Source organism: Aphidius gifuensis, linkage group LG5 (genome assembly GCF_014905175.1).
Source record: "Aphidius gifuensis isolate YNYX2018 linkage group LG5, ASM1490517v1, whole genome shotgun sequence".
Lineage (NCBI taxonomy): Eukaryota > Metazoa > Arthropoda > Insecta > Hymenoptera > Braconidae > Aphidius > Aphidius gifuensis.
Window position 1 is genome coordinate 18,612,998 of NC_057792.1, and position 112,238 is coordinate 18,725,235.

The following is a 112,238-nucleotide window of genomic DNA, read 5'->3' on the forward strand; positions in this document are numbered from 1 at the left end:
AAATTTAGATAGTATCATTATGGATGGAAAAGACTCAAACAATTCAATACAAAGTAAGTAGTCAATATCTATAGTTATAAAGTTTGAAATTGAGTTGCTTTAGTTTTCTCGGGTAACGTAAAATTGGAATTTTTTAAACATGAAAATTATAATTAAAACTCAAAAGGTATTGACAAATATAAAAATAAATAATCTCAAATATCCATAATAATAGTACTGCGGTTTTGATTTGTTATTTTTTTATCCCTGGTGAAAATATTTTTACAAATTTTTCCGGGTACTTCTGAATTTCTCCGTGATTACTCCGAGTTTTTCCCATACTGACCCGTGCGGAGAAATAACTTGAAGAAATGTGGGGAGAAATATTCTCGACTCAGACAAATTTTTCCGAAACCCCACTTCACCCAATTCTTTTTCGAAATTCGATTTTTTTTTCGTTACATATGTAGTTTGTTTTTCAAATCAAATATTTATATTCACTCTTTTGCGCTTTAACTCTTCTTTTTGTAAAAAAAAAAACTTTAGAATTTTATTTATTAAAAATTAATCAATAATAAATTTTCATTTTCTCTATTTTTTTTTTTTTTCTTTTTTCTGTTATAAAATATACAAAGATTTTCTTTCGAGAAAAAAAACTATTTATGAGGAAATTGAAAAATATAAATACTGAGTCATCTAGTGATAAAAGCACCAACTATTAATGTTACAAAATTAACATCTCAAGTCTCAATCGACTGACGAATCACTGGTATAAAATGTGAATCAGTCACTGTGATTAAAATACTGATTACTGATACGTATTACGTATATTTATTATTTATCAGCTGTATTTATATTCACGTTGCAGATTTTCAATATCCCAGTGTCATCATATCCAAAAATAATAACTCAGCTGTGTCTCAACTCTCAAGCTAACAAACGAATTTAGTAAAATCAACAAAGTTCCATATTGAATAAAAGTGTTGTTAAAATTTATAACAATTAAAAATCAAAATGGATAAAACTGCATTAGGAAATTCAGGATTAGAATTACCACCTTTACGTAGTTTAAATGATTTTATTCTAGAAGATGCTCGTTTTCAAGTACCACAATTTAAAGATCTTGAAAAATGGGGTAATAGAGTTGTTGCTAATTTACTCTATTATCAAACAAATTATTTTCTCATGTCAATTGTCATATTTATTCTTGTTGGGTATGTATTGTTAAATTATTTTGTAATTTATTTATAATAAAAACATTAATTATTCAATTATTATTTGACAGATTAATACATCCAGGTAAAATGATTGTTGGAATGATTGCCATGGTTGTTATAATGACAATATTTTCATATGTCTCAACTGAGGGAAGAGCAGTACACAGCTTCAAAAAACAATATCCACTTGGTGGAATTTTAGCTGTTGTTTTTGGTACATGTTTTGTAACTTATACATTGGGATCACTTCTTATCTTTCTTATCGGTATTCTTTTGCCATTTTGTGGTATGTTTTATCAGCTTATTTTTATAATCATCAAGTTAAGTATTATTTATAATATTAATTAATTATTAAATTTATTTTTTACAGTTACATTTGTTCATGCCTCAATGAGACTCAGAAATCTCAAAAATAAAATGGCCAATAAAATTGAAGGAATGGGCTTGAAAAAACGTACACCAATGGGACTTTTACTTGAACAAATTGGTATGGAACCAGATATCCTCGCTTTATAAATATTATAAATTATTTATTAGCTAAAAAATTATTTTATTAGCACAGTATATTAATTGTTTATTCAAAAAAACAAATGAATTTATTCTAAATTCAAATTATAATATATTCTAGATGATTATTAGAGTTTCAATCTATTTATAGCAATATTTTTATAACATCTAGCTTTCACTGTGTTGCTGTGTTGTATATTTAACAAAAATATTATATATTTACTACTTGAATATACCTTAAATTTAAATTCAATCAGTCAACACTTTAAATAAATATTTTCGCTTATTTATTGTGTTAAATTAAAAAAATATTACTATTAAATTCAGGGATATAATTACCATCAAGCACACTTGATATTTATTTATATTATTTATTGATTTATTTTGTTTATTTTTATACTTTTTATTTTGTTTTTTTTTATATGGTTCACATTGATCCAGATGGTGCTTGTGGAGACGCAATTATAAATAACTAAATAACACCTGCACTGTGTTGTTTCATCTGTTGTTATTATTTCCTGGTTACAACAATTTGTTAATATTAAAAAAAATATTATTTATACAATTAATAGTCATTGACTAAAAAGTTCTACATTTATTATTTATTTATTAAACATAAAAATACTATTGTTTATATGTTAATATTATATATTTATTAAAATTAAATTATATAAATTATAAAATAAATAATAAATTAATAATTTTTGTTCTAAAATTTTGTTTATTAATTCATTTGTACATTTCTAACGAATTTTATTATCATCGTTAATCCCAAAAAATAAAACATGATTGTAATTTACAATATATAATTTAATTATATTTATTTTTTTTAATCATGGAATATTTGTGACTTAAAAAGACCCGCCTTTCAATTAAAAAATTAATTAAATATTATTATTATTACTAAAACAATAGTGTAAATATTTTTTGTATCAAAAAAAATGATGAATTGATTAAATGATAGAAAAAATAAATTACACTAGTATTATTTACATAAAAAGAAAAGAAAGTCAAATTGATTATAAAATTCTAAAAACATTATTTAAAATTAATTATTAAAAATATTACTTTTCTCTATCATCGACTAGAAGGAATGCATATTTTTTGGCATGTGCCAACATTCGCTCAGTTGTGCTACCAGGTTTTCTTGGAATATCATGATTTTCCAAGTAAGGCATTATTTCTTTGACTTTTTTAACAAGCTGACGACCGTAGTATTGAAATTTAACATGTTTCGAATCAATTCCCTTTGATTTAAGTGCTTGTGAAACAGCCCAGACTAATTTCTGAAATAAAAATAATAGTTAAATTATAATTACAAACAAATTGATATTATTAAAAAAGTTTGAACGTAAAAAAAAACGAAATAACAATCAAATTGCAATGTAATTTCGTTTGTTTTAAATTTCTAATTGCCTTGATAAATTTAATTCAAATTATTTTTAAATAATTAACGTTCAAACTTTTTCTTAAATTAATTAATTACACCACTAACTTTTCTATCGATGTCGTCCATTTTTTTAGCTCCAATTTTTGTTGATGAATTTGATTTATTTTTGGCATCTCTCATCGATTGATTGCTACTAACTGAAGAAGGAATTCCATTTGAATCTTCAGTACAATCAAATGAAAGTTTTTTAATCAATTTTGAATTATTATTTTCATTACAATTATTTTTATTGTTTAAATCATCAATAGTTAGATCAATTTTAACTGGTGTTAAAAATAAAGATCTTTTTATTCTTTGTGTTTGATTATTTAAATCATTATTTGTTATTTTTTTATTTGATGATCTAGTATGATGAATTGGTGAACTATGAGCCAAACAACATGGTGGTGTTTTTAATTTCCATGATCCTGAGTTTTGACTTTGTACAGACCATCTACGAGTTGATAATTTTGCTGCTAATATTTTTGGACTTGATTTATTAATTTTACGTGGACTTGTTGCTTTTTTCATAACTGTTTTTTTAACACTTATTAAACAGTGTGGTTTATCATTCATTTTTTGTAAATTTGCTATTGAAAATACTCGTCTTCTCTTGGCTAGATGACTTAAACGTTTACCAGGACTTTGTCCAACACCACGTTTACTTACTGATGTTTTTTTTTGAACATTACTATTACTTGTTAGACTTGTTACAAAAGAGGATTGTGTATCATTACCAATATACCTATCACTCAATCTAACTGATTGATTTTCAATGTATTCAACATATTTATTACGATTATAACTGTAAAAAATATAAATAACAATCATTAATTTATTTAAATAAATATTTAAAAATAATTTTATCAATAAACTTACTGAATTCCAAATGCTTTTTCTTTATAAGCTAATGGCCATGATAAATTCTTTAGCTGTGTTTCATTAATAACTGTTTGAAATGTTCCTAAATTATCATCTTGATTAATTTGTGAATTAATCATTGTTTTTTTAAAACAATTTTGTGATGAGCTATTTTTTAATAAACTAGATGGATCAATTGTATAAAAAAATTTACTATTTTCTTTAATTTTACTAAGCAAATCTGCACAATTACGTTGACAAATTGTGTACTTTGGAGGTGGTGGTATACCACCGAGTGATTCATTCATTTTTTTCATTAAATAAATATCACTTTTTATAATCATTTCATCTTTGCTAAGTTGTTGTGTTAATTTTTTTGGTGATGCTTTAATTGGAGATTTATTTTTAGCATAATCATCATCACTGTCGAACATGTCTGGACTAGCAACTGGAATAGAATCTGGTGGTTCCATGATTTTCGATTGTTTAATTTATTACAATTGTCATTTATTTATAAGGCATTATTAATCGGTTATTTTATTAAAATGATATTTATTTATTTTCCTTTTATTATTAATTTATTTCCATTAATTCATTATGAATCTGAAAATTATAAATAAACTTTTTAACGTGGCACAGTAATTCTTCATCTAACCTCTTTTATTATTTTTTTTTATGAATTTGTTTTACAATAAAAGTGATTTCAATCAAGATCATTCAAAGTGATATGAGTTATTAATATAAATATTTTATTGCTATTATTATTAACAATAAACTTGTGTGATAAAAAAATTATTTACCTGGTATTTGATGAATTGAAAATTCACTCTTTCTAGTTGACATAAAAGTTATTGTTATTAATTGAATTAGTTGATAAAAAATATTTAATTTAAAAGCACATTGTTATTAATTTTAAAATAATATTATTTGTTTATTTTTTTATATATATTTAATATATATTTTAAGTAAAATTGTGGTTCAAGATGATAAAAACAACAACAAAAAATTCAGTCAACAAGTCCATTTCCAGTTTCAATTTTCCAGTCCAGTCCAGTTCCGAATGTTCCTAGACGAAATTCCATAATTCAATAGACAATTATATTTTTTTTAAATAATAGCTAATTAAATAGAATAACTAGAATATAAAAATAAAAAATAATCTTGATTATATTGTTAAAAATTATTCTAATTATTTAAATAATTTTACAGTTTACTAAATTTAGAAATAATTTCTAGCAATTATATTTTTTAATTGCTAGCAATTAGCTACTTGTTTTGCATTAATAAAATACACTTTTTATAATAGTTTATCATCATTATAATTATTTTGATATTTTTTAACAATAAACAATTATTTTTAAAGCCAACAACTATTTTTTTTTTTTGTTTTTATAATTTAAAGCTATTAAAAGAATATAAATAATTAATTCTAAATGAGGAAATAAAAATAAAGACAATATATTTTTAGGAAACACTAGTTGTTTTATTATTACTGGTTCATACATTAATTTTTCTCATTCACATATTTTTTTTTTTTTTTGAAAAAATACAACAAACTCTCGCACAGTGAGGAATGTTGTCAAAAATAATAATTATTAATTACGAATATTATTATTTTTATTCAAACAAAATAAATGAAAATTAATATTACAAGATGAATTAGTTTTAAATGAAAAATATATATAGGAAGACTTCCTCCGTAATGAAATTCAATCACTCAATAATTGTTTACAAATATCAATCACCAAAAAAAAAAAAAAATATATTTATATTAATCTACAATATTTAATTCGAGACAAAATAATCGAGATAAAAACATCATAAATGTTTTTTAAATTTGAGAATCATATGTTCAATGTTTTCAAAGAAAAAAGAAAAATCCAACAAACAAAATTGAACGCGTATGTTTGATAGAGTATCGAAAAAAAAAACGAAAAAATTAAACCTTGGTGATAAATACTGTGTTTGATGGATAGAGAATAGTGTCAGCAAGTTGAGTTTTTGATGGCAAAGTGCCGACATTTGTTTTTGGAAATGGAACTAAATAAGTATGATCAGCTGATGAATATCCCATGTCTTCCATACGTTTGACAAATTCCTAAAATAAATAATAAACTTAATAATCATTTCAACAGCTAAAATCAATTAATATTACCTCAACAGTATCACTAGGACACATTGAAATATTTTCTTTTCCTCCACTTGGTAATCGTAGACACAGTCGTAATGATGTCTCACCATTTGCTGATGTTGAATTAGATTTACTTGTAACTGTTTCAACAACACTTGATGAACTCTAAATGACAATGATAATAATTATTATAAAATTTATTTATCAATGATAATAATGTTGATGATGATGACTTACTTGTTCAGTTGGAACAGCAGCTTCATTTGAATGGCTAACTTCAGGAACATCATCATTCATTTCTATTCTTGATCTTTTACCACGTATTATTGATACTCCAGTGCTGGTACTTACTGCTGAAATACCAGCTATACCTCGACTACTTGAAGCTACATTAAATTGAATTTAATAATTAATTTTTCATCAAGGTAACAACTATTGAATAAAAAAAATTATATAAAAACAAATAAACAAACCTATTGATGATGTTGCTGTATCAGCATTACGTGATTTTTTAATTCTTCTACCAGAATCTTTGGACATTGAATCTGGTCTTGATGTACGTTTTGCTGATGATGATGGTTCACAATGTGATTCTTCAACTCTTGGTGAATCAGATGTACTGTCTGGTGATGGATTAACACTTAGCATGTCATTTAAACTTGTTAATAATGTATCAATTGTTATTTGATTGTATGATTTAATACATTCACCAGTTCTTGGATCAACAACAGCCAAATATGGATAATCATTTACATTATAAAAATCAATATAACGTTTACCATCAGATGTATTTGATAATACTTGCCATAATACAAAATGATCTTTTATTATTTCTTTAATTTGTTTATTTGCCCAAACATCACGATTTAATATTTGACATGAAAATTCTTGTGGATTTTGTACATTAACAAGTAACCAACGATTAACTGTTTTAGCATGATCTCTTGCTTCAACAAAACTTCCCATAAATAATATTTCATATGGTGGCCTAAATAAATCTTCAAGTCTTTTTGTTTTACAATGATTTGATTTATTATTATTACCACTTACTCGACGTGTTAATTCTTCTTCTTGTCTTTGTATTTCAACAGCAAAATCACGAAATCTATCAAATACACCATTTGATGCTGTTCCACGTGGAAATGAACATACTGGTTCTGATGGTATTAATACTTCTTGAGTTGGTAATATTGGTGCACGAATTTCTGGCTCATCATTTTGTACTTGTGAACTTGTTGGAGCTGTTCCACCACCTTCAAACATCAAACTTATTGCATTTTCAACATTTCCATCTGTCAATTGTAACCAACTTGTAGCAACTGCCTCTCCTTCACCTTTTATCATAGAAAAAAAACAATTTATTTATCATTCAAATCATCAGCTAAATGTTGTTGTTAAAAAAATTATTTTATTATTGACATTCAGACTCTTTTTTTTTTTTTTCCTTTATCCTCAACTACACAACAATCTCATGATGCTTACCAGTTACTTCCATAAATTTTTCAATTAATTTTGGATCCATTTTGTATGTAGAAAATTATTTGTTTATAAATATATTTAAATTATAAAGTTTATGTATTTTAATTAATTTTTATTTTCATTGATAATTTTATTGTTATTAAAATCATGGTTTAACTATCAAAATTTTTTGTCCAAAATTGTTGTAAAAGTGTGTATTTTTTTTTTCAGAGCAATGGATTTATTTTCAACCAATAGAAACATTCAATATTTTTCTGCCATTTTAAAGCGCCATTGTATGTCTGAAATTTAAAATACTCAATTAGACATTGCATGAATTTACGTTTTGGAATTTTGTTGATCATGAAATAATAAACATAAAATGATGACATAAATATTTACAACTGTCATTATTATGTTTTTGTAAATAAAATATTTGTTTACATGTAAAAAAAGGCAAATTAACTGGTTTTTTTTTCTCTGTAATCAATAAAAACTGCTAAAATTTTTTGATAAAGTTCTGGTGATAAATCAGTAGAATAATTATTATATAAATCTGATAAATCCACACATAAAAAAATTAATTAAAAGTTGCAAAATTATTCTAATTATTTACAAGTAAATTCATGATGTTGCGCATGTCACTGCGCGCTGACAGTATGTCATAAAATTATTGAATTGTTTTTATGATTATTAATTATTTTTTAAAATTAATTTTCTATTAAAATGACAATTATCTATTTATTTTCTATTTTGCTTGATTGAATCGTCAATTTACCACGTTTTTTTTATTGAAATTGCTTCATGAGTATTCAGCTTAATATCGTTACCCTAACCTCCAATTACAACTGGTTCTCACACACATTGCCCTCAATGGCAATGCTCACTGCCCACTGCTGATTTTCACGCACATCGTGGTATGTTTTCTTTTCAAATGTGAATCGTGCTATTTAGTTAATTTAAATAAATTAAAATTTTATAATTAAAGTTAAATAAAACATTTTAAAAAATGACGGAGAGTAACGAAGAAAATGATTGTATTATTTTCAATACAATTTCTGGTAAGTTTAATCATATTATACATCCAAATTAACAATCCAAATTGATTGACTTGGATTTAAAGGTTATGATGCTTTTTTTTATTTTAAGACATATCAATATATAGTGCATTAATATACTTGAAAATATAATAGAATTAAGAATTTAAACAAGGTCATTTGTAAGACATTATTTAATAAATGCTAATGTACTGTGTTATTTTTTAGATTTGAAAAAAATCAATGTTGAAGTTGCTGGGCCAGTGGTTCTCCATGCAATTGGTCATACCACGCGACTTAAAACACGTTTTGAAAGAGGTTCAGCACTTAACAAGACACCAGAATCTTCTGACAATGAAGATGAAGAAGAAGCTGTTATTGAAGATGATCTTGATTACCTGAGATCACTTGATCCAAAAGAATGGAAAAATCAAGATCATTATGCTGTTTTGGGACTCAAAAAATATAGATATGAAGCAAGTGAAGATATGATTAAGCGTGCTTGTAAGTATCATCTTAAAAATGCTATTGTTTTTAGTTGATTAACTAATGAATTGATAAATTAATTGTATTCTATTTTTGGTAAATTACAGATAAACAAAAAATATTGAAACATCATCCAGATAAACGCAAAGCTATGGGTGAAGAAATACGAGGAGATGATGATTATTTTACTTGCATAACACGTGCCTGGGAACAGTTGGGTACAGCACCAAAACGACGCAGTTATGATAGTGTTGATCCATTTTTCAGTGATGATATACCTGATGAAAAAGATGCTAAAAATAAATTTTATGATGTTATGAATAAAGCATTTGAATACAATTCAAGATGGTCAAATAAAAAACCAGTACCAAAATTGGGTAATGCTGAAACACCAAGAAAAACAGTTGAACGTTTTTATTCATTTTGGTATGATTTTGAATCATGGCGTGAATATTCATATGAAGATGAAGAAGATAAAGATAGTGCACAAGATCGTGAAACACGTAAATGGATTGAAAAAAAAAATAAACAAACAAGAGCTAAACGAAAAAAGGAAGAAATGAGTAGAATAAGATTACTTGTTGATACAGCATATAATTTAGATCCTAGAATAAAACAATTTCATCAAGATGATAAAGATAAAAAAACAGCAGCAAAACGTGCTAAACAAGAAGCAGCAAGAGCAAGACAAGTTGAAGAAGATAGAATAACACGTGAAGCAGCTGAAAAAGAACGTGAAGAAAAATTAAAACGTGAAACTGAAGAAAAATTAAAACAAAGTATTTTAAAACAAGAACGTGAAACATTAAAAAAAGCATTAAAAAAAGAAAGAAAAGCATTACGTGATATATGTAAAACTTCAGCATATTTTTCAAATTGTCCAACAGAAAGTATAAGACATATGGAATTTGTTGAAAAATTTTGTGAAACATTTAAATTAAATGAACTTGAATTAGCTGTTAAAGCACTACGTACTGATGGAAGAACAGCATTTTTACAATTAATTGCTAATACTGAAAATAAAAAAGAACAAACAAATCATGTTGAAATAATTAATAATTCATTAGAAATGAAAAATAATATCAATGATAAACAACAAAATAAAAATATTGATTGGTCAGAGCATGATTTACAATTATTAATAAAAGCTGTTAATTTATTTCCAGCTGGTACAGTACAACGTTGGGAAGTTGTTGCTAATTTTATAAATCAGCATACAAATAATGGTATAACAAGAGAACCAAAAGATGTCTTGGCAAAAGCTAAAGATTTACAATCAACTGATTTTAGTAAATCAAGTCTTAAAGAATCAGCAAATAAAAAAGCATTTGATAATTTTATTGCTGAAAAAAAAACTAAAGATGCTGTTGAAGAAAGAATGCCAGCTGTTACTGAACGTTTAGATCCACCACCAGCAACAACAACACCAACACCAGCAGCAACAACAAAAATTATCCCACCAACAGTAACACCAACAATACCAACAACAAATAATAATCATTGTAATAAACAAAATGATACAACAACAACAACAAATGACATAATAACTGAAATAACAGATGATGTATCACAAATACAAATTGATAAACAACAAGAACAACCACAAGCATGGACACCATTTGAACAAAATTTACTTGAACAAGCATTAAAAACTTATTCATCAACAACTGGTCCAGAAAAATGGGATCTTATTTCAGCCTGTATTCCAAGTAGAACAAAAAAAGATTGTATGAAACGTTATAAGGTAAATTTCTAAATTTAGATTCTTCCTATATATATTAATACAAATGTATGTCAGTATTTAATTTTTTGTTTTTTCTTTTTAATTTTATTTAAAGGAACTTGTCAAGTTATTCAAAGACAAAAAAGCTGCCCAGACTGGAAAACAATAAATTTTCTTAAATAACAAGGTATTTTAGAACATGTGTAAAATAGTAGGAGTAAACTGACAAATACACCACCGAGTTTCTCACTCATAATGTGGGTGTTGCGTGTGTGGGGACAATAAGTGTATTGATTATGTTGATCAATCATGATCAACACTTTTCAATTTTATCGATAAACCCAATTTTAAAAAATTCACAGAACTTGTATTTTTAAATTCAGATATAATTTCGAAAAAAAAAAAACAAAAAGAAACATAAAAATAACTAAGTAACAAACACAAATATAATCATTGCTTATTTTTCCTCTGTTTTTTTTTTTTGGTTTTTTTTTCCTCGTTATTTATTATCTTTCAATACTAATCATTCAAAAAATTTAAATCTAAAATACACAGTTAAATTGTTTGTAATTATACTATAATAAACGTTAAAATCGTAATTTCGTACATTTTATTTACAAATTTTTTTTACAATCATTCAGGCCACTTATTTTTACATGAAAAATAAATTAAATCAATTATCAAAATAACATGATTAATATGATTAATTGCATTGAATAAAAAATTTGATTTAAATGACAAACTATTATGAATTTTTAAATTGTCTTATTAATTTTACGTTATTTCTTTATTTTTTTTTTTTTAAATATACTTCATTTCTACCAACTTTTTATTCAATAATAATAATAATTACTTTTTTTAATTAGTATTATTAGTATTACAATAATAATAATTAATTTTATTCATTCACAATTTTATGAAATATTAATTTTTTCATTTTTCTAAATCAATTGATTTATTTTCGAAACATTTTTTTTTTTTCTTTATAAACAATTGTATGGTAAATTTATTTACAATACAGACATTTAATTGGCCAAGTAATTGAAAATATTTAATTATATTAACTGTAAATCTATTGTTTTTTTTTTTTTTTTTGTTTAAAAAAGTTTTTTCTTGATGATAAATTTAACAGAAAAACAGGGATAAAAATTAAATTAATTTTATCAACAGGCACTCAATTACGACATTTATAAATTGCTATTAATTTTTTTTTTTTTTTTCTTTTTGTTATTGTTTATTATTATTTTTTTTGGTGCAGTAACTCGATGGATATTTGTGAGGAATTATTGTTGAATGTTTTATTACGTCAAGTGCAATAATAACTTGATTTTAAAAAACAAAAATAATAATAAACTTAACAATATTGACAAATATAGTACCAAAAAATTCATTTAAATATTAACCTCCACGGACCTCAATTATTATTAATATATATTTTTATTTTTCAATCACAGTATATTCTGTAATAGTATATGAGACTTGTACATTTAAATCTTCAAATAATTATTTTTATATGTTACTATTTTATTTTTTTCGACAGTTAATTATTTCTTTTTGTTTTTACAAGTATAAAAAAAATATTTAGACAAATACAATTAAGAATTTTTTATTTAAAAAAACCAGTTTTTATTATGATGAATTTTTTTTATCATTTAAAACAAAATTTAAACTTTCATTATTTAACAATTTTATTATATATAATTCCTGTTTTTTTTTTTTATAAATGTATATTGTTTTAAAATCAAATTTAAAATTTAAGAAAAATCATGGTAAATTAATTTTTTGTTTTTAAATTGATAGTAGAATATTCACTGGTCCGAAATAATTATATTTATTAGATACTTAGGCACTTTGTTACCACTCTCTATTGGTAATTTTTTTTTTTTTTTTTTTCTCTTTTTTTTTCAACTTTGGACAATAATAATTCTTTTTTTTTTTTTTTTGGTTTTTTCATTTTTTTACATAGATATTTTTTAACATGAAAGTTTACAATTTTAGAAGAAAGATTATTATTATAATATACTAGAAAAAACATGAATCCTCTGTGCGTATTGATAGCACATTTTTTCGAGTAAATAATTAATGAAAATTATGAATATTATATTTAATAAATTTGAATATTTATAATATATTAAAATTAATATTTAAATATAACATGATAATGACAATTTTTATAATTAATATTTTTCTTTGTAACAACAACGATAATATGAAAAAAAAAAAAATGGCATTTCGTTGCAAATTTAATATGAATTTTAATTATTTTATTTATTTGCTAAGATAATGGTTGTTGATCACGGAATACTTTTCGTGGTTGTTGAACACCTTGTGAATTATCTAACGATGGTAGTTGTTCACGTAATTGTTCATAAATAACTTCTCTTGGTCCTTGATTCCATTGTTGATCAATATTTTGTTGCAATTGAAATGTCAATGGTTGACGTTCTTGTAGTAATAAATGTGCAGCTCTATCCATTTCTTCACGTGTCATATCAAGTGCTTCTTGCATTTCACGTGATGTGTTTCTAACAAAATCAGGATCACAATATTTTCCAAGTCCTTGTTCAACTAAAACCTAAATAATTTTATGTTAATTATTACTATTGCTATTTTTTATTTATAAAATTGTTATCAAATGTTTTACTTACTCGACCAACTAGACTCTCGGCACTTCCAATAACTTCAAAAGTTGGCTTTCTATCAGCAGGACTACCTGGTAAACTGTGAGTTAATCTTTCCGAGCCATAAATTCCATTACTATCACCGGTCCATGTAACTAAATATGTAATGAAATTTAAAAAACAATAAATTAGATTTATGAATTTCTTATCTATGCCTCGTTTCAATTTTTTAAATGTTTTTTTTATTAATTGTAATGTAATTGGTGATTGATTAAAAACGCGTGCTGCCAAAGCTCAAGTTATTAGTTAATTAAAATATATTATTAATCAAGTGTTTATCATAAAAAAAAAAAAAAAAGAAAATTTTTAGAAAATATTGTGATCTACATTAAGCTTGTTTTATAAATTAGTAAAAAAAAATTCCATGCAATTGCTTTGTTAATTTACGAAATGATGGGATTTTTTGTTGTTGTTTTTTTGAAAATTAAATTATGATATATTTGGGGTAAAGGATATCACCTCTGCCGTGGAATGAGGCCCGATGTGATAAACAAGATTCACAAACACGACATTGTTTTGAATCAAAATCAGTAAGAAATCCAGCAACAGCAATTGCTTGTGTTTGTGCTAGTTTTAATCCATTAGCAATACTTGGTTCTCTTGTTAAACATTTTTTCATTGTTTTATCATCATCATCAAAATTAGCATCTTCAATTTTTCTAACTTTTAATGATAAACAACGTGATGTTCCTTCTTCTTCTATATTATCTGATATATTTGAACGTTTACTTGAACGTTTACTTGATTTTTTAAAGCTTTTATGCAATTTTTTATTTATAATACTTGTTGAACAATCACCTTCATCTGATGATGGATTACTTTTTTTTTCTACATCTGTTTCTTCACAATTATCATCGACTATTAATTATCCAGTTGATTGTCCATTCAGACATACACAAACAAGACAGACATATTTCCATACAATAAAACATAAACTGTCTTTTTTTTTTTTTTTTGTTTTCAAATTTAATTTTAAATTAATTAAGTTAAAAAAAAAAAAAGAAATGGTGCATACCCATCAGTGCTTGGTGCATTTTAAAAAAAAATTAATTTCCTTTTTTTAAAAGTAAAATAAAAACTAATGAAGCAATGAAGAAAAGAAAAAAATAAAATTAACATTGAATAAAGTTATAGATGCTTGAAGAAGTAAATAAAAAATAAAATAAATAAATATTTTTTTCTAGTAAAAATTGTGATGTGTTGAAAATTAAATTTGATGTTTTGTTTTTGTTTTTTTTTCTGACAATGATCATACCATTTGGTTGTCGCCAGCCAACAAAGTCGATACAGCATCCACGTGATGCATATGCATAATATCTAGCTCCACCAATTGATGATGAAGCAAGAGATGGTGATGGACTTGGAGTTGGTGATTGTGTTGTTGCACTTGTTGTTGCACTGCTTGAATCACCATGTGCTGGTGTTGCTGGTGTAATATTAACAGATGTACCACCAGATGGTAGATTACGTCTTGGTGGTGGTGTTGGTGGTGTCAACTGTCGCTCGATCCCATCCTCCAAACTGCATGCAATATTATTGGAGCCAATGGTAACCAGTTGCAGTTATTTTTATTTCTTATTTTATATTTTTTTATAATCCATTTTTCTCATTGTACACAACACATAATTACATCAATTGGTTTTTTTTTTTTTTTTAATTCAAATCATTGGATGCTTTTCTGGTACTACACGAAAACGTGCTATTTGGAATAATTTTTTGGGTAAATTAACAAACTTAAAATTATAAATAAAGCCATGCAAAGAAAGCACAATTGTTAATGATTTATTAATTCATATAGCAATTACTTTGTTTATTTTATTTTCATGTCTTTTCTAAAATAAAACACAACTGATCTTACCGTACTCGTTACCCGGATGTAGATAATTGACGCTATCTGGGCCACTGAAATTTATGACAATAAAAACAAAAGCAGTGGACGCAATAATAATACAAAAAATAATTTTAAATTAAAAAAAATATAATATAAAATAGACGATCAATTTTTTAGACTACACAGTTGAAAAAAAAAATAATAATTGATAAATATAATATTCATAGTAAAATAACAGACAGTTACTTTTTTTTTTTTTTTTGTTTTTCTACATTGTGGAAGAGACACATTATTGACTTTAAAGATTTTTTTTTGTTTTAGCATGCACTACAACGCGCCATTGAAAATTGATGAATGATTTTTTATTTATCTGTGGTAATAATATTTTTTTTTTTGTTTGTTTTACTTACTCTAAAACTTTGTAAGGATTTTGGAAATTTGATGGCTGCATGGTTGAGTTATTGACAAACATTGCAAGTGGTCTCATTGGTATATTTTCTTCAATGGGTGTTCGGTCTAGTGCACTGCCTGAAACTCTGTGAGGCATTAAAAATATTTTAATATAAAATTGACCATTTACTGATGACAATGAGATTTAATTAAGCAAAATTTAATTCAGTACCCTGTTACATTTGGTACAACTTGATGAGATCTAGCAGTAACTTGATTACCATCAACTCCAGCTGATTTTTGAACAGATGCATATGGCAGGAAATCAATTGAATTTGTTGGTGATATTTTTGGAGCATTATTTTGAGTAAGTGCTTTTAATGACTTTGCTCGATGATGACCTCTTCTCATGCTTGACCAAACACTTCCAAATAATGAATGATTACGCTGTTAAAAATTAAAAATAAATTAGCAATTTTAAGTACAAAATTTTATAAATAAAAATGTTTAAAATATATAATCATACTCGATGCATTGGCTCAGGATTATCATCAAGTAATTCTTCAAGATTTCCAGATATTGCACGTTTTAATTCTGGACCAGCTTCATGCAATGTTCTCAATCCAGCTTGTAATGTAACTGTATTGTGACAATCTTTGTCACCTTCTTTTAATTCCAATTCTTTACGTTTTTTAAAACGTCTAAAATAATCTTGTATAAGAAAAGTTGCATAAAATTTACCAACTGTAACTTCATCATCAACACCAGGTGGTGGTACAACTTGATCAAGTAATTTTGAATTAGTACGTTTCCATATTTTTTTAATAATAGCACGTAATTGTGAATTAGCATCATCAATATTTCCTTCTGTTTTAATTCTCAATGATGTTCTAACAACAGCAAATAATGTTGCATTAAATAATACAGTTCCATCACTATTTAATGGCATATTCATTGATACAAGTCTTTTACAAGCAACACGATGTGGACAAAGTTTACCAAAACCAAGTGGTGGTGATATTTTACGTAATAATGTTACAACATCTAAATGTTTAATGCGTCCTTTAGCATCAGGATCATATTCTGACCATAATCTTATAAATTCATCAAGATGATGAGGTCCAAGTATTGACCAATCACGTGTAAGATAATCAAAATTATCCATTATAACAGCAACAAATAAATTTATAATCTAAAAAGTAAAATTAATTAATTAGACAATTTATTTTTTATAATATAAAAATGTTAAGCTAAAATTATTACCAAAAATGAACAGAGAACATAGAAAGATATAAAATATGGAAATGCAATGTCATTTCCACAACTTGGTGCTGTTCGTTCATCTGATTTTGGATCACACTTGACTTCATTTGGACGATATGAACAATCCAACATAATATTTTGCCATGATTCACCTGTAAATAAACAAAAATAATATATTATTGTTTATGTTTATTGTTAGGTAAACAATAATGAAATAATTACCTGTTGCTGATCTAAATAATATCAATACAGCTTGAGGAAACGTTTGAAAATTATTATTTCTATTGATATCCGTTTCATTATCAAGTGCAATTTTTCCAAAAACTTGCATTCCAATAACTGCATATATAAAAAACAGCATGACAATAAGTAATGCAACATATGGCAATGCTTGAAATGACTTAATAAAAGTCCATAATAATGTTCTAATTCCTTCACCACGACTCAGTAATTTAACAAGACGCATTACACGAAATAGTCGAAAAAAATTTATTGATATTATATTTGAACCAGGCTGTAAATATTAAATGACAATTAATTAATTATTATTTTAAATTATACATGTTACAAATAAATGAAAAAATTTATAAAACATAGTTAACAAGTTATATCTCCGAGCTGTGTTCTGGGAGATTTATTTAGGATGCTTTAAGGGATGTGGTCACATCTACAACGTGCAAAATAATAACTAAAAATAATATTTTAAATAAATTAAAAATAGTGTACAATATATTTACATATGCATGGATAAATTGGGTAGAAATAATAATCTACTTGTAGCATAATCCACTGACACACATTATTTTAAATATATATATTTATGCAAAATAATTATCCCAACGATATTGCATGTCAAATAAAATTATATATATATTTCAAATCGTTGAGTTAGATACTAGATAATCTTTCGAAATTGATAATTTATTTTTTTGATAAATTTGCTTGTCTCAATCAGGATCCAACTCATCGATCTAAGCTTTCATTTGATTAAGATTTTGGGGCTGGCTCAGGGAGAGGTAAAACAATTCATTATTATTATATACAACATTAAATAATTTAGCATTTTTTTTTTTTTGGATTTCGATTTGGTATTTTAATACACACACACGCGAAACATACACACAAAATTTCGATCCATACACTTTATCACATACATACACTTTTAACGTTGGGAAGTGAACCTCCCGCCTTGACATGCAGTCGTGCCTAGAAAAAAGAAAATTAACAAAAAGAAAAAAAAAAAAAATGTATACAAAAACTAAGTACAATTATATTTTTACTGAATAATAAAGGTGCGTGTTTTGTTGCTTTTTTTTCTAAATAATAAATACATCAAATTACTTGATAAATTATAAATAACATTTGGATAAATTTTCTATAAATATATGGCGAATTTTTTTAGTTGAAAAATAGTACTTACGTTAACTTCTGAGTATACAATATCGATGAAACTTCCCAAAACTATTATAAAGTCAAAGACATTCCAGGCATCTCCAAAATAATTCTGTAAATTATCAAAAAAAAATTTACTGTAATTTTATTTAGAAATATATTTTAGATAAAAATTATTAAATTTCATATAAATTTTGTCTTATTTTGATGAAAAAAAATTCTTTTTTAATTGATGAAAATATTATTTAATTTAAAAATTAACTAAACTTTACATTTATTTATTTTTTCGATTAAAAAATTCAATTTAAAAAATTATAGAAAAAAATTTGTAAATTTAAATTCAAAAAAAAAATAATTGATAATTTAAATTGTTGGTTTAATAATTTTTATCAGAGACAAAAAAAAGTATAATTTGATTGAAATATTAATAATGATAATGAAAATGAAAATGAAAAAAAAAAAAAAAAAGTCGACTTACTTTAAAACGAAAAGCAGCAAGTTTGAAGACAAATTCAAGTGCAAATACTGCAGTGAAGATCATATTAAGTACATCAAGAGCATGAGTGTATGGATCAGGTTGATTATAAAATTTCATGGCCAGTGTTATTGTGTTTATGATGATGAGAGTGAATATTGTATACTCAAATGGTTGAGAAGTGACGAACCACCAAACTTTATATTGAATCCTATGTTTTGGTATGTACCGTCGAACAGGCTTTGCTTTCAGTGCAAATTCAATGCAGTTACGCTAGAAATAATACTCATTCAACCGTTATGATCGTATATACATAAAAATATTTTTATTTTTTAATTGAATATTTGAGACTTTATTTTTACCTGGTTTTTATCAAGCTCACAATTTTTGTATTCTTGTTCACCTTCATTTTGAAATGTCACAATAACGAAACCCACAAATATATTTACCATGAAAAATGCAATAATAATTATATAAATTATGTAATAAGCTGCAATTATCGGACGAAAATTGTAAATTGGACCGAAATTTTCATGGTTTGAGTCAATTGAGGTATACAAAAGGCTGAAAAATAAAAAACAAATACAATTTACAAGAACGAAATCAAATAAACACACTAAATAAATAAATAATTAATAAAATTAATAATAAATATTTATATTATTTATTGATTTTACCTGGGCCAACCTTCGAAAGTCGAAACAGTAAAAAGAGTGAGCATAGCTTTGGCAACATCATCAAAGTGAAATCTATTTCTTTTCCATACTCTTTCTTTGACAACTGGTCTATTAATATTTCCTTCTTCATAAACCAAATATGTACCACTGTAAAATCATCATAAGCATTAACTATTTAATTAAAAAACAATTAACTTAATAATATTTATCTGAATGAAATAAATTATCCAAAAAATCTTACTGGCATTCTGTTTCTGTCATCTTGGATTCATCATTGCACGCAAAAAATTTTCCCTGTACGATAAATAGAAAAATTTAATAAGTAAAAAAAAAATCAAAATAGTTTTTTATAATTATTATTTTATTGCAAACAAGATTCGTGCTTGTCACAAAATTATTACTATTAGTAAAGCAAAACAATGCGCGTGCAAACGAAATTCATTGATATAAAGCATTTTTAAATAAATTCAATAATATTTACTGTGTATCAATAAATAAAATAGTAGCATATTTTTTTTTTTTTTCATTTCCGTAAATATAATAATACCATAATTATAAAAAAAATCAAGTCCCAATAAATAATAAATATATTAGAAAATAAGCAAATGCGACAGTCAAAAATTTCATAGTATTTTTCCAACGAATTTTGCATTCAGCATGCATCTACGGACATTTAAAAAATGCTAATAATAATAAACATTGATTTATTTATAAATAATACAAGTAAAAAAAAAATTAAATAATTTACTTTTGTATAAATAATACAAGATGATGTAGGTATATAATTGTGATAAGAGACTAAAGTTTAAAAGCCAATAACGACAGATAATAATTATGACGAGTAATGATAAATAATCTGTAAGTTTTACATGACTGTGAAGTTTGAAAAAAATGAATATAGTGTCATTCATGCAGAGATATATATATATAAATTTTGTTGATTGTGCTGAAGGAAATTTTACCTTAAACAGCTGTACCCCGATAACAGCAAACATGAACTGTAGGAGATAGGTGACCAACATAATATTGCCAATTGTTTTTATGGCGACAATCACACATTTCACTACATACTGGTATATTTTTTGTTTTTTTTTTTTAAATAATTTGTTTTTTTTTTTAACGTTATTATGTTGTTTAGATTTTTTTCAGGTTCGAGCAGGATACACAGCGGGAAGTTGATTATCAAGACGATAGGCAGACACAGGTGGTGGAATAAACCAGAAAAATACATTAAAAAAAAATACAAAAAAAAATTTAATTAATTAATTAAGTTATTAGTTAAACATTTGTACAATTTTTTTTTTTTTTCTATTAGTTGGCTTGGGTTTTTTTTTGGGGAGAGACAATATTAATGAAATCTAGTGGCTAATTTGGAGAGATCTCTTCGATGGAAGGAAGGAAGGAAGGATATATAATTTAGCAGGGTTATTTATTTATGGATCAAGGAAAATACAATTATTATTATTATATATTATTATTAATATTATTATGATTAATCTCGGTGAGGAGTCTGATTGAGAAGTTCGAATCGAGCCCTCGCCATCCATCCAATTCGTCGGCGCATTTGCCCTCAAAATATATCGACAATAAAATTCAAATGTATGATTTATTTTTAAATATAATATTATATTTTTATATATCCCTATATCTAAAAGAATTTCGTTTTGCACGCATGAATATTTAATTTAATTTTATTTAATTTATTTTTGTGGTTAATAATATATGTAGCAACACACCACTCTAATAATCAAATTTTATATATACAATACATGCAATTGGGAGAGGTATCAAAAATAATATAATTATGTATATGAAATTTTTTTAAAATTATTATTTATAGGTTTATATGAGGGGGGAATTTTTATGGGTCTTAAAAATATACTATGATGATTTTAGAAAAATTTTTATGTAATTTTTAAGAGATTTTTTAAATATTGTTGTTTAAATTATTACAAGTGGATGTAAGTTAATATTATTTACAATATTTTATTGAAAAATATTTGAAAATAATATAAAATCATTTAAAAACATGAAATTTTTATGTAAAAAAATTACCTGAAATATTGAAATCATATATAGAATAAAAGTCTCAAATTATTTTTCATCTTTGTTTTTATTTTTTTTTTTTTGGATTAATATTTATAAAATTATTTGAAATAATTGTGAAATAATTTGGCTACTTTTTAGACCCATAAAAAACTCCTCAAATAAATCCCTCGATAATAAAAAATCAGGATAATAATGCGTTTCGAATATAATATTAAAAAAAAAATTAAAAAAAAATTATAAGAAAAGTTCAAGAGTGTATAAAATTGTCATTATATTGATGAAAAATTTTGACAACTAATAATCATGTAATTTTGATGAAACATGTATAAATATTTTACGAAAAGGGTTGCAAAATTTTCATCATTTTTTTTGAGACAATTATTATACTCAAACTTTCTTAAATTAAATGAATAAACCGTAGTTTTTTTTAATATAAATAAAAATTGGGGAAAAATAATGAAAAACCAAAGGGATAAAACACTGATGGATTCGGAAAAATTAAAAAATCCCGGGTTTTGAGCACGCGATGGCCATGGGCCTACCTTAAAAAGTTGAACGCCAATAACGGCGAAGACGAACTGCAAAAGACTGGTGACAAGGACTATGTTTCCGATCGTCTTAACCGCTACGATGACGCACTGAACTACGTGCTGAGTTTTATAAAATTAATCATCAAGCATTTGCATATATTATCTTTATCGATTTAACAATAATTTACCTTGATAATTTATCAATTAATTCTAAAATCCTACAATTATCCAACTAGCCCAATTTTTAATAATTTTAAAACTATATTTTTTCCAACAAATATAATATTAAAATGCAATAGAAATTTTTTTTTTTTATCTTTACGAGAGCTCGATGAATTATAAATCAATCTAAATTCTATAATTTTTAGATTGCAAAACAACTTAATGTTTTTTTTTTTTTTCAAATTAATACATTCTAAATTTTCTAAATCAGTAAAAAAATGTATTTTAATAAATAAAATTTAATATTCTATTTTTAATATAAAAGGAAATAAGAAAAAAAAAAATACCTTGAGACCCTTGGCTCGATTGATTGCACGTAGAGGCCTCAACACACGTAGAACTCGAAGAATTTTTATGAAAGATATGGCACTTGACCTAAAAAAATAATAAAAATATATATTTTTTTTTATTAAAAAATATTATTGAATAATAAGAAAAAATAAAAAGTATTTACCTCCAAGCCATGGAAATTAATGAAACACAAACAACAACAAGATCCAATAAACTAAATGCTGATCGACAAAATGCACCATTATGAAGTACAAAACCATATGCAATAACTTTCAATGATATTTCAATGGTAAATACAGCAGTAAAAAAATAATCGAAACGATTTAAAACCTTGTAAAAAACGAAATTTAAATATTATTAAATTAATATTTATCAATTGAATAATTTATATAAAATAATGTAACATTACTTGATTTCTTTCAGATAGTGCATCAAGTGGATCCTCAGCAGCAAGCATACCAGATGATACCATGATACATACAAGAATAAAATTTGAAAAATTACTGTGATTACAAAACCAATGACAAAATACACGAAATCTATTATTTTGTGAAAATAGAAACAATGATGTTCCTTCTGGTATTGGTTGTTTAGCATTTGCTGTATTATATTCTGACATTCTACGTGGTCTTGCTGATACTTCACCATCTAATGGATCATCATAATCTTCATCATCATTATCATCACCATTATAATTATCATAACCATGCTCATATGGTTCAATATTTATTCTAACTTTATGACCATCTTTAATTCCATCTTTACCAGATCCTTCTTCATTTAAATTTTCATTTCTGTACTGTTCAATATCAGTTCCTGGATCTTCTTCTTCCTCTTCTTCTTCTTCTTCTTCTTCGCCACTTGTTATATCACCTTCATCTCTATCATCTCTATCACATTCACCACTTAGCTCTTCATCATTTTCTGGTGTACCACTGTGTGATCTATTTTGTTCAGCTTCTTGTTCTTCAGCTTCTTTTTCAATGGCAGTTAATGATTCTGCATCAGCCAAATTATCAACAGCAATAGCCAAAAAGACATTTAGTAATATATAATTACCACAAATAAATAATATTATAAAATAAATACAAGCAAGTATTCCATGAGTTGCAACACCACCATATGCACGTATTCCAACATACATAACTGCATTCCAATCTTCACCAGTTAATATTTGAAATACTGTTAATAAACTTTGCCAAAAACTATCAAAATTACTTCTTGTTTTATCTTGTAAATCATCAAAATTAAATTTTCCTCCAAATACCTAGAAAAAGTAAATTATTATTTTTAAATTTCTCTTTTTGATGTAGCTGAAGAAAAAAATGTTATATATATACCTGCATTCCTAAAAGAGCAAAAATAACAATAAAAAGAAATAAAAGAAGAAGCAGAGATGCAATTGATTGTATAGAATTTAAAAGTGATGCCACAAGATTTGATAATGATCGCCAATATCTGTAAGAAAAAAAGATGAATACGTTGAATAAACTTGTTGTTTATTAATTTATTTAAAGCATACTTACTTTGTTACTTTAAATACTCGTAGTAAACGAACACAACGAAGTACAGATACACCCAATGGTGGCATTAATTCAGTATTTGTTAAAACCATTTCAGTAATTGATCCAACAACAACAAAACAATCAAAACGATTAAATAATGATACAAAATATCCTTGAAATCCTAAACTATACATTTTTAATATCATTTCCATGGTAAATAATGCAATGAAAAACATATTTGTATATTCTTGAAATAAATCAAGCCAATCTGGTTGACGATAATGTTCAGTAGCAAGTACACTTGTATTTAAAAATACAAGACCAATAATAAGCCAATAAAAACCTTGTGATTTAACAGCTTTTCTACATGATCTTCTCATTCTTCTATTAATTCTATCAAGATCACGACGTTTTCTTTTCCATACTGATTCTTGTTGATTATTATCATCATCACCTTCAAGTCTATCAGTACTTTCCATTTCATTTTGTTGTTTTTGTTTACCATCTTGTGTTTGTTGTTTACCATTATCAGCTTCTGGTTCAATATCTTCAGCTTGTGTTATCCAATCTAAATAACCACGTAAATCATCTTCAATTTGTTGTTTTTCACGTAATTTATGAAAATCACCTCTTGCTTTAGCTTTTTCTCTTTCTTTTGAAAATTCACCAGATAAAACACCAAGAATTAAATTCATAACAAAAAATGCACCAAGTATAACCATTGATACAAAATATATCCATTGCCATGTACTACCCATTGCATCTTCAATATCATATAATACATCTGTCCAACCTTCAAGTGTAACACATTGAAATACCGTTAACATTGCTAATCCAAAATTATCAAAATTAGTTATACCCCAATTTGGTCCTTCCCAATATTGACGACTACATGTATACTCTGGACCAATTGAACTACATTGAAAACCACTATCACCACATGGATGTGGATCTTCCATTGTTTCACCAGTTTTATTATTTCTACATGTTTTATGCATTTTACCAGAAAATAATTCAAGACCAATTATTGCATATATTATTATAACAAATAATACTAATAATGCAATATGTAATAGAGGCACCATGGCACGTAAAATTGAATTAAGTACAACTTGTAAACTTGGTACACCAGATACTAAACGTAATGGACGTAATACTCTAAATGCACGTAATGCTTTAACATCAAAACCTTCTTGCATAAATAATTGTAATATTGTACTAATCATACCAATAACAACAATTGTAAAATCAAGCATATTCCAACCATTACGTAAATATGCACCTTGATGTGCAACAAAACCATATGCTATTATTTTCATAACACATTCGACAGTAAATATAACAAGAAATATATATTCAATTTTTTCTAATATCATATTTGTTTGATTTGAATCACCACATGGATATGGTGTATATACTGCCAATGCAACACAATTTGCAAATATTGTCATAAGTATAAGCCATTCAAATGGTTTCCATTCAACAACATCAATACATAATTTTCTAACTGGATTTTTAAGTGGTAAACAAAATAATGCTCTAACTGGTCTATCTGGTGGTGGTTTAGCTCTTCTTGCTGGTCTTTTAGCTGCTGCTGCTGCTGCTGCAGCTGCTGCATTTGTTGTTGTTGTTGTTTGTGCTTGTGTTTGCGTTTGTACTTGTGGTGTTTTAACCATAACACTTTGACCGTCATTATTTTGTGGTGCCACATTGTTATTAACACCAACTGTTGGATTATTAAAACTAGCACGGGCCCCGTTTCCAATGCCGGGACCCGACAATTTTGTGCCATCACCCGTGCTCATCTGTCGTTTATACTATTATTTTTTTTATTAATAGTTATATATATTTGATGCTTTTTTAATATTAATTTTTTTATATTAATTTTTTACAACAATAACAACAATAATTTCTTCTTCTTTTTCTACGTTTTTTTGTTTGTCTATTAGTACAAATAATATTACTTTTTATTTTATTATTATTATTACAGCAACCACCACCTCCAGTATCAACAACTCCACCAACTTTCTGTAGCAAACGACGCCGAATCAGTGCGACGCGCCTTATATCGTAATCACACCACGTTGGCATGCTACGACGAGGTTATCACCAATAGATTGTGTCCAGGTCTAAAAATAAAAAATATAAATAAAACATTATTTTTAATTGTACAAGTCTATTATATTTTTTTTTATATTTACTAGAATTTTCATGTTTAAAGAAAATTCGAAAAAAAATCATTTCAAAATCGAAATAAACAGTGAATTTATTTTATTTTTTTAATTCACTTGGTCTATCATCAACATCACTAAAATTTTACGCATAGACAATGATTTTTTTTAGACATAAATCTTTAACATAAAATACTTTTAGTCTACTAATTGTAAACTGCTAAATTTAGTTGGGTCCCAAAGCATCTTTAGACTCCCGGCGAGAATTTATTCTAATATATTTTTTTTTTTTAATTTTATTTTTCCTCTCTTTTCACATTCAATGTATTATAGAAATAAATTAAACTATTTGTGATTCTCATAGACAAATCTAAAATAAACCTAAATATTTTTCTAAACTAAAATTTACTATTGTATATAAATAATTTTTTAATATCAAAAAATTACTACATTTTAAAAAATCATTTTCTTTTTAATTTTCTCCTTTTTGCAACCTGTTGATTATGTATATAAGTATATAAGACAATATTATAATTAACAATAAAATTTAGGCTTTTATAAATTTAACAAAAGAAAATAAAAAAAAAAAAAGCCCGATAATTATCTTTGATGACATGCAATACGTAACTTTTTTGGATAAAATCCAATTAAATTTCTTTGAGCCTCTCTGTGAATTGTTGAAATTTTTTTAACATTTTTTTATATTAAAATCTGTGTCAAGTTATTGTTACATTAAAATTAAGAGTGTATATGTTTGAAAAAGAGAAAAAAAATATAATCATCAATATATTTACTATGTACACATAAAAAAAAAAATTTATATAAAAAAATTAATATATAAAGGTGTTTGGGTAAAATAACTTTACAAACACATTGAAAAAGTTCAATTATATTTGGTTGGTTGATTACGTCCACCACAGGTGAATGGAATTTCTCTGAAGTTTCTGGTGGCTGCTTTATATCCTCACTTTTATTTTTTTATCATTTTTTTTTTTTCCCTTGTATTTTTTTATCTATATTTTTTTTTTTTCAATATATTAATTTTCCTTTTTTTATGTATCTACTTGTGTGTGAGTTTATAACAGTTGTGTTTGCACACTACGAAACACCACTCTTGTTTATTATAATTATTATTTTTTTTTATATATTTACCCCCTCAATCTCACCCACTTACTTACTCTTGACTTTTTATTAAAAGAACAATAGGCACATCAAGTTAACCCCATTCCATAAACAATAACAATTTCAAAAAATAAAACGTCATTATATTTTTATTTTTTGTTCATAAAGAAACGTTACATTAATTGTTATTATAATTTTTTTTTTTTTATATTTTATTTTTCTTTAGATAATTAACAATATTTTACTAATTTTTTTAATGTAAAAATTTTAATTATTTATTTCAAAGACAGCTCTTGAACATTACACGAAATATTATTTCATTTTTTTTTTTTTTTTATAAATTTTATAATTTTATTATTGCAATGAATTTATTTATGATAATATTATTTTTTGGTTGTTTAGAAACCCTTGTAACATTACATCAATAATTATTATTTTTCTAAATTTTTATTTTTGGCTTTTTAATCATTTTATTATTGCGAAAATTCAATTTATTATATTTACTCGTTTTTTTTTTTCTTTCTATCAAGACACCCTCAAAGTATCAAACCAATCAACATAATGAATTTTATATTTTTTCTATAATTTAGTATTTTTATCATTGTAATAATACTAATAACTCATATTTAATATTATTTTTTTAACCCTTAAAATATTAAAAAACATTACTCCAATTTGTAATTTTGATTTCCCTCATTTAAAGAAAAAATATAATATTTATAATTTAATAATTTAATCAAGACATGTATATTATAATAAATTGAATAAAATATGTTAAATAAATTTTCAATTTGATGTGGCTGGTATATATATAAATGGAATGATGAACCCAGTAATAATATATAGTACAAAATTTATTTTTACTCATGAGGCATATTTGTATTGGCTTAAGCAAACTCACTAGAATAAGCCGTTCATCTTTAAAGACAAACTGATAAAATATAAAAATATAACAACAATCAATTAATTAGATAAATAAATAAATAAATAAATTTATCTTACCGCATCCTTGTCGTCTCAATGTACGCCAAGGGTATGGCTGTATATCACGTGTCAATAAAAAAAACAAATCGAAACTTCATAGTTGTTTTTCTAACTGCATTTTATATTCATTATAAACACTATAACAATACTATTTTTTTTTTTTTTAAATAAACAATAAATTGTCTGTACGTGTATGTCACACACGTGTCACGTCAAAAACTTTTAATACAATTGTTTGTTTTTTATTCTTTGTATAACCCACTTGATACAAATTAAATCAGATAAAATGTAAAATACAATAATGATTTAACTTGAACAATTGAAAATTGATTATTTATTTTAAATATATATTTATAAAATGGATTTTATTATTTAAAACAAGTTAGTACACATAATTATATTTACAACAGAAACTTACAACCGGGGATGAGTTGATTCACTTTGACTCATATAAATAGACATTTGCTCCGAAACGAAAGCCCAGTCTCAAATAGTATTAACCAATTGGTTAAATTTATTTTATAAAAATTATAAAATACAATAATTTATCATTATTATTTCATTTTTCAAAATATCATAATAATAATTGGGCCAAATTGTGGCATGTGTTTCAAGTTCGTTGGCCCTTGTGCTTTTTTTTTTTTTTTTTATTCGTATGTATTTATTTCCCCCTTCTGAACGAAAAATTTTCCAACACTTTTCTTTATATCAATACACACACGCACCTACATACACGCGCACTCACAATAATTATATTAAAAAAAAAAATAATAATAAAAATGATAAAGCAAAAATATAACAAACCCAAAAAAAAGAAAAAAAAAAAAAATTAGAAATTTTCTTGCTTTTTATATTAATTGATAAACACAATTATCAATATAAAAAAAAATTTTTTTTTTTTCTAAAATTATTACGTTGAAATTATTGTTAATGAAAAAAAAAAAAAAATTTTCGATTGAACTGTTTTTTCTTTCACAACTAAATTATTATTTATGGAAAAAAAAAAAAAAAAGAGTTAATTTAATCACAGATTTAACGTGTGAAAGTTTAATGAACTCTTTGATTATTATTGTAATTATTATTAAAATAATATTATAGAAATATTATTGTTATTTTTTTTGTTGAATTTGTAATGGTTGTAATAGTAACACTGGTATCACTTTGACGACGTTGTCGACCCACCCTCTTGTGTCGCTTCTGGCTGCCAGGTTGCTTCTATTTTTTTACCCCATAAGCTCAATCTATACATATACAATTACATATGATTAAATGCATATATATATTTTACTGTTATATATATTGGAGTAGTCGAACAAACGACGACGACGTCGAGCGTCGATTTGACGATACCAGCGACGCCTGGCGCCGCGACGTCTCGACGCCCTATCAGCCTTATAAAATATATTTTAACAAATTTCTATATATTATTTAAATTATCGGAAAAATTTTTAATATTCTTTAGATATTTCTTTCTAATTTTCATATTTTTTCCCTGTATTAAATTCAAAATACATTTTCCGAAATTTTCAGCCAAAAAAACCAATATCATCTCGTAAATTTTCAAATCGAAATTTCTATATATTTTTTCCCGCGATCATTTTCAAATAATAAATCTTTTTTACCAACAGAGTTTGAGTATGTAGTTTTAAATAATGCCGCCATGCATTCCACATATGCCATTAAAATCAAAATTCGTGGAAATAAAAAAAAATAGAAAAAAAAATAAATAAATATCAGCGTCTGTCTACACAAACAATTAACAATAAAAATAAATAATAATAATAGACACCTCATGAAAATTAAAAAATATTAAAAAAAAAAAATTAATAATTATAAAATAATTATAAATTGAAAAAATATCTTAAATAATAAATAAATTGTCAACTTGATTTAAAATATGCCAAGTAGTTTTCCATCTTTTTTTTTTTTTTTATGATATTTTTTCTTTGTTTTGTTGTAAAACATGTATGTGATGAACATTTTTGGACAATATTTAGCGGGTTAAAGAGGGGATTTTATGTAGTTTCTTATTGGTTCATTTGTGAGCATCATGAGCATTATATTCACGCGAACCAATTGATGGCAGCTTAGCAAAAGCAAAGGCAAAATCAAGCAAAAGTCAGAGCAAGAAAGAAAATAAACACACACAAACACACATTCACAAAATAATAATAATAACAACAAACCGGAATAATTTGTTTCTTTGTCAGTTGAGTGTATATTGTATGCTGTTGTCTCTTCTTATATATACTAACTTACAGACCTTACAGCTTTGCTTCGTTTCCAAGCAAGCTGCTAAAATCAAGCCGGTCTGCCCGGTACATTTATTCATCTCAAATAATAATTAAATATATTATTTTTTATAATAAAAAAAATAGTTTATTAAATTGTGTTGTTAAATAAATTTTTTTTTATTTAATTTTCAGCTATTATTTTGGAGGTAACAAAACAAAATTTAATTATATTCTTAAAAAAAAAAAAAAAAAAAAAATTTATTTAATATCTGTGTTAAAAATGAGTCAACACGCCGACTAGCAAAAGCAAGCAAAAGAACTCCGTTAATTCGACAATACATGTAACATATTTATTTTTTTTTTCTTTTTTTCCTTTTGTTCTCAGTAAACGTATTTAGGAAACGAGCCAGAATCATTTAAGTGTTTTTGTGATTGTGCATATGTGTAGAGATATATAACTATATCGAAATCATCATCACCATCATCACCATCATCATCATCATCATCTTGAGCATCATTTTGTTGAAAATATAAAGCATATATTAAAATATCAAAGTTGCTTCCAGTTGCTTGAGTCACTTGTGTGTTGAATATCGAAAATATAAGAATGGCGGCTGTTGAGTGTTATCAGAATCAAAATGAAAATCATTCAAGTCCAATGAATGAACCAATGGATGAACATCAAGAACAAGATAATGATGGACAAAATCAGCAAAATAATCAAGGTCAACAAAATAATCAAGCAAGTGCTGGAATACCCGGTAAAGATGATGAACGTAAATTATTTGTTGGCGGACTTTCTCGTAATACAACTGAAAAGGAGTTGCGCGAGCATTTTGGCAAATTTGGTGATATTGAAAGCATATCGGTCAAGATGGATCAGTACACTGGTATATCAAGGGGTTTTGCATTTATGGTTTTTACTAATCCAAAAACTATTGATAAATTACTTGCATCTGGTGAACATTACATCAACAAACGCAAGGTAAAAATTATTATTATTATTTTTTCTTTTTTTTTTTTCGATGCTTCTTTTTGATGCAAAAAAAAATGTATTTTATTTTTATTATTATTTTTGTTTTTTTTGAAATGTTTAATTAATTATTTATTTATTTTTAATTTTTCTATTGAATTTTTCTAAATGCTAATTTATGTAAATTTTTTTATTAAAAAAAAAAAAAATTGATTATACACAGGTTGATCCAAAGCGTGTGAGTAAAAAAGCTCAATATGGAAAAATATTTGTCGGTGGATTGACATCTGAAATAAGTGATGATGATATTAAATCATATTTTGGTCAATATGGTACAATTGTTGAATTACAAGCACCATTTGATAAAACTAAAAATCAAAGAAAAGGATTTTGCTTTGTTACATTTGATTCAAAGGATGTTGTTTATAAATTATTAAAAACACCAAAACAAGTTATAAATGGTAAAGAAGTTGATGTTAAAAAAGTTAAAGTTAATCCAGAAGTTAATCGTCAAGGTTATTGGGGTACTGGTGGTTATGGTGGTTATGGTTATACTGGTGGTTATAACTACATACCAGAATATGGTAATGGTGGTAGCGGAGGTGGTGGTGGTGGTGGAGGTGGTGGTGGTTATCAAGGTGGCTATGATGATAGTTATAGTAATTATGATAATTACACTGGATATGAAGCATTTGATAATAGCACTGGTTATCCAATTGCTGGTAAACCACGTGCAAGTGCACAAGGACCAAGACAGTTCCAGCGACACCAGCCTTATTAATTTTATAATATAATTATAATAATAATATTAATTAATAATAATTCAGTTATCTTCCTACGTTTGACACAAACAATCACAAAAAAAACAAACAATACCCATTATTTTCAATTATATATATTTTTTTTTTCTTTCTTTATTATTTTTCAATTTGTCATCAAACTGTTCAATGGTTCCATGGTGATAACATGCGAGAATGCGAATTTATTATTATTCATTTGAGATTAATATGTAAGAATGATCCTAGATACTACGAAAAATACATTGAGATATTTTTTTTGTTTTTTTTTTTTTATATATATCATTGAGTTTATTGAATATTCTCGTTGATTTAAAATTCAAATATATAATAATTTACGATCAAGCGCTCTCATAGATAAGTCCCTTCTCAACCTCATTCATAATAATAATAATATTAATTATAATTAATAATTAATCATGAATTTGTTTTGATTACTTTATAATTTGTCGTTCTTCTTTTTTTTTTTTTTTTTAATTTACATCAGTTGACAAGTGTGCATTGAAAGAAACATCATGTCTTTATGATTTTTTTTTTTAATTTTTTGCTTTCATAAGTGTGAGATTGTATAAAAAAAAATATAATAGAGTATCTTTACTTGAGATAATGATAAAATTATTAAACAAATGAAAATTTAGAAAAAAAAAATACAAATAAAAATATAAAATATTTTTATTTATTAAATAGAAAAAATGAAAAAAAAAAAAAAAAAAGAAATTTAAAATATTTTTGTTTCATTGTTTTTTTCTGTGTACATTTTTTGTGAGATTTATAAGCTCATAGTGTTTGTTGATACGTAATTACATTTGCATGTAAGAAAGACGATCAAAATTTGAAAAAAAAAAAAAAAGAATATGTCACGCTGAAATAGCTCTAAATTTATGAAAAAATGTAACTAAAAAAATGGTATTTTTTGTCTGATTAAAATCTTGAGATAATGATGGATAGAAAGTTAAAAATAACAATAAAAAAGTCATCCATTTGTAATAATTTAATAATTGTTAACATGATAATAACAAATAAAAAAAAAAAATATTCATATACTGTCCATGCATATACTGTGTATATGTGGAAAAAAAATAAATGTAATATTTATCTGTATGTAAATATATTATAGCCATTTCGATGAAAAATAAAAGAAATAAAAATTAATAAAATTGTGAAAACAAACAAAGATTTGTTAAAAATAATAATGAAAAATGAAAATAATAATAAACATACATTGCGTTGATAAAATGAAAACAATAATAAAAATGAAAAATTACAAAAAATAAAATTATTTTGTTATTACTATTGCTAACTCGCTTGTTTCACCCATGACACAGTGTATATTTTATATTATATATGTTATTATATTCGAATTAATAAAAATAATATTAAAAAAGTATAAATTAATAAAGTGAGTATTCTGCTTTTAATATCTATTATTTTTAAATTTTATAAATCATTTTTTTGATTAGGTATAAAAAGAAAATGATCTCTTTTTCTGATTAATCCTTTTTTTTTTTTTTACACTAAAGTTTTTTTTTTTTATTTTTTTTTTGTTTATTGTGTAATTTACAACAAATGTTGATGATTAATTTTTCATTTGAAAAAGTATATTTATTTGTTTGTTTATTTTTTTTTTTTTTAATTATTTCAATGGGTTTTCTTAAAATCATTAATATTTTTGTCGACAAAATATTTTTTTATTTATTTAATAAAGGGTAGTTTAATTTATGATAAAAATAAAATTAATAAATAATTTAATTGAAGAAATTTATCCTGTATAAATAATGCTTATAAATTTTGTTTTTTTTTTTATAAACAAATTTACAGAAAAAAAATAAAACGAGGATCCTTTCATGAGCTCTAAAAGTGAATTGGTAATTTTATGATTTTAAATGATTTTTAATTTCAGAATCACAGACTAATGTAAAATACAATTAAAAATTTAGAGCCTTTTTTTTCTAACAATTTTATTCTTTTGAATTATTTTCAATTAATTTTCAAAAAAATGTTTTTTCTATTGGAAAATTTTACAGAAATATATTCATTAAAAATATTAAATAAATAATCTAATGCCACACTTTTAAAATTAATAAATTAATATATCGATAAATAAATTAAACTTTAAACTAAAATTCAAATTGTTTATTACAAAAATATATTAATAATTAATTGAAATTAAATTTAAAAACACGCGCCAAACGCTTGTGCTGCTACACCCACACGGCAGATAAAAAAAGCTAAATTAATCAAAATGGCTGAATAAAGTTATGTAGTACATAACACACAACATTATATTTACCATTTATATAAATATATACATATATACATAGAAATATGCTTAGAAATTAGTTGATTTGAGCCCTTCATTGTCCGACATTTAAGTGTCACTTTTTTTTTTTTGTTAATAACTAAAAATTCCCTGTCATTTTGGATAAATTAAAAGTTAAAAAATAGTTAAGTGATTATTGTGTTGTACAATTGGCTTTATTTTGTTGATAAAAAATATTGCTAAATAATTAAAACTATGAAAAAATAGAAAGCCAAAAATTGGCCAAAATATCTAAACATTTATTGGATACGTAATACACACATGCAAACACATCATCTAGGTATCATGAAATTAAATTAATTTACAAAAAAATAACATCTAGTGTCAAACACAAAAAGGAAAAAAAAAGAGCTAAAAAAATTTGGCTTGTTTGGTTTGTTTTTACTCAAAAAAGAACAAAAATAAAAAACCAAAACAAAGGATATAAATAAAAACACATTTTGACAGTTAAAAAAAAAATTATTATTTTGATATAAAAATCGAAAAAATATAATCTAAATTGATCTGAATCATCATCTGTTATATCGCACGTTGATTTGTGTGTTTCGTCATGAGAATTCTTGCGCAACATTTTAATGCTCCAGTGTTATTAACCTCGTAAATTAAAACCACGTTCCATAAATCCATAAATAATATTGTTTAATAAATAAATATATAAACAAATATATTTTAAATAACAATAAATAAACATAAGAAAAATAAAAAGCTACATTATAAATTTTACATTGTTGGATGATGTGAAGGCGTTGTCCCACATCGGCGTCGTCGCCGTCGTGGGTTTTTATTGATGTTTTTTTTTTTTTAAATATATATAACAATAAATATATTGTTTTTGATATTTTGTTATTAAATAATTTATCAAAAATATATTAATCATCATTGACAACAAAATAGTATGTTATTTAATTAATTTTTTTCAAAATTATTTATTTGTTTATTAATATATTATTGTTTTTTCAGAAATTTATAATAAAAAATGTCTCAAATGAATATAAGTAATGGAAAAAGAGGAAGAGGAGTTGCTGCAAGTACATCAGCAACTCCAGTATCTGCTTCAAGTAGTTCAACTGATTTGGCTAGTCTATTTGAATGTCCAGTATGTTTCGAATATGTATTACCACCAATTCTTCAATGTCAAAGTGGACATTTAGTATGTAGTAATTGTCGACCAAAATTAAACTGTTGTCCAACATGTCGTGGTCCTCTTGGTAAATAAATAAATGCTCCTTTTTGTTTTTGCTACTTATAATTATGAATTAATTAAAAAAATTTGTATTACAGGTAATATACGTAATTTGGCAATGGAAAAAGTTGCAAGTAATGTTATGTTTCCTTGTAAATATTCAACGAGTGGTTGTACTGTGTCAATGGTACATATTGAAAAACCAGATCATGAAGATGCATGTGAATTCCGTCCATACAGTTGTCCATGTCCTGGTGCATCATGTAAATGGCAAGGTTCACTTGAAGAAGTTATGCCACATCTTGTTATGAGTCACAAAAGTATCACTACACTTCAAGGTTTGTCATAAATAATTATTCAATTTATTATGCAATTAAAACAAATGTATAATTATAATAGTAATTATTGTTTTGTATTTTTTACAGGTGAAGACATTGTTTTTTTAGCTACAGATATAAATTTACCTGGTGCTGTTGATTGGGTTATGATGCAATCATGTTTTGGTCATCATTTTATGCTTGTACTTGAAAAACAAGAAAAATATGATGGACATCAACAATTTTTTGCAATTGCACAATTAATTGGTTCACGTAAACAAGCTGAAAATTTTTCTTATCGTTTAGAATTAAATGGTAATCGTCGTAGATTAACTTGGGAAGCAATGCCAAGATCAATTCATGAAGGTGTTTGTTGTGCTATTCTTGCTTCTGATTGTCTTGTATTTGATACAGCAATTGCTCGACGTTTTGCTGATAATGGAAATCTTGCAATAAACGTAACAATTTCTATGGTTTAATAAAACTACTAAGTATGTCATTATTATTTTTTATTTTTACATAATATTATTATCATTATCATCAATCATAGTTTGTTTATTTTTATCTAACATAATTTTTTAAATATAAATTAATGCGTAATTGCTGATGAAAGTTTAGACTGAAATAATAAAACAAAAATGAAAAAAATAAATAAATAATATGTACATTGTGGTAATTAATTAATAATAATATAAATTAATTATTATTTAATAATTATGAAAATTTTAATTTTAAAATTAATTCATTATTTATGTTGATAGCGAGTTTAATGTAAATAATAATTACATCAATCTCTCAGTTGAAATTATAAATTTCAGTAAATTAATTATTAATTATTAATATATTTATATTTAATTGAGTTTAAAAAAATAATATCAGCATTGAATTTTAATATCTTAAAAAGATGAAAAAACCCAGCAAACAGTTGAACAGTTAATTCATTAATTATTCTTATTTTTTTTTTCCTTTTTTTTTCTTTAAATATGCCAAACTGCTTAATTATTATTATTAATTAAATAATGTAGTGTTTATTAAAAATACTATAAATTTATAATTTTAATTTAAAACCGTATATTATACTGGAAATATTATTGTTAAATTTATTTCCATGTTTTTCTTTTAACATTTACTTGGTAAGAAAAAAAAAAAATGATATCTATTAAAGTTGTGATAAAAATAAATTTTTCATTCCTAATTAATTATTTAATTAATTTTAATTACTTTTTAGATTTTTATTTTTTTTATTTGCATACAATTTTTTGATCGCTAGGTGTAAATCTACTTGAAAATAGAAATTTGAATAATTTTCTATGTGTTTCAAATAATTTTCATCATTATTTCAAAGCAATTTAAAATAATGATAATTATATTTTCTATATTCTAAAAATCTAGAATCTATGAAATTTTAAAATTTATATTTAAAAGAAATTATTAAAATGTTTCTATGAGATTTATTAGTCCAATTTTGTCTGATGATTCTCATCAATGACGAATGACTATTACAAAAATAAATTATTATAAATTTTCACAAAAAAAAAAGGAAAAACAATTTTCTCCAATTTACATTTAACAGCTTTACAATTTTCTAACAATTTTTTTTTAATTTCAAAATTTTATTCTCATCATTGATAGTTTAATTAATTAGCTTTTCTTCAACATCAAGATCTCATTATTACTGACTAAAAAAAAAAAAAATCATTTGCTCCAATTACCCAAATTCCTAACAATTTTCTTTGTTCAAAATTTCACCCTTTATATTTTCAAAATAACCTAACCCATCTCTATTTTCCAGTCTACCAAAAAGACACCACAAAAAATAATTTTAAATGGTTTTTAAAATATTTTACTCATTTTTGCTAAAAAAAATTATAATGAAATACGTAATACATATATTATCCTTTATTTTTGCAATACATAATTGTTGCTAAAAATGGCCACCAGTCGTTACAATTATTATTAACCGTTTTGTTGAAAAAAAAAAATGTAATAATTATTTTATATAATAATAGACATACACTCATACATTGTTGCTGTTGTTGTTGCTGAAATGGGTGACAGTCAAGAAGACTAGAGAAAAAAAAATAGGTAAACATATAACAATAATAATAATAATAATGACAAACAATGACAAGAGAGAATGTTTTTATGATATGATAAAAAAGAGGGGATAAATAAATAAATAAAAATCGAAAGAGTGGGGGGTATATACCGCGCGCTGGATAATAAAATCAAGATGGCTACCAAGGAGAGTGCGAGCACCACCGTGTCAAACAAGGGATACAATGTCAATAGTGCGTTCAAGCGTGTCAATGAGGACATTTTATATGATAATATAATAAATATTAAAAACAATAATATAACATGTGATAATTGTAAAAAAAAAACACGTGAATATATTGATAATTGTGATAATAATAAAATTACAAAGACGCCCTGTGGGACGCCCACAGATTTACTCACTGCATCATCGTCAAATAATAATATATTATTTTGTTGTGAACACCAGTTGCCTAAATTAAATAATACATTAAATAATAACAATATTAATAATGACATAAATAATTTGACAACTGTCAATACAAGTGGAATTGCCAAGTGTTTTAATAATACCAGCATGGATCAACAAAAATTTCGAAATGACGCGAACATATCTAATTGTACATTGCAAGAACAAGAAGGTAATATTTTTATTATTATTTATATCATATATATAGATATATATTTATTTATATTACTTTTGTTTGTTTTTATTAAAATGAATTAATTATTTATATTTTATTTTTGGTGTTATTGTTTATACTGTAATAATGGTTGTTTTTTTTTTCTTTTCTTTTTGTTATTTGTTTAGATAATTTAGAAAAAAATTGTCAACTGGATGAAGCAACAACAGTGAAAAATCATGAAGATTCAACATCTTGCAAAATTCCAGTTAGTGTAAGTGTTGATTAAATGTTTTTTGATGATTTAATTAGCTTTTTCTTTTGCAATTAGGTCAAATTAATTGAAATTAAAAGCTATCAATGAATGTAATATATTATTGGTTTATTTAAAAATGAATATTGATAAATTATTTTGTATAATAGTTATTGGAGTAAATTAAATATTAAATGGTAATTTGTATATTGTTTTTTTTTAGGCTGATACAACGACATTTGGCAGTGATCCAATATCAGAATGTAAGTTGGTAGAAGTTAAATTGGACGAGTGTGGTAATGTGTCAAGTAAAACACCTCAATTGGGTGAAAGTCCACAAAGTACAAGCAGTAATATTATTGTTAGTCCAAAAAGTCCAGATTATCCAACACCAAGAGTATCAACAACACCACAAAGTCCAGATACAACTTATGTACATTCAAATATATCAATGGATACAGCAAAATGTCCATTAAATGAAACAACAACAACAACAACATCTTCATCAAAATTAATAGACAATTGTGATGAAAAGTTATTATTAATAAAAAATAATCAAATTAAACAAGAACCACCAGATAAAATATCTGAAAGTGATAATAATAAATACAGTGATAATAAAGAATTTTTGTGTAATTCATCAGTGAAAAATGAGGCATCAAGAACTCAAGTGTTATCATTAAATTCAACATCAACATCATCAACAATAATATTACCAGTTGAAAAACAAAATAAAGAACATAATGAACGACCAAGATGTTCACGTTGTTATAAAAGAAGTAAAATAAAAAGAGCATCAATTGGTGTACAGTGTAAACGTGATCGTAGTAGTCATTCATCATCAACAACAGCAACAACAACAACAACAACAAATAAATCACATACAATAAAACTTCCAATTCCATTAACTGGTTCAAATGTAAATTTACGATTAACTTTAGAAACAAAAAATTGTAAAACACTTAATAATAAAAAAATAAGTAAACAATTTGATCAACTTGAAGGTTTAAAATATCGTAAATATATACATATTGATACATATCCAAATGGTGGTGCAACAGTTGTACATATGTATCAAGATGAAATTGATGTATTATCAAAAAAAGAAATAGAAGAACTTGGAAATGAATTTTTTAAAGTTGTATTTGGTGAAGATGATAATGGTAATGCATATAATGTTATGGGAATTGTACACAATGCAGCATCATATTTACCAGATTTATTAGATCATATGGCTGATAATTATTCAACGTTAACTGTTAAAAATGGTATATTAGGACGTAATAGTGATATTGAAACAACAACAATGTTACAATATAAAGAACAAGTTTATAAAGCATATAATAATGGTACAGTACGTTATGGTCCATTGCATCAAATAAGTTTAGTTGGTACTGTACATGAAGAAGTTGGTGGTTATTTTCCTGATTTACTTCAACGTTTAGAAGAAAATTCATTTTTAAAAATGACAATGCCATGGGGACCATTGTCTGTTGTTAAAATGGAAACACCACAAGAATCAAATGATGGTCCAATATTATGGATAAGACCTGGTGAACAATTAGTACCAACAGCTGAGATTAATAAAAGTCCATGTAAACGTAGAAGAACTGGTATTAATGAATTAAGAAATTTACAATATCTTCCACGTTTAAGTGAAGCCAGAGAATATATGTTTGAAGATCGTACAAGAGCACATGCTGATCATGTTGGACATGGTCTTGATAGAATGACAACAGCTGCTGTTGGTGTACTTAAAGCAATACATGGTGGACAAACATATGATTCAAATAGAATAACAAAAGATGTTGTTGCATTTTATGCTGGTGATTTTCCAGATCTTGTTGAAAAATTACAACTTGATCTTCATGAACCACCAATATCACAATGTGTACAATGGATTGAAGATGCTAAATTAAATCAGCTAAGAAGACAAGGTATACGTTATGCAAAAGTTAATTTATATGATAATGATATTTATTTTCTTCCAAGAAATATTATACATCAATTTCGTACAATATCAGCTGTATCAAGTATTGCTTGGCATGTTAGATTAAAACAATATTATCCAGATACATCATCAAATATTAAACATAATCGTACAATACCTGAAAATACAAATCATTTTAAAGAAAAAAAAAATGATATAACAACATTAACAAATGTATTAGTTGATGAACAAAAAGAAAATACAGATAGACAACATATGGCTGAAAAAAAAGCTAAAGAAAGAGCTGCTGAATATCATCTTCAGATCATTAAAAAAAAGTGAACATGATAATGATCAATCAAATAAAGTATTAAGTAGTAGGTTTAAAAAAAACATAGTGATAGACACATTAAGTCGTTCAGTTAAATCTGATCATCGAACAAGTACAAGTAGTTCTGATAAAAAAAAACATGATAGTCATCAAAGTCAAAAACGTTCAATAAATCATCATACGAGTTCAAGTAAACAAGAACACAATGATGATAATAATTTTGAAACAACAACAGCAACAGCAACAATAACAACTAAAATTGATGAAAATATTGTTGATAAAACAAACTGTGAAACTACAACAACGCCAACAGTATCAACAGCAACAGTAACAGCAACGACGTCGACGACAACAACGCCAACAACAGCACCAGCTTCACCATGTCAGTCTATTCAAGAAGATACAATACTACCTGTTGATAATAATCAAGAAAATAAAATAACAACAATTGATAAAGAATTATTATTATCACGACAATCAATTGGAAAAATTTATGCAAAAGAAGTTGTTGATAAAGCTCTTGAAATAGCAATATATAAATCAAAAACAGATGTTGTTGAAGATGGTGGTGTTGATGAAATTTGTCAATCATTAAGATTAGCTGTAACAGAATCTTCCAAACCTATTATTGATAAAATTAAAATAGAAATATATGAATTTTATCATGAAAAATATAATTCAACAATATTAAATTTTAATGAAAATCTTGAAATACTTGAATCTGAAACTTTAAAAGCATTTTTTTCAGAAATGGAACTTGCTACTGAAAATGCTGTTAAAGCATTAATTGAAATGGCAGAAGAAGAATCTAAAGAAAGAATTAAAAAAAATATTTTAATTGAAGAAAATACAACACCACCACCTTTGCCATTATTATCACCACCGCCACCACCACCTCCTCCTACTTCTCCACCTCCACTTCCGCCACCACCACCACCGCCATCATCACCTCCACCGCCTCCACCACCACCTCCTCCCCCAACAACTCCACCACCTCTACCACCATCACCATCTTCAGAGCCAACAGAAAAAGTACAAAATAATATCGAGATCTGGCCGGTACCAGAAAATTCAATAATTCAATCAATACCAATTCCTATTGATAATAAAAAATCAACAATTGATACAAAAACAAGAGATGAAAAATCATTAAACACAAATGAAATTATAAAAGATCATAGAGATAAAAAAGATAAAGAAAGAAGACACAGAGAAAGAAAAGATAGACGAGAAAGAGATCATAAAAGACATCGAGATAAAGAATTTTCTTCATCAAAACATAAATCAAATAAATCTGATCATTCATCATCATCACCGTCATCATCATCATCATCAAGTAAAGATGATAAAAAATTTGATAAACATAAAAAAGAATCAAAACATCATACAGATAAATCTAAAAGTATATCATCATCAACATCATCTTCAAGTAATCGTGATGAAATAAAAAATCAAGACAATTCAACTACAACATCATCAACATCATCAGGACATAAAAGAAAAACATTAAATAATTCTGGCAATAAAGATGATGTCAAAAGATTATGTACTGGTGATGGTGTTAATGGTTCAACGTGAATAATTAAAATAAACATCACAAAAAACATAAAAATCAACTATTTTTTTTTTTCTTTTTTATCAATTTAATAATAATATATTAATCAATTTAATAATAGTCATCATAGAAAATTGAATAATTTATTATTAATTAAATTTATTTATAATAATTATTTTATACAACAAAAAAAAATAATGGATTTGCGACGATAATTCTCAGTGATACATCCAAAAATTGGTATTACCTTGTAAATATAAATTTTTTTTTTTTTTTTTTTTTTCAATTATATAAATAATAATACAGTAATTTAAATTATTTATGAAAAATTACATATTTTATTTATTATTAGTATATATAAATATATATTTAATATATTGTAATATTAACAGAATTATTATTTTCTTTTTTTTTTTTTTTGTATTTTGCTTTGCTGCAATTTATATCAACATGATATTAAATTTTTTTTTTTTCCGGTGTTTGTATAATGTACATCTTAATTATTATTATATTATTATTAAGTACATATATATAAATAAACAATACAATATATACAAATGAGTATATATTTATTTTTTGTTAATGAAAATATTGGTAGAACAGCGAGTATCTTTTGGAGAAATGAATTTTTTAAATTGTCTCAATGATAGGACCAAAATTAACGTCGTTTTTACAACAATAATATTGTCTTTCAAAGTTTCAATGATATTTTCTTTTTTTATTTATTTATCTTCTTTTTATAATGCTTATTATTATTTATTTAATTTGATATGCCAAATTGTGTCAATTTTACTATTAGTAAAATGTTTTTCGATTTTTGAATAATTTAAAGATGAAGCTTTTATGGAATTAATTTGTTTTTCGTTTGATAGCAAAGATATCAAATGGTGCATATAAAAAAAAATATATATGATATATAATAAATACAAAAAATATATAAATACAAGTTGGAAACAGTATTTGTAAATATTTATAGGTATATATGAAAAATATTTATGCGTGAGGTAATTGAAGTTGAAATTAATTTGTTGAAAAATTTTTGATTCTGCTGATTTTGTTGTCTTTAAATTGAGCAACAGTTTTTTTTTTTTTTTCAATCAAAACAAAGAGGTTTATAAGAGACTTGACCAGCAGGGTTTTGAAATTTCTAATGAATTTATTTTGAGAATAATACGTCATATATACACAGCCTAATAAAAGAGTAGTTATTACATTACTGTAATTATAATAATTAAAATAAAATTTAATAATCACATTAAATATAACAAATAAAAAAAAAAAGAATTTTATAATCAGACGTATATTATAGAAATAAAATGAAAAAGTGTTAAAAAGTTTATGTAGATATTTATGATGCACTGAGATATGCACCACAAATTCGTTGCAATTATTCGTTGAATTTGCAATGTCTAAATGTTTGAATAAAAATCTATTCGATATGTATATATTTTGTAAATAACTAAATGTCAAAAATGAAAAAACTTTAGAATAAAACAAATATATAAAAATTGATTAAAATGTATAAAGTATTTTTTGATTTTTTTTTTTTTAATTCCAGGAAAAAAATTACATGAAAGGATGTGAGTTTTGCTTGCTTGCATACATTTTCCTATGTGGAAAAATATTTCGTCAATTAGATTTTTCCTTGGAGGCATTTTTCCGCAGTTAAATTTGTTAATTATTAATATATTTTTTGTGTTAGAAAAAAAGGTAAAGGTATTTTTATAAGACTGTCTAAAAGATCAACAAAAAAATAATTTATAAATCTTAAATATTATTTAAAAATCTAATTGTTTATAATTTTTTTAAAAGCTCAACTTGAATGAGTTGAATTTTCAATAGCGGAAAATGGATATGCGGAAAATTGAGTTTCGAATCGAATAAAAATTTCTGCGCCTAGTGCATATACGAGTTTGTGCGCAGATGAGCAATTTCTACTCCAAAATAATTTCGAAATTTTACTATTTGCTGTCAAATAAGTCAATAAAATATTTTACTATGATTATTTAAATTACGTAGGACATTATATAATGTTAAAATAAATAATTAAAAATTATTATTGCTAATAAATAAACAATGTAAATTTACCTTAAACAGTTCAGTTGCAAGATGGATGACATGGAGAAAACGTCAATACATTTTGTATTTCGAAAAATTTATTTGTTATTAAATTGAATTCGATTATACTTAATTTGTAATGTTTATGAAAATATATATGTGTGTAAGACAGATGTAAAATGTGTTTTTGATAAAAAAATATTTGTATTTTATTTATTATTTAATATATAAAAATTAAAAAATTAAAAAAAGTTTTCTATTATTATAAATTTGTGATTAAGATGGCTGAATTTGTACGCGGTGGTCCTAGCGTATCAAATAGCTCAAAGGTATTAATATTAAATTTATTAATTAAATTATTTTATCCTTTAAATTAAAGTTATTATAATTTTTCTGTATAAATTTTTAATGATATATATTTCTTTGTGTTTGAAAATGCAAACAAAAAAATTAGTCATTGTGTGTGAAACAATCATTTTTTTGTGATAAAGAAAGAGAGAAAAAAAATAAAATAAATTAGTCATCATCATTAACAACAGGAAGAGTAAATGATTAAATTGTATATTTTTTTTTTTTTTAGACTGGTTTTCAAATTGATCATCCAAGTAAAGGTGGATCACCAAGTACTGGTAGTGAAGATGGAGGTCCAAATGAATCATTCAATGTTGAAAATGAATTTGATCCATTTCTTGAAAATATACCAGATGATTTGCAAGACATGGAAGAGCCAGATAGTAGAAATAATACACTACTTACAGCTCCACCAGAAAATCAGTAAATATATTTATTTATTTTTCTTTATAATATTTAGCTTGACATATTTTAAATGTTATTTATATTTTTTAAAACAACTAGATGGTATCATGGACGTCTTGATAGATTCACATCCGAGGATAGACTATGGGATACAAATAAAATGGGAAGTTATTTAGTACGTGAAAGTGATAGAAAACCAGGAAGTTATGTATTATCATATCTTGGTCGTACAGGAATAAATCATTTTCGTATAACAGCTGTTTGTGGTGATTATTATATTGGTGGACGTCAATTTAATAGTTTATCTGATTTAGTTGCTTATTATACACATTGTTCGGATTTATTAAAACGTGAACGTCTTATTAATCCAATACCACCACCAGAACCAGTTAATGATAAAAAAAGAATTGTTGCAATATTACCATACACAAAAATGCCAGACACTGATGAGCTGAGTTTTCAAAAAGGTGATATATTTTTTGTTCACAATGACATGGGTGATGGTTGGCTATGGGTTACAGCACATAGAACTGGTGAACAAGGTTTAATATTTCGTGATTTAGTTGATGATTTAGATGAATCAATTGATCCAAATACTGTATTTTCATGGTTTCATCCAAATGTAACTAAAAGTGAAGCTGTTGATATGCTTGTTAAAGCTGGTCCTGGTAGTTTTTTAGTAAGACCATCAGATAATAGTCCTGGTGATTATTCATTATTTTTTCATATTAATAATCAAATACAAAGATTTAGAATTGAAAAAAAAGGTGTACGTTATTTAATGGGTGGTAGAACATTTGAATGTCTTGATGCTGTTATTAATCGTTATCGTAAAGAACAAATTGTCGAGGGACATACATTGGTACAAGCTATGGTTACTGATCCAGATGGTAGTGTACGTGTTAATAGAGAAATTCAACATGCTGAAAAAATATATGCAACATTACGTGAATGTCGTGAACAATCTGGTGTTAAAAAAACAAAAGGTATTAAAATGCAAGGTTATTTAGAAAGAAAATCAGAAAAAAATAAAAAATGGAAATCATTATATTTTGTTCTTGTTGTTGATGCATCAGATACACATCTTTATTTATATGATAATCCAAAAAGAACAAAACCAAAAGGTCTTATTGATTTAAGTTGTGCATATTTATATCAAGTACATGAAAGTGTATTTGATAGACCACATTGTTTTCAAATTGTTGAACGTGCATTACCATGTTTATCAACAATAACATATTTATCATCAACAAATTCTGAAATATCACAAGAATGGATTAATTCAATAAAACCATTATGTGTATCACAGCTAACAAGATCACCAAAAGTATCACGTTTACGTGAATTAAGATCATTACATTTACATATATTAGATGCACATAGATTACCATATAAATTAGTACCAAATCCATTTATAATAATTGCATTAAATAATGTTAAAGTTGCACGTACTAAAAGTAAAACTGGTACACAACCATTATGGGATGAAGAATTTATACTTGAAGATGTACCATCAGATGTTATGAGTTTTTCATTGACATTATATAATCGTGGTAAAAGAAGTAAAGATACTGAAGTTGCTGAGGTATCTGTTGAATTAACAAATTTACCAAATGGTGAAGAAATTGATGAATGGTATCCATTAGCTGGTGTAACACCAATTGGTGAATGGGGTGCATTACGTTTACGTATACGTTATAGACATGATTTAGCAATGCCACCAGAAGAATATAGTCCATTACAACAATTATTATTAGATCCTGAATTACATGTTGTACGTGCATTAGCTGATGTTTGTCATCTTGATCGTGTACCACTTGCTAATAGTCTACTACGTATATTTAAACGTGAACGTAAAGAAGCTGATTTATTACGTTCATTAAATCAAGCTGAAGTTGATAAAGAAGATGAAACACCAACATTATTTCGTGCTGCAAGTTTAACAACAACATTAATGGATCTTTATATGAAATCAGTATGTACGTCATTTTTAAAAGTTGCATTACGTGATACTATTGTTAAATTAATTGATAGTAAACAAAGTTGTGAACTTAATCCAACTAAAATGGATTCACCAGAGGATGCATGTAGTAATGCTGAATTTTTATTACAAGTACTTGATGAAGTTACACTGAGTATATTTACAAGTCCTGATTCATGTCCAAAAACATTGAGATATATTTGTGGATGTTTACAAAGAGCTGTTGTAACTAAATGGCCACATGAACGTCTTGTTAGAACTCGTGTTGTAAGTGGTTTTATATTTTTACGTTTACTATGTCCAGCAATACTTAATCCAAGATCATTTAATTTAATTGCTGAGCCACCACCATCAGCTGCTGCTAGATCACTCGTTATGATTGCAAAGTGTCTACAAAATTTAGCAAATCTCGTTGAATTTGGAGGCAAAGAACCATACATGGAAGTTGTTAATCCATTTATATTAAAAAATAAAGAAAGAATGGTTGTTTTTCTTGATCAAATATCGGTAAATATTTTTTAACTAATTATTTTATTTAGATAATGAAGAAAAATTAATTTATTAATCTGTAATTGTTTGTAGAATATAACTGATAAACCAGAATCTGAAAGCAATGATCCACGTAACAAGACTAATTGTGTATCAGACACAGCAAGAGATCTAGCAACACTTCATCATATTTGTGTTTCACATTTACGTGAACTTCAAGTACTCTCAAAAACTCAGGTAAATATTCAACCAATTAATTCCTAAATTAATTGTATAAATAAAATAATTAATAATAATACTTTTGTTCTTCATTTAAGGCAACAATTAAACAGCTAGTTACTGTCACGGAAATGCTGAGTAAACATAAACAAAAATACATGGAAATGATACGGTAGTAATTTCAAAGATAAAATATATCCAAAAAAATAATGCATCGAAATACCAAACATAAATGGCGCATAATAATAGACTACGAAAGTCTATTAAATAAATACTTTTTAATTAATCAAACTATTAAGTCAACGAAAAAAATTGACATAAAAAAAAACAAATATTATTTTTTTTTTTCTTTTGAATCTCTAGGCTTTATACAAATAATTATGTTATACAAAAAAAAAAAATATATATAGATATATAAACAAAGTAGATATAAATGATTTTTTAAAATTTAAATTAAAAAAAAAAAAGCAGTTTAAAGAGAATCAAATGTATCAAGAGTAATTTTTGATGATTCAAATGACTATTGTTATTTGAATCATTAAAAATATTTATTGAGACAGTTGATTTTATTTAAGCTGCACTTTTTATTTATGGCTTTAATTGTTTAATTTGTTGACACTTAAATGTACGTTTTAATTTTTGCTTAAAGTGTATCAAATTTTTAAAACCAGAACTTCAATTTTCATCTTACAAACTTTACATTAGTCTTATTTTTTAGGTAATTTAATGATCTTTGTAACAATTACTCACACTTTAATTACAAAGCTCATTTAATCACCTAAAAATCCATATAAATATAACGAAAAAAAATTGATTAATTAATTAATTTGCAAATACATTCAAACTTCAACGAAATTAATTTATTCTTGTGAATAAAATAACTAAAATTAAATGAAAAAAAAATAAAACTGTATTTGTTATAATATAACAACAAAACAGTACAGTATCTAAATTTTAATTTGGTATTTTTTATTCTTAATTGAATAGATAAAAATACGTCTTCACTTGTATATCCGCCAAATGTGTATATTAATAATTTGGATAATTTTTCTATGGCCATAAAAAATGGCCCAATAATAATTTAAACCCAAATTATTTTTAAAATAATAATTATGTAACGCGCAGTAGTAATTAAAATGAAAAATAATAATAATACGAATTAAGTAATTCAATTAATAAAACGTAACAGACTGACGTGCCATTCTATTTCGTATGTGATTAGAAAATAGTTTATACATTATAAAAATGATCTATATATTATATACAATAATAAATATATATTTAGCATCAATAACATGACAGTGATATAGCGACATGCATAATGACGTAAATTAATGTACGATGATTTTATATTTACCTAGTTGCTTCGATAAAATAATCAAAATATAAAAATGTAATTTGATGTAATGTATAAGTCAAATTTTACACCAACCCCCTCTTCAAGGCACTAGGTAATTTTTTTATTTGTTTTTCTTTTTCACTTTTAATAAAAAACAAATTGATTTATATATAAACTTTTTTATTTATTTATTCAAATTAACTTATGACTAACTAATTAATTATTTCTTTGCAGAATTCACAGTTAAATGCCATCACATGGCATATTCAAAGATTAACTTTGATGATTTTTTTAAAATTATGATAATGATGGTACTTGAAAATAGTTATTAACATGTTATTATTTACTAAATTTTTTTTTTTTCTTTCATACGAAAACTAGTGAACACTATTTCATTATATGTATATTGAATTTTAATAATAGATTAATTTTTTGAGAAATATTTTTAAGCTAAAAAATTTACAAATTAAGAAAAATTTTTGTGGCAATTTTGCAGGCATTTAGTTTTGTCACAGAAAAAAAAATGAAAAATAGAAATAGCACTGAGTATAGACAAGGGATTATTATTTTCTTTTTTTTTTTCTTTTTCTTATGTATTTTATATTCACAAAATTTGCCGAAATAAAAATATATATATTTTTCATATTGCATAACAATTAGTTCAACAAGTTTGAATGGCAAAAAAGAATATAAAATATTATTTGAATAATCGTGATTAGAATTACATATTAAACAGTCAAAAAATGTAAATAAAAATTGATTAATTATTGGACAATATGAAACACTCGTGGCACATAAAAAAAAAATATTGCCATGAATTAATTTGCGCGTTGAGTTTAGAAATATTATTTGTTTGCAATGAAACTAGTTTAATAATTATTTGACAACACTTGTTTATGTTTTTTTCTTTTTTAAGAATAAAAATCTAAAGAGTATAAATTCATTTTGATATTATAAACATCACTGATATAAGAATTTGTTCATTGATTAATTGATTGTTGTTTTTTTTTGTAAAAAATTGTGCTATAGTCATTTGAAAATATCGAATCAAAGCAAGCTGCAACATATTTTAAGGCTTTTTACAATCTAAAACTTGCATATTATTATTTTTTGTTTAATTTGTCTTTGTTTTATTTACGTTAACTGGATTATTTAAAGAAGACAACATCGTATTCTTCTGTTGCTTGATGTACCATCACGTTTACGTCCCCAATTTTTTTTTCCACGATTATCTTTGTCTTTTTTTTTTTTTCGAATTTCTCTTACCTTAATAAAACAAAAAGAAATATTTTATTAAATTTATCATTAAAACAATAATATTTATAATTAATTTACCAAAGTGTAGAATGCATCATCAACACCCATTCTTGTTTTAGCTGATGTTTCAACAAATGGTACACCATATTGACGTGCAACTTCTCTTGCTTGTGTCATATTAACAGCCCATGATTGTTGTAAATCACATTTGTTACCAACTAGTACCATTGGTACTTCTTCTGCATCTTTAACTCTTTTTATTTGTTCTCTATAAGTTCCTATATCCTGTTATATTAACAACAACAAAAATTATAAACTCTGTTGTACTTTAAAGTGGCTATACATAAAAACACATTTCTTTTTTTGATGTTTCAAGTGTTTGTTATGTACCAATAGCTATGTTTATTGTTTAAATTAATAGTTGAATTATAATTACCTCAAAACTTTTAGCTGAATTTACTGCAAAAACTAATAAAAATCCTTCACCAGTTCTCATGTACTGATCTCTCATTGCACTGTACTCTTCTTGACCAGCTGTATCTAAAATATCCAACAAACATGTTTCTCCATCTATAACAACCTGCATAAATATAAATTAAAATTAATTAACATATTTCAATGATGTATTTCACAATAATATTACCTGTTTTCTGTATGAATCTTCTATCGTTGGATCATACTCATCAACAAAATGATTTTGTATAAGTTGTATTGTCAATGCTGATTTACCAACACCTCCAGCTCCAACAACAACTAATTTATATTCTGTCATGGTATTTTTTTATATTGTTGTCTATTATTTTTTTTAAATTATTGTTTATTAAATTTATTTTCCTTTGTTTCTATATAGTTAAATTTTTTTCTAAACAAAACAAATAACAACACAATAAAAATATTAATAATTAATAAACAAAATTACCTACATGTTGTTTACAATAATAATTTTTTTTTAAATATATATTATAATATAAAAAAAAAGTAAATAAATAAATACCAATAATTAATTTGCTCAAATGGAGTAAACTAGTAAATTTTTTGGAGCAAAATGTCGGACTTGTATCAAGTAACCATTATTGCTATTTCTTATGTAAAGAAGACAGCTGTGGTGCCCAATGGGCGTAACTTTTGTAAAATAATAAATAACTTACACTTGATACTCAAGACAACATCTCACTTTTTCTCTTGATTGTTTTTTTTCTTAGTCACTTATTGTTATGATGAGCACTGAGTCATTTGAGGCTAAGTCATCTGGATGTCAGGGTTGCCAATGAGCTCTACGGAATTTCAATAAAAAAGGGAGTTGTACAAATTACAATCTATGAAAAATTGAGTAAATTTTACTCTTTTTTTCTTTTGAAAATAAACTAATATTATTTGTTATTAAATATTTAACTGATGCATTTTTTTTGTTTCGAAATATTACATGTCATTTGATCAGGTACATTGAATTAATAAATTATTATTAAAGTTAATTATATTTAATATAATTATTAATAATATTATAAATTCACTTGTTGGGGAGGGGTGGTGGTGAGGGATACACTTGTTATCAAACACTTTGACACACATATGTAGCCAGAGCCACACACATGCACAATTGAGATGAGTTTCGAAATTTACGTTTCGAAATATTTTAAGATGGCGGCTTTTAGTAATATGTAATTTTTTTGTTGTGGTAACTTTGATGTTACATGATTATTTAAAAATATTTTTACAATAAAAATATAAAAATAAATATTTAGAGCGAAAAATAATAGCGAAATTTCTAGTGACGTAAATAGATGAACGATTGTTTTATTTCTATCAAAGTTTTTCAAATGAAATAATCGAAAAAAAAAAATATAAAACAATTAATAATGTAATTTGATTAGTCAAATTTTTTAAATGTAATTATTTTTATTTGTTTTTCCAGAAGAGAATAAATTAAATTTGATATAAAGGATTGTTTTTTTTTTTTTTTTTTTTTTAAAAAATTAAGCTGTTGTCATTAAAAATAATAAATCAAAGACAAGCTGCAAAATGTATACGTTTTAATGTTTTTTAAAATCTAAATATTGTATATTATTGTTTTGTCTTTTGTGTATTTCTTTATTTAATAATATAAGTTAAAGAATTGAACATCGTTTTCGGAGTGATCTACGATTATTTGGACAATTTTTGACTTTTTCTTTTCGTATTTCTCTCACCTTAAACATTATAGTGTATTTTATTAAATTATTAATACAAAAATATATTAAAAATATTTAAAATTAATTTACCAAATTGTGAAATGCATCTTCAACACCACATCGTGTTTTAGCTGATGTTACAAAAAATGGAAAACCATATTGACATGCAAGTTCTTTTGCTTTTATAATATCCACATCCCATGGTTTTTGTAAATCAGACTTGTTACCAACTAATACCATTGGTACATTATCTCTATCTTTAACTCTTCTTATTTGATTAATGAACGTTTCAATTTCCTGTTAATAAAAATAACAAAAATTATATACTATCACGACTGTAAAGCCATTTGATATTTTTTAAAATTAATAATTTAAATATATACATAAAAACTTTCTTCCAAATTTAATGCAAAAACTAATAAAAATCCTTCACCAGTTCTCATGTACTGATCTCTCATTGCACTGTACTCTTCTTGGCCAGCTGTATCTAAAATATCCAACGTACATGTTTCTCCATCTATAACAACCTGCATAAAAATAAATTAAAATCAACTAACATGTTCCAATGATGTATCAATTAATTTAATTTAATTTTTACATTTTTATTTTCCACTATCATTTAAATAAACTCTCAAGATAATTTAATAATTACCTGTTTCTTGTATGAATCTTCTATCGTTGGATCATACATCTCTATAAAATGATGGTGTGTAAATTGTATTACCAATGAAGATTTACCAACAGATGCAGCTCCAACAATAACTAGTTTATATTCTTGCATGGCTATTTTTTTAATTGTTGTCTATCAAATATTTTTTATAAATATTTTCAGCAATTATTAATATTATAAAAAAAGTAAATAAATAATTAATGTTTTTAATTATTGTAAATGACAAACACAGACTGAGTGTTACTCTCGACAAAAAAGTATCAAAAATATTATTGACTTCCTTATTCAATTTTTTTTTCCTTCTTATTTTGTTGGTCACTCATTTTTATGATAAGCAATTAAAAAAAAAAAAACAGAGATAAGCCATTCGACACTTGAACATCTAGATGTATGCATTTTCCTTGTCACAAAAATATATTTTATCAGTTAACAATATCTTAATTGGATTTTGACTTGGTAATTTTTTTTCATTGCAACACGAATTTTTGCATAAATGATTAATTTTTTTCTCGTTTGATAATATTTAGAATAGTTATTATTTTTATAATTAAAATACATATATAACAGACTAATTTTTTAATAATAAAATAATTAATTAATAACATAATTTTTTATTATCCTTAAATACAACAATATATTAAAAAAATTTATAAATAATTTACATGAACTCTTGTATAAACGATTTATTTTTTTTTCTAATTTAACTTTTATAAATAAAATTTGCTCAGATAGTTTTTATTTTATAGCAGCTTAATATTTCGATAATTTTTTCCGCTCGATTTCGAATTTCGTTACACAAATCTAGTGACATTTAAAAAACATACATAAAAAGAAGACAGGGATTTTTAGTTTTTCAATTTCCATGACCTTGGCTTATGTCAAAATATTATTATTATTATTTCAAGTATAAACAAAAACAAACAATGTTTGAATTGGAGCTAGCTACATGTCAAAAGTTTGACAAAATCAATATAAATAATAATAAAGATAATGTTTGAAATAAAAAATAAAATTGAGGTCATAATTATTAAACGATATTAAGAGTAAGGAACTATCAAGTTAAAAACGAAATTAAAAAATGACACTTTATTTTGATATTCGTGTACAAAATCCAGAAACATCATCAATAAATACATTATCAAGTTGGCATAATAATTTTCCACTTCTTGCTGTTGGTTCTTATTCACAAGATAAAGGTGGTTTTGTTATTGTATATGATGATCAAGGTGAGCCATTGCAAGATGTAGAATCATCACCAGGTGATTCATTATCACAAGTAACAGCATTATGTTGGCATCCAGAAAAACGTTTATTAATATCTGGTTGGGAAACTGGTGAATTAAAAATATGGCCAGGTGATTCTGGTACATGTGAATATAAAATAACAGCAACACCACATAAAGATCCATTATCCATACTTCAATGGAGTCAAAATGGTGGTAGATTTGTATCAGCTGATACAGCTGGTTCAATTGTTGGATGGAAAATTGATACAAGAGGCCAGTTATTTGTAACATTTCATCATGAACTTAAAGAATCATTTACACATATTATTTTTAAATTATCACAAACAACAACAACAACAACATCAATAGCAACAACTTCAAAACAATCAATGGATATTACAGAACTAGCAAAAGCTGCTGTTGCTGGTGATGAAAGAGCACTAGATTTATTTAGTACATGGAGACCAAGAACAGCTCATACAACAATTAATACTCAAAAAGATAATCATGCATTTTATATTGGTTCAACAAGTGGAACAATTTATTATATTGATGCACCAGGACAATGTATTGAAGTATTAAATACTGGTGGTTTAAATATATTATGTATGTTATATCATCAAACAAGAGATTCAATTGTAATATTAACTGAAGGTTTAAATATTGCTAATTATCAAGTTGATTCATCAACTGGTCGTCTTACAGAATTAACCAGAGTTAAATTAAATGGTAAAGGTGATATATCAAGACTTGGTCCAGTTTTATGTTGGATTAAAACAAATACAATTGCTATTTTAACTGGTGATATTGGTATAAGATGTTGGGATGTATATACCGGTGATACATATGTTCTTCAACCACCAGAATCATTAACTGGTAATATAGCAACACCACAAGAAATATGTACAAGTTTATCATATTGTAAATACAATGAAACACTTGCTGCTGGAACAAATTTAGGCACAATATATTTATGGAAAAAAAAAAATTCATCAACAACTGATGAATATGGCTGGCCAATAATACCAAGCACTTGTACAGTACATGGTACAGTTAAACAATTAACATGGGGTGGTACATTATTGAGAAATCCATTAATTGCTGTTAATTGTTTAACAAATGTATTTATATTACATCAACAAACAATGTGTGCTGTATACAATGAAAATGTATGTGCTAGTCAAATAGCACCAATGCAAATTCTCATTGAAACAGATAAAAAATCATGTACATTAAAAACTGATCTTCAAGTACAAATTTTAGGTGTTAATAAAAATTATATTGCTGTATCATCATGTAGACAAATTGGTGTTTATAAAATAATACATAATACAGATAATATAAATACAATTGTTATTGGTACATTTAATTGTGATACTGAAAAAATATTAATTTATGATGATGTATTAATTATATTAACACCAATTGTCATTCAATTAAGATCACTTGATGGAATAATAATACAAACACTTCCAACTTTACCTGAAGAAGGTGAACCAATAACAATGGAACTTACTGGTAAATATTTAACAGTTGCATCATTAAATGGTATATTAAAAATATGGGATGTTGGTAAAAGAGAAGCTAAATTACATACACGTGCATTAACAGTTTATGAAGCAATTGATGATTTTGCTGAAATTATTGAAGCTAAATGTAATGCTGATTGTCGTTGTGTATCAATAACAATTGCCATGACAAATTTAATGCCAAGTTCAATATTATATGTATGGGATATTGAGGGTGATCAAATTTATGAATTTGATTTTTCAAAATTAGAAATAAATAATGAACAAACAAATGTTAAGCTAAAATCAAGACTTGTTACTGCTCATTATTGGGATACAAATGAACCACGTGTATTAATATGTAGAGCACAAAAAATTGATAAAAAAAAAAATTCATTAAATAAAAAAAAACCTGATAATAATCATGGTGATGATAATGTATTATTGGTATCATTATTTGCAACACCTGATAATGGTATAACTGTACAAGATATAAGACCAATTAAAGATCAAAATTGTCGTTTACTTGGTGTACAATGTCCTGATATAATTCTATTAAATCCAGATATGGCAATAACAGATGGAAGTAAAATAACAAAATTATTAATGCATGAATTTGAAGAACTTGGTGATTGTGATGATAATGTTAAAAAAGCAATAATGGATTTTAGTTATTATATTAGTATGTCAAATATGGATGAAGCATTTAAATCAATAAAAACAATTAAAAATCAAAATGTATGGAAAAGTTTAGCTAAAATGTGTGTTAAAACAAAACAATTTGATATGGCTGTATTATGTTTAGGTCATATGAAACATGTTAGAGGTTCACGTGCACTAAGACAATCAATGCAAGATTCATCATTAAGCCTCGATGCTAAAATTGGTATACTTGCTGTTGAATTAGAACTTTATAATGATGCTGAACGTTTATTTCGTGAAGCAAATCGTCTTGATTTGCTGGGTTATTTATATGAATCATCAAATAAATATACAGATGCTATAACATTAGCTAAAAATGAAAATAAAATACGTGAAAAATTAAGTTATTTTAATTATGCAAAAGCACTTGAATCAAATCGTGATATTGATAAAGCAATTGAAATGTATACAAAAGCTGATTGTCATAGATTTGAAGTACCAAGAATATTATTAAATCGTCCACAAGAACTTTATTCTTATTTATCAAATTCTGATGATCCGTAAGTTTAACATCACCAACTCAATAAATTTATTTTTATTAATTATATATTTTATTGTTTTACAGGGCAATTAAAAAATGGCATGCACAGTATGTAGAATCAAAAGGTGATATGGAAGGTGCACTACGTCTTTATGAAGCAGCAAATGATACACTTGGTGTCGCAAGAATATTATGTTATTTAGGCAGAGAAGAAGAAGTTAATGAACTTGTTATGAAAACAAATCATGCTGTATCAGCTTATCATTTAGCTTCACATTATGATTCCCTAAATGATCCACAACAAGCTGTACATTTTTATACAATTGCTAAAGCATATAATAATGCAATTAGAATATGTAAAGAACATAATATGATAGAAGAATTATGGCCATTGGCTATGCTTGCATCAAAACAAATACAATTTGATGTTGCAAAATATTATGAAGAAAATGATAAACCAGATAAAGCTGTATTACTTTATCATAAAGCTGGTATGATACCAAAAGCACTTGATCTTGCATTTAGTACACAACAATATGATGCACTTCAATTAATAACAATGGATGTTAATGCACATTCTGATCCATCATTAATACTTAAATGTGCTGATTTTTTTGTTAAAAATAATCAAATTGAAAAAGGTGTTGATTTATTAGCAACTGGAAAAAATTATTTACAAGCACTTGATTTAATTCAAGAAAATAATATTACAATGACTGATGAATTAGCTGAAAAGTTAACAATAAATAAAATTGATAATGACATGGAAAATGATGGTTTTCGTATAAAAATATTAGAAAGAATTGGTGAAATTGCATTTAATCAAAGTAATTATCATTTATCAACTAAAAAATTTACCCAAGCTGGTAATAAATTACGTGCAATGAAAGCATTATTAAAATCAGGTGATACTGAAAAAATATGTTTTTTTGCACAAGTATCACGTCAACGTGATATTTATATTATGGCTGGTAATTATTTGCAATCATTAGATTGGCAAAATAAGCCAGAAATATTAAAGAATATTATTAGCTTTTATTCAAAAGGTAAAGCTATGGATTTACTGGCAAATTTTTATGTTGCATGTGGTCAAGTTGAAATTGATGAATTTCAAAATTATGATAAAGCACTTGATGCAATTAATCAAGCATCAAAATGTCTGTCAAAAGTAACAACTCCACGTGATCCAGAAATACAAAAAAGAGCTATTGAAGTTGTTAATACAAGAATGAATATTATAAAACGTTATTTAGATATTAAAAAAATGTTTAATCGTGGTGATACTGATATGGCTATTGCACAAGTACGTCAATTACTTGATGCATATGGTAATGATTTGGAAGAATCAGTTAGACGTGGTGATTTATTTTCAACAATAACACAGCATTATGCTGATAATGGTAATATTGAAAAAGCAAGAGCTTCAATTGAAGAACTTAAAAGACTTGTTCCTGGTATTAATTTAACTTATTATTATAATGAAAATTTACTTGAACTTCTTGGCTATCAAATTAATATACAACGTGAAGAAAGTATTGACAATGACGATGGAATTGAAGAACTTTTAGGAGAATAATAGAAGTTTTTTCTTTTGTTATTTTTAACAACACAATTTACACTTTAAAAATAAAAATATATCTACACAATCCGTCCACAGTTTGTGATAATTTATAATTCAATTAATATGTAAAAAAAATATAATAAACATATCGAAATTTTATTAATAAATTTTTATTTCAATTAAACTTAAATACTAAACATTTTCAAGATTTTATTTTTGTTTATTTGACATGTCAAATTAACAATAATCATTTGAATTATGTGGTCATACTTTTCAACAAGTATGAAACAATAGAAAAAAACAAAAAAAAATAGCAAAAATTATATCTAAGAAAAAGAAAAATTAATAAATAAAGGCAAAATGAAAAATAAAAAAAAATAAATGCTAAATATGTAATGACGATTGATTGATTGATTGATAAGACTGTTATAAAAAAATATTTTACTATTATGAGTTATTAATCATGTCATACACGTGTTTAACTGAGAAAATTTCAAGTAAAAAAAAAAAAAACTTATAAATCTTAATTAGCTAAAGTATAATTAATGATTTATGGAGTTGGTTTTTTGCATGGTGATGCAGTCTCAGCTTCTGGATCTTCATTTTTACGTTTTTTACGAACAAGATGTGATATATCACTTGCTGGTTTAGCTGTTGGTACTGGAGCAGTTGTTGTATCAGCACTTGTTGATGTACCAGCTGAACTTGGTCCAGCTCCATTTGTACTACCACTACTAGCTTGTTTTTTAATTCCTTCAATAACAAGTCTACATGCTTCTTGTTTAAAATCTTTCATATCAGCAATTTTTTCCAATATTTCAGGTAATAATTCTTTAAGTTCAGCAATTTCACCTTCATTTTTTTTAACTGATTCATTTGTAGATTCTAATTCTTTTATTCTTGCTTCAAGTAATGTTGTGGCTTTATTAAAATGACTTATACTTTTATCAAAATCATTTGTTAATGAATGTGCTAAACCAAGTTGATAATTTAATTCAGCCATTGATCTTGGATCAAGTGGTTCAATAGTTTCAAGTATTGTTAGAGCATTTTCTAAATCAGCAATAGCAACTTCTGGATTACCACTTTCCATAGCAACTTCACCAAGAAGTCTGTGTGCTTCAGCAAGTTGTTTTATACCAGTTTTACCACGTTTTGAAAATACTATTTTTGCAAGTTCAAGTACTTCCCAAGCAACTTGTAAATCAATTCCACGACCAGCATCTTCTTCATTAACATCATCGGCATCTTCTTCATCATCACCAGCAGCACCATTTGCCTCAGCATTACCATTTTTACCATTTGAAACTGGCTCATCTTTACTTGAACCAGGTAAACTTTCATCAATTTTTTCTTCTTTTTTTTCATCAGCTTTTACTTCTTTTTTTTCATCAACTTTTTCTTCTTTTTTTTCATCAACTTTTACTTCAGTTTTATCATCAGCCTTTACTTCACTTTTATCATCAGATTTTTCTTCTTTTTTATTATCATCATTAACAATTTTTTTATTTTCAGATTCTTTATCATCTTTTGATTTTTCAATTTGATCTGTTTTTTTATCTGTTGAAGCATCTTTAACATCACTGGTAGTTGATTCAGGTTCTTCTTTTTCATCATCATTATCTTCATCATCATCATCAACTTCAACATCTTCATCACCTTCTTCTGTGCCTGGTACACCATCACCAAGTACTCCAGCTTCTTCACGTGCTAATCCAAGTAATGCACGACCATAAAGAAGATATGGTTCACCAAGTTCATCACCACAATCTCCATGTTTTTGAGATAATAATTCTAAACCCTCAGCAAATGCTGTTACTGCTGCAGTGTAATCACGAACAAGTAAATGTCTTTTTCCTTGTGATATTGCCGCTGCGGCATCCGTAAATGGTACATGTTCAGTAACGTCTGCCATTCTGCAATTAAAAAAAAAAAAATAATAAATACCTTTATCAATTCTTAAATAATTAATTACAAACAAATTATTATACTAAATTTTTTGTGCATTGAAGCATCCATATTGGTGTTTTAATTAAATTCTAATTAAATTTATTTTCATCTATTTTTATTCAACTATATTTTGTTGATGATAGTCTTGCTTTTAGTATCTTGAAATGCTTTTTTTTCTTATTTATTAATTTACGATACGGTCGATTTTTTGTACATCATATTGAAGACAACGCGCAGATGCTTTTGAGTCGCAAGTCAGTAGGGAATATCTATATAACAGCCACCCCACCACCACCACCACCACGACTAGCATTATCACCACCAACCATTTGAACAGTTTGTACACGTTTTATACGACAGTGGGTGCTTGGGCACCACCGGTGATGGAGCCATCAAGTGTAGCTAGAAATCCAGCACCACGTCTTGTATTTTTAATTGTAACATTGTCACTCACATTAGCAGGTGAGATATCTTAATAATCATTTGTTAAATTTAAGACTGATCTATTTAAGCCAAGCAAAAAAATTAATAAATTGTTTATTATTTTTAAACAGCTACTGGTCTACTGTGTGGTGCAATAATGTCAGATCATTGGGAAGAAGTTGGATGGGACAAAGATGCATTAAAAAAATCAAATATCACTCCCACGTGGTACTTAAATGGACAAGTTGCAATGTTAAATTCACCAACACGTTATCACAGTAATAGACAAACTTTTCTTGTACCAATGCATGGTGGAATTTGGACCATGTGTGTTTCTTTAACCGGTGAGTTTTTTTTCAAATCAATAATGTAATTTAAGTGAATAAATAAATTAAGTAAATGTAACACAGATAATAAATTTAAACAACCCCCAACAGGGAATTCGTAGACAATGAAACAGACAGTTAATTTATACTGCTAATTTATCTCTTTTTTTTTGAAGGGTAAATAAAAATTGTTAAGATAATAATATAAAAAATAAAAAACTATGGGTTAAAGTCCTTCATGAATTTGGCAAAATGCCCAAATGGTTTTACAAATTTTTTTAAAAATATATTGCAACTAGTATTATGCTAACAAAGAACATGAGCTTTTTTTATTTTTTATTATTTATAACTTTCATATGCAGTATGTTTTATTATTTTTTATCTTCGACACATTGGTTTTTATTATTGCTTGATGTTATTTTTATTTATTTAAATATTAAATTTTTACATGCAAGCTCAAAGTACTATGTACCACCTTGACTTTGCTCGAGATATCGATCCATTCATGATTACTATCTAAATAGCAAAAAGTATTCTCTTGCTGAGAATATATATTGCGTGATTACTATTTTTTTTTTTTTTTTTTACTAGCTTGTTTTGTTGATGCTCTATTTAACGAGATTTCAACGTGACGATTAATCCAAAAATAAAAAAATAAATGAGGAAAAAAAAAAATGTATAATTAAATTTACAATGAGAGTCAATCAATTGTTGATTAAATATTTTAGAATAAATAAAAAGAAAAGCAATTAATTTAAAACAGTATAAATTAAGCTTCAGGGGATTTATTTCGAAGGTTTTATGTTCAAGTTAAAAAACCAATATCATTCGACAAATACACCTGTGTATTTATCATCACGCTGAGGGAAAAAGAGAGGGAATAATCAAAAGGGGTTCACAAACTTGTACCTAGTTTAAATTATAATAATATAAAATAGTGTTGAACAAAGTGGATGGGGTTACTAGTGGGAGTGGCTGATTGATGCGGAAGTATAAATTATCGATTATTTCAATGCTGTAATAAATTAATTTGAATTTTAATATTGACAAAAGAGATGATAAATTTTAATTCATTGTTATTAATAACAAGAAAATAACAAAAAATATATTTAAATTTTTTAAAAATATCTCAACCGTATAAAATCATTACGTATGCGTGACTTATCTTGAAAATCAAGCAGTTAAATCAAGTAAATATAATTAAACAAAAAAAAAGAAGAAAAATTTTATTTCAATTTAAAAAATAAATATTGCATTGATAAAATTTCAACAAGGAAAATATTTGATTTATTTATTTGAGGCAAATGTTTATTCAAGAAAGAAAAATTTATGAAAATAAACGAGAGCTTTTGTTGGAGTTTAAAGAAAAAAAAAACGAAAAACAAATTGAAAGCTTTGAAAACATCTGACTATGAAGCATTGATTTTTTTTATTATTTTTTCAAGATATTGAATTTATGAGAGACTATTCTTGAGGCAACCTTGTTGAGGTCAAGGATCATGACCCCAACAAGTAGCAACGTCATAAAGAAAATTACCAAAAGCTCAATATATTTTAATTTAATTTTATGAATTTCATCACGTTTTAGATGAAGAGATTCGACTTCTTGGTCAGCTTGGTTTTCCCCAAGAACGATGTATTAATTATTTAACACCTGATGAGGCACATGAAGAAATTCGAGCAGCCTGGCAAAGTCGTGAGTCTTTCAATCATCAACATCATCATCATTATTTTTTTCTATCTCAATTTTACTATATAAAAAATAATTTCTAAATGAAGTCGTTCTTTGTTTCAAATCCAATTGGAAAATCGGGAAATCCATTTAAAAGTTTTAATTGAAAAATAATAAATTTGTCATTTAAAGTTGTTTTTAAAAAAAAAAGAAAATTAAATATTTGTTTTTACACTGGGGGAATAGAAATTTATATTTCATTAGTTGTTATTTTTTTTTGTTGATGATGATATTGATTTTAAAATAAACAAGTTGCCAATGTATATTTTAATGTGTTATTAAAATTTAAATTAATTTTAGGAATGCAAAATTTGAGTATCTCATGTTCACTGGTCTGTCTAATTGTCCTTGGAAGTGCGGTACTTGTTGGTTTTTTTGGTCTATGTAGACATCAAATATCAGCTGTTCTCGTGACCGGTGTAATGTATCTACTAGCAGGTAAATAATTAAATAATTTAAAAATTTGATTATTATTAATAATTTAATTTAATATTATTTAGCAACTTTTGCATTATTTACCTTGACAATAATTCATTACAAACGAGCCCAAGACAGAGGTGCTAGAATATTTGATGGAGGACCAGAGGATGGTGTTGTTGGTGGACCAGCACCAAAAAATATTCTTAATGCAAGAATATTTACAACTTCATGGAGTATGGATTTTGGTTGGGGTGGTGTTACACTATGTACTCTTGCATCTGTTGCCTGGATTCTTCTCAGTAAAATTTTGAGATTCAGTCCAATAACAATGATTACAGCGTAGCAGTGGGATGCCGTCGAGGTGTAAAAAAATTAATCGATTGACTCAACAACACAAAGAAATTATTGAACAACCTGATGTTGATTCAATAGTAAAAAAAATGTAATAAAATATTGAGCATGATTGGCGAGTCACTAAATCGTTTGAAATATCAAAATAAAAAACCTCGATGGCAAAACAAATAACAAATAAATAAATAAAAATTAATTAAAAATAGACAGCTTATTGCTTAGCAAATAATGTTCTAAATGTCTCGAAAAAAAAAAAAATTATATCATGGACAAAAATATATATTAATTTCCATCGATTTGTGTGATAATATTTCAAAGTGCCACTTGCTGTTATTAAATTTTTTGGCTGGTAATTTTCAAGGCTAAAATATTCGTTACATATTAAGTACAAAATTAAACAACACATAAAAACGCACACTTTTTTTTTGATAATTAATTAGAATTTATGTTAATTTTTAAATCATGAAAGATAATTTACATTGACCAAGATTTAAACAACGAAAATATTGTCATATTATTTTTTTTGATATTAATAATTTTGCTAATGAGTTTGCTTTGTATTGATATTTTTTTAGAAGAAATATATTTTGCACATTGAGAGGCAAACAACCAATCATATTGATGTGTATTGTTTAGGGTGAATATCAACTAAATCAATAATTTAAGAATAAAAATAATCAAAGCCTATTTGCATTTATTATATAGCTTTTGCTATTTGTAAGCTAGATGTATTTATTTATTAATAATAAACACTGTGTTTGTGAAAATATTATTTTTTATAAATAAATCAATTTATTATTTCCCTCTCACTTTTTCTTATTGTGTTTTTCATTTTTTTCTTTCTCTTTTTTTGACACACTGGTTGAGATTTGAGGTTATGTTGACGCTCCTCGAATTTTTTTTTCTATCAATAATTATTATTAATAGAAAAATACCCAAATAAAATAATTAATTGCTTAATTATTAAACTATTTATTTACTCTTATTTTCTACTATTATTTTCAATACCAATCGAATTAATTTACAATGAAAAAATAAATAAAAAACGTTAATTATTTTACCGGCTTTTTTTTTCGATAAAATTTTCTTTTCTTGTTGATATTATTTCGAAATTATCCAATAAATAATTAATATATTTTTTTTCTATTTTTAATAATTAAAAGAATGTAGTATTTATTTTTAATTTATTTATTTGATTCATTGTTATAAACATACCTGTGATTTCCCTCCAAAAAATTGTTTAACAAGTTTGGATGGATATTTTTGCCTCTGGATTGTTGTTGTTTTGAACAATAATATTATCAATATTATCGTTGTACTTTTAACTTAAATAAATACCAGCACAATTATTATAAATATTTGTACTAATTTTTTTTTTTAATTAAATAAATAAACAATGAAGAAAAAAAGAAATCCGTTGGTTTATTTTAGCAGCGACCACGTTATATCTGGGACAATTTGTTTGTGTGTGTTATTTTTTTTTCTTCAGTCGTAATTACTAACGCACATGCGCAAAATATCATCGCCATATTGATCCAATAACTTCCTGTTTATTTTGAATTTTTGAAAATAATCTCGTCATAGTTAAATGAATACTTTAAGTATTTATAAATTTTTCTTTGAATAATTTACAACACTTGTCAAACTTTTAGCACGTTTTGAGTTACTTGATATTTTATGTTGATCGAAATTATTTTGTATCATATTATCATCATCAGATTTAACAAGAATATTTTTATTTTCAACATTGCGAAGTTCAACTTCAATATGGCTATGATTTTTATTCACATATTTTTTCCAATCAATCATAAAAATTTCAAGTGCATTACACCAAATACAAATTTCTTCAACTGAAAAAAAAAAATAAAACAAATTATTGCAAATTAGTTAATGAAGTTTTGTTAATTTATATTTTACCAAATAGGATAATTGATGTAAATGCAAATATTAATGCTGGTAAAGGAGCATATGGTATTTGTGTGTTGATAAAATTACAAAATGCTGGAGCTTCATTGATAAGCATGCCACACATGGTGTTGATGAGCCAAGGTATATACAGATAAGGATTATTTGTTTGTCGTGCCATAGTTATCAAACCCGTACTCAATATTGATGACAATAAATTACCACTTTCTATATAAATTTTCATACCTAATTATTAAATTTAAAAATTTATTTAATTTGTATTTTTTTGTTTATGCTAATGAGGGCTGCTAGTTTGCTTAATTAAATTACTGTAATTTCGACGAAATATTTTATTAAATGCTGCTGATTTTGTGACTGAATAACCGAGTGGTGAACGAGCACCAACTTCAAGGGTGATTGAACTCAAACAAGCAACAACAAGCCAACAAAAACTTATGTAAAAAGTTTTACTCTGAAATAATATTTAATATTTAGCTTTTGATTATTTTATTTTTTAAAATATAGCTACCAGTGAAACTGTTTTTTCCTTGACAAGTTCGACAACTGAATTTTCATTTTTTCTTGTATCCATATTAATTTATTTTTATTACACATTAAATTTAAAATACTCACAAATGACAGAAGGAATTTTCATATTTTATGGTTAATTTTAAATAATAAATGATAAACGATTTTTTTTTTTTTTTTTTTTAAAGATGGAGAATATATTATTTTTAAATTATTATTGTTAATCGAATAAACGAGATGAGTGTCGCATTTGATGATAAAATAGGCAAAATACTTGAAGCCAATTGTGTACGATCCATAGAGCAAGTGGTATTTCATCTCTTTTTATGTAAAGTCCATCGGAAACAAGACGAATTAAAAAGATGAAAATTTCAACGATCATTAGACATAATTGCATCAAAAGCCAAGGGACATATAGCATTGGATACTCCTATCTTTCAAAAATAACATTATTTACTATATTTATTCTATAATTAAATTAATTTTTAAATTTTCCATCTATTTTTCTAGTTAAAATTTACCGTTATTGCTCCAAGCATTATTTGGGTGTAATGTTCAATTCCCAATATTGAAGTCATAAGCTTAAGGTCTCGTTCAATGTCCTGTGGAACTTGAAAAATAATAATTAATTATTACAACAACGATGTTTATAATATCCCAAGTATAAAAATACCAACTGGTAAAAAATAAATAATTACAAATTAATCAAAAATTTATATAATACAATATGATAATAATAAATTGAAATAAAATAAATAAATAAATACAAATAATAAATATTTTATAAAATGTTTAAAAGATAAATATTAATAAAAATTAAATTTAAAATAATAATAACATTTAGTCATAATAATACGATGATTAATTAATTAATTTTTAAATAAATTAATTTTAAATTTATCCAAGATATATGATGATAATTAATTTTAAAAAATAAATAAATTTTTTAAATTAAATATTTATTTATTTATTGTATGATATACTGTTGTTATAATTTTTTAAAAATTTTAAATATTCATTGTATCATTATGTTTATATGTTACTATGATTTTATAATTTTAATAATCATTTATTTTAATTTTTAAATTATCTAATGTTTTTTTATACAAACACAAATGATGTTTTTTTTTTTTCAACGAAATTATTAACGAGGATATTTTATTTTTGAATAATTTGACTGGGTAATTATTTTTGTTCAGGATATTATCATCTTGGCATTGAAATTAATTTAAAAAATAATTGTTATTGCATATTAAATAATTCTTACCAATATTTCTAGAACGTTGCCTGGCATTAAATCTTTCTGGCACTTGACATTTGACAATTCGAATAATATCAAAGGCAGTAATTACCTAAAAATATAAGAAAAATATTTTTTTTTTTCAACATATGAATTATGATTATTTAATATTTAAATAATTTTGATTATTACGATAGACTAACGGTCCCAATGAGGCCAAATAAAATTACGTAAATTGAACTTCCCATGCTGTAGTGATTGCATAAATTGCAAGCCCAATTTTCAATTTTCTAAAATAATAAAAATTAATTAATATTATTATGTATTTTTATTAAATTTTAATTTTCAATATATAGCCGACAATCAAACTCAGTTACTCTCAAGTAACAAGTCGGGAGAGACTTGCTAATATATCAAATAAAACTTACTGATTTTTTGTTTTTTAGTGGAAAACCAATGTACTGACAAAATCCACATTTTTTATGTTTCATCTCAAAAATATTTTTAATCAATAAAAAAAAGTAAATCTTATGACAGGTCTCTTGGTTAAAGCATGTAGCATGAATTTAGTAACAAAACAAAAAATTTAAAACAAAAAAAAAATAAATTAAAAACAGTATAAAATACTATATTATCATTAAAATTTAAACCTTTTTTTTTCACTTGAATAATAAATTAAGAGTCTTATGTAAATTTTTAATACAATGGATGAGAAAATCAATAGAATTATTTCAGAAAAATACAACGACGAGACCGACAAGTTTAAAGCTCCTCGAGAAACTCCAAAACTATTGGTGAAAAAAAAAAGAAAAAAAAAAACAAATTTAAATAATATTCAATAAATATTTATATAATAATTTTAATATAAATAACAACAAAAATTAATTAATTTTTTTAGCTTTTAACAAGTAATAATAATATTGGTGAAAAAAAAATTTTACTAATTGCTGAACAAGAAAGTAGAGAATCCCAAAATGATAGAGATATAAAATCAAATGAATTATATTATAAAATACAATTATTTTTTTTGGCAATATCAATTTTATGTTTAAGCTGTCATGGTATATATAACGGTGCAATGGAATACAGTATTTTAGAAAATGGAAAAAAAGTTAATGGTAAATTACCATTGAGAAAAAGTGTGATAACTTTAAGCCTTGGTTATTCAATTTGGTATTCAATTGTATCATCATTATCATCTTGTATGCTACTATTTTCCCTGATACCAGTAAGTCAATAATACTATTTGAATTTATAAATATAAAAATCAATTAAATTTATAAATAAACATGATGAAAAAATTATTTATTTCAAGACAAAACGATACTGGAGTATTCCTGCAATTTTTCTATGCATTGCTGAATTGATCCAGGAAATTGGAGATGCGCTAATTTCGATATTTTTATTATTCACAAGACTTCCATTTTTTACAGCGTTATTATACAATGCTGGAACTGCATTTGTCATAAGTGTGTTAAATTTTTTTTTGTTTAGATTAATTGATAAATATTTAATTAATTTATTTAATATTTTATTTATTATTACAGTGGGAAAATTTTGGTGCTGGCTTGGAGCTGTTCGTCTGTATGAGTATCAATAATATTTTATTTAAATAACAAAAAAGTAGGTTTATTTATTTGCTAGTAAATAAATTAACACAATTTAACATGTGACATTATTGTTAATTTTGTAGTTTAACACTGGACTTGGCATTATCCTCGGGGAATACTGAGGGACATGAAACTGTGCTTGTGATACTCGTTGATTTATTGCTCATAATTTTAACCCCGAAGCATTTATCTTGACTGAAATATACAACGAAAATTAGTTGAATAAATTTTAAAAATTATATTTATTAACTCACCCAGGACAATATGATTTGTTGATGTCTTTGATAAAATCTTTACTCATATATTTTGATGATATTTTTTTTAATAAATATTCATAAAATGCGTGACATGATACAGTTGAAGACAGAATAGATCCATCAATACTTAACGTTGCAATTTTATTTTTACTACATAATTTTTCAAGTCTATATAAACAAAAAATAATTATTAATTTTTTTAAAATAATAAATCATAAATATATTTTACCTGCATATGTAATTGTTCAATTGATCAGCATCAGATGGACTCAATGAAACTCCAAAATGTTGCCAAATTAAATGTGATTTAACAGCAATTTCTAGCATATTTTCATTTAATTTTTTACACTCATTTTCTAGTATTGTTTCTTGAAAAAATTTGCAATCAATAATATCAGTTATTTTTAAATTTATATTATTTTTTAAAACTTCACTCAGTGTATCAATGATTTTATGATCTATCTTTTTCGAGATCGATGAATTGACATTGTCCAAAAAATTTAATGATCTTTTTGTCGAAAGATTTATAAGATAAATCTGCAATATAAATTTAAAATAAAATTAAATGAAAATATAAATTTTTATCAAGTTTAGATGGTGTTACTTTTGAATCTGGATATTCACGTGCTGATGATTCAATTGCACAAAGATCATCAAGTGTCCAACTTTGATTAACATGACTGACGAAATATATATTTGGAAATTCTTTAATTTCAGCACTTCTTTCAACACTTGAACAAAAAAAAAAACGAAACACTAGGTTTATATTTGCAGCTCAAGGCAAGTTTGAGAAATTATAAAATTAAATTTTCATACCGATTTCTAGCTTTCATTTGTTGGGATAAAAAAAATATACCAATAAACGTAGCAACTATAAAAGTTATAAAAATAATTGATGCAATTATAAAAATTGATAAAATATGAGATGGCCATGCAGCAAGTTGAATGACAACACCTTTAATAACTGGTCTAGATGAAGAAAAATAATAATGATTTGGTACTTCAATGTCATTGTCCAACAACAAAAGTGGTTTAATTTCTTCTCCATTATCTTTAATAGAAAAAAATTAATTAAGTTAAGGTTAATTAGTTGATAGTTTGAAATTATAAAGTGATTAATAATTACCTCGCTGTTTTGTCATCGTAAATAATTTTATAAACTGGATCTTTTGTCATTCAATAAACGAGTAAGTGACGACAAGTCAGCATATTTCGCAATCAACCTGGTTTTAATAAGTATATTGTCTTTTTTGTTTGTTTTTAACCAAGCAGCCAATTGACTTACTTTATAAATTTATTAAAATTTATATACAACTGCTATACGAAGTTTGTTACAAGTCAATATTAACTGTGAAGAAAAAAAAAATAATAAAAAATGAATAGCATCAGTGGATGCAAAGAGGGGACTATATAAAAATATTGTCATTCATATTATTTATCATTAACATGTGTTTAACTGTGTCTTTAAAATTATTATCATTAATATAAATATTTATAATTTTTATAGAATTATTCTTATTCAAAACAGGTAATTAACCTGTTTATTTTTTTTATTTTTTTTTATAATTTAAAATTACTTTTTAAATCTGAGATAAAATTAAATACCTGGTAATTGTTGAGAACAATTACAAATTTTTCCATATTATTCATGACAGAAAATGATAAATTTGATTTATATTTGTTTTTATTATGAAAATAAAAATCAACAAATATTAATTTTTTAATTGAGAAATAAAAATAACAAATTTCTTATGAAATGTTTATACTTTTTTTAAATAAAATATTATTGTATTTATTATTTATAATTTTAATTTTATATTCGTGCTGTTTTTTTCGAAAATTATTTCGTAAAATTTCTAGAAATTATTTTGTAAAATTTCTAGAAATTATTTCGTAAAATTTCAGTAAACTATACCTGACAAGAAAAAAATGAAAAAAAAATCTAAAAAAATTAAAAATAAATAAATTTAAAAAGAAAAATCTCTCAATGATTTTTGTAGAATAAAAAAAAATTCTAAAAATTAATAATTTAAAAAAAAAACAGAAAACATGAATGAAAAAAAAAAACATGAAAGGATATTTCAAATACAGACGCAAAAAAATAAATAAATAATTAATAAAAATATTTGATTATTAAAAAAAAAAAAATAAAAAGAATAAAACAAATTTTATAATGATATAATTACATTATCAAATAATTATTATTATTATTTAATTATAAACATAACTGTCCAGCAGTTGGTTTTTTTTTTTTTTCGATATATATTTTGCAGTCAAAGTTTGAATGTTTATTTTACATTACAATAAATTTCATTTGAATGTTTTAATTTTCCTGTGCGTATATTAAAACGTAGATAAATATTTAACAAAAAAATAAAAGATAATAATATTTATACTGAATGAACCAAGAAAAAAAATACACACAGCAATTAAATAGATAAAAATTTAATGAAAAAATATATTAAACACTGGTATGTGAAACTGTTTGTTTTGTATTGTTTAATAATTTTTTTTGAACAATATCAACTGAATTATTATCATCTTTAATTGGCACATCACTATCTGATGAACTACAACCACTATTATTTCTTTGAATAATTTGATTAACATCTTGTAATTGTGCATGTTCATAACTTCTTCTATTTCGTTGAATAATTGAATTACCAGGTAGTGATAATTCTTTTCTAAAATATTCTGGACTTGAACCAGAATGTTGACTATCAGCAAAACCAGATTCTGGTGTTACAATTGACTCGGAATTCATTGTTACAATAACATCATTTGGTGAAATTGTTGAATCAGAAGAAGGTGATGAAATTGTTGCACCATGATGCTTTGTTATATCACTAATATTTATATATTTTCTATTTTCAATATCTACATTAACTTGTTGATATCTTCTTTTATCATAATGTTCTTTTATTGGCTTTGTACAATTTGTTCCTCTTTTTATTAAATTAAGACGTTCTTTACTACCAGTATTTCTACGTGGAAATATTAAATTTTCTTTACTACCTATATAAATATTATTCTTCGAACAATCATTCCATATATCTTGTTTTTCTAATGGTAATAATAAATATTTTTTTGATCCATTTAAATTTCTTTTAGATCCATTTAAACTTTTTTTATCATCATCAATTATTGTAAAATTTCTAGAACTTAAATTACGTCTTGAGCCACTTAATGATTTTTTTTCTTCATCAATTAATGGATATCTTAAATATCCACGTTTTGAATTAGCTATTTTATTATGAAAATTTTCTTCTTTAATATAATCATGATGTGAATCTTCTTCATAAACAATTTCTCTGCTATTTTTTAAAATTTCACGATTAACAGAATCTGGCAAATTTTGTAGTTCTACATCACCAATTATTTGTATTGCATCAGGATCTATTTCAACAATTCTATATTGTCCATTACTATCACGATTATTTGATAATAAATGGGGATTCGAAATTTTATAATGACTGTCTCTGTATAATTTACCAATTGCATGTTCTTCTAGGCTATTATCACTTTTTAAACTTTCAGCTCGTACTATCGAATTTGTCAATCCGGAAGGTCGATGATTATTTGATTGATGATAATGATGATGATCATGATATGGACCAACTGACATTCCATCATCATCAATAATAAAACCTGAAAAAAGAACAACATTGTTTTGTTTATTTTCAAGTTGATTATCAAATTTATTTTGAATAAAATTTCCACCTTTCACCCAGCAGTAAAAACCATTTTAAATTTCATTAGACAATCACACAATCTTTCATAATTTATTGCAATTTTTTTTTTAGATATAACAAATCCATAAATTTAAATTACAAAACAATTATTTTTATTTTTGTTTGTTTCTAGTTTTAGTTTTTTTATTAAATTTATTTTTAATTAGAATTAAACCGATTTAATAACCAAGCATACATTTATTAGGCCTCTTGAGTTTCATCAATGAGTGGAATTGGTGAAAATCCTTGTGGTGGTACCAAATACCCTGACGCATCATTTTGATTGTATGTTGTCATAACCACAGGAGCAGTTCTTGTTTCACTAGGAATTTTACGTAGACCAACTCCATCTATGAATTAAAAGACCAGCACCAAAGAATAATAAGACAATGGACAAGATAGTTTTTTTAAATTTACATATTTTAATTATAAAAAATAAATTAGTATTTAAGCAAGACATAAGTGTTAAAATACAAAGTGTATTGATTAGATTGTTTCAAACAAACACCATTAGCATTAATATAATTAGTTGTTAGCAAAAAAAAAAAAAAAAGATGGATTATAATTTAATTGTATAAAAATTTACCATTTCCATGACGTAATTCATCTTGTACTCTATAAAATTCAGCCAGTTCTCTGCCAGAACAAAGTGGTGTATCAACTTGAATTGTACTATTAAAAAATGAATGATCAACTTCATATCCTTGTCTTTCTTTTGAATAACTAACCATTGGTTCAAATCTATGTCCCCATAATATTTCTTGTGGTAAATAGCTTGATCTTGCTTGTGTTGTTTGTCCAGTTGATTCAATAGTACCCTCAAGAATAACAACAACTTCAAAACGTTCACTCAACATATCCTCAGCTGACATATTATAAAATGGTGAATCAGAATTAATTTTATGTATTATTGTTATTGGCCAAATGAAAAATATACTTCCATTATGTCCATCAGTACCAACATCAAGTTCTTGTTGATGTTGTGATAATATTTCACCTTCTTTTGTTGATTTTGTACGTATTAATTGGGCACGTACAATTGCACCAATAATATGAGATTTTCTCATATCAGCAACACGAAATATTAGACACAGTTCACTATCTCTTTGACAAATAACAGCATTACGAGAAAATAATAATGTTTGTGTACGTTGTTTTGGTCTACTCATTTTGGCAAATACAATACCAACCATAAGTGCTTGTATCATAACACCAGCAATACTTTGTATACACATAAAAAATATTGCCTCTGGACATTCTTCAGATGTTGAACGACTACCATAGCCAATAGTATGTTGTGTTTCAATTGAAAATAAAAAACAACTTGTAAATGAAAATAAATTATAAATACATGGTGTCCAATTATTTTCAGCTTGTACTGGTGGTAAATGTTTTAATTCAAAATCACCATGTGTAAATGCAATTAGCCACCATATTACAGCAAATCCCAACCATGATAATACAAAACTCAATGTAAAACATAGCAATGTCCAACGCCATTGGGTATCAACTAGTGTTGTAAATATATCTTGTAAAAAACGTACTGAACGTCTTGATATACGTGATTGTAATACATTACATTCACCATTTTTTAAAACAGCACGTCGACGTAATTTACGAACTGGTCCAGCACGATATCGACTCCTAAAAAATAAATTTATCAATCAATAATTTAATTTAATTTTTTTAGCAATAAATAATGCCTGGATCATGATGAAATTTTTTTTCAAAATACTCAGAGTCTATCTCTATTTGCTAGAAAAATTTAAAAAATATCTATCGATCCATTTTCGTTTGAGAATTTTTATAGAAACGAAAATTTGAAAATTAAATTTCCTTGATTTAAAAGCTGTATCTGGATTTTATTCAATTCTATATATTTTTCTTATTTGTTGACAAAAAAAATAGTTGAAACTAGGCTTATTATAAACACAGCAACAATTTACCATGTTAAAAAATTTTTTTTGTTTAAATAAATAATTAACAAGATATAAAATAAATAAAAAATAACAACGTCACGGACCCCTGATTCGAAACACATACACAGTCAAGTTGTCGAGCTTGTTGCAAAAAAAATAATTGATAAATACAACAAAAATGAATGTAAATTAAGAGTAAAAAATATAAAAAAAATACATCTTTGTGGTAAATATAATGAGACTGATTACTTTGCATTGCAAATAATGTCAATCTTGTGACTTTTGTGATTCAATCAATGAGGAATAATAATTATTAAATTATTGCGTTGATAAATGATAATTACCAGTGACATTAAATCGATATATTTCAAATATACGTCATCATAATTTTCCATAATTTAAATTGATATAGTTTGTTAAAAGTCAGGTGCCAATACACTCAGTGTTAATATAAATTATCATCAACTAATACACACTTGACGCTGTTGATTTGGTAATAATGATATTATTATTATATACGCATGAGCCTTGACTTTATGATGACTCTTTGATAATGATGATATTTGTCTATGTTTTATTTATAAATTATAATGTGTATTTGTGTGTAATTTAATTGTGTTTTAATTGTTACAGGAAGAATCAAGGCTCATAAATATTTGCAAGTACAATTTATCATTTCGAAAATTTAAACCTTTCACCAACATGTTACTGCTGATGACAGAGCGACTAAATACATTTAAAAAATACTTAAATATATTTAATTTAATTTACATATTCTAATGAAATAATTAATTTTATCTTGATTGATTTTAGGTGTTGTCTATTTGACAGTTATTACACTTGAAAAATTAATCAATTACTAATTTTTTTTTTTCGATAAATATCACGTTACATCAATCCACTTGTCATTGACGAAAAAAAAATAAAAATATCTCAACAAAGATAATTACGTCTCGATGATAAAATTTTTGTTTAGTCTCAAGCTTTTTTTTTTTCTCATTATTTATGCTGATTTTAATAATAAAATTAATAAATTATAAATTAATGCTATAAAAAAATTTTTTAAAGATATTTTTATTATTTTTTGGTATACCTTAAGGTATGTTGATATAAAAAAATTGTTGTGAAATGATAATTGAGTTAAATGATAATTTAATTGTAATTTTTAAAAATTTAAAAAATGTTTAAATTGAAATTGTAAAGTGTGTGTATTTGGATGATGTATTACTTAAGTATTACTGCGACTTTTTAAAATACAACTTGTGCATAACAAACACATCAATATATCATTATGACTGTATCATTAATTAACAGGGTATTAATGGGCATTCTATATAACACATATAGCAATTGAATTTATGTACATATTAACACAACATACGTGGGTAAACATGTAAATTGTATATTAGTGTTTGATAATTGTCGCCTTCAAGCGAGACAAGAAAGATTAAGTATACAAGAGATTAAATATATTATAAAATATAATATAGATAAAAAAAATATACCTGACAGTTTATTAAAGGTATATTTATTTAAAAAACACGTGTGGTAATTGCTTATATACGTAAATATATTTTTATGATAAATGTATATTATCAAGTATTTATCAATAACTACCTGCTTTTTAATGAAGGACTTGGACTCTTTGGCACCTTGACGATAATTGGTGTTAAATAATTTGATTTTATTAGCTTTTGATCATCACCACATTCTGGATTTATTGATCTATCACCATTTAACAAATGATTTTTTGTATCATCAGTCATTTTTTTTTTTTTTATTTATTTTTCACTTTTTTATCTTATCTCATTGACAATTATTTTTACAACTCAATGCGTTAAATTAAATCTATAAATTAAATTAATTTTATAATATATATTTCATTAATTTGTAGCAATTTTTTTTATTTTTTTTTTTTAAATAATTCAGGTGTCTAGATATAATAATCGCTGACTTTTTTGACACTCAAAACTCTTTTTTGTTGATGAGTTAAAAAAAAAATAATTACTGATTTGGTTTCTTGTAAATTGAGACACTTAAATTTTCAAAATAATATTTTTATAAATTTACTTTTAACGTGGGTATATAAACTATCACTGTGACATTTCGTAACGTCTTTATATACCTAACACCTGACCAGTCTCTTGCAGCCACTTATCAACCACTAACAGTACAAATTTGCTTTTGTTATTTACAAAAAAAAATACAACACATTTATGGTCAGCAGATGATGTTTTAAATAATAAACTGAATTACGTATTTGTTTATTTTTATTTTTAAAATAAATGTACTATCATTCTCCCTCTTAAAATTCAAATAAATATCCTTCAAAAAATTTTTGTAAATTTTATTTTTAAATATTATCAATCTGCCACGAGCATATAAATAATTATATTTACAATTTAATAATAAGAAAAAGACGTCACTTGATACAGAAAGACTTGATCCAAATGACTGACATGCCTGTTGGGTTTCTTATCACATTGTTGCTATAATATTTACGTGTCTCTGTTAGATTCTTATCAGATAAACATTTAACAAATAAAATAACCAAGATCACAAGATTTAAAAAAAAAAAAAAATTATCATTATTTAAAATCCGTACGGAGAATTTAATTTTAGTAAAAAAAAATTTATATTATTTTAAAACAACATTAAAAACCAAAAAGATTTCTCAAACTGATATTCAAAAGGCATCCGGAATTGGATATACCATTGATCAGTTGAATACAGGAAAAGAATTATTAAACGTACTGAATGATTAATGACCGAATAATTATAATAACAAGATAGAATAAATAATGATATTTTAAAACATCAATATTTAATATTTAACAAGTGGTATTTTTAAATTTATATAGTTTGTTTAGTGTCATTGTTAATACGAAGGGACAACTCGTGCCCGGAAAGGTCTGATCAACGTAATAGTTTAAAACAGGAATTAATTTATTCTACCGCTTTTTTTTTTTTTGTTGAAAAAAAAAAAATAAATATTACGTCATTTTGTAAGAATCAATATATCAATAAGGAAGATAAATAAAAAAAATATATGAATAAACAAATGATAGAAAAATTTTTATAATTTATGATTTAAAAATAATTTGATAATAAAAATTATTTTTCAAGTTAGTTGATGGAAATGATCAATGATCATACACGTGGGTTGTGTATAGTCAATTAAATCTGACTTTGATGATTATGACATCAACGATTAAATCGTTATTTATCATTTGTTTTTTGTATAATTTTTAAAAAAATTTAAATAATGTGTTAAATGAAAAACCAACCAGCAATTTCGTCTTCGTGATACCTTGCGATGTCTACCAAGTGATTGTCTTGTTGTTATATTTCTAGTAATATTTATTTTTTTATTTGTTTGAACAATTTGACGTGTGTTTTCGTATTTACAACCAACTGACATCCTCCTTGTGGCACAAAGTGTCCAACTTAACTAACAAAAATTTTGGCCTTCAACCAATTTAACTTGGGTTTTACCGGAAAAGACAATATATAGGTCACATTATTCATTACTTAATCATTAATATTATCAGTTTATTTTTATTTCACAATTTTAAGCTTCTATAAAATTTTTATCATTCTTTATTTTTTTTTTTTCTTTATTTTTCAGCGTCTTTTAAATCTTGTTTTTTTTTAAATCTTATTTATCATACATGCGGTGTATTATTTCCTTGTACAAAGTGTCGAATATATTTTTCTTTTTTTTAAATTAAATATTAAAAATAATAAATTTAATTTTAAAAAAAAAGAAAGAATGTGCTACCGTTACACTTCACTGTTTCACACTGATAAACTCGGACGTCACAAGTCGTTGCAAAGCGATGGACATGAGAATATGATTACTCTTTTTTTTTATTTTAATTTTTTATTTAGTGATGCTGATGATCAGTGGAAATTAACTAGGGAAAAGTATTGGGAGATTAGGCCCGTGTAGGGAGAGACGATAAAAAGGGTTCAAAAAAACCGAGAGAAAATTTAAAATAAATTTTCAATCATTTGTTATTTTAATTAATCAAATATATAATTAATTGTATGATTAATATTTTATTTTTTTTTTTATTATTTAAAAAGAAGCTTATTGTTTTTTTTATTTTTATGTATGCTTTTGTTAACGACTTATCAGTTAATGATGAACGAACATTTGTGTGAATCTTAATAACAACTTTTTTATACTGTCCAATGAGACAGTTATTTAATTTTGATTACAGAGACTATAAATGTGTTTATGTGTGATTGAATCCCCCCCTCTTTAATAGAGTATCTGTTTATAATGAGATGAGACTTTGAAAAAATTAAAATTACGTCGAGTGGGAGACGGTATTCTAAGGAACATATGATTATTCAAAAAAAATTATACAAATAATAATCAAAAAATATTTATCAACTTGATTGATGTGTGACAAAGTTAAATATTAATTATTTTTTTAAAAATATTATCATATATATTTTTGTGACTTTTAATTTTTAAAAATCATCTAATTTGCATTTTTTTCAAACGTTATTTATATTTTTTTAAACAAGCTAGTGATGAATGAATGTAAAAAGTCAAGAGTAAAATTTTCATGTCAACATTTTGTTTAATTTAAAATAATAATAATAATTAATATTTTAGTTACCAGATATATTTTTTAACATGCATTGTAAGAAAAAGAAAAAAAATGTATCAAGTATACGCGGATAATAAGACTAAAAAATGTAACATGATAATAGTTATTTTCTAAGCATACCTAGTTGTTATTTGTTAAGTAGGTATTTAATCTCAAGCCATATTAATTATAATCCTACATGTCAAGAAATAAAACTTGTTACAAAGTCAAACTAAAAGTTCTTTAAATTTAGAGCTTTAACTGAAAATTATATCATCTTGGTAATTTATATATTATTTTAAATTTCACAATCATGAAAATGATTATACAATTGAGGAAAAAAAATAAGTCAATTTTATTTATGAATTTAGTCTTTGTTTGTCAATTTAAATGTCATTAAATTTATCTGGAATTTAGTGTATTTTTTTGGATAAAAAAAAATGAAATTAACCCAGTTTTAATAAAAGTATCTTGTTCAAGTCAAAAAAAAAAATAAATAAATGAGCCAGAAATATATGAACATTTAATGTTCTCGTAATTACGAAATATGTTACTTGACCATTTATCACATGGACTTTGCTGCATAATCAATTACAACTTAGTAGTAAAAAAAAAAAAAAAATATGTCGAAAATAAAAAAGGATAATATATACCTGTAGGAGTCAGCACGACCAACACCACCACCACCAATACTACTGCTTTGTGTGTTGACTCTTACAAGAGTTACATTTCTTGGTACTGAAACATTACCACTTGATTTTTGTGCAAGAAGTGGTGTTTCAACACGTGGCTGATTATCAACTTGTCCCTGATTTTCAAGTTCTCGTTCCTCCTCTTCTTCGATTGTACCTGGCAGTCGAAATAATTTCTGGGGCTCTTCCATTCCTATTTTATCTTCACAATTTACACTTTAACTATCACCTCCAAAATCATTTAAAATAATAATCTCAATTCTTTTAATTCGTTGCATATTTTTTTTTTAATTAATTTATAATTTTTTTTCATTTATCAATTTAATACTAATAATAAAAAATTGTCAGTGATGTTGTGAGTTTCCAGTCAGGCATTAAAATCACCATGTTCATCATCATCATCATCCTTTTTATTAGTTAATTTATTTTTCATAAAATCATCTTGCCAATTTTACGATTACCCTGAAATTAAAATCAAATTTATAAAAAAAAAAAATACATTAATGCAAATTTTTCATTAAACTAAGAAAAAAGTTTTGATATTTTTTTTTTTTGCTTGTCTTGAGTATATAATCAAACCAAAAAAATTTAAAAATTCAGGTTTCTTCACGACGAATGCAGAAACACAACTGTTTTAAAATCTCGTTTGTTGAACATGCTATTGTGCCAACGGATGTTCATGGCTGGCCCTCTTACTGGCGGGGATATTACAAGAGAAAAAAAAATACTTGTGATACGAACGCATCATACCATATCACTATTTTTATATGTGGATTTTATGAATGTGTATTTAAGGCTTACTTAAAACAACCTCCTATTTTTCTCTCAGTGTATATTCAATTACACATCTTAACGCTTCATCTTGATTATTCAATTTTTTTTTTTTTTTTTATACTACTCATAAAAGAATTATATTATTGTGATTGTCATAAAATTGTTATTAATAATGACGATATGAAAAAGCAAAATGCAACATGATATATTTTTTTTTTTTTACTTTTGCACGACACACGTTCAACAAGGTATTTGTGTTTGTAATTTTAAGGTAGTATATATGTTTATTTTTATACAATAAAAAACTAATAATTATGAAAAAAAAAATTGATAAATAAAATTTATCATTTTGTTGATAGAAAAAAATATTAATTACCAGAAAAAAAAATTTATAAATGACAAATTGATGACAAATTTTAATGATGAAAAAAATTTTTTTTTTAATTTTTAATTTTTCCAAGTATATAAGTTGCATTAAATTTGTGGCTATTCAAGTGTATAACGATTATATTGAATAGACTTGTCATGATTTTACCGTTTTTAGCTATTATTATTATTTTTATTTTTTTTTATTTATTTAATGATTCCGGTGAACGGCGCCAGGACTAGAGAATCAAGCATAAAATATTTTCTCTAGTCATGAAAAACTGGATTTAAATATTATTATTATATTTATTATTACGAATTGTGTATATATAATTTTATGCAATAATAATAAATAAAAAAAACGTAAATAATAAAATGGAAAAAAAAATTTTTTTAAAATAAATTTCGGCACTAATAAATGTGAACTAAATAAATATCAAAAATGAAAATATATTTGCTTAAAAATGTAAAATTTTTTCATGTATAAATTCTTATTTTTTTTATTGAATATTAAATATTTAATTTTTTTTTTTTATATGTATGCAAGTGTCGTGATACAACCTGTTGAATATTTTATTAAAATAAATATATATAAAGACATTAATTGAGGTCGACTCGACGAGCCGTTGTTTAATGAATTAAGACACATACATTTTGAGTGATAAACATATTTGATTATGGCATTAAATTTTTTCTAAAATTGACAGACGCGTGTCAGTATGTATAAAATTTAGAGGGGAAAATAATTAATATATAAAAAAAAAAAATATATAAAAATGTACACGCGATCGGATGTACATCCATTCCCCTTAAATGTATATTTATTATTTTTAATAACTAACTTGTCCTCAACTGTCGTTGAGCATTAAACACACAGTGATAAATTTTTTTTTTTTATAAAAATTGTACACCAGAGGGGTAATAAGAAGTAATATCCGGATAAAATCTCTAGCACTATGTATTAAATAGATTCCACAATATTAACTTACCTTTTGTCATGTAAATTAACAATTGCTCTTTTTAAAATCCAATTTTTTATTATTACTATCACTCACATGTGCTCTAATTTAAAAAAATTTAAATTTATTTATTTTTTAAGTTGTAAATATACACATGCATACATACACAAATAATAAATCACAATTGTTATAAATATATAATATTAAAATTATTAAACTTGTTTAAAAAAACACTTGTTAAAATAACTGAACAAAATTCTCGTGTTTTTGATTTTGAAATTTCAATAACACGCAACATTTTTATTTTTTGATTATAATTAATATATTTTTTGTTTTTTAATAAACTTGTTGATTGATAATAAATTTATTTAAACACGTTAAAATCGAAGGCGAATACACCGGCAGAATGCAACAGCTATCGTGTCGTGTCTTTTAGTGACGTTCAAGTTCTACACTCGCCTTTATCCCCCCCTTTAAAAAAACACATATAAAGAACTTCCTCAGGCAAAAATATACAAGACGTTTTCATGTTGATGATGTTGATGATGATTATGTGATTTTTTTTCTGCTAATTTCTTTTTTTTTTATACATCTCTCTCTTTTTTTTTTGCTGAAAATTTTAACGAAAATTTTATCATTATTTTTGTCGGTCTCTCCTTGTTTTATTTGAATAATGAATAATCATTATATTCATATAACCACTTCTACTTTTTTTTCATTTATGTATATTAAATTTATCGTCATTTTTTTTTTTTTTTTATCAACTTGTATAGTCTGATTAACAGGTATGCATCATTATATATTGTCGTTATTATTTTTCCGTTTAAATATGTGTCAGCATCTATAGAAACATGTCAAACACTGTGTAAACATTGCGTCTTTTATTTATCATTTAAATGCTTATTTAAAAACTTGTTTTTCCGTATACAAATTTTTTTTTTTTTTCGATAGAATTATCCCTGAAATTAATGGGATCTTTGCACTTGTTATTTTTCACGTTCAAAAATATAAATTTAATTCAAGACAATATATAATATATTCGCCTTTTTTTTTATCATCATTTGACAGTTATGCTGTCAAAATTTAAATAAAAAACTATATTTAAATATACAGTTATTATTAATTATATTTTTTATTATTTCAGTAAATTACAAAACAAAAAAAAAAAAAAAAAACCAGTTTTAATCCTCATTTGGTATATACAGGTAGTTATTATTTTTATTATTTCGAGTACTTAATTCTGGCAGATGTAAAAAACCTTCTGTAAAAAGGTCGTATATATATATTAACATTCACTTTATTATTATTATTTTATTGCAAATTATTATTTGCAAGTCAATAAACGATTTCACGGCCGATGGGCGGATAATCTTAGTCTGGCTTTGACCGGGTATTCTACTTGGTCAAGATAATAATATACAAAAAAAATAATAAAAATTCATTTTTATATTTGTTTATATAGCTGTATTTGAAAAATATATTATAAAAAAAAACAAAATATATATGTAATTTTATATTAGGCTATTGACCTCGGTATTGTAAATTTGTTTTTCAATATTTACAAATAAATATACGCGGCTTGAAAATGATGGAATATATTGTTATTCAATTTTTTTTTTACGCAATAAAAAATATAATAATCTTTTGTTTTATTTATTTCCGTATGAATTAGTCATACATAAATAGGCTGCCAGCATCTTGAAAAGAATAAAAGATTTAAATTACTAGCAGCGATATTGTTTTGAAAAAAAAATCTATGGAAATCGCTGAAACGTAAAATTCAAAAGATAAAATAATAATAAAAATTTTACGAATTGATTATGACGTTTTCTTGTTCGAAAGTCAATTTAATATGTGATTCATCATGCGTCACAATTTTAAGTGGTTCGTATGAACCGGTGTTTAAAAAACTAAGCAGAATTATTTTATTTTTTTTCCTGTAACTATTTTTTTTTTTAAATAATTTTATCTATTTAAAAATAATAAAAATTACATGTATCTATTTGTGAATGCGCACTATGTCTACACGTGTGACAAATATTTTCTTTGTTCATAAAATAGCCATATTTTTTATTTAAAATAATATTTAGTTTGTATAATCTATATCGTTTAATGATAACGTCAAAAAATAATATTTTTTTTTTTTCATTTTTATTCATATGTTGTTGATCGTGTAAATCAGCATATTAGTCCGAGGACAGTTGTTGCAATTTTTACAAGGTAATAGTGTACCAGTCTCTCTCTATTGTCGTATAAAATATTCACAACTTTCAAGAATATCGAAAATTAAATTGCGAAAAAAAAATAAACGAAACAAATATCTTCTTGTTTTTATAATATTATAATTTTTTTCTTCCAAGGTTTTTAATTTTTGTTTAGTATAAAAAAAAAATTCAAATTTTGCTGTGTGATGTGTACATGTAATTTATATAATATAGTTGAAGTGTCATATCATTCACATGTAGATGATATTAGAGACGAACAGGATGATATTAGTGGCGGGAAGTGGCCTCATTATCACACCAGTAAATTGCTTAATCTCAGCTCCTCCTTTGCCCTTCATTGTATCAGTAACTTCCTCGGTATCTGTTGCTGTATAAATTGCATATAGTATATACCATTATGTACATGACACAATGGCATAACCTGTTCAGTACTTAGTTCTGCGGGCACGTACCATAAATATATACTACACATTTATTGACCTCGTGTCGAGGGTAAAGTTTTAATACTTCATTTGCAAGAATCACTCAAGGCAGCTTGACCTTTTCAAGGCTTTTTTTGTCAATAATATATAAGTTTAAAAGTTTCTTGTTTAATTTATTTTAAAAGTGTATTGTATTTAAAAATTTTTCGATCATTTTTTAGAGTAGAAATTATGATGCTTTACATTAATATTGATTTTTAAAAAAGTTGTAAAATTATGCAAGTATAAATAGATGAAAATTTCATTATTAGATGGAATTTTTGTTGTAAAAAATTATTGAAATTTAATATTTAATTATTTATTCAATTGTAAAATAATAGAAATTTAATTTTTCGAATTATGTTGAGGGCGCAATTTCGAATCGAAAAGATGCCAAAGACTGACAAAAAAAAAAACACGATGTATTTTAAATTTGCCTTCGTTTCTTTTTCTAGATTAAAATTAAAAACAAAATTATCTCTAATTTATTTTTATTCTAAAATAACATAGAATATTCTATTTCAAGAAAATGATATTTTTGGTTGTTGGCAATATTGCCATAAATAAATAAAAAAAAAAATTAAGATAAAGAAGGAAATGTCGTATTATATTAATCATATAATAATCCAAGGAATTATTATTCTATTTCATTCAATCAGCTTGACACAGTAAAATATGAGTTATATGTTAGACTAAATTTATAAATATCAAGGCATTAATTTTCATATAATACAAGCGAGGTATTTACAAAGATTAAAATCAAAATTAATATAAAAAATATTTATTGTGTTGAAATGAAAATGAATGTAAAAAAGGATATAGACTATAACAATAAATTTTTTCAATAATAAATTTTTTTTTTTGTGTTCTATTTTCTAGTTGATAAATAAAATTATTTAAACCTGTTCTTCAGGATTTCTATGATGTGGATAATAATTGGCCTTGACATCAGAAATATCCGGACACGGTGATAATTGTGATGATGATGATGCAGGTGATATCTTGATTAATCGATTTTTTTTTTGTGGAAATATAATATCAAGGTCAGTGTCTTCCTCATTGACAGAATAATTAACACGATGATGATGAGCTTCTTGTTTACGATGATCATTTCTATCTGGTGAATCTGCAAACCTTGTATGTCTTTAACAACAAATTAATTATATAAATTTCAATATAATAAACACGAAAAATTATCATGTTAAAAACAAAAATAAAAAGAAATATTAATGACAAGTTGATTACCTCGAATCCAAGGTCACTCTGGAGGCGGATTTTTTTAGAGCACCAGTTGATGGTGAGTGTTGTAAAGTTGGTTTTGTTGATGAACGTATTAAACTCTCAACATTTGATCTAGAATCATTTCTTTGTGATGATAAACTTTGTCGTGAATCTTCTCTATGAATTTTTTGTTGTTCATCTTTTTGTCCACTTGATCTTCTGTGTCTTCTTAAACTAGCATTAATATCTTTAAGAACTCTATTATAATAATCTTGTCCTCCAATTTCACCACCATCTTCATTGAACATTGTTGCTGTACTTGTTGGATAATCAGCCTCCTGTTATTTTTCAAATCATTATTATAAATTAGATAGAGTCATGCAACTTGAAATATATCATAACATAAAAATTGTGATTATCAATTTCCGGGTATATTTATTTATATGTAGTACCTCATCGTGCGTGTAGAATGTCGCGAGTCTTTGATCAGGTTGTACATTGACACTATCACGTCGTGGTGAGTCGTCGGGTCCGGTTATCATTACGGGTATTGGTGTGGGTGGTGTTGGTGGTGTTGTTACATGCATGTGTAAACCACCAGATGATGATGCCAAACTAGAACCGGAACTTGTTGTCAATGAACTGCTTGAATCTTCTCTATACGTCGGGAAAGTAGCAGAACTCATGCGTTCTGTTGATAAAATAAAAATAAATACAAACATATTTAATTATTTAACAAGGTTAATAGTTATTCCGGACTTATTTTTATCATATGCCTCATTTTTTTTTTTGTTGTCATATAATTATACAAGTTCAATGAACTTGAGTGAATCATATCAAAGACCATTCAAGTTTCTAAATAAACTTATATTCAGATGGCAGCATGTGTTTGACATTATATCAACAGTTGATAAATATATATTACCTTTTGGATGATGAATGCCTTTTAGATGATCCAACTCAGCAGCCGAACACAATGGTGTATCAACTTCATATGTGTTATTAAATAGCGTATAATTAACTTCATATTCACCAGTCTCTTTTCTAAATGTTATTATATGCTCAAATCTATGACCCCAAAGAATTTCTGATGGAAGATATGAGCTTCTTGCTTGAGTAGTCATTCCCGTTGATTCAATTACACCCTGTAACATTAAGTTGTCTCAATGAATCTATCATAATTTTATCTACAGTTTAATTATATATGTAGATTAATTCATTGGCAACATGTTGATTTATTTTTTCAATTAGTTCAGATAGTTTATTAAATAAATAATTATTACCTCCAACATTACAATTACTTCAAATCTTTCTTTGAGCATATCACTCGCTGATAAATGATACAGAGGTGAACTATGATCAATTTTATGTACAATTGTCGTTGGCCAAATGAAAATAATTTTTTCTTCTTCACCATCACCACCAACTTTTAATTCTGTTTGAAAAAATGGCAATAGCTCACCTTCTCTTGTGACCTACAATTGTAAAAGTAAAAAGAAAATTTAATTTAAACTTTATAAATAATTATTTAAAAAATTAATTTACCTTTCGTTTGATCATTTGAGCTCTAACATGTGCTTCAATAATATGACTTTTTCTCATATCACCAACTCGAAACATTAAACATGGCTGACCATCTCTTTGACAAATAACAGCATTACGTGAAAATAAAAGAGTTTGAGTACGTTTTTTTGGTCGTGAAAGTTTTGCAAATACAATGCCAACCATAAAAGCTTGAAGTATAACACCTGTCATTGATTGCAAGCACATAACAAATATTGCTTCGGGGCATTCTTCTGTTGTGTGTTTTGATCCATAGCTGTTATAATTATATAGATCAATTTTTAATAATTGTATTTCATGTGTTTTTATATTTTTAATTAAATTATCGAAATCGTTGGTGGCACCGATACGGGAAAATTTACGGAAAATACGGAGAAATTTACCGGTTTCACACACAATGTGAGTATCCCCGTAAGTTTCCCCGTAACTTGCGTAAATGTCTTCGTAAATTTCTCCGTATTCGGTGCCAATAGCGATACCGTTAAATTATTTACCCAATTGTATGCTGAGTTTCAACAGAAAATAAAAAACAACTTGTAAATCCATGAATGTCTTCAACGCAATTTGTATGGTTTGAATTATTTGAATTATTTATATCTAAATCACCGTGTGAGTATACAATTAACCACCAAACAAGGGCAAATCCAAGCCATGATAAGAAAAAATTCATAGCAAATACTAGTAGTGTCCAACGCCATTGTGCATCAACCAGAGTTGTAAATATATCCTGAAAAAAGTTCATCAAAAAATTAGTAATTTTATAAATATTGTTGAAAAACTATAAGTATTCTGGAGTTTATGATTGAATCATCATGAACTTGGTGTAGTAAATGATAATCAAAACTTAAGTTATTTTATGGTGATCAATTTATTCGTTTGATTTTTTTTGCATTGGGTCAGTTAAAATGTTGACTTGATTTTGTAATTAATTTTAATCAATAAAATCAAAGAGAATAAATGAAAAAAAAATTACAATTAAAAAAATTAGAATTATGAAGAAATAAATTTAATCGTTTTAATTGTTAATTTTTTGTTATTATTTTTTTAAGTTAATTATTAAAATTTATTACACAATAAAGTTGGCATTTCGATGAGTCTAATGTGAAAAAAATTAGACGAAAAAGTCTATTTGTAAACGTAGGACGCAATTATTAGTCTATAATTTTTTTATATTTTTGCCAACACGTTTTGCGATATGTGTGACTCTTTACTTTCGATAGACCGTGATGGTATAAAAATAAAAAATTTAAAAATTAATAATTTTGTTCTACGTATTTACAAAGAGACATGTTTGTCTGTTTTTTTTTTTTAGTCCGTTAAATGCCAATTTATTTTTGTAATAATTAAAATTTTAAAAAATTAATTTTTCTACGTTTGTAGATTAAATCTTTAATATTAATTTATTGTTGTTAATCTTCAAGTTAAATCTTCAAAATTTATCTAAAAAATAAGTCTAATTTTTTAACTGAATTATCATTAATTTATTATGAAAATATTTTTCGATTTATTACTAAATTTAGTCAATAATAAAACATCAAAATATAAAAGTAATTTTTAATTTTTTTCTATTGTATTATTACAGAGCTGTAAAATTATTACATAAAAAATTAAAAAATTAAAAATTTAATTTATTAAAAATAATTTTTTTTTTTTTTTTTACCTGAAGATATCGTCGACGTCTTTTGGCCACGTTTCCCTGAACAACGTTACAATCACCGTGTTTAAAAACGACTCTTTTTCTCACCCTCCTTGAACTGAATCTCGTCTGTCGGTATCTAAACAAATTCAAAAAAAAAAAAAAAAATAAATTACAACAACTAAATAAATATTTCACATGATTTTTATATTTTTTTTCTAAAAAATAGTATATATAATTATAAAAAAAAATATCAGGAACATGGCTGAAAATTATTTTAAGATTATTGCTTAGGAATTTGATTTATACTATTCACGTTCTATATAAGCAATAAGGGCATTTTGCCAGGCTAGAATACAAGTGCGTGTATAAAAAAAAAAAAAAATAAAATAAATGTATATTCAATGATTTCAAAATTTAACGTTTCAATGTGCAAAGTATCCTAGGTCATGGACGTATCCAGATTATAATCAAATTAATATTAAAAATAAAAAATCTAAATTTTATATAAATCTTTTTATTAATAACAATCTAAATATAATAATTAAAAATTTATAAAAAAATATAAAAAACACATTTATCAATTCAAAAAAAAAAAAAAATAAGTATATTTATTTAATTTAATGACGTTTAAAATTTATACATTTTCCACGAAGCTATTTCAAACTTTTTGAAATTCAAGTCCTCAATTTTTTTTGGCAAAATATCTACATACACATATGCTCTTTGTAAACGGACTCTTTGAACTCAAATTATAATGTCCTTGAACGTCTGGTTTTTCATGTTCCAAAAAAGTAAATTCAAGATTAATTTACAAATAACTAAAAACTATATAGTTAATATCAATTGCTAATATTAACATCAATTTTAAATAGAAAATTTTTTAAATAATATTCAAGGTAATAATAATATCCATTAATTTTCATTTATAAAATATTTAATTAAGAAAAAAAATCATTTGAAAAATATAATTAACTTGTTATATAAATAAACTCAAGTTAATATTTTAATTACTTTCGAAAGTCGACGACATATATGTAAAATTATTTATGATTATTTGGCAAACATAAAAATTCTTGTTAATATACATTCAATATATTTTTCACATTTGAATTTTTTCTTTCAACATTATTTTCATATGCAAAGTGTATTTTTTTTTTTGCATACAGCTTACTTGATTTCCGGTTTATTATAAATAGATTTAAAAAAAAAATTTCATATAAAAATTAATGCAAAGTTGTAAGTGACGTTTTGAAGACCCTGACACATTGACCCACACGATCAAAAATAGATTGTAACGGTTTTTGTATATGAATGGGATGATTGTGTGTCTTTTCATGTGAAAAAAAAAATATAAAGTGAAGAAAAATGTGCAGAAAACGCATGATTAAAATCATTTGATAGAATAAAAATTATGCATGATAAAAAAATTAAATTAAAATGGATTAAAAAATTTATCTAAAGAGGAAAATAATTCAGGCAGTATGAGTGCGTACTTGAGACACTCTTCACGCCATGCAGCTTCTCCTGAGTTGGTGGCCTTGACCACCAGCATAGAAACTTGAGAAATAGCACGACGTAGACCAGATAACGTCATACTGTCACCAAGATTAATTGTTCGATGCTGAACAGTTGCACTTTCAGCTGGTGGTAAACTCAACTGATCCATTTTTTTTTTGTATATTTTTTTTATAAATTTATTATTTTTTTCTTTTTGCTTTAATCAAGTTTGTTGACCTCTATTTCTCTCTCCAACAAAAATATCTTTGTCATTGTCTTCAGCAGTATAATGTAGTCAAATTTTATCAACAATTGAAAAGTTACTTCCTATTTTTTTTTATATTTAAATAATTTATACTCGTGGCAATTTAAATTTATGATTTTTATATGCTTTTTTTTTTTTTATTGCCAGTGACGAATTTTAGTGGTATACAGAGTTTAAAAAAAAAATTAAGATACGTATATTAAATAGACAAAAAGAAAGCTAAAGCACCTCTAAATTTAACTTTTGTAAGTTTGCAATGTTTCAATATGGTGGAGCCATTTGATTTCAGGAAGAAACGAAGGGTGCGATGAGCTCGTTATTTATATTTAGCTTGAATTTATTTCCCGCTCACTAAATCGTTAAATTAAAATTTATTCTATATTTTTTTTTTCCTCTTAAATATGTAATTTTTTTTTCCTTTTTTTTTAAAAGTTATTTTACAATATTTTTTATTTTTTTAAATATTTATTTTAAAGCCATATGTCACATCGCGTCCAGAGCCACAAAAATATCCACATTAGACGTTTACACCACATTCGAAATTTATGTTATTTTTTTCACACAAAAAAATTCACATGTAATATTTTTTTTTGAGCAAAAGACACTTGTATTATTCAATGACAAATAAAAGAAAAAAAATTAATTAATTAATTTTTATGTACAAAGTAATGATGAGAAAAAAAAAAACCAAAAAAAACCTTTCACTGATTGATGAGCGCGCTCTGAGTCGCAGGTATTCTCCTGTGATAGCCACTTTCAAATTAATAAAAAAATTAAATGTACAATGTTTATCAAGCATTAACAAAATATAAATTTTTAATTTAGCATTTATAAATGGATAATGTGTCCCTAACGATTGGGATCTCATGATGCACTGAATTGACTACGTAACCAACTTTTGGCTCGGTATACCAAAAATTTTCTTTTGTATATGGCATCATGAACTTGTTTTGTGTCATTCTATCAACGTTGTCTTTATCATCTGACAGGTGTTAAAATTAATTTTCATCAAACCTTCGAAAAAATCATCTGCCCAAGTCGAGCAACAATTGAAAAAAGTTTTTCTTATTTTTCTTTACTTTTTCTTAGCAAAATCAGAACAATAATTAATTTATTAAATTTAACAAGTAATTAGAACAATCATTTAACGTGGCCATTTAAAATTGCATCAATCGACATGAAATTTAGAAATAATTCTATTTTTATAATACAATATTATACCAATGTAATTTATGGATTATTTAGAAGCCAGAAATTTTTATTTTTATAAATATTTCTTAAACTCAATGGTAAATAAATATATTAAATTTTTTTTATAAAAATAAATAATACAATGCTTTGTTGTATTTATAAATCATCAATATATAAAAATAGTACCAATAAAACTGAGTGGAATAATAAAAATAAAAAAAAAAAATTTTAAAATAATAAATGCACTTTTGTAAATGTGTGTGCTGAGAGTGCTATTATATTTTTTAAAACAAATAAAATTTATAAAAAAACAAATAAAACAATTAGTTGTAAAAATAAATTAATTAAAATAATATTTATATAAATTTTTTTTGTTGATAAATTTTTTATTAAAAGTGATATTAATATGCGTCATTAATCATCAAATAAATGAGTACATTTTCATAATGGTCTTTTGATAAATCATTTAAAAATAAACTAGAAAAAAAATAATTATATAAAAAACTAAATCAACAAATTAATATAGTAATTTAAAAAAATATTAGTCATGTGTTTGACAGCCAACATGATTGTTCTTTTCTTTTTTTCGTTCCAATTATGTTATAACCATAAATAAATTTAATAACTCTTTTTTCTTTTTTTTTATAATTCTTTATCTGAAATGGTTTTTGCTGTTTTGAAGCTTTCCGGTGGTGCCAGTTTATACACTCTGATAAGAAAATATAAAACTGACTTTACCAATACAAACTTAGTAAAAAATTATTTAAAAAAATTTTTTTAATAATATTAATAAATAAATAAATTATTTAAAAAATATACCTGTTTAAAAGTGGTCCATTTTCACCTTTAAAACTCAATCTACTCAGTGTACGTTTTTGAAAATTTCCAAGTACACTTAATTTTTCTTTATTAACATCCTTAACAATAACTTGTTGTTCATTTGTATCGTCATTTAATGTTACTGTCAATGTTGGTATTGTTTTCGAAACATTTGAATCAACTAATACTTCACCCCATGTTTTATTATTACTATCATTTTTAATATCAGCTGTTAATTTTTTCTCTCCCATTTGCATTTCCAATAATATTTTATTCCCAAAAAAAATATATAAAATACATATACTTTTGTCAAATAAAACAATCTTCAATGGGTTTTAAAATTAAGCTAAATATATTTCTATCCATAATCATAATAATTTCATCACAAAAACATGATAAAAAATTTTTTAAACTCCACATATGTCATTCATTTAATTATCACAGTATTTTCGCACTTTGTCACTGATTGATAAATTATAAAACAACTTGTCAAGTGAATTTAATTTAATTTGTAATAAACCAAATAATTTAAAATTTAAATGACCAATAAATTGTTCAATTTTATAATAAAATTTCGAATTATAAATTAATGTTTTATATGAAATTTTTGAATACGGATTGATACAACAACACCCACGTGCTGCTTGTGTCGACCAAACCGTACCCATGCGATACAACTGTTCAACGCGAATTGCTAACTTTTAAATGTGTAACACATATACTTTAAACTCCCCGGATCACAACTACTGTGTGTACGATGCTTATAGAAATTCGGCTTCTTTTAAACTAAAAAAAAAAAAAAAAAAAAAAACAAATCTAGCTGGTATTATTTTTAAGTCACTCTTCAATTATTATTATTTATTATTTTTGTTCCAAATTGTGATAAATATATATTTTAATATATATATATTCAGCGCGTTGTGATAAATATATAAATAGAATTTTTTTTTTTTTTTTAATTGACAGTGTTGGTCGTGAGAATGTTATCAGTGATAAGCTTGATGTATACGCTGTTCAAAAAAATAAAATAAAAATATAATAGGGAGATAAAAAAATATATTTATAAATAAATTTGTTTAGCAGATTATATAAGTAGTTGAAAATTAAAAAATAATGATTATTTTAATTTTTATTAGTAGTTTTTTGTATATGTGTTTGAAAGCATGATTTATTTTATTTTTTGTTTGGGTGTGTTTTGATTTTAAATGAGGATATTTTGATGATTAAGTTGAATATTTATGAGATGATTATTCCATCATCGCACAGTAGTTTATTATTTTTTACTTGAATTTTAGAAATTTATGTATGTCTGACCTCTAGAAGCCAGTGTTACTACTAGTATATAATTTTTTTTGTTGAAGCTTTTGTTGATAAGTTATCAATTCTCGATAAGACCAACTGCTGCTGTACAGCTTTGATCTATAGGCAATGAAAACATTTGTTGATAAAGAAAATATTGAAAAAAAAAATGAGAATTTAATTTATGAAATTATAATTGTGATAATATTGTTGTATATTAAAATTATTATTCAGAATATGAAAGGGAATATTTTATCAAGCCAATTATATTGTTGGTAAATTTATTATCGTTGGCAAAACAAAATTGAAAAATGAATATTCATAAGAAAATCCTATCGCTGATATTCATTAATGTAATTTGATAAAAAATATATGAATTAATTTACCTGCAAGTAGTAATAATCACAAATTAAAAATACAGGAATTTAAATGAATTTACAAAAAGTTCTTCAGGCACAGTAGTTTGGACTATTATTTTATTTTTCGATTCAATGATATTTTTAAAACAACTCAGCTATATTTTATTGGAAACGAAACATCATTTTTTTAAGCTATATATTTATCGTTGAAAAAAAAAATATTGTTTTGTGTTTTTATTGTAATTTGATTATTAAATTTTACAACATGATATTTAAATTTTTTTTTAAAATCATGACGGAATATTATTGAAAAATAAAAAAAAATCAATTTCAATATTGTAAATTGATTATAAGGCCATTTCAGTAAATTCTCATAATAATATTCTTCAATTTTAGTGGGTTATTGAAAAAAAAAAACTACATTTAATTTTAATTTAAAATCAATTAATTAAATTGAGAATATTTGTTTTAAACAATATTTCCAACCTGTTAAATTTCAAAGTAAATTAAGAATTCAATTGAAATATAAATTAGTTACTTTTAAAAAACTCGATAAAATCATAAACTAAATTTACTATAAAAAATAAAAAAAAACCAACAAGATAATGGTAATTTTATCTTGAACGAATAAACTGTGCAAATTTTTTTCGTTCCATGTAATTTAATAACGCATCAATTTTTTAATGAAATTATAATAAAACAAAAATTGTAATCCAGTTCATTTTGTAAAAAAAAAATTAATCTCATTGTGTATTTTTGAATAATAATATAATAATAATTTGTAGAAAAACATTATTAGCGTTTCGAAAAAAAATATGCCTGAGGCATTTTAAAAATATTATTAAATGAAAATTTTTGATGAAAAAAAAAGTATGAAAAGTAAGAAAAAAATAGAAATAAAAAATTGATCAAAACGACCATATCGAGTTACGAGATGTCCGTTTTGCGAAAACTCGTCTACGTGTTATGAATTCACTGTGAGGAATAAAATTTTCCCGCAACTATTCGTGATGGTTTTTTTATTTTTTTTTTTTTCCTAAACGATTTTTGTTGACGTTGGTCCAACCACGACACCATACGTCAATCATTAGATTTGAGAACCATGCTTCATCTTCATCATACATTTATTTTTTTATTTATTTTATATTCCCTACTTGCTGGATAATTTTTTATTCCCATGAAAGTAATATTTTATAAAAATTTCTTTTTTTATTTTTTAAAAAAAGGGTGCTCGTTTAAAATATTCATATAAATCACTATTAATTTACATCAATTATTTTTTTTCGATTTTATATAAAAATATATAATCGAAAAACTTTTATATAATTTTACTAAAACATAATATTTTTTTATTGAAATTTTAATTAATAAAAAAAAAAAAATTAATCAGTGGATACTGTTTTTTTTTTAGCGAAGAAAATATAGATATAATTGGAAATTTTATTTTTTTGATATTTGATGATTTTTCGATAGTTATATTCAACCAATGAAGCCACAAATTTTAATTTTATATCTCGAAAAAATGAGTTTTTTAATTATTATTGAATAGAGAATTTGTTGGAGTCAAATATAAATTTATTAATAAATAAAAGACCTGGAAAAATAATTAATTATTGATTTATTAATTTTAATTTATTAGAAAAATGATGACACCATTAAATGTCATCGAAATTTTTCGATGGAAATAGTCTCATCTAGGATTAAAATTTCGAAGTTCGATTTGATTCTTTTCAATATCAATTATCTCTTTTTAAGAGAATAAAATTTCAACAACAAAAATTTAATATAACATTGAATTTTTTGAAGAAAAAAAGTTGATATTAATAGCTAATAATTATTCGATAAACAAAAAAAAAAAAAATTACACATCGACATTATGTTTTAATTAGGAATTTAACTAAAAATAATACCGTCATTATTCATTTGTCATTTATCTAATAATATAGTAATAAAATATGACATTTTAAATTGACATTGATTACTTTAAAAAATAATGTCAAAATTTATTTTAAACATTTTTTTTAAATGTTATTCTATTTCGAAACTTTTGTGAAGCTTTCAAATTGTTACACAAATTTTAAATAATATATTACGATTAATTTTAGCACATTTCATTATAAACATAACTTTATTTTTAAATTTAAAAATTTTTTTAATCAACAAACAACAATATACTAACAAAATACTGTAGAAAAATGTATTCAACATTTTTTTTAAACATTTTTTTTTCACATATTTTTTGTTATAATCAAGTATAGTACAATCTGTACATACGCTACTATTATTAAAATTGTCATTTATTAACTTTAGCAATTCTCTAGAAATATATCTCATTTTTTGATTAGGCAAGGGGGTTTATTCTTCGTTTCTTTTTGATAAAAGTGAGAACGCCTGCGGCAACCAACCAATTAGCTAACTCCCAGGTACTTTTCTCTATCACACTTTTGCCTCCATCCAAAATCGCTAACGAACAACGAAAGAAAAGAAAACCAAAAATAAAAAATAAAAGATAAAAAAACAGGGAGATGAAAAGAGTTCCCGAAGGATTTTGTGGTAGCCTCGAGCTATTCTTCTTTTTGCAAAGACTAAATTTGTGTTTTTTTCTTATAAAAATATAAAAAAATACGATAAAAAAATTCAACGAAAAATAGCTTGAAGATGTTTATACAATAATTTAATTTAATTTTCAATAAATTTGCGACCAATTGATAATTTAAGAACAATATTTTGAAAAATTGATACAAATTGTAAAAAAAAAAAGAAAATGATATTATGCATGTTTCGATTTCGAATAGTCACGATCATTTGTTTGTGAGTTGTCTAAAAGTATCTGAATTTAAAAAACTCAGTGATCATCCATCATGATTCCCTCGCATTTCACTTGTCTCAAGAAAAAACAATGTGTTCAATCTATTTTCATCAAATATTTACTTTACATATTCTTCATTTATTATAAAAATAAATAAAAAAAATAAATTAATTTATTCTCTGACAATATTTTATTACCGAAAAAAGAATGCTATTTTTTTTCTTAATATTCATGAATATTAAAAAATGGAAATTATCAAAATTTAAATAGCTCTAAAAAATAGAAATAAATTGATTAATTTTTATTTCTAGTACATGATGGTATCAATCGTGAACAGATAATTTCAAGTATCGAAAATATTTCATCAAATTTATATTATATTTTCATGATATTATATTCAAAAGTAGATTGACAATTTTTGTATTAAATAAAATACAATATTACGTTATTATAAAAATTTTTTAAAATCACAAATTGGAGAATTGTATTTTCGAAAATATGATATCTGTCATATTACCATCGAGAGTTTATTGCATTTCCAGAAATATTTTTCATATTGCATATTTTTCATTATATTATTTTTATTATTTTCATTTTTTTTTTGTTCCACGGATTGACCAAAAATTGATAGCTGAATGTGACAAAGTGCTTTTGACTCGTCAACGAATTGTCCACGAGAATATATATATCCGAATTAGTGAACGTCATTAAAATGAGCTGTTAAATTTTTTTCATTTGATCAAGGATGCTTGGAGTATCGATGGGACATGTCGAACAAATATATATATTTTTTTAATTTTTATTTTTTCATTATCTATAACGATTGAAAAAAAAATTCCACTGACGAAATTAAAAAAAACAATTTCGCAGAATAGATTACTCTTTTTTATTTTCAAATTATATTAATGATTAATTTAATATTGTTTTAATTTTTATTCAATTTTATAATCATGTTTTTTTAATTTTAAATTAATGATAAAGTAATTTGTTTTTTTTTTTTTTTTAATTTTAAAATTATATAATTAATTATCAGCTATTGTGGATTATTATTACTTTTTTTAACTTGTGTGAGTATCAATTTATATATATAAATTTTTATATGTATGTATTAAACATATAAAATCATTCAAACGAATAAATATGTGTCGATTTTGTAGTATAGTATTGCAAAAGTCTGTCGCGCGTTTGAAACGATTACTACGGTTGTATGCTCTATACCATCGTCGGATTATTTCCACAAATAGAATTTCAATTTGTATTCTCTGTATGGCATGTTACCATCCAAAATATATACATTTTTTTTTTATTTTCTATTTTTACGTTTTTATTTTCAATCAGCAAATAAAAAAAAAAAAAAAAAATCTAATGAACAAATGAATCACACAAAAAATATTGATTTTATATTTAACTTTTTTTTTTTTCTTTATTCAAAAATAAAAAAAAAGAGACAAAATTTTATCTACATTATTATTCTATAGAGAATAATATATATTTTATATTTTTTTTTCATTTGCAATTCATTGCAAAAGTAAATTGTTCTGCGTTGCAAATTGCAATGACTAACGTTCATATTTCAAACATTATTTGTAGATGAATAAAATTTTTAACAATTAAATAACTCAGCTGTAAACGTATTTTTTATAATTAAAAAAAAAAAAACAGTTTATGACTCTGTGGTGTTAGTGTTACTTTATAAAAAAAAATTTCCTTTTATCATCGTCATCAGTAAGCTGTGGATCTCCCAATAATAATTGTTGATAATTGTAAATTTAAACAACTAATTTATATAAAAATAAAATTTATAAAAAATAAAAAAAACAACAATCAATTTATAGTAAATTTGTATTTACAAATTCAAGCTTGTTCTAGGGATCTCTCTTTTAAAAAATCCACAGAAACAAAAAGCTCATATAATATATAAAAAAAAAAAAAGAAAATATTAGGGAAAAAAAAGCTCGAGTATTCAGGAATATTTTTTTAACCTCATGAAAATATTCTGGCATGCTAAAAAAAATTTTTTTTTCATATATTGACATGCAGAGTTACTCTGTGTATGCAAATTGACGCAATGGATCGAAAGCGACATTTTTTTCGCATCTTGCACTCGTTCACAGTGCAGAGAAACAGAGAGCCAAATATTCGATTGAGAACGAGAATATTTTCATCACTTTATACTCGAATCCATGCATGATATTATTTCAAATGAAAAATAAATATTTCTAATTGTTTTTAAATTCATAAATAAATATTCATAAATATTTAAATTAATTTTTTTTTCATCTCTTTAATTTTTATTGATTAAATTTTTCAATGAGTTATTTTATTTTCACGATCATACAAAGAAAATTTTCCACTAAATATATTTATATTTTTTTTTCTTCCATTATTTACAACTGTATGATTTATGGATAAACAAGTTCAAAAAAAAAATAAAGAAAAAGGATTTTTGTGTTGTTGAATATAAAAGGATATGAGACTTTTTAAAATGCTTTTTGTCAGCAGAATATTTTTCATCAATACTTCTAAAAAAAAAAAAAAAGAGAATGTAAAAAGTCAGCAAATAATTTTTATTTTTATCAGTTTAAAATATTCAGCACTGACATGATTGTTGCATTAGTGATATAGTTAATCTAATCTATTTTTATGAACGTAATTTAATTGACGTTTAAAAAGGCCAAATGAAATAGCATAAATATATAAATTTATCGATATATTTTGAATGTATTTATTCACTTATATGTGTGAATTTTAAATGATAAATTTCGTTGAAAAAAATATGTTTGTTCAAGTCATTCTTATCGATATTTATATGTAACTATATTCAAAAAACAGATGGCGTAACTGCGATTCTTTTTAAAATTGTTTAATATTCAAAAAGATTTAGATAGCTTTCGTGTGTTTTATTTTAAAAATAAAAAATCTAATGGCCATTCAATGTTTTAGTATTATGCTACAAAGTAAAAACAAAATTTTTTATGTTTGTATCGTTGTCATTTATTATTTATTTTCAATTTATTTCATGATAAATTTTTTAGATTATTCAATAGATACAAGTTGCAGTAAATAATATTGTTATATGCGGATTTCATGGAATTTTTAAAATTACGTATACAAGTGTCTTATGATTTGCAAAAATTTACAGAATAAACTTTTCATTTTTTAATGAAGAAAAAAGGTTTTAAAAATATTTACAATAATGTAATTACCACCCTTTCAATTGACTAATTTATTTCTTCATAGAAACATTTATTTCTTTCGAAATTTTATTGCTCCAAAATCATTAGAAATTATTTTTTTTAATTCTAGTAAATTTTTAAACTTTTGGATGATGTTAAAAATTGAACAAGTCATTTAAATTTGTGGAGCCTTTGTTCATGTTTATTCAGAAATAATATAAAATTCCCATCAATATTATTACCCTCAGTTTTTTTAGAATTTTAAATAGTTATTTAAATATGAAATTTAAATTTTTTTTCTACACTATTTTGTATACAATATATGTAGATAATTTTTCCATAAAACAATCTTGTGTCATAAAACACACTTGTCCAAATTTATTTATTCGAAATGCATTGATATATAAAAATGATTTGAAAAATGTCAGTCAGAGACTAACCAATGTTTTTGATAAATTTGTGACAGTGTTTTTTCTCGAAAAAAAAAACCAGTTAAATTTATTTATTTGTCAATAAATAATTGATGCTTTAATCCAATGGTTTTACAATAATGCCATATCGGTTTTACACAAAAGAATATTTTAAAAATAATATTTCCTGAAATGCATATGGATTAAAATACAATCACAATACATAGATTATAAAAAATCATGTAAAATAAAACTGAGTATTAACAAACAAAAGAAAAACAACAAAATAAATATGAAAATATCAAAAATAAAAAAAATAGATACAAAGTAAAAATTTGAATTGAGTTTCTAAACTTTTTTACTTTGATCATCTGTATGAATGTTATTCAATCTAGGATATAAGTAGATCGTTATTTCACATCAAGAGTGTTGCACTAGAGCACGCTTCACCATAGAAATACTTTTTCAAGTTCGAAATTTGAAGACCGCACTTGACAAATTTTTTTACAAATTGGAAAAAGTATATATGATATATATTTTTGTATATTACTAAAAGATAATTGGCATAGCATTGAATTAATTTATATTCCATTTAATTTAAAGTAAAATAAAAAACAATTATCAATCATATCAGTTGGCTGGTATTCAACATGACATAATGCACAACATGATGTCTAGAAAAATTTGAATAATACATTTTATAATATTTTTTTTTATTTATATAATGAAAATTCGAAAAAAGAATTTTATGTGTTGGTTTAGTATTGACTTAAATCAAAGTATACCAATAGACTCAATGCTCGAGTCAATATCTTCACGGCTTGCCTATCATTTCCGGTGGCTTCTTCGATGAAGAAATCTGCCAGTCAACCTCCAGTTTGCATCAACCTCCTGGCTTACGGTTTACTTACCGCCCAACCAATCTCTATTTTTTTTTTTTTTTTCTTTTTCTTTTATTAACTCACTCTTTTCTACTCTTGCTGGTGGTTTTTTTTTTTCATTTTTTTTTATTACACCTGGCTGGATATTTATAGGATATACATAGCCACCCCGCATTGGCAAAACTTGTACTACTTTCCTGTTCACACAAGCAGAAATGCTTTTTTTTGACGTGGACTTATGCTTGAATCCGGCACGTCATTTACAATTTTTGTATTTTATAATATGGTCTAGTCAAAATATGTCAGACAAATATTTTTTTACTTGATGAATTTACTATTTTAAAAATATGTCGTTTTTGAAACTCATTTATCGATTTTTATTTTATTTTTTCCTCTCTCTCTCTCTTTGGATAATATACATTGTATTGTTTTTTTTTTCGCTTCGAACTGCCAATGAGAATTTGTTATCTACTTGGTATATGATTGTTCAATTCAAAACAAAAAAATAAAATAAAACCTTTCAATTTCCTGGTGGGAAATTTATATAACAATAGAAAAACAAAAATATATTTAATCTTGATGTATTTTTTATAAATAAATAAATTATTATTTTATAAAAAGCAGATGATTATGTTACTTTTGATGAAGAATTTAGTGATGCTGCGAGACGAGACGAGAGATTTTTGTCTCGCCTCTCGTAATCTCTTCAGCGTCTCTCCTCTTTTCTCGTGGCGAGAGATGATTTGTCTCTCATCCTGAAATTTATTGTCTATCTCGTAACCTCTCTCTCACTCTCTTCTTTCGCGGTATCACTAATGAAGATTTAGGGTTAGTTTTGATGACCAAAAACTCATTGCTCGAAGACACTGAGTCACGCAGAATTTGTGGTTTGAGTATCAACTTGGATGGTGTTCGAATAACTAAATTAAATTTACATAGGTACAACTTATATGTGCTACATAATCAATGCTCCAGATCTCAACATATCACTCAACAAAAGTACGCTGATTTTACAGTCAGTCTGTAAGAGCGTGAACTATAAGCGTTATTATAACACTAATCGTGATTAATAATTTATAATCATAATTACAACAATAAGCATGACTGATGGAAGAAACCTCAATCATTATGGAAAAGTCAATTTTATTAATTTATAAAATTAGTTTACTAATTTTAAAACTTTACAAACGATAAAAATGACGCCCAGCGTTGCGTCGTTTTTGATATATATCAGTTACCAACGCGGGGCGTCATTTTTATATCTTATAAAATTTTATTAATTATTTGCTAACTCACACGAAAATACTAATAAATTTAAAATTAATTATTTTTGTTAAGCATAAACAGCACCACGAAAAATATCAAAAGTTTGGATGATGATGACATCAACTGGCCCGTGCAAAAAGTGTGAAAAAAGTAACCATTCAACCAAACACAGCCGTCATGACGATATATTCTGAGCATTGCGAACAAGAATAACAAAACGTGGATCTCATCAAACTGGTTAAAAATACAAACAAAAATTAAAATACAAACGTAGAAACATCAGAAAAAAAAACGGAAAAACTTCGGAGAAAACCACAAAAAAATATCGGAGAAATATCGGAGGAAAATATTCGCCGGAGATTATATCAATCCAACTCTGGCCTCTAACCATAGATTTTTATTATAAATAAAATAAATAACAACTTGCAATTGTCATTATAAAAATTATTAATAATTATTTAATATTAAAAATAAATAAAAAAACAATTTATAACATTGAATGTAAAAAAAGTGAAAAAGGGCTGATTCAATTGATTAATAGCTACAAGTTTTCGGGATAAATGTGTATACATACAAAAGCCATAAAGATATATCTTTACAATGATTTTATTTTTCTTAAAGTTTCATATTATTTGTGGAGAAAGAGATTCATCGTCATACTCCATATACTATCTTAATCATTTCCATTCTCATCCCTTTATCAAACCCACAAACTATTACCATCCTCACGACAAATATATGTATACTTATATAGTTAAATATAGATATCAATATTGTAGAAAATTTTGTCATCAACCAAACGAAAGACCAAAGCTATCCCCCAAAATTTCAAGAGAAACATTTGTTTCAATGTAATTGTTGAACAAAAGCAAACTTGTTTCATTCAATGGCTTTTATCTTAACGTTTATCAGTGATACTGCTGCAACTATACTTCATATTCTCAATTTGAAAAGTCATTGATTTTAGTGTTTACATTCTACGCAGTGTTAAGCATCGTCATGTGTTCTAATTCTATTCAAGCTCTTGTTAACAAAAGTTACAAAATCAATGTTTCAAGTGTATGCACATGTAGTTTGGTCTCTTTCAATTATTCTCATTATTTTTATATATTTCTGTTATCCACTTGTATATACACTCATTGATTCATTGTTCATCAAATCAGCATTACCACTACATTACTCATTACACCATCATTAAAACAAATTTGTCCAATCATTGATATTGATATGCAATACTGCAAAAACCTTTTGATTATTCTGCTTCGTTGAAAGATCCACTCAATGTGGCCCTATTACAAACTACCATCACGTAACGAGCTCTTCGTTATATGTCTGTTATAATTTTTCACATAATATATAGGCTTGTCATTGAACCTCCTCATCATTGCTACACTTCAATGATTCATTATCCAATCACCAATTGATTATAAAAATAATTTTATTGTCATTTGCAAAACCTTCTTTCTCATTGAAAATAAATCTTAAAGATTTTGGCCATAGTGGCAAATGCATTTAAACTTTGCTTTCATTGTTGAACTGAAAGTTTGATGTATTCATATAATTACCCTATAGCTTTTACTAAAGACATCTTAGAATGCAGAACTGACAAGGCGTGGCTTTCTTTACTTGCAGCTGTTACCTCTAAATTATCCAAATGGCGAACAAACTTATCAAAATATATATGATATTTTTTTTTTTTCTATTTAATGTTGTTTTACTTGTCGTCGTTATTCACATTGTAATAATTTAGAACATGAATTAAATTCAGTCTACAACTTGGATATTTTTATTTTGTTTTATTTTTTTTTTTTACGAAGTTACTATATGTATTTTTATGAATTGAAATTTGAAATATATACTTGAGAAATTTATATAGATCTTGAGTAGCTGATTAAGGTGAAAGAAAAAAATGGTTCTTTTTTATTTATAAAAAAATAAAATGGATAGATATACAAAAGTCAAGTTATAACGGATGCTTTATGTTGAAATTTTTAGATCATTATATAACGAGAAGTTCGCTCTCCTTCTTTTCAATCGCGTGTTCGTTATACTTCAAGTTATTTCTAGTGTGAGCACAAAAGAGATGCAGCTTTTCATATTTCAAAACCACAAAAATGAATGGAATCATTACATTTTTTACTCGATAAAATTATGATATTGATTCCACTTAATTTTTATTTCGATAAAAACAATCTACGTTTATTTTTTTTCTTGTATTTTTAACTCGAGAAAATTCAGTATTGTCTGAACGATTCAAAACTGACTTGATTTTTCTTTATAAAAAAATATATCGTCCACTTTTTGCTGCAAATTTTCAAGTCGATTGATCCATGTTTAGTTGTAGTAAAATAATATCCCAATTAAATGAGTGCCATTTAAATTGACTGAATTATTTCCACGATAAAAATTCTATTACAAAAAAAAATAAAAGTTATTTACAAGATTTTTTTAGTGACTGCAGAACTGAAGTATTCAATTTTTCGTTTAAGAATTTTTTTTTAAATTGGAATTGCATCGTGGTCATGTTGTCAATCGTTGAAAAAAAAAAAATAAAAAGAGTAAAAAAAAAAATCTAATAAAATAGCGCGATAAACCGAGTTGAATGGTCGGTGGCGACATCCAGCCAGTTGTGACTCTTGAAATTGCGTTTTCCGGAAATAAAAGTACCGTTTCTAGATGCAAAAAAAAAAAAAAGAAAAAACTAAAATAAAAGACACAAAAAAAATAAAAGTAAAAATTGAAGAAAATATATATATATAAATAAACGACAAGAACATTTTGAAATAAAAAATAAATAGAAAAAAATTTTCAAGAAGACTTTCACGATTGAAATCAATTAACTAGCAGTAATCAGTGTATCGAACTCCATCGAAAACACTGGGTTAAATATCGAAGCCCAAGATTCACATTTTAATCAGTGTGGTTGGACTAGACTTTATTTATGAGACTGTTTCAACAGCTCTCGATTTATATATATTTTTTAGTCTTCATTACACTCACCGTTAGCCCCAAAACAATTTTGATAATGAAATCAGCATTTTCGTCAATAGAATTACATAGCTTACGAAATTTCATTATTTCTAGATTCAATTGTTATTAACATAATTATCATACATAGTTATCACAATAATTCTTGAATTACATAATATATTAATTCTATTTGAATTCAATATATTTTCATTGAAAAATTACAAAATAAACATACATAATATAACAATATATTCTGAATTAAGTTGAAAAAAAAATTCATATAATTAAGTACATGTCATGTTGTGTTGTATTTCATTAAAAGACCTGATCATTGCTGACCATGCTGATGTTGAACAAGGAGGTAAAATAGATTTAACAATTTTATAAATCCATGTGTCCAGTGTTTCATGGTATATCTATGTGTGTATAAACGTTAACATGTATAATATACAGATATGGGTTAACCCAAACTGTTACTGGATACGACCACACGTAGCAAGGATTGGGATTGAGATATAGGAAGAGAGAGAGGCAAAGACAAGAAGAGAATGACTGAAGGGGGTAAAAGCAGTACAAGCAAAAAGGGGTTGGAGGTTGAACGTGATCTTTCATAGTTGCTTGATTGGCCTCAACATCAATTGTAAAACTATTGTCCAAAAGTATTGTACTTAGTACATATACCAACCAAGACAAAATATTTAATTTCAACTGTGTTAAACTGTGGCAACAATAAAAATAAAAAAAAAAAGACACGTTGATGAAATCAAGATTGTAAGAAAGTTTTATCCTTGTATTTATAGTTGCCTTTACTGAATGAAATGAGGCCAAAGAATTACGAGTAGATGTTTTTCCTTTTTTTTGTCTCAAGTTGTTGAAATTCTGTCCAGAAATTTTTATCATTGTCATTATATTCTTCATGTATCATTCAAATATACGAAATCATATTTATTTTATACAACTTTAATAATATTATTTTTTCATTTTATGTATATACGAAATATATATTCAAGATGTAAAACATTGTATAATAAGTCTACCCTTCCTCTTCATGTCTCTCCCTATATCTAAGGGATGCTTTATACATAGTTTTGTATTCCAACGACAAACCGTTGTCATAGCATCACGTGGTAAGTCCTTGAGGCCACAACATGTTATACATATTTTTTATAAACAAAATAAACAAATAAAAATCATATACAAATGCACATCAATTGTCTCAATCTCGTGTGGTAACAATTTACTGTCAAATTTTTATCAAAATTACAGCTATTATGATTTTATTTAGATAAAAAAAAATTATTTTGTGATAATGCTTATATATTATATTTAAACATGTGTGTGATTTATTTTTTTATACATCAAATTATGCTTTATTTTATACATAAAGTATCAAAATATTTTTTTCCCTTCGGAGTAATTTTATGTCATCCAACCTCATCTGATTTTTATATAAAAAAAAAAAAATAAGTAAAGTATAAATGTCGAGGCCGAATAAGCACAAGTGAGAAAGAAAACTTGATAAAAGTAAACCAGTTTATAGTGAAAGCTCGATGTATATATATATCGAAGTGTCCTGTCCAGTGAACTGCGTGACAGCTAATATCCGGCCAGGAAACTAACACCCTGTCATCATTCCAAACCCTCTTTTTTTATATTTTATTTTCCTTCTCACATGATAAGCAACGACTTAGCAATCTCATCTACGCTATCAAAGTAGAAAAGTCCATTATCATCACATAAATATAGAATAGTTACAGTGATGATAATTTTTTACCCCACGAGTCCATCAACATCCGCACCTGTCTATTCAACCCCTTCCGGCTAATGCACCTGTATAATAAATATATCTATAAATGCCAATGATAATTCATCATACATTTAATGTGAAAAATTTTCATTTATTTTTGTAAAATAAAGCTGATTTTTTTTTGTAAAAAAAAGACAAAGCTAGATGTAAAAATTTTATTTACTTTTGAGTATTGATTAAGAGAATGGGTTGAGGCTGATTTGTGGATTATTTAGAAATTCTAAAAACGGCCAGATGGTTGAACGTGATGTGGTGTGTTAAACAGGGATATGCATCTTTGAGGACACATGCCAAGATACGCGAATCGCGTACTCCATGCTTACTGAGTTTGCTTGCTAAGACTTGTGATGAAAAGCTGAGAAAGTAATAATGAAATTCAATAGTATTATTGCATTTGTATGAATCACAAAATACTCTCATATATATATTATAAGTTTGTGTTAGTTATTGGTTTGATGAAGACCTAAATTTTCACAAGCCAACTACCAATGACACTTGCAAGAATTCATCCTTTGTGTCATTTTTAATTTAATGGATAATTAAATTTTCAGTTGATTGTTTTAACATCAAACATAAACAAATTTAAAAAAATTTTCTTATTTCTTTATAAAACTGTGCTTTGTACAAAAAAATTTTTCATGAAAAAAAAATGTTTGATTAAATTTACAGTTGCAAATCGAATAAGTTCGACAGGTGTATCCTCAAAGTTTCATTGAAACTTTTAATTCCATTGGGTATACATATTCCAGTATCAAAGGAAAATAAAAAAAAATCAAAAAAAAATTTATATATCTCTGATGCATATGTATTATTATTATCATTATTATTATTATTTTTTTAAAAAATTAATTTACAATTATACATCTGTAAAGGTGTTAATTTTGTTATTTTTTTAATATTTATTTTTATTTTTCGATTGACATTTTTAACATGCAAAATGTTACTATTTAATTATTTTTAAAAGTTCTTTGTTCATTTTTTTTATTTTTAAAATATCAATAGAATATAATCAATAGCTCGATTAAATTAAATTTACCAAAATCAATAAATTTTGTTTTTTTTTTTGTATTTCAATTGCACATGAATTGCTGTATCATTGTTTCGATACAATAGACGCACTGAGAGTATTGTTTCTCTAGTATTTTGTATTAACTTGATAATTGCCACTCTCAATTTTCACCTCAGGCAATAATTATATTATTGTGATATAGGATAAATTTTATATATAAAAAAAAAAAAAAATATTATATCAATTATTTTGATCATAAAAATTTCTCAGTTATATATTTAATTTTTTTTTTATCTAAACAAATATAAGTTTGTAATTTATAGATTGAAAAATCATTAAAGATATCAAGATGAATTGTTTGTTATGAGAAAAGTAAGTTTATAAGTAGTTTGTATAATGATGACAATAAAGTAGATAAAGACTCAATTGCTGCTTGATGATAATTTTGTAAAAGATAAGCCGATATCAATCTTACCCTTCTCAACTTGCTGGTTTAAATATACATAGGGTATATGACTATATAAATTTGTATATAAATTTAAACATATATATATATTAATTTCATATAAATTACCTGACTTTTGAAGACTTTATTTAAATAAAACTAAAAATAGTTGTAATAAATTTTTTCGCAAATTTTATAAATTAATATACTTGTCGAACTTTGGTCTAGGCTTGAGTCTACGCATGTATAATTAATAATTATTATTTTATTTTTAAATAATATTATACAATGTATAATTCAATGAAAATTGTATATATTAATAAACTGTGATTTTTTTTTTTCGTTTACATATGTATAAAAGTTGTATAATATTAAAGGAATCGTCAAATTTCCATCAGGGAAATGAAAGAACCTACTTTTCAAATTTTATATTATTTTTTTTAATATTTATTTTTTAAAAACTTATTTTTGCACATTCTGTTCTTGTATGACATCACGTCTCTTTTCTACCTTTGCTTTTGAGATACATCTGTCTTCCGGTATGTCGAGTAAGAAAATGACTACCAAGTAGGCAACTCGTTCGCTATATTTGGTTTTACGTACATCTAGTTTTTTAAAAAAATATAAAATGACAAAAATATATAAAAAGGAAGTACAAGTTTTGAAACACGTCACGCATTCCCCTTAGGAAAAATGTGAGAACAGATATAATATAGTGATGTTTAAAAAAATAAATAAATAAAATTTAAATAAAAGAAAAAACAAAAAATATTTACTCCCATTTTTTTTGCATGATAAGAAAAAAAATTATTTATATTTATTTATTTATTTTTTTAAAATTTAAATGACATGTTCTTTTATCTATATGATAAAGTTAGGGAGTATATATGTTTATGAAAATGTAGTTTGATAATATTCTTGCCAAGAAGATTGTTATCGAAAAGTGGCATTTACAAAAGGATCTCAAAATGGCTTGACATGTTACGTAATTAGATTGCAATCTATATTGGCTCTCAATTGGTAAACAGAGACGTTATTTTTCCGGTTTATCAGCTGAAAAAAAAAATAAAATAACATTTTGGGATGAGTAAGATGATCGTTAAGAGTCCAAGAGCATTTACAAACTTGATTTTTCTTTTGATTTCAGAGCTTTTTTTTTTTATTTACTTTCTCATTGTCGTGCTATTGATTGTTGGATCTTTGTGCTTTTGCACATTAATACAATATGGGAATCAATTGATAGAGGAAAAATAAATAGAAAATATATATTTGATCAATTAAATTTTTCCAGAATGATTATTTGAAGAAATCAACTTTTTAAATGTCGATAAGAAATTTATTTTTATTATATTTTTCTTCACTTTTTCTTTGTTTATTTCTTGACTTTCATTCGATCACGATATGTAATTTTATATTTTTATAAACAAATAAAATATAATTATCTTTAACTAAATTCCTACAAACTTTGCCTTATATATTATGAAAAAAATTGGAAAGAGCAACTTTGTAAGGCCCAGAAAAATCATAGATCATAAAATCAACTACAAAATTGAATCTCTTCTTCAGGTATTTTTATCCAATCAAAGAAAAAAACTTTGCTATCATTGTTTTTTAAAAAAAACTAAAAAATAAAATCAATACGATTTTTAATTTTTAGTTTGGCTTAATCAATTGGACATTCAAGTCTCACAAAAGTCAAACAATTCTCAGGTAAAAATTAGATATAAAAAACGAGTAAAATAATAATTAAGAAAAAAAAA

General features: G+C 24.9%; 20 protein-coding genes across 38 annotated transcripts; 9 read left to right on the forward strand and 11 right to left on the reverse strand.

Moving 5' to 3' along the window:
- The first annotated feature begins 739 nt into the window (after window positions 1-739).
- Window positions 740-2,182, forward strand: LOC122858224 (PRA1 family protein 3). Of its 2 annotated transcripts, XM_044160979.1 has the most exons (4): window positions 740-1,193; window positions 1,265-1,482; window positions 1,567-1,683; window positions 2,145-2,182. In XM_044160979.1, the coding sequence occupies exons 1-4, from the start codon at window positions 994-996 to the stop codon at window positions 2,177-2,179; spliced, it is 570 nt and encodes a 189-aa protein (XP_044016914.1). In that variant the 5' UTR covers window positions 740-993; the 3' UTR covers window positions 2,180-2,182. The 2 variants fall into 2 exon arrangements, with proteins under 2 accessions (XP_044016914.1, XP_044016915.1); XM_044160980.1 differs by having other exon boundaries at window positions 1,567-2,182.
- A 116-nt stretch (window positions 2,183-2,298) lies between these two features.
- LOC122858219 (homeobox protein 4-like) lies at window positions 2,299-4,996 on the reverse strand. Its single transcript, XM_044160972.1, has 4 exons — window positions 4,794-4,996; window positions 4,012-4,596; window positions 3,199-3,937; window positions 2,299-2,989 (listed from the first exon to the last, which is right to left on the reverse strand). The coding sequence occupies exons 2-4, from the start codon at window positions 4,464-4,466 to the stop codon at window positions 2,768-2,770; spliced, it is 1,416 nt and encodes a 471-aa protein (XP_044016907.1). The 5' UTR covers window positions 4,467-4,596; window positions 4,794-4,996; the 3' UTR covers window positions 2,299-2,767.
- Window positions 4,997-5,454: 458 nt separating this feature from the next.
- LOC122858220 (UBX domain-containing protein 7) lies at window positions 5,455-8,193 on the reverse strand. The gene is made up of 6 exons (XM_044160973.1): window positions 8,027-8,193; window positions 7,607-7,884; window positions 6,598-7,458; window positions 6,362-6,510; window positions 6,149-6,289; window positions 5,455-6,091 (listed from the first exon to the last, which is right to left on the reverse strand). Exons 2-6 carry the CDS (start codon window positions 7,644-7,646, stop codon window positions 5,933-5,935), a joined length of 1,350 nt encoding a protein of 449 aa, XP_044016908.1. The 5' UTR covers window positions 7,647-7,884; window positions 8,027-8,193; the 3' UTR covers window positions 5,455-5,932.
- Window positions 8,194-8,432: 239 nt separating this feature from the next.
- On the forward strand, window positions 8,433-12,150 carry LOC122858217 (dnaJ homolog subfamily C member 2). 2 transcript variants are annotated; one of them, XM_044160968.1, is made up of 5 exons: window positions 8,472-8,499; window positions 8,571-8,643; window positions 8,848-9,123; window positions 9,213-10,849; window positions 10,944-12,150. In XM_044160968.1, exons 2-5 carry the CDS (start codon window positions 8,592-8,594, stop codon window positions 10,995-10,997), a joined length of 2,019 nt encoding a protein of 672 aa, XP_044016903.1. In that variant the 5' UTR covers window positions 8,472-8,499; window positions 8,571-8,591; the 3' UTR covers window positions 10,998-12,150. The 2 variants fall into 2 exon arrangements, with proteins under 2 accessions (XP_044016902.1, XP_044016903.1); XM_044160967.1 differs by having other exon boundaries at window positions 8,433-8,643.
- On the reverse strand, window positions 12,033-29,623 carry LOC122858216 (muscle calcium channel subunit alpha-1). Of its 7 annotated transcripts, none has more exons than XM_044160960.1 (22): window positions 28,430-29,623; window positions 24,156-26,263; window positions 23,970-24,087; window positions 23,039-23,896; window positions 22,793-22,959; window positions 22,626-22,713; window positions 20,500-20,607; window positions 19,779-19,831; window positions 19,538-19,684; window positions 19,223-19,424; window positions 18,864-19,133; window positions 18,414-18,497; window positions 18,152-18,199; window positions 17,216-17,507; window positions 16,994-17,145; window positions 16,257-16,922; window positions 15,963-16,177; window positions 15,751-15,876; window positions 14,765-15,030; window positions 13,969-14,367; window positions 13,477-13,604; window positions 12,033-13,403 (listed from the first exon to the last, which is right to left on the reverse strand). In XM_044160960.1, the coding sequence occupies exons 2-22, from the start codon at window positions 25,937-25,939 to the stop codon at window positions 13,104-13,106; spliced, it is 6,471 nt and encodes a 2,156-aa protein (XP_044016895.1). In that variant the 5' UTR covers window positions 25,940-26,263; window positions 28,430-29,623; the 3' UTR covers window positions 12,033-13,103. The 7 variants fall into 7 exon arrangements, with proteins under 7 accessions (XP_044016895.1, XP_044016896.1, XP_044016898.1 ...); XM_044160961.1 differs by lacking the exon at window positions 20,500-20,607 and adding an exon at window positions 22,129-22,236; XM_044160963.1 differs by lacking the exon at window positions 18,152-18,199.
- A 929-nt stretch (window positions 29,624-30,552) lies between these two features.
- On the forward strand, window positions 30,553-32,788 carry LOC122858222 (RNA-binding protein squid-like). Of its 2 annotated transcripts, XM_044160975.1 has the most exons (3): window positions 30,553-30,851; window positions 31,031-31,630; window positions 31,842-32,788. In XM_044160975.1, the coding sequence occupies exons 2-3, from the start codon at window positions 31,253-31,255 to the stop codon at window positions 32,397-32,399; spliced, it is 936 nt and encodes a 311-aa protein (XP_044016910.1). In that variant the 5' UTR covers window positions 30,553-30,851; window positions 31,031-31,252; the 3' UTR covers window positions 32,400-32,788. The 2 variants fall into 2 exon arrangements, with proteins under 2 accessions (XP_044016910.1, XP_044016911.1); XM_044160976.1 differs by having other exon boundaries at window positions 30,553-31,630.
- A 1,892-nt stretch (window positions 32,789-34,680) lies between these two features.
- LOC122858223 (E3 ubiquitin-protein ligase SIAH1) lies at window positions 34,681-36,890 on the forward strand. The gene is made up of 4 exons (XM_044160977.1): window positions 34,681-35,628; window positions 35,696-35,943; window positions 36,017-36,256; window positions 36,344-36,890. Exons 2-4 carry the CDS (start codon window positions 35,712-35,714, stop codon window positions 36,712-36,714), a joined length of 843 nt encoding a protein of 280 aa, XP_044016912.1. The 5' UTR covers window positions 34,681-35,628; window positions 35,696-35,711; the 3' UTR covers window positions 36,715-36,890.
- Window positions 36,891-38,290: 1,400 nt separating this feature from the next.
- On the forward strand, window positions 38,291-42,987 carry LOC122856534. Its single transcript, XM_044158208.1, has 4 exons — window positions 38,291-38,913; window positions 39,084-39,169; window positions 39,372-41,416; window positions 41,460-42,987. Exons 1-4 carry the CDS (start codon window positions 38,469-38,471, stop codon window positions 42,985-42,987), a joined length of 4,104 nt encoding a protein of 1,367 aa, XP_044014143.1. The 5' UTR covers window positions 38,291-38,468.
- Window positions 42,988-43,676: 689 nt separating this feature from the next.
- Window positions 43,677-49,975, forward strand: LOC122858225 (ras GTPase-activating protein 1-like). The gene is made up of 5 exons (XM_044160981.1): window positions 43,677-45,351; window positions 45,603-45,796; window positions 45,878-48,266; window positions 48,342-48,485; window positions 48,566-49,975. Exons 1-5 carry the CDS (start codon window positions 45,304-45,306, stop codon window positions 48,641-48,643), a joined length of 2,853 nt encoding a protein of 950 aa, XP_044016916.1. The 5' UTR covers window positions 43,677-45,303; the 3' UTR covers window positions 48,644-49,975.
- On the reverse strand, window positions 48,682-52,634 carry LOC122858226 (ras-like protein 1). 2 transcript variants are annotated; one of them, XM_044160983.1, is made up of 6 exons: window positions 52,487-52,634; window positions 52,212-52,337; window positions 51,707-51,925; window positions 51,500-51,643; window positions 51,142-51,348; window positions 48,682-51,072 (listed from the first exon to the last, which is right to left on the reverse strand). In XM_044160983.1, the coding sequence occupies exons 3-6, from the start codon at window positions 51,833-51,835 to the stop codon at window positions 50,959-50,961; spliced, it is 594 nt and encodes a 197-aa protein (XP_044016918.1). In that variant the 5' UTR covers window positions 51,836-51,925; window positions 52,212-52,337; window positions 52,487-52,634; the 3' UTR covers window positions 48,682-50,958. The 2 variants fall into 2 exon arrangements, with proteins under 2 accessions (XP_044016918.1, XP_044016917.1); XM_044160982.1 differs by having other exon boundaries at window positions 52,058-52,626.
- Window positions 52,635-53,168: 534 nt separating this feature from the next.
- On the reverse strand, window positions 53,169-54,012 carry LOC122858231 (GTPase HRas-like). The gene is made up of 4 exons (XM_044160991.1): window positions 53,884-54,012; window positions 53,615-53,758; window positions 53,322-53,528; window positions 53,169-53,249 (listed from the first exon to the last, which is right to left on the reverse strand). Exons 1-4 carry the CDS (start codon window positions 54,010-54,012, stop codon window positions 53,169-53,171), a joined length of 561 nt encoding a protein of 186 aa, XP_044016926.1.
- An 800-nt stretch (window positions 54,013-54,812) lies between these two features.
- Window positions 54,813-60,296, forward strand: LOC122858227 (intraflagellar transport protein 140 homolog). Its single transcript, XM_044160984.1, has 2 exons — window positions 54,813-57,837; window positions 57,903-60,296. The coding sequence occupies exons 1-2, from the start codon at window positions 54,980-54,982 to the stop codon at window positions 59,392-59,394; spliced, it is 4,350 nt and encodes a 1,449-aa protein (XP_044016919.1). The 5' UTR covers window positions 54,813-54,979; the 3' UTR covers window positions 59,395-60,296.
- Window positions 59,764-66,045, reverse strand: LOC122858228 (nuclear autoantigenic sperm protein). Of its 3 annotated transcripts, none has more exons than XM_044160986.1 (2): window positions 65,797-66,045; window positions 59,764-61,295 (listed from the first exon to the last, which is right to left on the reverse strand). In XM_044160986.1, the coding sequence occupies exon 2, from the start codon at window positions 61,292-61,294 to the stop codon at window positions 59,930-59,932; it is 1,365 nt and encodes a 454-aa protein (XP_044016921.1). In that variant the 5' UTR covers window position 61,295; window positions 65,797-66,045; the 3' UTR covers window positions 59,764-59,929. The 3 variants fall into 3 exon arrangements, with proteins under 3 accessions (XP_044016921.1, XP_044016920.1, XP_044016922.1); XM_044160985.1 differs by lacking the exon at window positions 65,797-66,045 and adding an exon at window positions 61,375-61,513; XM_044160987.1 differs by lacking the exon at window positions 65,797-66,045 and adding an exon at window positions 61,371-61,487.
- On the forward strand, window positions 61,598-65,353 carry LOC122858229. Its single transcript, XM_044160988.1, has 5 exons — window positions 61,598-61,791; window positions 61,884-62,096; window positions 63,667-63,774; window positions 64,111-64,248; window positions 64,311-65,353. Exons 1-5 carry the CDS (start codon window positions 61,713-61,715, stop codon window positions 64,571-64,573), a joined length of 801 nt encoding a protein of 266 aa, XP_044016923.1. The 5' UTR covers window positions 61,598-61,712; the 3' UTR covers window positions 64,574-65,353.
- Window positions 66,046-66,052: 7 nt separating the features above from the next.
- LOC122858230 lies at window positions 66,053-67,127 on the reverse strand. Its single transcript, XM_044160989.1, has 4 exons — window positions 67,016-67,127; window positions 66,817-66,958; window positions 66,499-66,732; window positions 66,053-66,431 (listed from the first exon to the last, which is right to left on the reverse strand). The coding sequence occupies exons 1-4, from the start codon at window positions 67,076-67,078 to the stop codon at window positions 66,187-66,189; spliced, it is 684 nt and encodes a 227-aa protein (XP_044016924.1). The 5' UTR covers window positions 67,079-67,127; the 3' UTR covers window positions 66,053-66,186.
- A 92-nt stretch (window positions 67,128-67,219) lies between these two features.
- On the reverse strand, window positions 67,220-68,900 carry LOC122858235. 2 transcript variants are annotated; one of them, XM_044161000.1, is made up of 5 exons: window positions 68,683-68,900; window positions 68,458-68,544; window positions 68,282-68,366; window positions 67,536-67,624; window positions 67,220-67,444 (listed from the first exon to the last, which is right to left on the reverse strand). In XM_044161000.1, the coding sequence occupies exons 1-5, from the start codon at window positions 68,743-68,745 to the stop codon at window positions 67,235-67,237; spliced, it is 534 nt and encodes a 177-aa protein (XP_044016935.1). In that variant the 5' UTR covers window positions 68,746-68,900; the 3' UTR covers window positions 67,220-67,234. The 2 variants fall into 2 exon arrangements, with proteins under 2 accessions (XP_044016935.1, XP_044016936.1); XM_044161001.1 differs by having other exon boundaries at window positions 67,352-67,448.
- Window positions 68,737-70,347, forward strand: LOC122858234. Of its 2 annotated transcripts, XM_044160998.1 has the most exons (5): window positions 68,737-69,048; window positions 69,153-69,482; window positions 69,570-69,723; window positions 69,802-69,877; window positions 69,948-70,347. In XM_044160998.1, the coding sequence occupies exons 1-4, from the start codon at window positions 68,959-68,961 to the stop codon at window positions 69,852-69,854; spliced, it is 627 nt and encodes a 208-aa protein (XP_044016933.1). In that variant the 5' UTR covers window positions 68,737-68,958; the 3' UTR covers window positions 69,855-69,877; window positions 69,948-70,347. The 2 variants fall into 2 exon arrangements, with proteins under 2 accessions (XP_044016933.1, XP_044016932.1); XM_044160997.1 differs by having other exon boundaries at window positions 68,815-69,048; window positions 69,570-69,877; window positions 69,948-70,044.
- LOC122858233 lies at window positions 69,936-71,360 on the reverse strand. The gene is made up of 6 exons (XM_044160996.1): window positions 71,248-71,360; window positions 70,938-71,172; window positions 70,726-70,852; window positions 70,351-70,658; window positions 70,119-70,289; window positions 69,936-70,059 (listed from the first exon to the last, which is right to left on the reverse strand). Exons 1-6 carry the CDS (start codon window positions 71,261-71,263, stop codon window positions 69,936-69,938), a joined length of 981 nt encoding a protein of 326 aa, XP_044016931.1. The 5' UTR covers window positions 71,264-71,360.
- Window positions 71,361-71,491: 131 nt separating this feature from the next.
- On the reverse strand, window positions 71,492-83,623 carry LOC122858232. Of its 4 annotated transcripts, none has more exons than XM_044160993.1 (4): window positions 83,197-83,623; window positions 81,029-81,529; window positions 74,439-75,496; window positions 71,492-73,769 (listed from the first exon to the last, which is right to left on the reverse strand). In XM_044160993.1, the coding sequence occupies exons 2-4, from the start codon at window positions 81,256-81,258 to the stop codon at window positions 72,583-72,585; spliced, it is 2,475 nt and encodes an 824-aa protein (XP_044016928.1). In that variant the 5' UTR covers window positions 81,259-81,529; window positions 83,197-83,623; the 3' UTR covers window positions 71,492-72,582. The 4 variants fall into 4 exon arrangements, with proteins under 4 accessions (XP_044016928.1, XP_044016927.1, XP_044016930.1 ...); XM_044160992.1 differs by lacking the exon at window positions 83,197-83,623 and adding an exon at window positions 81,647-81,734; XM_044160995.1 differs by lacking the exons at window positions 81,029-81,529; window positions 83,197-83,623 and adding an exon at window positions 79,059-79,788.
- Window positions 83,624-85,491: 1,868 nt separating this feature from the next.
- Window positions 85,492-94,732, reverse strand: LOC122858236 (inward rectifier potassium channel 2-like). 2 transcript variants are annotated; one of them, XM_044161002.1, is made up of 9 exons: window positions 94,048-94,732; window positions 90,297-90,411; window positions 89,131-89,363; window positions 88,619-88,892; window positions 88,357-88,548; window positions 87,999-88,218; window positions 87,526-87,764; window positions 87,098-87,411; window positions 85,492-86,995 (listed from the first exon to the last, which is right to left on the reverse strand). In XM_044161002.1, exons 1-9 carry the CDS (start codon window positions 94,302-94,304, stop codon window positions 86,749-86,751), a joined length of 2,091 nt encoding a protein of 696 aa, XP_044016937.1. In that variant the 5' UTR covers window positions 94,305-94,732; the 3' UTR covers window positions 85,492-86,748. The 2 variants fall into 2 exon arrangements, with proteins under 2 accessions (XP_044016937.1, XP_044016938.1); XM_044161003.1 differs by lacking the exon at window positions 94,048-94,732 and adding an exon at window positions 91,769-92,913.
- Between the last annotated feature and the right edge of the window lie 17,506 nt (window positions 94,733-112,238).

Bases quoted from the DNA above. Each gene is read 5' to 3' on its own strand.
- LOC122856534 (XM_044158208.1), top strand. From the start codon at position 38,469: ATGGCTACCAAGGAGAGTGCGAGCACCACCGTGTCAAACAAGGGATAC. The intron at 39,170-39,371 runs GTAAGTGTTGAT...GTTTTTTTTTAG, and splicing joins CTTGCAAAATTCCAGTTAGT to GCTGATACAACGACATTTGG. The intron at 41,417-41,459 runs GTGAACATGATA...ATTAAGTAGTAG, and splicing joins CTTCAGATCATTAAAAAAAA to GTTTAAAAAAAACATAGTGA.
- LOC122858230 (XM_044160989.1), bottom strand. From the start codon at position 67,078: ATGGATACAAGAAAAAATGAAAATTCAGTTGTCGAACTTGTCAAGGAA. The intron at 66,959-67,015 runs GTAGCTATATTT...ATATTATTTCAG, and splicing joins AGGAAAAAACAGTTTCACTG to AGTAAAACTTTTTACATAAG. The intron at 66,432-66,498 runs GTAAAATATAAA...TTTTTTTTTCAG, and splicing joins TACATCAATTATCCTATTTG to TTGAAGAAATTTGTATTTGG.
- LOC122858229 (XM_044160988.1), top strand. From the start codon at position 61,713: ATGGAGCCATCAAGTGTAGCTAGAAATCCAGCACCACGTCTTGTATTT. The intron at 62,097-63,666 runs GTGAGTTTTTTT...ATCACGTTTTAG, and splicing joins CATGTGTGTTTCTTTAACCG to ATGAAGAGATTCGACTTCTT. The intron at 63,775-64,110 runs GTGAGTCTTTCA...AATTAATTTTAG, and splicing joins TCGAGCAGCCTGGCAAAGTC to GAATGCAAAATTTGAGTATC.
- LOC122858233 (XM_044160996.1), bottom strand. The intron at 70,853-70,937 runs GTATGAAAATTT...TTTTTGTTCAAG, and splicing joins CAAATGAAAGCTAGAAATCG to TGTTGAAAGAAGTGCTGAAA. The intron at 70,060-70,118 runs GTGAGTTAATAA...TGTATATTTCAG, and splicing joins AACAAATCATATTGTCCTGG to TCAAGATAAATGCTTCGGGG.
- LOC122858219 (XM_044160972.1), bottom strand. From the start codon at position 4,466: ATGGAACCACCAGATTCTATTCCAGTTGCTAGTCCAGACATGTTCGAC. The intron at 3,938-4,011 runs GTAAGTTTATTG...TATTTTTTACAG, and splicing joins GAAAAAGCATTTGGAATTCA to TTATAATCGTAATAAATATG. The intron at 2,990-3,198 runs GTTAGTGGTGTA...TTTTTATTTCAG, and splicing joins TGGACGACATCGATAGAAAA to AAATTAGTCTGGGCTGTTTC.
- LOC122858228 (XM_044160985.1), bottom strand. From the start codon at position 61,394: ATGCTTCAATGCACAAAAAA. The intron at 61,296-61,374 runs TTTAGTATAATA...TTTTAATTGCAG, and splicing joins ATGCTTCAATGCACAAAAAA to AATGGCAGACGTTACTGAAC.
- LOC122858223 (XM_044160977.1), top strand. From the start codon at position 35,712: ATGTCTCAAATGAATATAAGTAATGGAAAAAGAGGAAGAGGAGTTGCT. The intron at 35,944-36,016 runs GTAAATAAATAA...TTTGTATTACAG, and splicing joins AACATGTCGTGGTCCTCTTG to GTAATATACGTAATTTGGCA. The intron at 36,257-36,343 runs GTTTGTCATAAA...TATTTTTTACAG, and splicing joins AAGTATCACTACACTTCAAG to GTGAAGACATTGTTTTTTTA.
- LOC122858220 (XM_044160973.1), bottom strand. From the start codon at position 7,646: ATGGATCCAAAATTAATTGAAAAATTTATGGAAGTAACTG. The intron at 7,459-7,606 runs GTAAGCATCATG...CTATGATAAAAG, and splicing joins AAAATTTATGGAAGTAACTG to GTGAAGGAGAGGCAGTTGCT. The intron at 6,511-6,597 runs GTTTGTTTATTT...AATTTAATGTAG, and splicing joins TACAGCAACATCATCAATAG to CTTCAAGTAGTCGAGGTATA.
- LOC122858232 (XM_044160993.1), bottom strand. From the start codon at position 81,258: ATGGAAGAGCCCCAGAAATTATTTCGACTGCCAGGTACAATCGAAGAA. The intron at 75,497-81,028 runs GTATATATTATC...TTTATTTTTTAG, and splicing joins GGTCGTGCTGACTCCTACAG to GAGTCGATATCGTGCTGGAC. The intron at 73,770-74,438 runs GTAAATTTTTAT...TTCTTTTTTCAG, and splicing joins TGAATTACGTCATGGAAATG to GTTTTATTATTGATGATGAT.
- LOC122858224 (XM_044160979.1), top strand. From the start codon at position 994: ATGGATAAAACTGCATTAGGAAATTCAGGATTAGAATTACCACCTTTA. The intron at 1,194-1,264 runs GTATGTATTGTT...ATTATTTGACAG, and splicing joins GTCATATTTATTCTTGTTGG to ATTAATACATCCAGGTAAAA. The intron at 1,483-1,566 runs GTATGTTTTATC...TATTTTTTACAG, and splicing joins TATTCTTTTGCCATTTTGTG to TTACATTTGTTCATGCCTCA.
- LOC122858225 (XM_044160981.1), top strand. From the start codon at position 45,304: ATGGCTGAATTTGTACGCGGTGGTCCTAGCGTATCAAATAGCTCAAAG. The intron at 45,352-45,602 runs GTATTAATATTA...TTTTTTTTTTAG, and splicing joins GCGTATCAAATAGCTCAAAG to ACTGGTTTTCAAATTGATCA. The intron at 45,797-45,877 runs GTAAATATATTT...TAAAACAACTAG, and splicing joins ACAGCTCCACCAGAAAATCA to ATGGTATCATGGACGTCTTG.
- LOC122858217 (XM_044160967.1), top strand. From the start codon at position 8,592: ATGACGGAGAGTAACGAAGAAAATGATTGTATTATTTTCAATACAATT. The intron at 8,644-8,847 runs GTAAGTTTAATC...GTTATTTTTTAG, and splicing joins TATTTTCAATACAATTTCTG to ATTTGAAAAAAATCAATGTT. The intron at 9,124-9,212 runs GTAAGTATCATC...GGTAAATTACAG, and splicing joins AGATATGATTAAGCGTGCTT to ATAAACAAAAAATATTGAAA.
- LOC122858231 (XM_044160991.1), bottom strand. From the start codon at position 54,012: ATGCAAGAATATAAACTAGTTATTGTTGGAGCTGCATCTGTTGGTAAA. The intron at 53,529-53,614 runs GTATATATTTAA...TTTTATTAACAG, and splicing joins ATTTGGAAGAAAGTTTTTAT to GAAATTGAAACGTTCATTAA. The intron at 53,250-53,321 runs GTAAATTAATTT...ATAATGTTTAAG, and splicing joins AAGATGCATTTCACAATTTG to GTGAGAGAAATACGAAAAGA.
- LOC122858222 (XM_044160976.1), top strand. From the start codon at position 31,253: ATGGCGGCTGTTGAGTGTTATCAGAATCAAAATGAAAATCATTCAAGT. The intron at 31,631-31,841 runs GTAAAAATTATT...GATTATACACAG, and splicing joins ATTACATCAACAAACGCAAG to GTTGATCCAAAGCGTGTGAG.
- LOC122858235 (XM_044161000.1), bottom strand. From the start codon at position 68,745: ATGAAACATAAAAAATGTGGATTTTGTCAGTACATTGGTTTTCCACTA. The intron at 68,545-68,682 runs GTAAGTTTTATT...TTATTATTTTAG, and splicing joins CACTAAAAAACAAAAAATCA to AAAATTGAAAATTGGGCTTG. The intron at 67,625-68,281 runs GTAAGAATTATT...TTATTTTTCAAG, and splicing joins GCAACGTTCTAGAAATATTG to TTCCACAGGACATTGAACGA.
- LOC122858226 (XM_044160983.1), bottom strand. From the start codon at position 51,835: ATGACAGAATATAAATTAGTTGTTGTTGGAGCTGGAGGTGTTGGTAAA. The intron at 51,349-51,499 runs GTAATTATAATT...TTAATATAACAG, and splicing joins ATTCAGCTAAAAGTTTTGAG to GATATAGGAACTTATAGAGA. The intron at 51,073-51,141 runs GTAAATTAATTA...TGTTTTATTAAG, and splicing joins ATGATGCATTCTACACTTTG to GTAAGAGAAATTCGAAAAAA.
- LOC122858227 (XM_044160984.1), top strand. From the start codon at position 54,980: ATGACACTTTATTTTGATATTCGTGTACAAAATCCAGAAACATCATCA. The intron at 57,838-57,902 runs GTAAGTTTAACA...ATTGTTTTACAG, and splicing joins TTATCAAATTCTGATGATCC to GGCAATTAAAAAATGGCATG.
- LOC122858216 (XM_044160960.1), bottom strand. From the start codon at position 25,939: ATGAGCACGGGTGATGGCACAAAATTGTCGGGTCCCGGCATTGGAAAC. The intron at 19,134-19,222 runs GTAAAAATAAAG...TATTATTTCTAG, and splicing joins GTGAGCTTGATAAAAACCAG to CGTAACTGCATTGAATTTGC. The intron at 15,877-15,962 runs GTACTGAATTAA...AATGCCTCACAG, and splicing joins GTTGTACCAAATGTAACAGG to AGTTTCAGGCAGTGCACTAG.
- LOC122858236 (XM_044161002.1), bottom strand. From the start codon at position 94,304: ATGCAAATGGGAGAGAAAAAATTAACAGCTGATATTAAAAATGATAGT. The intron at 89,364-90,296 runs GTAAAAAAAAAA...AACTTTTTTCAG, and splicing joins GACGTCGACGATATCTTCAG to GATATATTTACAACTCTGGT. The intron at 88,219-88,356 runs GTAATAATTATT...TTAATGTTACAG, and splicing joins AAGTAATTGTAATGTTGGAG to GGTGTAATTGAATCAACGGG.
- LOC122858234 (XM_044160997.1), top strand. From the start codon at position 68,959: ATGGATGAGAAAATCAATAGAATTATTTCAGAAAAATACAACGACGAG. The intron at 69,049-69,152 runs GTGAAAAAAAAA...TAATTTTTTTAG, and splicing joins GAGAAACTCCAAAACTATTG to CTTTTAACAAGTAATAATAA. The intron at 69,483-69,569 runs GTAAGTCAATAA...ATTTATTTCAAG, and splicing joins TACTATTTTCCCTGATACCA to ACAAAACGATACTGGAGTAT.